The sequence below is a fragment of the Neoarius graeffei genome, chromosome 19, assembly GCF_027579695.1.
Source record: "Neoarius graeffei isolate fNeoGra1 chromosome 19, fNeoGra1.pri, whole genome shotgun sequence".
Taxonomy (NCBI): domain Eukaryota; kingdom Metazoa; phylum Chordata; class Actinopteri; order Siluriformes; family Ariidae; genus Neoarius; species Neoarius graeffei.
This window is the reverse complement of record NC_083587.1, coordinates 29,841,499-29,985,677: the sequence shown is the minus strand read 5'-3', so window position 1 is coordinate 29,985,677 and position 144,179 is coordinate 29,841,499. Positions and strand designations below refer to the sequence as shown.

At 41.3% G+C, this 144,179-nt stretch overlaps 5 protein-coding genes across 8 annotated transcripts; 3 read left to right on the top strand and 2 right to left on the bottom strand.

Moving 5' to 3' along the window:
* Positions 1 to 714: 714 nt before the first annotated feature.
* LOC132867191 (zinc finger homeobox protein 4-like) lies at positions 715 to 16,759 on the top strand. 3 transcript variants are annotated; one of them, XM_060899976.1, is made up of 5 exons: positions 1,001 to 1,076; positions 2,299 to 2,419; positions 14,077 to 14,217; positions 14,426 to 14,486; positions 14,618 to 16,759. In XM_060899976.1, the coding sequence occupies exons 2-5, from the start codon at positions 2,375 to 2,377 to the stop codon at positions 16,381 to 16,383; spliced, it is 2,013 nt and encodes a 670-aa protein (XP_060755959.1). In that variant the 5' UTR covers positions 1,001 to 1,076; positions 2,299 to 2,374; the 3' UTR covers positions 16,384 to 16,759. The 3 variants fall into 3 exon arrangements, with proteins under 3 accessions (XP_060755958.1, XP_060755959.1, XP_060755960.1); XM_060899977.1 differs by having other exon boundaries at positions 1,006 to 1,076; positions 2,335 to 2,419; XM_060899975.1 differs by lacking the exon at positions 2,299 to 2,419 and having other exon boundaries at positions 715 to 1,076.
* Positions 16,760 to 26,886: 10,127 nt separating this feature from the next.
* On the bottom strand, positions 26,887 to 33,508 carry thtpa (thiamine triphosphatase). The gene is made up of 4 exons (XM_060899978.1): positions 33,483 to 33,508; positions 33,310 to 33,383; positions 28,654 to 29,163; positions 26,887 to 27,498 (listed from the first exon to the last, which is right to left on the bottom strand). Exons 2-4 carry the CDS (start codon positions 33,377 to 33,379, stop codon positions 27,398 to 27,400), a joined length of 681 nt encoding a protein of 226 aa, XP_060755961.1. The 5' UTR covers positions 33,380 to 33,383; positions 33,483 to 33,508; the 3' UTR covers positions 26,887 to 27,397.
* A 2,377-nt stretch (positions 33,509 to 35,885) lies between these two features.
* zfhx2 (zinc finger homeobox 2) lies at positions 35,886 to 80,035 on the top strand. Its single transcript, XM_060899974.1, has 5 exons — positions 35,886 to 35,952; positions 63,775 to 63,933; positions 64,220 to 64,280; positions 64,421 to 68,475; positions 76,020 to 80,035. The coding sequence occupies exons 1-5, from the start codon at positions 35,947 to 35,949 to the stop codon at positions 76,380 to 76,382; spliced, it is 4,644 nt and encodes a 1,547-aa protein (XP_060755957.1). The 5' UTR covers positions 35,886 to 35,946; the 3' UTR covers positions 76,383 to 80,035.
* A 1,252-nt stretch (positions 80,036 to 81,287) lies between these two features.
* On the top strand, positions 81,288 to 111,830 carry pabpn1 (poly(A) binding protein, nuclear 1). Of its 2 annotated transcripts, XM_060899972.1 has the most exons (8): positions 81,288 to 81,448; positions 81,584 to 81,776; positions 84,449 to 84,557; positions 87,505 to 87,572; positions 87,862 to 87,968; positions 88,547 to 88,634; positions 91,479 to 91,630; positions 111,271 to 111,830. In XM_060899972.1, the coding sequence occupies exons 2-8, from the start codon at positions 81,642 to 81,644 to the stop codon at positions 111,449 to 111,451; spliced, it is 840 nt and encodes a 279-aa protein (XP_060755955.1). In that variant the 5' UTR covers positions 81,288 to 81,448; positions 81,584 to 81,641; the 3' UTR covers positions 111,452 to 111,830. The 2 variants fall into 2 exon arrangements, with proteins under 2 accessions (XP_060755955.1, XP_060755956.1); XM_060899973.1 differs by lacking the exon at positions 111,271 to 111,830 and adding an exon at positions 110,143 to 110,323 and having other exon boundaries at positions 81,291 to 81,776.
* A 4,444-nt stretch (positions 111,831 to 116,274) lies between these two features.
* ngdn (neuroguidin, EIF4E binding protein) lies at positions 116,275 to 134,848 on the bottom strand. The gene is made up of 11 exons (XM_060899971.1): positions 134,821 to 134,848; positions 130,957 to 131,016; positions 130,549 to 130,620; positions 130,332 to 130,469; positions 129,928 to 130,012; positions 126,963 to 127,015; positions 126,295 to 126,445; positions 123,459 to 123,633; positions 120,399 to 120,546; positions 119,013 to 119,076; positions 116,275 to 118,924 (listed from the first exon to the last, which is right to left on the bottom strand). Exons 1-11 carry the CDS (start codon positions 134,842 to 134,844, stop codon positions 118,905 to 118,907), a joined length of 990 nt encoding a protein of 329 aa, XP_060755954.1. The 5' UTR covers positions 134,845 to 134,848; the 3' UTR covers positions 116,275 to 118,904.
* Between the last annotated feature and the right edge of the window lie 9,331 nt (positions 134,849 to 144,179).

The window sequence follows — 144,179 nt, the reverse complement described above, 5'->3', positions numbered from 1 at the left end:
CCACACTTTGAAAACCCCTGGAGAAGGGCATTTTCTCGGTTACCGTAAAGCTCCATGTACCTGCGCGCCCAAAATTTCAGAGTGAACAGGTGGGCAAGGTTTCTGAAATGCAGGTGGCAGGGTTTTATCACCAGAAACGCAGCTTTAATCCATTTACTTCAGTATTAAAAGCTTTTTATACAGTTATTAAGGTCTTCATACTCGTATCCTTCCAACATCAACACAACGCTCAATACTGAATGTCTGAGCGCGTGCACACAGGCTGAGTTACAAATAGCTTCGTGCTCTCTGTACACGCGCCCTAAATAGTGTGTGAAATAAGAAGACTGTGCGCCCTATGAAGTTCACGTTATATCCATTTGGAATGCCCCTACAGTTTGACTGGATTATTCATAACTGACCTCTGACCTGATTGTACGTCATACCGGAAGAGTTATTTTCTATTGTTTACACAGCCGTACCTAATTGTAGTTAAAGGGGCATTTTAAAGTAAAAGGGGGGAAAAACATTAATTTTAAACTTTACTTAAAAATATGAATACAAACATAACCCATGGCAATTTATTTGAATGTTCAAAGTGCGATTTGTTTTTTTAAGAAACAAACAGGGTTGCTGATCATTTCAATGCGGGGGTTTAGCATTGATCACGTGACAGGAAAGCGTTATTGCGTCAAAAGAACATAAGAGCCAATCATGATCTGATATGCAAATTACACAAGCCATTACAGGAGAGTATAGAAATGCTGTTGATGATAACGTAGAAAGCTGAAGTTGACAAAATGACGGACTGCATGTGTCGGGGGTGTTATTCAGGCTCGGGGGCCTCACTGCATTACATCCCAAAGGACCCGGAGATCCGACAGAAGTGGATCGATTTCATTTACAAAAACCGCACGGCGCCGAAATTAAAAAATGTGGATCGTATAAGGATCTGCAGCGCTCATTTCACAGAGGACTGTTTTACTAATTACCGGCAGAAAATGATGGGCTTCGGTAAAAGGCTCATTCTTAAACCTAATGCTGTCCCGACTGTAGCTGTACAGCTCAAGTTCCCAGCACCGAGCAGGACTCGACAGGTAAACAACCCTTCATTTCATTCACCGCTACCTGAATAACAAACAGCTCACTCACCCAGTGTCCCTGCACTAAAACACTGCTCCAGCCTGATGCTATCATCTAACTTTAGATATTTATTTACACTCAGAAAGAGCAGTGAGAAAGAAATGTCAATATGCACTTACTTCTGACACTCTGTAACATTTAATCTCTGTCTTTTACTGGATTTAATCCCAAATAATGGCTTTTAATATTGATAACGTCGCTTTACTTAACCAGCACTTCAAACCGCAAAGCACTTCCGTAACGTCATTTCAAAATAAAAGTACTGTGAGTCCACCGTAGACTGGACAGAGCCTTTGTGACGTCACTAAGCTTTCCGAAGAGCGGGTTTGAAGCTTAAATAAGGAGCGTCACCATAGACATATAAACACAGACCAGGGGTGTCCAAACTGATCCATAAAGGGCCGTGTGGCTGCAGGTTTTCATTCCAGCCATACAGCAGCACACCTTCAATCAATCTTCACACAGTCAAATACTTGCAGCCACACCCACCCTTGATTAAAGGGTGGGTGTGTCAGTTGATTGAATAAGCCAAATTAGGTGTGCTGCTGCATGGCTGGAATGAAAACCTGCAGCCACACGGCCCTTTATGGATCAGTTTGGACACCCCTGACATAGACGCCGCATTGACCTGGTGGCCCCGTTGCTGGGATACATCAGCGTGTCCGCCATATTGGATGTGGCAAATCTTCCCCGTAAACCAATGCAAGTAAATGGACTGAACTTCATAAAGCCCCTTTCTACAATAATATTTAACTCGATGCCTTTTATTCACCCATTAAGACACACACGTATATATTTGGGAAACAAACAGGCATCAAAACAACATATATAGCTTTTAATGTGATGGTTATAAATAGTGTGCGAAATACCCGTCAATAGAGATCTTACAGTCACGTGACCGGAAAGTACACAGCCGCCATCTTGTCGGTAAAAAACACAGCTGAATACTGCTGCACTTGTGTACAAAATGGATCAATTTCAACCTACGGACTACACGGCTCATTTTTCTAATGAACAGATAATTAGATACATGTCTAAAATAAACGATCTACAGATTAGTGACCCTTATGGCTTACCGGACGTAGTTTTCATGACCGTGTCAGTGGATATGGAACTGCCAGAGGTGGAATACCCAGATGTGTATAATTACCTCATAAACTTTCCCTCGCTGTTCAGTGGTGAAGCACTGCGTGCTTATAAATCTCTGGACAGTTATCTTTACAGAAATTCAGGATTTGTCAGCCCCCCTCAGATGTGGCATCTTGTAAACAAGAAAATAACAATCCTCATTGGACGGGTAAGTCACTTAAGTATTACTAGTACTGATACTAGATATATCAGTAGTATCTAGTATAGCACTGACCAGCTGATTATAGAATAGAATAAGGTAATTCCAGCTGTAATTCCAAATCGTCCGTCTTGTTTACCATGGATCTGGCGTTGGAGAGGTAGAGGCTTGGCAGTGGAGATTTGAGTGGCTGTTTTCTGAGCTTAGTCAACAGGCCGGCTCTGCCTGCAGCCTCGCTTTTGCTTCCGCTCCCGACGCCGCCTCCTTCGCCTGCCAGACCCGATAACAATCCACGGAGACCCCGCTGGTCTCGCTATCTCGTCCGGAATGTTGTGCATGCGATGGAAATCGCTACAAACCGTCATTTTCTGCTGGAAACCAATGTCCAGTAAGCAGTGATGGGAATAACGGCGTTAGAATAAACGGCGTTACTAACGGCGTTACTTTTTTTAGTAACGAGTAATCTAACTAATTACTTTTTACATCGTTATAACGCCGTTCCCGTTACTTACAATAAAATACTATGCGTTACTTTATTAAAGCTGTTCTCATCTGGCACACTGCTCGCTCAGCCTTTCTTTCCTCTGCTTTAGTGTGGGGCGGGGAGACACGAGACAACGGCACAGTAAGCCAATCAGAGTAGATTTGGACAACATATGTAGGTAGGCCACGCCTACTGCACTACTGCGCACGCTTTCAATCGGAAGAGCCAGCGATGGCGAGCGGTCAGACCAGCACTGCGCTTTCACACTGGAAATACAGCCAGTGCTTTTCATTACTTGAAATAAAAGGCAAGAGTGTTTACGTGCAATGCACATTATGTCGAGGAACAAAGCGTTTGTCCTCGTCAGTGGCCAGTAATTAGTAACATAATTTTAATAACTGCAAAAATATATTACATTTGATAGATGTCTTATCTCACATTGTCCCACAAAAATATTAATATAGTGTAGATAATGTTACTAACTGGTTCTGTTAAGTGTCCATTTCAGTCATTAAACACATTTAACATTCACTTTTATTATAATTACACTAATTGAATTTGATTTTTTTGAGGGGGAACAAAATGTAACGGAATAATTACTTTCCCTGGTAATTAGTTACTTTTATGACAAAGTAACTCCGTTACTAACTCAGTTACTTTTTGGGAAAAGTAACTAGTAACTATAACTAATTACTTTTTGAAAGTAACGTGCCCAACACTGCCAGTAAGTCCATACGGTTGTAGTGGATATTGAAGTCCGGTACAGACGAACAACATGCAAAAATACACACAAAAAACATAAAAAACGTGCACAGGTAGGGAGAGCTTGTAGCCGCAGCCGTTGTAGTAGAATTGTATATAGAGGGCTGCCGCGTGACGTCACCGTACCACGTGATTTTGTTAGGGTGCCAGATTGGAAGACCAAGTACATACATACATACATACATACTCACAATACAAAACAAACTACGAGCGAGAGTGAAGTGATATTACAGCTGTTGTGAAGTGACACGATGGCTGATAATTCTGGTTATGTGAGTACATTACCAGCTGCAGAAAGGGCACGGTATGTGGAGAAACTGGCTGTGATTGATGGGTTTGACCCATATGATAAGACTTGGGGCAAGGGAGAATGGAAACATAAGGAGGACCTGACACCAATTCTGCCATCTGTTTGCTACCCAGACATTGTAAACTATTGCAATCTGTATTCATGCTGTTATGGATTTTTTTATTTCATAATTTATTTTTAATTTACTACTTATCTGTTTTTATTTATATATCTTTTTGAATTATTTAGACATGGGGGAAAAACTATATTTAAAATCCAAAGAGGGATGGAGGGAGGAAAATTAAAACAAAAGAAAGAAATGAAATATAGAACATAAATGTGATAAAATTAAGGATTTTTTATTCAGTAAACATTTTAAAAAATGTTCTACAACACTCTAGCCTAGTGACTTACCAGTAACAAAATGGTCTGAACATATTCTGTTCTGTTGTAGACTTGAAGTATTCAGATCCGCTCTGCATAAAGCAGCTAAATCCTCTCTCTGTCTCCTGGCAGAAAGCTCCTTGGTTTGCTCCCCTTGTGTCTCAATCACAGCTGGTATTCTGAAGAAAGACTTCTTTTCACCTTTCCCATCAGCTTTGTTAGAACCCTAACACAGCACAAAAGTTTACCATTGTAGGTTTTTGATGAATCAAGTGCCTCGTGGGTTCACATACCGCGCGCTGCCGTTATTTCCCCCTAATCACGAGTTTGTTGGTCTTCCAATATGGCGCAGGGTTTGTTTACTTCCAATTTCGGGTGACGTCAGTGCAAAGGGTCTATAGTAGGGTTTTCCAGAAGAAAAGGTAGAAGTAGAAGCAGAAGTAGAACCAGAATGAAGTAGAAGGCGGAAATATGGCGTTTGACTGACAAGATGGCGTCTGTTACAATCTGGATCGGCTGTGACGTCACATGCAAGATCTCTATATTCTGAATGACCGCCAAACTGAGTTCGGCCAGGTTCTAACGTCATACCAAAACAAAATACATCACTGATTCCTTCACATTCAGAAAGGTTAAAAACATTCATCATACGTTCAAAAACGTTCATCATAGTGTGGCACTGTATTCTCTAATTCTCACTGCTTATAACTCTACACCTACCCGGTGGAGATGAACTGGGAAACTGAAGGAACAGCTCCCTCTCTGATCCTGACTGTCTGACCTGTTCTGTCAAAATCCTCCGTTCTGAAGTGTTCACTGCAGAGCATGGATGACGGAGTAGCAGAAAACCCTTCCCGTTGCACAGCTGTCTCCCACTGCTTTTTCATCTCTTTATTTTTGGGAAACCTACATAGTATGTGAAAAGTTAGCTAAGCAACTAACAATCAGCATAGTTACGAAGGAAATACTTCGTTGTTTGGAGACAGGTTTCACCGAGCGGCTATTATGCGCGAGACTTCATATTAGCCACAAAGTCAGAAAAATCTGTTCATAAAATTACGTTATAATGACCAAATACAATGAAAAGTATTTTTCCAGTCTCACCTGTGAAAGGTAATCCCATGTGATCTCGTTTGGACGGTAAACCTGTTGGTACAGTTAAACACAGCACATGAATGAGGCATCTTTATTCTCGGCTACTGTCTAGAAGCTATAGCTATCCGAGACGGTTGAAGAATCTCCACTTTGCCACATCCAATATGGCGACGAGGATGACGTATGATTCTACGCAGAAGGCAGCGTCTATGTTTATATGTCTATGAGCGTCACCATCTTGGCAGCATCAGACTCCGCCTAACTCCCGGCCAGTCCATAAATGGAGAAAGGGGCGGGGATAATGAAGCCTGATCATTGAAATAGATGACTTGCAACCACGTGATCAAAATGTGCTACGTCATGAGCGTCCGCCATGATGGTGGATATACAAAGCAAGTCGGATGGCAGCTGCTGAAAGTGTGTCTGTAAACAATGCTGAATTTTTCCCAGTATTACCATGATTTGAACGAACGATTGAACGAGCGAAGATAGATATGTGTGGTTTTTCCATGTTACTTAAAAGTCAGGCTTTTCTGAAGATAAGACGCTTCTACTGACCATCGAGTACGAATACGAGTTATTTCGTCCCAAACCTTTTTCATATGCACTATCAGTTCTCATCTCATTATCTCGAGCTGCTTTATCCTGTTCTACAGGGTTGCAGGCAAGCTGGAGCCTATCCCAGCTGACTACGGGCGAAAGGCGGGGTACACCCTGGACAAGTCGCCAGGTCATCACAGGGCTGACACATAGACACAGACAACCATTCACATTCACACCTACGGTCAATTTAGAGTCACCAGTTAACCTAACCTGCATGTCTTTGGACTGTGGGGGAAACCGGAGCACCCGGAGGAAACCCACGCGGACACGGGGAGAACATGCAAACTCCACACAGAAAGGCCCTCGCCGGCCACGGGGCTCGAACCCGGACCTTCTTGCTGTGAGGCAACAGTGCTAACCACTACACCACCGTGCCGCCTAATGACTGGTTTACAAATAAATAAAATAAACTCACTGTGCATGTAACCATCCAATAAATATATTTGATCAAGGAGTCTCATCTTTTAGTCACTCAAGCTGTCAGATTGTTGGTCTGAGCCTAATTTATTGAAGGGGAGACCCTAATAAACTTCATCGGCAGGGACTAGATCACCCTTCCAAAAAGCCTCTGCCACTAAATATTGAGTTGCCATTTTTGATGCCATCGATATTCAACAGTTAGATTTTCAAAACAATCCACAACATTGCTGCAACGCCCTAGGCCATAAATCGTAATGTCCTAAATCTTTACATTTTTTGTCAAAGTAAGCTAGCTATATATTTTTAAATGCATAATTATATAACTAGTTTTAAAATGTAAACTTTTTAAAGAACACTCCAGGAAAATTTGGTTGTCTTGTGGGTGGCCATGAAGGAACGACACCATCAGGGTGGATGAGAAAATGCAGACAGGTCATGGACTACGGATTACGGAAATATAATAAAAAATGGATATAAAATACGGCGTGGTTACAGATTTTAATATGGATGCATCACGGATACTAGTAATTTATGGATTGGTCCCGGATGTTTCAGTATATTACAGATTGGTTACAGATGTCAAATGGATGACGTGTCACGGATGGTTAATTTTACAGACGTTGCTACGAGTCTACAGAACAATGACACAGACTTCCCAAAGATTGTCCCCACGGTGATGTTATCTGTCGACGGTAGCTACATGATGGAGGTAGAAGCGTCAGATAAAGTTGAGCCAATACTAACTAATCTGCAGACAAGTATTTCGATAAGAGACGTGGAACATCAAATAATATACAGGGAACACAACTCTGAAATGCCATTTTTGCCAAAAGGGGGTGAAGTTTACGTATTTCACCCAAAAACTGAAGTAGAAAGTAGGGATTGGGTAGGAGATGGTCACTGGTAAGTTATAATTAATTTAAAAAAGGATATAAAATAAGGAGTGGTTAAGAATTTTAATATGGATGCTAGTAATTTACGGATTGCTCACAGACGTTTCAGTATATTACGGATTGGTTATGGATTTCATACGGATTTCATCACGGGTCAAACAAATGAAGTCTAAAACAAATGTTTGAACTGTCGAAGTTCATAATTTTAAAATATCTTTCCTGCATTTATATGTTTATTAATTTACTATGGATATTTCATGGAAAATATTACATACCCATGAATAAAAGATCTGTACTTTGTAGTACAACCCCTGGCAAAAAGTATGGAATCACCAGTCTTGGATGAGCACTCATTCACACGTTTTATTCTGTAGAACAAACTCAGATCACAAACATGATACAATAATAAAGTCATTCCAAAGTGCACCTTCTTGGCCTTCAGAAACACTAAAAGAAATGAAGAAAAAGCATTGTGGAAGTCAGTAAATGTTACTTTTATAGACCAAGCACAGGGAAAAAATATGGAATCACTCAATTCTGAGGAAAAAAATATGGAATCATGAAAAACAGACAAACAAAAGAACATTCAAAACACATCACTAGTACTTAGTTGCACCACCTCTGGCTTTTATAACGGCTTGCAGTCTCTTAGGCATGGACTTGATGAGTGACAAACAGTATTCTTCATCAATCTGGTGCCAACTCTCTTTGATTGCAGTTGCCAGATCAGCTTTGCAGGCCGGAGCCTTGTCATGGACCATTTTTTTCAATTTCCACCACAAGTTTTCTATTGGGTTGAGATCTGGAATATTTGCAGGCCATGACATTGACTGGATGTGTCTTTCACCAAGGAATGCTTTCACAGTTTTTGCTCTATGGCACGATGCATTGTCATCTTGGAAAATTATTTCATCATCCCCAAACATCTTTTCAATTGAAGGGATAAGAAAACTGTCCAAAATGTCAATGTAAACCTGTGCATTCATTGAAGAAGTAACCACAGCCATCTCCCCAGTGCCTTTGCCTGACATGCAGCCCCATATCATCAAGGATTGTGGAAATTTGGATGTTTTCTTCAGGCAGTCCTCTTCATAAATCTCACTGGAACGGCACCAAACAAAAGTTCCAGCATCATCACCTTGTCCAATGCAGATTCGTGATTCATCACTGAAGATAACTTTCATCCAGTCATCCACAGTCCATGATTGCTTCTCCTTAGCCCATTGTAGTCTTGTTCTTTTCTGTTTAGGTGTCAATGATGGTTTTCTTTTAGCTTTCCTATATGAAAATCCCATTTCCTTTAGGCGATTTCTCACGGTTCGGTCACATACTTGTACATTGACTCCAGCTTCCTCCCATTTATGCTTCATTTGTTTTGTTGTACTTTTTCAGTTTTCAAGACATTATGGCCTTAAGTTTTTTGTCTTGACGCTTTGATGTCTTCCTTGGTCTACCAGTACGCTTGGCTTTAAAAACCTTCCCATGCTGTTTGTACTTGGTCCATATCTTAGATACAGCTGACTGTGAACAGCCCACATCTTTGGCAACCATGCGTGAAGAGTTACCTTCTTTAAGAAGTTTGACAATCCTCTCTTTTGTTTCAAGAGACATCTCTCTTGTTGGAGCCATGATTCTTGCCAATCCACTTGGTCCAGCAGCCCTCCAAGGTGTGATAACGGCGCTGTTTCTAACTGCAGACTAACGAGCAGATCTAATCTGAGGCAGGTGTCAATTTAGGGAAAGGAAATTGACTGGGTGAGTCCTTATTTTCTACCTGAAAATTGAGTGATTCCATATTTTTTTTTTCCTCAGAATTGAGTGATTCCATATTTTTTCCCTGTGCTTGGTCTATAAAAGTAACATTTGCTGACTATCACAATGTATTTTCTTCTTTTATTTTAGTGTTTCTGAAGGCCAAGAAGGTGCACTTTGGAATGACTTTATTATTGTATCATGTTTGTGATCTGTTTGTTCTACAGAATAAAACGTCTGAATGAGTGCTCATCCAAGACTGGTGATTCCATACTTTTTGCCAGGGGTTGTGTATATATATTTATATATTCTATGAATCCGTATTCGGGGCGGCACGGTGGTGTAATGGTTAGCGCTGTCGCCTCACAGCAAGAAGGTCCTGGGTTCGAGCCCCGTGGCCGGCGAGGGCCTTTCTGTGCGGAGTTTGCATGTTCTCCGCGTGTCCGCGTGGGTTTCCTCCGGGTGCTCCGGTTTCCCCCACAGTCCAAAGACATACAGGTTAGGTTAACTGGTGACTCTAAATTGAGCGTAGGTGTGAATGTGAGTGTGAATGGTTGTCTGTGTCTATGTGTCAGCCCTGTGATGACCTGGCGACTTGTCCAGGGTGTACCCTGCCTTTCGCCCATAGTCAGCTGGGATAGGCTCCAGCTTGCCTGCAACCCTGTAGAAGGATAAAGCGGCTAGAGATGAGATGAATCCGTATTCTTTGACTTGTCCATATTTTATAAACGGTGCAATATCAGGCGTATTGTGTTTGAAGCTTCCACATATGACACATGGTTGAAGAAAAAGTTCAAGAATGGTTTTGAAGAGATCACAAACAGTGAATTTGTGGAGGCTTTGCTGCACCGTGTGTCAACAGAGGTCAGAGATCTAGACAACGGCTCAAAGGATTCTGGATTCTTTAAAATGCACATTTCATGTCGTGTAATGTTTTCTATAGACTGTGCAGTACCAGTGGTGTTTTAACATTATTAGTTGAAGAAGAAACCTTTATTTGTCACATGCACACTTCAAGCACAGTGAAATTCATCCTCTGCATTTAACCCATCTGAAGCAGTGAACACACACACACACACACACACACACACACACACACAGCAGTGGGCAGCCACACGACAGCGCCCGGGGAGCAGTCAGAGGTTAGGTACCTTGCTCAAGGGCACCTCAGCCCAAGGCCGCCCCACGTTAACCTAACTGCATGTCTTTGGACTGTGGGGGAAACCGGAGCACCTGGAGGAAACCCACACAGACACGGGGAGAACATGCAAACCCCAAAGTTGTCACGCTGTATAAGATGACTCCAATAAAATTTTGGCCAAATTTTATAACGGGCTGTGCGATAATATGCGGTCTCCAGGTTTGATTATGAAAGATTACTTTCTTCAAAGTAAGATTTATGTAATAAGGATTTTTCTGTCCATTAACATGTTTCATTTATGCTTTGCCATTGCCACTACTATATTAGTAGCTTTTCTATTAGTTCTATTATCATCCTACAGCATCAAATAAATATTGTAGCAATAGTCACACTGAAATTTCAGTAAAAATTTTGGACACTGCCAGAACTTTGTCATCAACTGTCTTTGGTCGCATTGTCACTAAATTGTCCACCTGCAAGCATCTCACATCCTGCGTTCTGAGACCACAGATCTCAACTCGCAACCAAATAATTATTTTACAGTGAGTAATTTTTGTTTGTGACCAAACACAACATTGATTAATTACATAAATGGATTTGTGTAAACCCAGCTTAAGTTCCTATCAGAACATGGAGCACAATGCAAGGAATGGGATGAAGGCCTAGTTTTAAAAATACTGTGAATTGTGATGTCACTAGTTCCTGTCCATATTTTTGCAACAAAATACTTTCCATGATGATGTTACTTCCTGCAAAAAAAAAGAGAGAGAGAAAAGAAAACGGTTTTGTTTGATGCTTCCATAATTAAATTATCTTTGTGTGTATCATAGCGGAGCCCCATACCTAAGAGAATATAGTAATACATTGACCTGATTCTTGATGGCTTTTGACCATACAGTGTCCATACGAACGTGTACCAGCACAGGGAACCTGATCGTAAGTGCAAGGTAATGGATCTCAAACAGTTGACCACCGGACAATTAAATTTGTATTTTTATTTACATAAGATAGATGGGTTTTTATCCAGCGTTTTAATTTATTAACACATTTTACAGAAAATATTCACAACAGTTTCATATAAAACAAGTCAAAACATTTATTAGTTTATTCGTATTTATTAGTCCACTAGGTTGTTGGACAGTTGACAGTTTCTGTAATGTAAGGGTGATGGATGGATGTAAGTGCAGGAAGAGTTTTATTGAAAGCATGCTAGCAAACATCCAAAACATAGACAAAGGCAGAGTCAGAAAACAGGCAGTGGTGGAGTGAGGCACAGACAGGATATCAGCGGTAATACAATACTCACAGTCCAAAAACACAAACAGGGTCAAAACCAGAAACGTGATACAAAATACAAGGCTTGATAACATTAGACACAGGGTACAGAATGTATACTTCACAAAGTCCATGTGTTACTGAGAGTCCTTATATGTAAAAATAAATGTACTTTATTGTATTTAAAGTAGGGCTGTCGAAGTTAACACGTTATTAGTGCGTTAACGCAATTTAATTTGATCGCGATTTTAAAAAATGACGGCGTTATCGCAGGGTATTTAAACAACAGTGAATTGGGCTCATCTTGGTAAGGAACAATGCAGATTTTCGCGGGTGACTAGCATGCAAAATAAAGCTAGTTATAACATTTAACTTTGGTAAAACGTAGCTCTACAACTTGTCAGATAAACCCGCAACATGGTCAGTTAAATTGTAGTCTGCATATGCGATGTGGTGTGAGTTCCATTTACTTTCACTTTACCGGGTGAAATGTGTTGATATCTGATGGGCTACGATCGGGAATGCGCACATTCCCTTTTCTCCACCTGTATATTGTAGGTAGCCTAGCAATTTCCAAATAGCCTACTGCTTCACTTGAATGAACTTGCAGGAGTCAAACTACTTCCTCTTTGCTCTTCGAAGTGTAGCTTCCAGCCATTACAGTTGAGAAAAAAAATAGTTTATTTCTCCAAATCGTATTTTGCACATAGCCTACAGTATGCCCAACAGATGTCTGATAGGCTACATTGGAAAGAATATGCTGCATGCCTAGAGCTAATATCAAAACCCAAATGCCAAATATTTGTGCATTAGGCCGATATATTGTCTATCATAGAAAAGATGAGCCTTATAATTGACATGGCCCATCAGAGCATATATTCAAATGTTTGCTCTGATGTAGAAATGTATTTGAGTACAATTTAAACAGATGTTTAAAGATTTTTTTGCGATTAATCGCGATTAACTACATAATTTTATGAGATTAATTGCCATTAAAAATTAATCGTTTGACAGCCCTAATTTAAAGTATATTCATATTTTCAGTAGTATATTGAAAATGTACTTACACAAATTGTACTTTTTGTAAATATATAAAAAGTATACTAACATCATGCTTTCACGCTAACACTTAACGCACTTTAAAATAATTATACTACACTTTATAGAAATATATTACACTAAAATATACTTTAAGTGAAAGTTATGTGTAATTTAGCACATAAGTACACTAAATACACTTCAAGTTGCACTTTTCTACAATTTAATTAAAATTAAAATATAGTTAGTACAAAATTAGTTGTTCCAAAATAGCATGCCTCAAGTTAACTAATCATAAACACACTTGAAGTATATTGATGATTTAATGTGGCTTCAAGTACACAAAAGTATGCTAAATTTTAGTACACTTAGCACATTTATTTTTCACCAGGGTATGCACTGTGATTGCGCTCTAATCAGGAACAGGTGCATGGTAATTAGTCCTAATGACACTGCACATGCACCAATACACATGGACATGAAGACGTAACCAGACAACTGTTTGCTATTGGATTGTAACTATATAGTAATGATGTAAAGTGAAAGCGCTGGTTCGCTGCTGTCCACCAGGCACCCAGCAGACAGAGTCACACCATAATAAATGTCGTGGTGGTGTTTCTGGTGCATGGCATGTGGTGTCAAAGAAAGGAATAAATATGTATTCATAACTGATGTGTATCTCATTATTGGTATCACTGTCGCAAGACAATACAGCAATTTCTTGACATGAAATACATGACACTACACAATTCGATGGTTCATATTGCTATAATATTATTATTCTATTCAGATTGATTTTGTGCCCTTGCAAATATTTTTCTCAAACACTCATCAGGAGCTCTGCTTTTAGGCATTGTTGAAATATATATAACATGTTCTTTCACGTTTAGTTTCCTTTACTTTCATCGTCTACTGCTAAGGTAGAAAAAAAAAAACTACCAAAAGTGGCACCTTTCTGTTTTAGCCACCATTTTTCAGCAGTTTGTGCTACAGTAGCTCTTCTGTGGGATTGGACCATATGGGCTAGCCTTCGTGCCCCGTGTGAATCAATGAGCCTTCAACACCCATGACCCTGTTGCTGGTTCACCGGTTGTCTTTCCTTGGACCACTGCATACCGGGAACACCCCACAAGATGTGCCATTTTGGAGATGCTCAGACCCAGTCATCTCGCCATCACAATTTGGCCCTTGTCAAAGTCGCTCAGATCCTTACACTTGCCCATTTTTCTTGCTTCCAACACATCAGTTTCAAGAACTGACTGTTCTCTTGCTGCCTAATATATCCCACCCCTTGACAGGTGCCATTGGATCATTTATAATCAGTGTTCTTCACGTCACCTGTCAGTGTTTTTAACGTTATAGCTGATTGGTGTATGAATTAATGATAGAATCAAACAATGACTTCAGGTCAGATCCATACTGGCGGACACAAAGGGAAATGCATTTCATGTGTAAATGATTTCATGCTCATTCAATAAGTATAATGGGTAATGATTATTGGATGATTTTTATTTTTTTTTTGGATTGTAGGAGAAAGTGGAAGAAACCACATCTGAAACACGCCTGTGCCCCTTGTGTCAAAGAAGTCAAAAGGACAGCGATGCTCTTTCTTTACACCTAACTAAAAAACACAGCGTGCATCCAGCATGTCTCAATAACCTACTCATCACTGTGAGCATTTTAATATTACTGTTGTTTGCAGCTGTTCTTACCCAAAATTACTTTTTTAATCTCGTAGCTCCAGGGCTAAAATAAAAGACGCAAAGACACCAAACGTATCTTTGACTGATCGTTTGATTTACATGGTATACATTTGATGGTTCATCATACTATTCCATTAATTATCCCCCCCCTTCCTGTCCTCCTCCTGTTCTTTAAGGCACCTTACGCAAACCGTGTTTGCAGTAGCAGAATTGGAGATTTCAGTCCACAAAATATCAGTAAGTTTAAACCTCATTTTCCATCACTGACTATTCACACATGGCTATCATTACTACATCACACTTATGTAAATTGTTTATGGCATTTGGTTTTTATCAGGAATTAACATTTAATTTTCTTCCCCTGCAAGACGGCACATCGCAGCAGAAGTCCTCAGAAAACACAAGATCTCCTTTAATGGCAGTTCACCAAGATGGTTCTTCCCAGGAAAATGATGCATGTGATGAATCAGGAGTAGGAAACAGGGCAAGAAGCTTTGGGGACACAGAAGCCTTAGTCAAAGATGATAAATCCAATGATAAAAGCAGTGGTGCTGCTGATGGCAATGCTAACCATCTTTTCAAGTGTCACGCATGTCGGGAATTCTTTACTCATAAGTCGGCATTGAGTGTACATTATAATTCAGCCACTCATATCCAAAAGATAAGAACAGGAGTAGGGAATGACTGTGATTCCTCAACCCCTGTCCTTGCTTACCCTTATGTCTCTACCAAACCGTACCAGTGTGATGTGTGCCACGTCTCTTACTTTTATGCCTTTGGCTTGGAGAGCCATCTAAAGTCTGTATTGCACCAGAGTCGTACCAGGAAGGCTGGAATTACTGCAACTAATTCCAAAATCAATACAGAAACCGGAGTTGTTGTGGCAAACCTGACAGGCACCACAGTGGCTAATGCCACACAGTTAGCTAATACTAAGAACTGTAATTGTGGGACACAAGCAGAGAAGCTTCAAGTTCAGCCTGCTTCCTCATTGCTTCCCACTCCAGTGGTGTCGGCTCAGGCAGTGCCTACAGTTCTCCCTCTCCTAACATTAGCTCCAAACTCCGTTCCACATGCCATTGTCCCGTCTGTCTTTCCTCCACCAGGGACTTCAACGACTCCACTAATACCCCAAACTCAAATGCTAATGCCTCTTATCATGAATGGGCTCCAACCCCAAAGTCCATCCCCAGAAGGCCCTCAACAAATTTTGCAGCAAGCTGTGTCAGTCCTTGGTCTCTGCTCAGCACAGCATGCTCAGGAACTTGGCTCAAGTCAAAGTCACTTGGCAGCTACCAGAGTCTCCAGTGCATCTCTGATACCTTTACAAATGAATACAACTGTTGAAGGGGCAGGAGTGAAAATTGAAATCAAAGAGGAGCCTTGTGATCAAGAGTCATCACAGATGACGCCTAGTACAGCAGATGCTATCACGCAGGTGGGTTTAAAAGAAGAGTATAATGGCACGTGGGATGGAATTGAGGATAGCGGAGTGTGTAGTGATGAGCATCAGAGCAAAGCCAAAGGAGTCAGTGTGGAGGAAAATTCAAAAAAGCAATGTTCTGATGCAAATAAAACCTCAACAAGCCAAAACCTTAAGAGTTCACATCTTACCAACTCCAGTCCTGCAAAATGCAACCCATCACATGCTAATACTGTCTTAATACCTTCAAGTACCAAGGTTTGTTCAAGCTTGTCCCCAGGACCTCCAGTACTAACTGAGTTTCAGTCGCAGGTTCTGTGGGCCTTCTTCGAGTCACGAAATGAGGCCGATTCAGTAATTCCACCAAGAGAAGACTGCGAAGCCCTTGGTAAGGAAGTAGGACTAACTGAGGATGAGGTACAAAAATGGCTAGTGGACACCCATTGCACCAAAAACAGGCATCATGCAGATGTACGGTCTCACTATGAGAGACAAGGAAGCAGTGAAGAGGATGAAGATGGTCTAATGATTGATGAAAGTGGGGGAGTGGTTCTCCGTTCCACTACAGACTTCCTTTCAGATGAAGAGGATGTAGATTATGAACAGACCACAGTGGATAACAAGAGAAAGAGGGGCATGAATGAGGGTGATTCAGAAGAAGAATCAGGAGGGGCAAAATGCCAATTTCTACCTTCATTTAGAACAAGCTGATCTTCCAGTTGACCCTCAAGGTTATTCAACCATTCATGTATTTACTGTTGGAGTCCATGTTTCTGACAGAGACTGAGCCAAAGCAGCAGCCTTTATAATTACTTAGCCTCAGGGTCAAAAGTCATTTCCAACAGACAGCAGGAGGTTGTAATATATATTAAACATTGCTGTGGTATCTTGTACTTCACTACTCATTCGGTTCTGTTCTGTTTTGGAGATGTTTTGATGAACACGCACTACAGTTTTTCACTTTTTAGCACCTTCTAATCTTACCACCACCCCCTTAGCTCTTCATTTTGTTTCATTATGATTTATGTACAGTATATATTAAATCATGTATAAATGTTTAATATTTAAAATAATGCTTTATATGGTATGACGATTAAAAGTTTTGCTATTTATACTACACAAGCTTGGTTTTTGCTGCACCACATGTGGTCTTCAGGCATTCTGCTAAGCGTATGCTTTTGAAATTGCAAGTTATTCCTATTATATTTTTCACATAAATTAATTAAATATCAAATTTGAATGGACTTAAAATATTAAAGCTCGTTAGATGAATATTAAAAGGAAGAACGGACACCAATTTTACTGGAAGCATCTTTAACGGGAATGTACAAATCAATGTGAGCTAGCTAGCCAGCTAGCTGACGGTCTGTAAAGTGAGTGTGGCTTCTTTGGGATCCATTTCTGCTGGTGGAGCAAAATAAACAGAACATTTGGCCATACTGTGTCTGAAAAGCCAGTTAATTTATATTAATTTCTTGGTTACAGAGCTGTTTCATAAAAGAAATATCACACTCGCAATCAATATTCAGAATAACCACACCCTTGCTTGTTTGATATTGCTTAAGTCTAAACCTAAAACTATTTCACAGTTCCATTCTTTGCTGTTATAATAATCTCCACTCTTCTGCAGGGGATTTCCAATAAATTCTGGAGCGGGGCTGTGTGGATTTGTGTCCATTCAGCCACAAGAGCTTTAGTGAGGTCAGGCACTGATGGGTGAGGAGGCCTGAAGTGTGCAGTCAGTGTTTCAATTCATCTCATTGGTGTTCGGTAGGGTTGAGGTCAAGGCTCTGCAGGACACTTGAGTTCTTCCACCCCAACCTTGGCAAACCATGTTATCATGGAGCTTGCTTTGGCATTTGTCATGTTGGAATATGTTTGGGCCTCTTAGTTCCAGTGAAGGCAAATTATAAAGCTACAGCATATGGTACAAAGACATTCTATACAATTGTGTGTGCTTCAAAATTGTGACAACAGTTTGAGGAAGGCCCACATATGGGTGTGATGGTCAGGTGTCCACAAAGGTTTGGACATATAGTGTATTTACTAATTAAAATGTTTGAGAAAAAAGGAAGGTTGTCGATATAACTGTGAGTCGATGAATTGGAGGACTGCCAGGCCATTTTTTGATCGGAACTGATGGAGTCCGTGCGTGGAGTTTGCATTTTCTTTGCTGACTACAAATAAAATCTTCACCAAATAAGGGTAGATTATACAAGTTCTCTGCTGCATCACTTCCATCCTCTGGCTATTCTTGTCAACCCAAGTGATCCAGGTGACTTGGCATTGGGGGAAACCATGGCCTAAAGGTTAGAGAAGCAGCTCTGGGACCAAAAGGTTGCTGGTTTGATTCCCTGGACCAGTAGGAATGGCTGAAGCGCCCTTGAGCAAGACACCTAACCCCCAACTGCTCCCCAGGCTGCTCTGAGTATATTGTATGTCGCTCTGGATAAGAGCATCTGCTAAATGCCTGTAATGTAATACATCTCAAATGGAATGTAATACATTTCCATTTAGTTGTACAACTACAGTTATACATGCAACTTCTGCATTACTTCCTTTCATTCTGGATTTCCCAAGCAACGTCCTTCAGAAAGCCTGGAGACAGTATATCAAAGCCATCACATAAGTTCAAAACCAATCCTGACAGAGCATGCTGCCAGACAGTCAGCACTCATACACAGTGCTGATACTGTACTTTAATGAGGATACCTCAGCATAGAGCACATGGGCTACAATGAAGGAACATTCAATTTGTAAAAAGTTTCAAAGGTAGATTGCGCAAGCATACTTCAACTCAGGTAAACAAGTACAAGTTTTCATTAAATGTCATCCAAAGTGTGCTATGTCAACCTCTTGGAAGACTCTACAAGGATGGCTACTTGCATACAGAGCAGATACAGTGGTGCATGAAAGTTTCATCTACTTTTAGGACTTGTGTGAAAATCTGATGTTGTTTTAGGTCATATTTATGCAGAAATATAGAAAATTCTAAAGGATTCACAAACTTTCAAGCACCACTGTAATACAGTCAGGTAAGGGCATGTACAACTGATGATGTAAGGAAAAAATCTTCAGGATGTAATGGTTGATACCTATGTCTTTTGAGAAACTTGAAAAGCAGGAATAGGAGAAGACCTGATCACTGAGCCCAGAGATGTAGTACACAAGGAGAGCAAGAGAAGACTGAGAACTGAACTTTCATGAACTCTGGTACTCAGGCACTGATATTCTCCATGCTATCTTGTAGAAACGACAAAATCCATCAGTGCATAGCTTCCAAAACAGAAGCTTGTGAACGTGGAGATGAGGATTTGATGATTAGTAGTACTGCTGGAAGGCAGTGAACATTTTAAACCTTTTATTTGGGTTTGCACAACTGATTTCTCCAGTTAAGACAATTTTTAATTATGCTCAAATATGACAATCAACTTATTTCATACCAAACATGCCAAAACCTTTCTTGATGAACTTTTTGGCTGAAACAGCAAACGGCCATTCCCAAATTGTTGCCACAAAGCATGCAAATATTTGAATGGTATTGTATGCTATGGCAGGGCTTTTCAAAGTGTGGGGCGCGCCTCCCCTAGGGGGCGCCAGAGTTCTTCAGGGGGGGCGCAACATGAGGAAAAATAAACCAGAATAAGTTACTATTGCGGACATTTAGCGAACTTCAGCTAGCCTTTGCCAGAGACAAAATGGATCGATTTTTAGTACCTAAAGCTCCAGTGAGTGAGGAGACAGAGTCTGGGCCAAGCAAAAAAAGAAGGAAGTATGACCACGATTATTTAAAGTTTGGATTTTCATGGACTGGATCTGAAGATGCTCCACTGGCACAGTGTGTTGTCTGCCAAGAGGTGCTAGCTAACGATGCTATGAGATGTTTAAAATGTGTAAAACAAGATGTTTAAAAAAAAAAGCACAGATGTTTAAAATGTGTAAAAAAAAAAGATGTTTTAAAAAGCACAGATGTTTAAAATGTGTAAAAAAAAGGTTTTAAAAAGCACAGATGTTTAAAATGTGTAAAAGGAGGTTTTAAAAAAAGCTCATGTTATAAATGTGTAAAAAAAAGATGTTTTCAAAAAGCACAGATGTTTAAAATGTGTAAAAAAAGATGTTTTAAAAAGCACAGATGTTTAAAATGTGTAAAAAGAGGTTTTAAAAAAAGCTCATGTTGTGTAAAAAAAGATGTTTTCAAAAAGCACAGATGTTTAAAATGTGTAAAAAAAAGATGTTTTAAAAAGCACAGATGTTTAAAATGTGTAAAAAGAGGTTTTAAAAAAAGCTCATGTTGTGTAAAAAAAGATGTTTTCAAAAAGCACAGATGTTTAAAATGTGTAAAAAAAAAAGAGGTTTTAAAAAAGCTCATGTTTTAAATGTGTAAAAAAGTATGTTTTCAAAAAGCACAGATGTTTAAAATGTGTAAAAAAAAAAGATGTTTTAAAAAGCACAGATGTTTAAAATGTGTAAAAAAAGGTTTTAAAAAAGCTCATGTTTTAAATGTGTAAAAAAAGATGTTTTCAAAAAGCACAGATGTTTAAAATGTGTAAAAGAAAAAAAGTGTGTACAACAACCTTTTTTTTTTTAATACGAATGGAACATTAAGTATAGCAACAACAAAAATTGTGTGCGTGTGTGGGGACCCTTATTGTTTATTTGCTCTCTGAGGGGGGGCTGACTCTCCCACACTTTGAAAACCCCTGTGCTATGGCATTGTGTTTTCCATTGAGTGGAATTAAAGGTAGGTATGCATTCCTGGCATCTGCTACACCCAGGTTCATCTATCAAGCTGTCAAATGGTGAACTTTGTTGCTTCATAAATACTTTACCTCACTCATGCTTGGCTACTAAAACCTGCTCTGTGAAAATCATGACAATCAGTTCTTGTCCTGATGTTTCTTTCAGAGTCCATGTTCAGAAGCCTACCTACCAGTTCACAACAATACCTCCAGTTGACCAGGGAAGTGCTGGCAGAGCAAAAACATTTGAATTAAGCCAGTTTTAGACTGTGCGATTTCAGAGCTAAGATTATTGCTTGTTACATTATAAGACATGATCCCAAGAAAACCTTGTCTGAATTCTAGAACAGCTTATGCGATATGTTCTTCATGTCAGATTCTATGACCAAGATTTTCTAACAACAGACCAACGATTAAAGAAAATTACTACTTTCTGCTTTACCCAATCAGCATGATCTGCTTTCCTTGGGTCAAAGTCATCAAAGTCAACATGAGGTAATATGAATATTTTTTCTGTCCCTTACAATGTTTCTATATTACCATATTCTTTGCCATTACCACTAAAGTATTTGTAGCTGCCCTGTGAGTTTCGCATCATCCTACGGTGTCCTCGTATTGATGACCTTTAGACGAGCATCGTAGCAGTGGTTATACTTTGAGGTTGTAGACAAGGTTTTCTGACACTGCAAGAACTTCAGATATCTTTGGTCACAATGACACAAAACTGGACAAAGTTTCACAATCAGATTGAGATCTGTTGACTGTGAAGGACAGAACAAGTTACTGTATATCATTTGCATTGTCATTAAATCATTCAGTGACCCCTTGTGCCCTATAGATGGGGGCAGGGTCTCCCTGGAAGACAAAATCCATCAGTGTATAGAGATCTTGCAGTCACGTGACCGGAATGTAAACAGCCGCCATCTTGTCGGTAAAAAACACAGCTGAATACTGCTGCACTCGTGTACAAAATGGATCAATTTCAACCGACGGACTACACGGCTCATTTTTCTAATGAACAGATAATTAGATATATGTCTAAAATAAATGACCTACAGATTAGTGACCCTTATCGCTTACCGGACGGAGTTTTCACGACCGTGTCAGTGGATATGGAACTGCCAGAGGTGGAATACCCAGACGTGTATAATTACCTCATTAACTTTCCCTCGCTGTTCAGTGGTGAAGCACTGCGTGCTTATAAATCTCCGCACAGTTATCTTTACAGAAATTCAGGATTTGTCAGCCCCCCTCAGATGTGGCATCTTGTAAACAAGAAAATAACAATCCTCATTGGACGGGTAAGTCACTTAAGTATTACTAGTACTGATACTAGATATATCAGTAGTATCTAGTATAGCACTGACCAGCCGATTATAGAATAGAATAAGGTAATTCCAGCTGTAATTCCAAATCGTCCGTCTTGTTTACCATGGATCTGGCGTTGGAGAGGTAGAGGCTTGGCAGTGGAGGTTTGAGTGGCTGTTTTCTGAGCTTAGTCAACAGGCCGGCTCTGCCTGCAGCCTCGCTTTTGCTTCCGCTCCCAATGCTGCCTCCTTCGCCTGCCAGACCCGATAACAATCCACGGAGACCCCGTTGGTCTCGCTATCTCATCCGGAATGTTGTGCATGCGATGGAAATCGCTACAAACCGTCATTTTCTGCTGGAAACCAATGTCCAGTAAGTCCATACAGTTGTAGTGGATATTGAAGTCCGGTACAGATGAACAACACGCAAAAATACACATAAAAAACGTGCACAGGTAGGGAGAGCTTGTAGCCGCAGCCGTTGTAGAAGAATTGTATATAGATAGTTTTCACTGACGTCACGGCATTCCGGGGAACGCCCCCCAGCCGCCATCTTGGTGGACAAGCAAAACGGACCATCGCCACTACTGGCTACGTTATCTCGGACGAATTTATGAAGTTATATAGTCAGTTTTCTAAAATAAAGATCAATGTCGGCAAAATCAAGCAAACAGAAGTATATAGATACACATCTCACGGTATGCAGCCAAACTGGCCTTGATTGGGGGAACTGACCCCTACGAAGTGGTCAAAGATGCATTTTCAAGTGACTATGCAGAGCTGCCAAAGCCTGAAACTGCCAAAGCCTGCTCCAAAGCCTGAAACTGACTTCATCAAACTTTAAAGGCTGTCTGATATATACAACTTTATATATTCACAGCGCGCCTTTTGGCGGATGCCGCCTGAATCGCGCAGATCCAATTTTTTTTTTAGGGGGGGCGTTGGAGTGTCTGATTATAATTTCAAAGTAAATTCTGTATTAAAATTACTAAATAAGCAAATCCGTTACAGTCCATGAAACAGGAAGTATAAGGATGAGAAAAAAAACAGTTTAAATCGGGAAGCTGCGCACATTTGCGCAGTCCTGCACACCGCTCGGGCTGCGCAAATGTGCGCAGCTTCCCGATTTAAACTGTTTTTTTCTCAGCCTTATACTTCCTGTTTCATGGACTGTAACGGATTTGCTTATTTAGTAATTTTAATACAGAATTTACTTTGAAATTATAATCAGACACTCCAACGCCCCCCCCCAAAAAAATCGGATCTGCGCGATTCAGGCGGCATCCGCCAAAAGGCGCGCTGTTTGCATCCCAAACACAAATCAAATCATTCAGAATAGACCTAAAATGTTTTTCAAAAATGACCCTTGCGTGAGTGAAGTGACAAGTTTCAAATAGAAACGTGACAAACGAGCGATATTAAGTGTACATTACAATGTAAACGTACACTCAGCGGTTCCAGTTAGGCATTCTCCAGAGATTGTTCACATGATGTTTTGGTTTCCAAAAACAAACTTAAACACAATTGATTGTTTATTTAAACAACTTACCACTTATAAAATGATCGGAGCAGACTTTGCTGTGTTTGGAAGGCTGATAATCCTTGCGGTTGATTCTCGCAAGCCATAGATTTCTCCTGTGTATGCTGAGTTTGTTTGCTCGCCTTCGTGCTCCCGTACAGTGGGAATTCCATAAAAGCTCCGCTTGACTTCATCATCTGACCTATTACGACAGCCGTGAATACAACAGGTGTGCACCATTGCTAGCTTTAAATAGTAGTAATGTAACTATAAATGTAAATAATATATAAATGAATGTAACTCGCGCGCTACAATGTGTGCTCAGTGACTCGTACGGTAAGCTAGCCCTCCAAGATGGCCACCACCAGGGAATCCCCGACTCTGTGACGTCATGTGAAAACTATCTAGTAGGGTTTTCCAGAAGAAAAGGTAGAAGTAGAAGCAGAAGTAGAACCAGAAGTAGAAGGCGGAATATGGCGTTTGACAGACAAGATGGCGTCTGTTACAATCTGGATCGGCTGTGACGTCACATGCAAGATCTCTATAGCTTCCAAAGCAGAAGCTTGTGGAGATGAGGATCTGGTGAGTCACAATACTGTTAGAAGATACTGCATGCTTTGAAAGAGGAGTAAAAGAAGCCATCTTCGTCAACCTGGAACGACCATCACTGAACAGAGGAGGTGACACCACTTATCAGCCACCTACAATGCAGTCCTTGGCACACTTCCCAGAAAACTGAATACACATCCACACCAAGACTCAGCTGACTTCAACAATTCACATGATGGCAGAGAGAGCCGACGACCCTCTAGGCTGCTAACACCATTCATTCCTGACCTCCAGTGACCCAAACAACCTACAGGATAGCTGAGAGGGTCAACGACCCATGTGACCTCAACGACTTTTCTTAGGATTGCTTTTGGTCCACGAGAGGATAAATACTTGGAACTCCCCACTAGTCAGACAGAACTGAAGACGCCTTTCGGATGAGAGGTGAAATGTCTTCAAGGATTTCAAGCAAGTCCAGTTGCCTTCTTGAGCACTGACGGATTATGATGACCTGGGTGACTGAGAACCTTCACAGACACCCATTAGAATAGAAATGTTTCATCACAGGATAAATAAAAGTGATTAGTCAGAAGACTTTCGTATTATTTGCAAGTTTTAAAGTTCCAAAGGCATACTGACTCCTTTATCTTTGCACCTTATTTCATACATGTTTTGTTCATGGTGTTTTTAAAAGTAAGAATTCAGATTTCACAAAAGTACTACTCTTAATTCAAGAGTCCTTTTACACAGCATCAGCACTGCCTGCTAGTAGAGAACTGAAGTTTACAGACTCCTTAATAAATCACAAACAGAAATATAAAACATCAGGACGCACATCAACAATTTAATTTATTAATTATAGTATTTATTTAAATGCTCACTGTTTGGTTTTCTGACAAGCTTTTCAGACATCTTTCCCCATAGACTCCCTCAGCAGAATTGATTTGTGATCAAACTTCAGACATTTACACATTATTACAGGCATATACAGTGGATACAAGTCTACACATCGCAGCTAAAATGTCAGTTTTTTTGTGATTTAAAAAAATGAAGCCAAGATAAATGTCAGAACTTATTCCACCTTTATTGAAAAATTGCAATCTCTACAAAGAAGGTGAAAACAAATCAGAAACTGTTTAGCAAAAAAGAAAATCATATAACAACCTGGTTGCATTAATGCGCACACCCCTAAACTAATACTTTGTTGAAGCACCTTTTGATTTTCTTACAGCACTCAGCCTTTTTGGGTACGAGTCTATCAGTTTGGCACATCTGGACTTTGAAATTTTTGCCCACTCCTCCTTGCAAATATTGACCACATCTGTCAAATTGCAAGGACATACTTTAAACTGTGCACAGCTCTCTTCAGGTCACCCAACAGATTTTCAATTGGATTAAGGTCTGGGCTCTGGCTGGGCCATTCCAGAACATTGATCATCTTTTGGTGAAGCCACTGCTTTGTTGATTTCAATGTATGCTTTGGGTCATTGTTATGTTGAAAGGTGAAATTCCTTTTCATCTTCAGCTTCCTAGCAGATGCTTGAAGGTTTTGTGCCAAAACAGACTGATAGTTGAAGCTATTCAAAATTCTATCCACGTTGACTAAAGCCGCAGTTCCAGCTGAAGAGAAGCAGAACCAAAGCATGACGCTGCCTCCACCATGCTACACTGTGGGTGCGGTGTTCTTTTGATGATGTGCTGTGTTATTTTTGCACCAAACACAACTTTTGGAATTATGGCTACGTAGTTTAACATTGGTCTCATCAAACCATAATACATTTGTCCACATGGTTGTAGGAGAATCAGAAGAATACAACTGATTGTTCCCTACATGTAACAACAATCAGTACTTTCCAGGAAATCCTGCAGCTCCTTTAATGTTGCTGTAGGTCTCTTGGTGGCCTCTTCAATCAGTTTTCTCCTTGTCTTCTCATCAATCTTGGAGGGACATCCTGATCTTGGTAGAGCCAATGTTGAACCATATTTCCTCCACTTGTTGATGCCTATCTTCACTGTGCTCTATGGGAGATTTAATGCTTTGGATATTTTTTGTATCCCTGCCCTGATTGATACCTTTCAATGATGAGATCTCTCCTGTTCATGTTTTGAAAGCTCTTTGCAGACCATGTCAAGTCAAGTTTATTTGTATAGCGTTTTTAACAATAAACATTGTCGCAAAGCAGCTTTACAGAATTTGAACGACTTAAAATATGAGCTAATTTTATCCCTAATCTATCCCCAATGAGCAAGCCTGTGGTGATGGTGGCAAGGAAAAACTCCCTCAGACGACATGAGGAAGAAACCTTGAGAGGAACCAGACTCAAAAGGGACCATGGCTTTTAGAGTATGATGCAACCAAGAGGATATTAGAACTAGAAAAGCACTCGGAGAGCGCAGACCTCCGCCAAGAATCCTTTAAAAAAATCCGGGAACCAGAAGGTGATCCGGATCACCGCCAAATTTTAATGGATTGTTACTTGTGCCGAGTCACACCTCTGGAAAAATTTCAGAGCAATCCGTTCATAACTTTTTCCGTAATGTTGCTAACAGACAAACCAACAAACAAACCAACGCTACCGAAAACATAACCGCCTTGGTGGAGGTAATAATTCTACAGGAACAGCCAAACTTTATCTGAGGTCAATCAGAGCCGTTTGAATTGATGTCAGGTATATGCTAACTACCATTTAAGATAAGACTAAATGTGATTGGTTGATTCTGAACACAGCCACATCCTTGATTATTAAAGGGTGTGTACAATTATGGCGTTATGGTTTTTAATTTCATTTTTTACCCTAAACAGTTTTTGATTTGGGCGGCACGGTGGTGTAGTGGTTAGCGCTGTCGCCTCACAGCAAGAAGGTCCGGGTTCGAGCCCCGTGGCCGGCGAGGGCCTTTCTGTGCGGAGTTTGCATGTTCTCCCCGTGTCCGCGTGGGTTTCCTCCGGGTGCTCCGGTTTCCCCCACAGTCCAAAGACATGCAGGTTAGGTTAACTGGTGACTCTAAATTGACCGTAGGTGTGAATGTGAGTGTGAATGGTTGTCTGTGTCTATGTGTCAGCCCTGTGATGACCTGGCGACTTGTCCAGGGTGTACCCCGCCTTTCGCCCGTAGTCAGCTGGGATAGGCTCCAGCTTGCCTGCGACCCTGTAGAAGGATAAAGCGGCTAGAGATAATGAGATGAGATGAGTTTTTGATTTGATTTTAACTTTTGTATCGATTGCAGTTTTGCAATAAAGGTGGGATACGTTCTGACAGGATTTTTTTTTTCTTAAATTACAAAAAATCTGCCATTTTAGCAGGGGTATGTAGACTTTTTACATCCACTGTGTATATACATATATAAAATGTTCTATTAATAATAATAATAATAATAATAATAATAATAATAATAATAATGTTACAGGCGTTTAGCAGACACTCTTATCCAGAGGGACATACAGCCTGGGAAACAGTTGATGGTTAGATGCATTGCTCAAGGGCACACCAGCCATTCCTGCTGGTCCGGGGAATCGAACAGGCACCCTTTTGGTCCCAGAGTTGCTTCTCTAACCATTAGGTTATAGCTTCCCAATAATAATAATAATAAGAAGAAGAATGTTTACAATTATTTCATAGTATATAAGCTTTATGAAGCTCCACATAGTGACCTGGGCGAAATCTCTGAAGATACACAGCCATTTTCCCCTCAGTTTTCTGCTCACCGTTGAGACCTTCCAAGTCAAAAAGAGGAAGACAGAAAATGTAGTATTATATTATTACTCAAGTATTATTGGTATATTTGAGGAAAATAATGCTAAGAATTTTGTAAAGAAAATGAAAATTCCTAATTCCTATTTTTACTATACAGCTATGATGCTGAGCAGCTTATATTCTCTGATCGGTATACTCCAATAAAACGGTTCTCTGATGTCAAATGTACAGTATAATATTTAACACACACAATATCATCATAATGGTCACTTCAAAAGCTCGTCAGTAAAGATAATGCAATTCTGCCTTGTTTTGGATTTGATTCTTGTATAATTTGGTGATAATACAGATCACAAAATACTGACACAGTTTTTTATCCGCCATTTTGCACAGTACTGCATGTCTAAAAGTTTTAGGCACATATAAAGAAATGCTGTAGACCAAAAATGGCTTTAAAAAAAATAATGAAATGAAATGTTTCAAGATTAAAAAAATACTAAACAACAGTAAGCTATAATAAAGGGAACAAAGTCAATATTTGGTGTGAGACGACCCTTTACTTAAAAAAAAACAGTAGTCTCGGGTACAGTGAGTGCAGTTTGATAAGGAAATGAGCTGTAGGTTTTACTGAGCATCTTACAGAACCAGCCACAGTTCTTCTGGACACTTTGACTGTCACACTCGCGTCTTCATTTTGCACCAAAACCCAGCAGCCTTCATTATGGTTTCTTTTTTTAATCTGAAAAGTGGGCTCTGATATAATATGCTGCTCAGATACAAACTTTTCTTTCCCCTGTAAAATTTAATTTTGTGCTGGAAAACGAACGTTTGGACTCTAAAATGTTTTTGTACTGACTCGATAATGTAGAAGTCATAAAATAGAAATCTATAACAAAGTTTGTATGAAAAAAATTGGGTGCCTATGACTTTTTCACAGTACTGTACATAATGTTTATTTTTCTGCAAACAGCAGTGACAGTTCTGTCTGCCTTCCAAACAGGGCAGTTCCCATAAATGCTGCCTATCTAGGCAGCCTACATCTGCATGAAATGCAGTCAGAGTGACCATAATTTAAAGTGTAATTTGAATGACAGCAATATTCATGGATTGTTGATTATTACGGTACAGTATATTGTATAAACACTTATCAACACATTGGAATACTTTCCAATCACCTATTTTTTGAGCCATCTTCTCAATAGTCTGCACCGCAAACGGCATCTCATCCTCTTCTGAAACAAGAACTTCAATCTCTCCCACACAGTAGCCAAAATCGGCCTGATCCAGATCGACCCGGACTCTTCTGTCATCCCCATCATTCTCCAGTGCATAAGAACACCGGACGGTGGTGAACTCCGCAAAACACTCCAGCTTCAAATCCTGCAGCCATTTTCCAAACTCCACATGAACATCTTTAGCTTGTTGTGTCTGTAAGGAGTCTGACGTGTGTTCTGCATAAATGCCCATGACAGACATAAGGTCTGCTCTGATCTGAAGCACATCTGTGACCTCTTTGTAATTAGTGCACACATCCTTTGCTCTTTTCTCTGCATTTGACTGTGACGAGGGCCGTTTTAGCTCCCAGGATCCTTCACGTTTTCTCAGCCAGAAATCTTTTAACGTTAATGTGAAGTCTGCTGAGTCGAAGTACTGATCTTTAAACTCATACTGACCCAAAAATACAGCTAGGAGGAGAGAAGAGAGAGGGCAAATGTCAGCTCATGTTCCTACACCTGGTCAGTGATGGTCCTATGATGATTGCTTTAGATTGATGGATGGAGTGTGTGTGGCTAATAAAATTGTGCATTGAGAAAGAAATTCCATCTAGCACCTTAAAAAGGGTTCATTGGTTTACCCTAATTAAAAATTTAAAGTAAATTATTTTAGTATGTTAGTTAAGCACATTGTGTTTTCACTAATTCTATGCTAAAATTCAACTGTATTATGCAGCCACTGTAAACAAACCTTGTAAAAATGGTCTAATGAATCTTTTCTTACATTCAATGTTGCAAAAGGATAAATTGTCGTTTTAAAGTGCAGCAGGTACTAAACTGCAGAAGCAGTGTAACAGTTATTCAGTCAAAGAAGTCCATTATTTAGAATATTTAAAGTGGACTTGTTAGAAGATTTAACTTTTCGTAGTTTATCAGAACAATCTAGAAACATCAGTTTCACCTTGAAGGCTTTAGAAGTCTTGTCCAATGTTGCAAACTTAGTGATTTTGCTACTATTTTTAGCATTTTATTTTTCAAAAAAAGTGACAAAGCTCACAGCACATCTGATGGCTATACAAGCTGAGAGCAGGTTTCGTTGAATCACCACCGTTACCCAAAATCTGAGTTACGCTTGCATGACTTAATGTTCCCAATGACCAATCACTGATCACCATTGTTCCTAACAACCAGTCACTGATTACGATTCTTCTCAAAGATCAAGTCACAAATCACCAGTGTTCCTCCCATTGAACAATCAGTGATCATCATCATTCAGTGCGTTTACATGCACACAGAGAAAATCAAATTTCTGCCATAGCTCGACTGAAATCGAAATTCTAAATGCCATGGAAACACCTTAGCTTGGCTGAAATCGAACCGAACTGGATTTCTCGTAATCGAGCTACGCGACCTAGATTATGCGATTGTAGCCGAGCTACTTAGCGCATGTAAACCCTATCGAGCTACGTAGTCGAGCTACTTACTTCAGCACTGCCCCTTCCGGAAGTGACGAGACCACAAACGGGAAACACAACAGCCTCGGTCGGCATGACAGCAGTAGTAGAAACGTGCACTTCTGGAGCAATGAAGAGATAGAGTTCATGCTCATTCAGCTTAAGGAGTTGAATATATATCATCTCATTATCTGTAGCCGCTTTATCCTTCTACAGGGTCGCAGGCAAGCTGGAGCCTATCCCAGCTGACTACGGGCGAAAGGCGGGGTACACCCTGGACAAGTCGCCAGGTCATCACAGGGCTGACACATAGACACAGACAACCATTCACACTCACATTCACACCTACGGTCAATTTAGAGTCACCAGTTAACCTAACCTGCATGTCTTTGGACTGTGGGGGAAACCGGAGCACCCGGAGGAAACCCACGCGGACACGGGGAGAACATGCAACTCCACACAGAAAGGCCCTCGCTGGCCCCGGGGCTCGAACCCAGGACCTTCTTGCTGTGAGGCGACAGCGCTAACCACTACACCACCGTGCCGCCCCATATATATATATATATATATATATATATATATATATATATATATATATATACATACATACATATACACACACACATCTCGATGTTGCTGTCCTCGTCGTCGTTCTTCTTGTGAACACGGAACTGTTAACTTTGTTTTTACTCTTGAATAGCTCTTCTTCATGACGACAACCGGAAGTGTACCAACACGATGGGGCGTGTAGCACCACCTGTGGCTCGGGTGCACAATGTACCTCACACAATAGCTCAATTTCCTTGTGTGCATGTAGGATTGGATTTCTCTGGCACCCCTGCTGGGACCCTTCGCTCGATTACCGACAGTAGCTCGATTTGGATGTGCATGTAAACGCACTGATTGATCATTGAAAACAATCACTGATCGGTATTTTCGTTCCACCCAACTTACAAGTAAGAAAAGCGAGCGAGTCCATCCATAACCATTTCTGACTACTCACTACCAGTATCTCTTTTCCTGTCTGTTCTTTATAGAATTATCATATTTGGCAACTTATTTCTATAGAAAAGAAGGAAGTAACTTAATATTCTCTTCATATTCAGAAAATCTTACTTCTTCACACATTTTGATATACATTACCAGTCAAAACTTTGGATACACCTTCAAATTCAATGTTTTTTCTTTATTTTTACTAATTAAAATATACTTCGTGTCTTAAAATAATGATGGATGTCATTTCTCTTTACTTAGCTGAGCGGTTCTTGACAGATTACTACAGTTGTGGAATAGGGCTATTTATTTATTATTGACTGATCTCAAACGCATTAAGAAGGCAAGAAACTAGTCCACTAATTAACGAGACACACCTGTTAATTGGAAAGCATTCCAGGTGGCTCCCTCATCAAGCTCATCTCATCTCATTATCTGTAGCCGCTTTATCCTGTTCTACAGGGTCGCAGGCAAGCTGGAGCCTATCCCAGCTGACTACGGGCGAAAGGCGGGGTACACCCTGGACAAGTCGCCAGGTCATCACAGGGCTGACACATAGACACAGACAACCATTCACACTCACATTCACACCTACGCTCAATTTTGAGTCACCAGTTAACCTAATCTTTCCCCACTGTCGTTGGACTGTGGGGGAAACCGGAGCACCCGGAGGAAACCCACGCGGACACGGGGAGAACATGCAAACTCCGCACAGAAAGGCCCTCGCCAGCCACGGGGCTCGAACCCGGACCTTCTTGCTGTGAGGCGACAGCGCTAACCACTACACCTGGTTAAGAAGCTGATTAAGATAATGCCAATAGTGTGCAAAGTGTCATCAAGGGAAATGCTGGATACTTTGAAGAATCTGAAATATGAAATGTTTTTGTCACACTTTTTTTATTTACCACAATTCCATACATGTTCCATATGTTATTTCATAGTTCTGATGTCTTCAGTATTGTTCTACAACAGAGAAAATAGTCACAATACAGGAAAAAGGATGAATGAGTAGGGGTGTACAAACATTTGACTGGTACTGTATGCAAACCAAGTGGCAACCGCCGCTCCTGAAAAGTGAAGCCAATGCAAAAGTGCTAAAATCTGCAGCTCCTCGAACGGCCACTTGAGTTTGGCTCCAAAAGCGAGTTCATTCCCATAGATCCCCATGTTCAAATTCCAGCGAAAACAAACATGTTTACAGCCTGGTATAAAAAACGGTTTTGGTCTCTATAGCTAGTTTCCCCCTTCGTGACAACTGTACAGGGGGTGAATTTTTATGTGATTCAACAGTTTAAATTATCTTGAGCCATACATTTATGCATAATTGGGGCGGGGACGATTTAAGTGACAGCCGGATTTGTGTTATATTGTTTGCCACTAGCTGGCATTACCTCAGAAAATAATTAATTAATGGAGCCTTGCCTATTTTCATCTAATAGCGTTTCCATATTACTACACCTGTAAGTTACTTTAATTTGCTTTAGTAGACTGTATTTCCCTTTCAATATTTTTAGCAAGCTAGCTATTAACCAAGCTTATGTTAGTTATCGAAGCTATCAGGGGGGAATATTATCGCTAATGTTGTTTTTATTAACAATTACGGTTACGCGCCCTGTGATTTTTTTTTTTTTAATAAACCAGCCATTGAGGTTATGGTCTGTATCTTATAGAGCAGCTACTTTTAGTTTAGTCAGTAGATTGTTAGCTTTGAGGTGAGTAGGCGTGTTCCAGCGGCCAGGCTTCACTATCCCCGCCCCTTTCTCCATTTATGGACAAATTGGGAGTTAGGCGGAGTCTGGCGCTGCCAAGATGGTGACGCCCCTAGCCTCCTTATTTGAGCTTCAACCCCGCTCTTCGGAAATCCTATGAGTGACGTCACAGGCTCTGTCCATTATTTTTAGTCTATGATGCAAATGAATATGACGATTCACTGTACATGCAAATGAGCATATTACGTCACCCAGCGACTTCTAGTCACTTTCTGAGCATGCGTTAGCTACTCTCTCCTGAACAGGTGCAGGCAAAAGTGACCTTGTCACCAATTTTTAATATAGCGCACAGGGACGATGCTATTTATAAATAATGCTTGATATTCAGTAATATTGATATCGTTACACCCTTACAAACCATGAGGGCATTTAATAAAAATCTAGTTGGGAATGAAACACACCTCCAATGTCCTTCAGTTTCTCATGGATGTGTGAGTCACACACAAACTTCCGCTCCACCTCCACAGGCATTACTCTAAAATAAATCAGAATAAAAAGAAAATGTACAACTTAACAACCATTTGAATTCATCATGATGACACTTGGATTTTGGTTATAATGATAATGCACTCACCCAAAGCTTTACGCAACCCCCATAATGCATTTCGAGTGACTTTACTTCCGGCTTCTCGGCATGAATTTCAATATAAAAGTTCAAACACTTTCTCATCATGTGCAGTGTACAAATGAAACGTCAGCCTTTTAATTTGTGTATTTGTGCTCTAAAGCTGAAAATCTGTGACTGGTAAATCAAACAAATAAACAAACCTGTGTGACCTCCATATTAAAATGCTTTTCCCCCCCGATACTCAAGGTTCATGACTGCTTTTGGCTTTTGTTTCTTTGCTTCTTCATTAGCATGTGGGTGAGGAATGTTCCCTCACTTGTAAAACTTTGAAGCATCATAAAATATTTACATGATCAAACATGTAATTTAAATAAAATTTGGGAAATTGCCATCTTAGTAACCAGTTCCATTTGCACTCCATAATTAATAAAGCATCTGTGTGGATATTTGGCATTTAAATGTATGTATCCAAAACAGATTTAGGATTTAAGACAAAAACATTTAAAATAATGTATGTATGCATAGATAGATAGATAGATAGATAGATAGATAGATAGATAGATAGATAGATAGATGGGCATTGTATTACATAATCATGTATTAGCGCATCAGAATTAATCACAATTTTCTTTTGTGAAATGCAATGTGATGTAATGCAATAGAAGACAACACAGTTCAAAATGTTTGGGTGTGTTTATTTTCAACTTCACTGACTGGTTTTGTTGTTGACAAACAATTTACAATAGCTGACAATGTTTAATATATGTAAGGAATGAAATTCAACAGGGTGTGCGGTTACAGAAAAAAATAATAAATGACTGGGTGATGTCATTCTGATACATAATAAAGCACATAAAACCAAAACGGTTTATTCCTCTGCCAGCAATTACAATCTTACATTTATTATACATTGTGATTTTTAACCATTTATTGTTACATTTAATTGTATGGAAAGTCAGCAAGACAAGAAGCCTTTATCTTTCACATCCATCCATTATCCATAGCCGCTTATCCTGTCCTACAGGGTCGCAGGCAAGCTGGAGCCTATCCCAGCTGACTATGGGTGAAAGGCAGGGTACACCCTGGACAAGTCCCCAGGTCATCACAGGGCCAGCACAGAGACAAACAACCATTCACACCTACAGTCAATTTAGAGTCACCAGTTAGCCTAACCTGCATGCCTTTGGACTGTGGGGGAAACCGGAGCACCTGGAGGAAACCCACGCGGACACCATGCAAACTCCACACAGAAAGGCCCTCGTCGGCTGCTGGGCTCGAACCCAGGACGTTCTTGCTGTGAGTCGACAGCACTAACCACTACACCACCGGCCTTATTTGTCACATGTACACTGAAATTCCTCCTCTGCATTTAACCCATCTGAAGTAGTGCACACACACGAGCAATGAGCACACACATATGCTACAGTGCCCAGTTAACAGTTGGGGTTAGGTTCCTTGCTCAAGGGTACTTCAGCTATGATACAGAGGAAAATGCTGTTTATTCACTCAACTGCCTTCATGGTTTTCCTGCAGACGCCAGGACTCAAACCAGCGACCTTTTGGGCCTAAGGCTGTTTTTCTAACCTTCAGGCCATGGGTGCAGTCTCATTATCTGTAGCCGCTTTATCCTGTTCTACAGGCAAGCTGGAGCCTATCCCAGCTGACTACGGGCGAAAGGCGGGGTACACCCTGGACAAGTCGCCAGGTCATCACAGGGCTGACACATAGACCCAGACAACCATTCACACTCACATTCACACTTACGGTCAATTTAGAGTCACCAGTTAACCTAACCTGCATGTCTTTGGACTGTGGGGGAAACCGGAGCACCCGGAGGAAACCCACGCAGACAACATGCAAATTCCGCACAGAAAGGCCCTCGCCGGCCACGGGGCTCGAACCCGGACCTTCTTGCTGTGAGGCGACAGCGCTAACCACTACACCACCGTGCTGCTGAGAAGTGCTTGTAATAATTTACATTATGGCAGTTATAAAGCCATATTTTCCTCTCTATTTAATCCTCTACTTAACATCATCTTTTGATATTAATTATATTAGGACAGGTGGATTAATATAAACCTGTGATTTGAATAACAGCCGGGACTACTTTCAGAGTCATAGAAAATTAATCAACAGCTTCTGACCAATCAGGTTGCAGAGTGGAGCAGCGCTGCGGTGCGAGTGTTAATGCGAGTTAAAAGTGCACATTGTTTAATGGGTTTATCAGATCAGTTCATCACTGTAACTGTGGGTGAAAACGCGGCTTGGTTAATGTGTGTGGGCTTTGGGGGGAGCTGTTGTGTGTTTACTACAGGGGGAGAGAGAGAGAGAGAAGGAAGGAAGGAGGGAGGGAGAGAGAGAGAGAGAGGGAGGGAGAAGGAAGGAGGAGGAGGAAGGAGGAGGAGGAGGGAGAGAAGAAAAACTTTTCAGTGTTGTAGAGCGACAGGAAGCGCTGCAGTGAGTCGTCACCATGCAGGTAAACGCTTTCACTAATTGCTTTAGTGTTAATTAAACCACGTTATGGCTGAATTAAGTGAAGCTCCGGGATGTTGTTGATCTGATTGCGCTGGAAAAAAAAATCGGTGACTAATTGCTATCGCGTTTGAATTCTTCCAGTTGGATTTAAGGAGCTAAATTGCAAACTTTTCTGCCTTGTAGCTCTTTTTTGTAGCACGCCGTTTATTATTCGGGCGTTAATAATTAGACACGACGATCATAAAAATAGTTATGTTTCTCACTAATTATGTTTTTGGTAGACCATGAAGTTAGGTATCGAAGGGCAGGGTTTCGGATTTTAAGTATTGTAAGAAGAGCAATTAGTGACTATGTTTAAATTTATACACGTCTGTTAGAGGAATCTAAAGGCATTAATTAAATAGCTTTAGTCGGTGTAGGCCTCGGTTTCCGGCGGGCGCTGTGCACTGCGTACCCCACCAACAGGCTACAATCTGCGGATGAGGACACTAATCAAGGCCGGGGCTTTAAATGAGAAGGGGATAAAAGCCTATTTACGGAAATTCAATTAGTGCCTTTTGACTTTGACTCTGCTTTTTCGCTGTAATAGCGATCCATATCCCGGTTCGCTGTACAATTTTTCTGTTTGTGCTTGAAGTTTTGGCTTTAATTTAAGTTAAAAGACGGCTCTTGGAGCTTGATAAGCGATGCATAATTAGTTAGCTAGCCAATTTTGTTTAGTTTTTTTTTCTGGATGGCTAGGTGAGGTGGCAGACGATTTAGGTTATTTTACTTAAATCGTAATGTCCTAATGAAATTATCTTAACCTTGATTAAAGTTGGACTCGATTAGTGTTCAAAACAGACCGGAATGAGTGATCTTAAAACGTTAGGTTTCGTGATTTTCGAGCTAATTGGAATGTTAGCTAGCCAGGATAGCTAACCCTGCCAATTGGTTCTTGCTAATGAGGCTGTGGCTTAATTAACACAATTCTCAGCGGTAAACGGACGCTGTGGGGATTTTAAATAATTTCGGGTGAAACGAATTGTTTTGTATGTCGTATTTTAGTCGGCTCTGTTGGACTTGGTTGAGTTCAGAGTACTTTTATTTAGGCGAGTAGGACACAACTGAGTGTGTGTGTAGCACGAAAGCTAATTGGCGTAGCAGATAGACCACTGCAAATGGACACTATTGGTATTTCCTTAACAGTTGCATCATGCAGCGAAATTTCTCAGTTATATCTCACACAAATGAAGCGAAACTGCGAGTAATTAATGTTGAAGTAGTATATTTTCAGCTGGGTGATTTTTATTTAAATGTTGAGACGACGAGGGTTGTTTTGTTTGTTTATTTATTTATTTTAAAGCGGTATTGCACTGCAGCAAAATCATCACGATGAGTTTTTGATTTGATTTTCAGTTGGCATCAGTGTTGATGGCGTTATATAATCCTCAGTGAAGAGTTTTAATGCTTTAAGTAATTTCCAGGCCCCTCCGGTGTTAATTAACCTGTCAGGGTGGATTGTGTAATATTTAGAAGTTACACTGTTGTCTTTAGCAGTATAAATAGGCTATTCATTTATTTATGAGGGCATTTACTGATTTGCAGACATGTGGAGCAGTTGTTAGGCATGCAGTGTGTTTTAGAATACTGTGGGGTTTTTGTGTGTGTAGTGTTTTCCTCCCAGCTTTATCTTGACCTCTTTACCTCTCTTTTAATGGGATATTAATCACACCAATCTGTAGGTGGCAGATAATTGACCATGATTGCTTCAAAATTCTTGGGGGGGATAATTCAAAACAACTTTTAAAGGGGCTGGCTTACCCTTCCCAGGATCCTCTACACCAAGTGGCCATTTTTGATGCAAACAATATTCCAAAAGCGGTGGCACGGTGGTGTAGTGGTTAGCGCTGTCGCCTCACAGCAAGAAGGTCCGGGTTCGAGCCCCGTGGCCGGCGAGGGCCTTTCTGTGCGGAGTTTGCATGTTCTCCGCATGGGTTTCCTCCGGGTGCTCCAGTTTCCCCCACAGTCCAAAGACATGCAGGTTAGGTTAACTGGTGACTCTAAGGTGGGGTTTACATTAGACCGTATCAGCGGATCATCAGATTAACGTTTTTAAAATGATTAGCGTGCACACAGCAACACCAATACACGGATACGCTCGGCTCCGCAGTCATCCTGCGCTCCAAATCACTCCGCCCTGAACAGCGAGTGCCCTCTGGAGGGTGTGCACTCCGGCCCTGCGCAGCTCACAGAGCGCGCGAGTGAAGTGCACAGCCAGTGATTCGGGACTGAGCCGCTGTGTGTGTGATCTCAGTGCATGTCGGGCATGCGCGTCACTTACCACTTGCAAGTGGAAGGATGGCAAGCCTAAAGACAATCATAACTACACAATGGGCAGTATTTGCATCAGTATTTGCAGTATTTTCATACTTTTATACTCTTTAATGAAAGGTGATACAAGGCGGAAGTCCACGCCGTTTTTCAGCAGTCGTGTCACATGACCAATGCCAGCGAATCAGGAAGGTGGATGTCAGTGACGTTGTCCAATGACGACGCCAGCTCGAGCTCAGCACAACGTATCCGCGTATTCTCAATGTTTACACAGCACCGGACCAGACATGATCTGGATTGAATACGTGGACCCTGGCGGATTCCTGTTTCCCGGCGTTTCCAGGCGTTTTAATGTAAACGGACAGTGCATCCGCGAAGAAAACGAGACAGATACGGTCTAATGTAAACTTGGCCTAAATTGACCGTAGGTGTGAATGGTTGTCTGTGTCAAGGCCTCTGCATGCTCTTGCGACAAGGCTTTCGCAGATAGCTTTTCGCAGGCAGTTGTAATTTATCGTTGAGCGGGGAGTAATAGGTGTGCGCGATGTTATTCACCGCCACAATGCAAGGGGGCGCGAAGTCGCTAGGAGTAGTTGGTGGGTGTGGCTAGTGGAGTGTTTATCCTCTGGTTACTTATAATGACTAGAACTTTTTTTTTTATAATGACTAGAACTGGAGTCGTATAGATGTACGTACTTCCTCAATCAACCGCTCTTCATGCTGCTCCATCTTCGCTCGTGTTTTTAAAAATGCCGGTCGTGAAAACAAGCCAAACCGGGAAAGTAGGGAAGTGGAAGTGCGTGTACAGCGGATGTAGAGTGGACCAATCAGAGCCCTCTTGTCTGCGAGGCTTCTGCGGTGGTCACAATTTTTGGGAGGTGCGTGCAGAGCGTCTGCGAAGGTGGGGGGGCTACGCAGACACTGTCTGCGACGCTATCTGCGAGGACTGGGTTGTCAGCATAAATTGGCCTTCAGCCCTGTGATGACCTGGCGACTTGTCCAGGGTGTACCCCGCCTTTCGCCCGTAGTCAGCTGGGATAGGCTCCAGCTTGCCTGCGACCCTGTAGAACAGGATAAAGCGGCTAGAGATGAGTTGAGATGAGAGACAATATCCCAAACACAATCTGTGTAATTTTAGTGGACATCCTAGCCTGTAGATCATTAAATTGTAATGTGATTTTAATATAGAGTGACAGCTACAATTATCGACACCTTAATGATCTTTTGGCCATTGCAAAAGTAGAAAAGGCTTTCAGTATGTAAACGGTGCATAAATAATGACTCAAACTTCCACTGGAAAAAGAGTTGATTCCTGATTACTTAGTGTATCTGATTACACGACCCCATTCCACAGTTATCGACACGTTCTGCAATTATCTACATCCAGATTATTTATATTAAAAAATCTGTGGTATTAAGTTAACAAAACACTTTTTATTTAAAATTTGTTTTACATACTCTTATTTAATACAAAGTATCTTTTTATGTAAATATCAATGTTGGTGCTTATGTAGATGAAGTAATTTTAATTTTTGTAAACAAATGACAGGTTAAACATTCAGTTCAAAGAAATCTTTGTTCCACTTTCTAAGTATTTTTGTAGATCGGTTTGTTAGTCATTCATTGTATTAACTTTTAATTTTGTAGTTTACCAATAAATGTCAGGCAATTGACATTGTAATGATGTGAAAATCCAGATCATAGGTCGCATCTCATTCCTCAAACCAAAATATAAAATGTCTCCTGATATTGGAATATGTGGTAGATATTTACAACAAACTGCAAAAATTCTGAATGGAATGGAAAAATCTGAATATTTCAAGCATGTAGCTTTTTTTATGTAAATAAGAAATTTAATTCTGGTCCAATTCTGTTTATTGTAGTCGGATTCCAAATACTCTATAAACATTCTATTCTGTTATGAATCAGAAAAAAAAAAATTAATCGCAGCACTCTTTTTTTAAAAGTACTTTGACATTGTTACACACAGATCGATACATAACAGTTGTAAAGGTCACTTAATTCCACAGGGTGTCGATAACTGTGGACACCGGTGAAAATCATTATTATTGACATCTTTCGTGACTTCTCAAAAGTGCGTTTAGATACAAAATGGCAATTATCAAATGAAATCGTGAGAAACAAAGTAGGTTTTGACAAGGAGATCATGAAACTTTGATGAGTACAAACATGTCCATGATCTTTCCACCATGCTTACCTGTGATGGTGTCCGGGTTTTCCTCAACTTGTTGATCGTGCTTAAAAAATAAATAAATAAAATTCCATCTCGGGTAACGAGTTGTCATTAGATGACACGATCAAGGGACGAGGGGGGTCTTCTGGATGACAGACTAACCAACAATAACTGTTGTAACCAAAACTCACCTTTACAATTTTTTTTTAATTTATTTTTTTTAAATTGGTAAATATGAAAAGGTGTCCAATTATGGACTGTCTAATTGTAGCTGCTGCTCTATTGTCAGAATATCGATTTTAAATTCTTTTGACCAATTAATTCTGATTTTGTATGATTTATTCTATTGTAACGAAGTTGCACCAGTCTTGGCCGTCTCACAAAGGAAAGAGATGGGTGCGTTTTGTTCAAAGTGTCTACTTATGATGTATAGATTAATAAAAGATTCCAGATGAGTTTCAAAGGGATGAAGAGTGAATTTGTGGAGGTTTTGCTGAATAGAAAGCTATCGAGTAGCAGTCATGAGCTTTCAAAACAAGGAATTGGATTCTGGGAAGGCCCCTTTAATGATGAAGGGTTCGAGTTGGAGCCCTTTGTGTAGGGTTCTGCATAGAACCCTTAAACAAGCCAGTTGAAACCCCCTTAACAAATCAGTTTTCTAATGCTACGTTCACACTGCAAGGCTTAATGCTCAATTCCGATTTTTTTGTGAAATCCGATTTTTTTGTGAGGTCGTTCACATTAACAAATATATGCGACTTGTATGTGATCCTCAGTATGAACGAAAAGTGACCTAAAAGTGTTCCACATGCGCATTGCAGGATACGACGACGTCACACGCAGTGAGCATGGCCAGTGTTTACGGAAGTAAAACCGTCCGGTTGCGGTATGACTCATCCAATCTAGCTTGAATAGCTGCATCCCCCCAAATGGAAATCAGCTCCCTAACCTCTGCGTCCTTCCATTGAGAAGATTCAGAACCTTCACAGCCCGAAGCGTCCCTCGCATTGATGTCATGCGCCATGTTGTTGTAACTTTTTTTTGAGAGACCCGCCGCCTACTTCAGCGCAGAATAGTGACGTTTGTGGCTTGTTGATGACGTGTAAGTCGGATGAATGTGACCTGGCGGTTCAGACTGAAGTCGCATATGAAAAGATCGGATAGGAATCGGAATTAGGACCACATATCCAAACGGCCTGGGTCGGATTTGAAAAAATCGGATCTGTGTCGTTCATATTGTCAATAAAAGATCGGATACAGGTCACATATGGGCGAAAAGATCGGATTTGAGTCACTTCAGCCTGCAGTGTGAACGTAGCCTAAAAGTGTCTAACATTGATGTTACTTGGTACCAAAAATTGTTACTTCGTACCAGATTGCGATGTTACTTGTTACCTTTCTTAATAATGTGTACCACAGTGCTGTTGAATTCCCCGTTCTGACTGGTCAGAAGGAAAGGTTAGGTTTCTATAAGAACAGCTCTGATGGTAGTGCTGGCTCTAATTCAAATGTATGGTGGACTGGCCACATAATCTAAGACTAATATGATTTAACACAGGAAAAACTTGTATTATTCTATCCACATTCACTGGATATGAGCAATTGCGTGCTCTGATTGGCTACTCTACCATGAGGCTATCAGCTTGTATATCGTGGGTAGAGGAAAAGAAAATGGAGTGTGTTGCTGAACCAACCGATGATGAAATAAGAACTCTACTCGAAAACAAACCCCTCGAAAAAGCAACAAAATATGGAATAAAAGTATTTGATGGTCAGAATGTATTATTTTTCAAGAATTTTTATAGGACTTTTCAAATTGCTATTGTCACTTTGCTGGTTTGTTTAGTCTAAGCAGAAATGATTGTCAGACATCTTGTATCAAGTTTGCAAAAAAAATGTGCTGTTTCTCAAAATCCAGTGAATGTGGCTAGATTAAGTTATTCCACTCAACCTCATTGTACATGGCTTGTAGCCAACTCGATGCAGCGTGCCTCTTCAGCTGCCAGTTTATGTACGACTTGATTTTTGTGGAATAACTATTAATTATATGTTCGTTTATGGAAGGAGTCTTCAATCTTAGAGCTTTGTAACAGTTAGTATTCCCCCGTCCATCATGGGAGTGTGTTTGGAACAGAAGATTTTGAGCATTTTGGTTTCGCCATGGCATGAAAGCCAGCTTTTTGTGTCTTAATGGCTTATTATTTTAAAGAGAAGAGAGGCGCTCATGATGGATCTATTGTTCATAGTTGTTATAGCAGGATGTGATAATGCCAGAATCAGTCTGCATAATGTTTTTCTTTCATGATTGCCTAATCTTATATGGTGACCGTCATAGTGCCATAAATTTTTGCCGGGTCTTGGTCAAGAGACTGGCAGTGTCACAAGATTGACTTTGACCAATCATTGTTCATGCCCTTTTCTCGTGGCGAGGAGAGTCAAGAAATTGTCAATCGTGGTTATCAAGGAACGCCTCATAGTTCTCAAACTGGAAGAGGAAATCCCAAAAATTCTGACATCTATGCCGCTTTTCCATTACCAACGCGGCTGAGTCGAGCTGAGTGGGGCTGTTGGAGTTGCATTTCGACTACAATCGCGCTGAACCGTGCTGGCTGGAAGTGGGTGGACACATTGGGTGGAGTTAGCGAAAGTGGGTGGACGTCACGTGATGTCGTTAGGCGGCGCAGTGACATCAGTGACCTTTTAAGCGGTAGTCTCACGACCCGAATAGTAAACAATAAACATGGAGGACATGGTGTCGTTAGTGTTGCTGGTCTTGGTGCTGTGGCTTGTTGTCACCGACAACGCCAACAGATACTGGCAAGAGCGTATAGATGAGGCGAGGCGCACAAGGCTTCATAATTCTCGTAATTCGTAATTCTCCTTCCGGGTTTACGGTGTTTACAGATCCCAGCGTGCTCGCGGGGCGTGTGGGCATGTGAGGACACTCCCCCTCACCAATCAGTGCACAGGGGAGTGTCTCCTCACGCCCCTAGCCCCACTCGGCTCGGTTTGGCTCACTTCAGCCCCACTCCAAAACCGTGCGAGTTTTGGGGGCTGAGCAGGGCTGAAGCGAGCTGAGTCGTGCTGTTCTTAGATAGTCGAAACGCAAGCCGTGTCGGGCTGAAGTGAGCTGAAAAAGGGTAGTGGAAAAGGGCCACTAGACTTTGTCAGGGTGGCGTTGGGTGTCCCAGATGCCACGATGCTCTTCTTTGATTATGTTGCACTACAAGGCTCTGGAAATTTTTCAGCCGTATCAGAATGGTCCTGAATTGGTGCAGGCTGATCCCAGAATAACAGGAATTACTGTAATTTGTTTGTAGATGTTCCATAAAATTAAATATAACTAAATTAGTGGTGCAGCTAATGACTATTTTGACAGTTCATTATAATGTTTCTTGATTGATATTTGATTATTTTAAAAAATATATTAAATACTGAATTTTTTTCGCTGTCAGGTTTCCATCAAATCATGCGCTCTGATTGGCTCGCGAGCGGTCCGGAATCCTACGATACGGACCTTTGGCGACTCACTCGTTCACAACAACAAACGTAGCAATTTTTTGTCAACATTTATTTTCACATTTCAGTATAATAGCATTCATTTTATAGCATGGATGGTGATAATGACTGTGTTCACAGCGAAAGCGAGTTTTACTACCCTGATGATGAAATAAAGATATTTCAGGAGAAAGCCGAAAACCTGTAACTGTTGCTAATGCCGAGCAAAAACATGGCTGAATCCTGAATGACTCAATTTTGTATAAATAGAGAACTACATAGGCAGCAAAATGTAGGGTTGTTTTTGTTTGCTCCTGCCATGGAAGTGCACTTGTATACCAAGGAGGAAGCCATTTGCATTACAGTCGTCAATGAGGATTCAAAATGCCATCTTGTCTTGGCTTTGTTTTCCCCTTTGGGTGCTCTCATTTTCTGTTAGAATTTGGTAAAGGAAAAAAAAATATTATTGACTAGCTTAAGGTCGGTCCGTTTCATGAAATACTGTGACCTCAGCCCAGAGGCCTCTGTCAGTAATTTCACGATACGGACCTTCCATCTGGTCAATTTTATATTACACTCCAGAACTGTTAACATGAGAATGTTAAGTGCTTATATCAATCAAACAAGACCCCAAATCGGCATAAGTGGACTGATAAGTCATCTTGCTTTACTGGTTCTGCACACGTTTTTCAACTGCATGTCTTCTGTAAGCCCTGATTTTTTTTTTTTCCAATTCTGACCAAATGCAAAATAAGGACACATCTGCTGTCTGTCTCAAGCTTGAAACGTTCTGATGCTAAATTAATTTTGCTTGCTGTGAGTGCTGAGGTGAATACATGAATATGTACGATGTTGGTTGACTTAGTTTTTAATACCTGGAATGAATGTGATTGACTTGAATGTGTGGATGAAAAAAGCAGGATGATGTATTGAAATGTATATGTTTTGCATTTTATAAAAATGTAAAACTGTAGTGCGTCAGAGCTACTAGGTTTAAAAAAAAAAAAATCTAATTAGCTGATTTGAATATCTTTGCTGTTGTCCAACACTCAATGTTGCTTGTGTTTTTAAGTGAGAATGTTAATCTTCTAGACTAATCGTTCATTTATGATCATGTTCGGTCTAGGGATGTTAACCGATGACCGTTTGACCGATGGTTGACCGAATCAACGTCAACCGGTTAATTTTTTTTGGTTGTCGGTTAGAAAAAAAAATCAATCGTTTTGAAGCTGCCGATTTTGGAGCGGAGAACCTGGAATTCTGTGTTGTAAACGCTTGGGGCATGCCATGCGGTGGAAGGACGACAGCTGACAAATCAGAAACACCCATTCAGTCATGTCCCGCCCTCCCGCCCCAGTTGAAGACAGCTGATACTCGGCGAAAGAAAAGTGTAGACACAGGCTTTTTAGCTTACAATTTTTTTTTTTATTATTATTAGAAGGCACATGGAGTTTAGTCCTGCCTTGGTCAGTGCATTCTGAAAGTATGTTTCGGTCTGTAGCCAACAATGCATGTTATTGCAGATCATCTCTCTCCACACAAACTAAAGGCGCAGATGCCGACTTTTGGTGGGAAGGGGAGAGAATGAAACGACAGCGGTGTCTGGAGGGGGAGTGACAAACGCAGCTTTTGTCTGTGAGCCAAGTCGGTGACGGCTTCAGAGCAACTTCAATACCATGCAGTAATGGCGTGTTGATATTGGTAACGGCGTTATAACGATTGTAGCTAATTAATTAGATTACCCGGCGTTATAACAGCCTTTATTTTAACGCCGTTATTCCCATCACTGAATGTTATGTACTACTTCTAGCACTTGACTTTATGTTCAACGCCATCATGGCCAACTGAAACTGTCTCTAAGCTGGAGCCATTTGTCCTCCGCTCCAATACAAACCCCTCGACATCAGTGCCGCGTTTGACTAAATGTTTCGCGCTGTAGAAAAGGTAATGTGAGTGGAGGGCAGCGACTGGGACTGAATGTGCGGATGCTCGCGGTTAGATTTAGAATAGATTCTAAATTCCAATTCTAGAATTTTAAACTCGTAGGTTAACCGGCTAATGAGGCTCGGTGGTCGGTCAAGATTATTATTTTTTTTTTAGTTTTCGCCATCCCTAGGTCGGTCATTTTTAATCGAGTGGTCATATAAGCTACCAACATTTTTGCTGAAGTCTCACAAGATAATGTTTCCTGATGGGGCAGGAAAGAGAAATCTTCCTATAAATGTGCAATATAGCTAGAAAACTAGGACAACTCAATATACAGCAGTTAATAAGTATAGTTCAGGCAGGTACAGTCCTGTTTCTCACATTCCCAAGCAAATTATTCACATTGAAATATAATGCATGAAAATGCAAGTTGTCATGATGCCAACAGCACAGTGTATTGTGAAGCGTTTTGATACTTGAGTAGGTTGTAAGGTTTCCTCTTAAATTTAGTGTTCTAAAAGGAATGGAACACTTCTGGACATGCTGTTGGAGGAAAATCAACTTTGGGGTGGAACCAGTAATTGTACTTCATGTCAAGCTATGTCAGAACACCATGATGCATCCTAGCTAGAGTTGGAACCAATTCACTCCTCAGATGTCAGACTGATGTTACTGATCCAAATTCCAAAATCACATGTGTGGGTTTTTATCTTTTTTTTTTTTTTTTTTTTGTTATCTGCTTGTTAAGTCTGATGCCACGCATGACGTAACAGCCGTTTCTGGGTCCAAACACTCCTGCCAAGCCCCCAAATCAGACAGGACCAGCTCATTCACAGGAACTTATCCAGCAGATGCTCCAATTGAATGTATTTTTAAAAAAAAATTAATCAGTCAAGTTTTCAGGTTAGCTAGCTAGCATTAGCATGTATGAGCGCCAAACTTTTCTTCATTTAAGAATTGTAACTTGCATTATCAACTGCAGTAATTTCCTCTTTCTCATTGAAAGGAAAACTCTCAAGGATTACAAGTGAATGGTTTTTAGCCACTGTGGTAGAGGCTTGGACCCAGAAACCGTATGATCGGAAGGTTGATGTGTCGTTTTAACAAGTGGATAAATGTGTAATAATGCAATCTTAAGCCCGAATCCAGAATGTTGTAGCACAAATTAACTAGTAATGAAACAGTTCTATAAAGAGATCCAGTATGTGGGGTGTTTTTGTTTTCTGGTCTCTTGTGCCGCTTTTCCACTACCAACGCGGCTGAGTCGAGCTGAGTAGGGCTGTTGGGGTTGCGTTTCGACTACAACTGCGCTGAACCGTGCTGGCTGGAAGTGGGTGGACACATTGGGTGGAGTTAGCGAAAGTGGGTGGACGTCACGTGATGTCGTTAGGCGGCGCAAACGGTGACATCAGTGACCTTTTAAGCGGTAGTCTCACGACCCGGATAGTAAACAATAAATATGGAGGACATGGAGTCGTTAGTGTTGCTGGTCTTGGTGCTGTGGCTTGTTGTCACCGACAACGCCAACAGATACTGGTAAGAGCGTATAGATGAGGTGAGGCGCATAAGGCTTCATAATTCTTCCAGGTTTACGGTGTTTACAGATCCCAGTGTGCTCGCGGGGCGTGTGTGGGCATGTGAGGACACTCCTCCTCACCAATCAGTGCACAGGGGAGTGTCTGCTCACGCCCCTAGCCCCACTCGGCTCGGTTTGGCTCGCTTCAGCCCTACTCCCAAACCATGCGAGTTTTGGGTGCTGAGTAGGGCTGAAGCGAGCTGAGTCGTGCTGCAATGAGGTCGTCGAAACGCGAGCCGTGTCGGGCTGAAGTGAGCTGAAAAAGGGTAGTGGAAAAGGGCCATTGGAGTTCTGAGTTGGACAGATAGGTGGCATACTGGAACATTAGCAGTGTTGCCAGATGTCTAATTATTGTATTTGTACAAAGTTGTTTGTATCAAATACTTTTTGTTTGAAATTACACACTTGTGCCTTTGTTCTCTTGGTTAAGACTCATGTATGATCATTTGCCTAAACAAAAAAGGTACTGCTTAAAAGCGGAGCTTCTGATGAGTGTAAACTGTTATTAAATAATTCCGTTTATTTTTAAAAAAAATTTTTAATCACTGGATAAAACCCCATCTATCTCATGTGCAATAAAATACATTTCATTGTCTGGTGGTCAAGTGTTTTGATGTACGTTGCCTTGCGCTTGCACAGGGTTCCCTGTGGTGGTACACATTGTTCGTACAGATATTGTACAGTCACAAAAGCCATCAAAAATCAAGTCGATGTGTTAAGTATAGAGTTTTGCTCTGCTGTGATAAGCCTCTGGTAACATACTTGAACGCGTCCCATCTAGCAAAGCTAACCTGCAACTGAGTGAACTACAGTAGTTCTCTTGCTGCTTTTGAACTTGTGTAGAGAAGTCTACTTGCTCGTAGTTGATGCTTTTGCTGTGCAGTTGATTTGTTCAAGTTTTTTTTAAAACGTTTAAAGGAGTTGCTATAGCAATTTGCACTCCCACCTGTTTGTATGTGGAGTCTACTTAAACTACAGTTCAAATAAACTGCTTTGGAATACGTACTTTTTTTTTTTAAAATAAATGCTGTAGTGTACTAAAGCCTCATCTAACCTTGTGTATATCAACGCTGATGATATTCAAGAAAAATAAAAAGCTCTGCAAACAATCCAAGTTCAGGTATCAGGATCGGATCAGAACTGAAAAATGTATTGGTGCGTCTCTCGTCCTAACCAAAACATTCTCCACAACATTGCTGACTTTTTATCAGGGACCAAACACCATGTGCTGCATTAGAACCGTTATCAGGAGTGGATAAGGACTACAATTATCCCCTCCTTGGAAATTGATATAAGGCCTACTTGTTTGTTTCTTAGTCTGTATTAATGCACTTAACTAGACACGGTCTCCTCCAAAAGTATTGGAGCAGCAAGGCCAATTCTTTCATCTTAGCTATACACTGAAAACATTTTGGGCTGAGATGAAAAAAAAAAAAAGAGATGAAGGATCAGAACCTCCGCTTTCATTTCCTGATGTTCAGATCTAGATGTGTTGAACAACATGGAAGCTTTGGTGGCAAACCAGTGTTCAGGTGAGCAAAAGTACCTGAATAAATGGTCTAAAAATTAATAATATATGGTTGCAAAAACTGCATCCAGCTGGCAACAAACTGACATCAAGCTGTTGCATTCTTCTTTTCCAGGCTTGTACCACAGCTTCTTTCAGTTGTTTGGGGGGGGCTTCCTCTTTAGGAGGTGAAGTGCATTCTAGGGGTGTAACAGTGCACGCATCATAGTTCGGTTCGTACCTCAGTTTTGAAGTCATGGCTCGGTTCAGTAAGAGGAAAAAAATGCACAACATAAAATTCATAATAAACATGTAATTTTTGTAAACACCAGCAGTTTATAATTTAATATTTGAAATGAAATGTACTAAAAATAATATAGAATACTGATGCGTTTTTTTTTTCGCTCTTACTGAACTGAAAATGAACCAAGCCATGACTTGAAAACTGAGGTATGAACTGAGCCATGATTTGTGTGTACTGTTACACCCCTAGAATGCACTTCACCTCCTAAAGAGGAAGACCCCCCAAACAACTGAAAGAAGCTGTGGTATAAGCCTGGAAAAGAATGCAACAGTTTGGTGATTGTCAGTTTCTCTTCTGCTCCTCGGACCTGCTTGATCCATCCTGGTGCCCTGTGTCTGGTTGGAGTCTCATCACATCGCTCCTGTAGAGGACGGCCCCATGAGGACAGTTGAAAGTCACATGTGGAGGATGCTCTGGACTCTTAGGGCCTCTGCATGCTCTTACGACAAGGCTTTCGCAGATAGCTTTTCGCAGACAGTTGTAATTTATCATTGAGCGGGGAGTAATAGGCGTGCGCGATGTTATTCACCGCCACAACGCAAGGGGGCGCGAAGTCGTGAAATCGCTAGGAGTAGTTGGTGGGTGTGGTTAGTGGAGTGTTTATCCTCCGGTTACTTATAATGACTAGAACTGGAGTCGTATAGATGTACGTATTTCCTCACTTCCTCGATCAACTGCTCTTCGTGCTGCTCCATCTTCGCTCGTGTTTTTAAATATGGCGGTCGTGAAAACAAACCAAACCGGGAAAGTAGGGAAGCGGAAGTGCATGTACAGTGGATGTAGAGTGGACCAATCAGAGCCCTCTTGTCTGCGAGGCTTCTGCGGTGGTCACAATTTTTGGGAGGTGCGCGCAGAGCGTCTGCGAAGGTGGGGGGGCTACGCAGACGCCATCTGCGAGGACTGCGTTGTCAGCATAAATTGGCCTTTACAGTAATGCTTTTATGGCTGAAGACTACAGTTGACTTGCTAACTTTAGGACTGCAGTTGTCATGAACAGTTTTGCACTCAAGTTTCCATCAATGAAGAGTTTATAACCTCAACGAAACTGACTTGAGTTTCTAGTTTGTTGTCTGTTGTTGCCCAATTGAGGATGGTTTCCCTTCTGAGTCTGGTTCCTCTCGAGGTTTCTTCATGTCGTCTGAGGGAGTTTTTCCTTGCCACCGTCGCCACAGGCTTGCTCATTGGGGATAGATTAGGAATAAAAATTAGCTCATGTTTTAAGTCGTTCAAATTCTGTAAAGCTGCTTTGCGACAATGTTTATTGTTAAAAACGCTATACAAATAAACTTGACTTGATGCAAACCATTGATAACTTCCAATAAATTAAAATGAAAAACTTTTCCAAATTGACTGAAGCGTAGCATCACAGTTCCAGTGTCGGCCTGCTCAGATTCATTCCTCTTTCATGGTGTCCCATCCCCAGAAAATTAACTTGTCCACATTGTCCTCTGAAAGGGCAGATCTGCTGGCAATTACAATATCTCCAGCTGTGGAAAATACCCTCTCGCTTAAGACCGAGGTTATATTCACATTTGCGTGGTGCAGTTTCAAATGAGTGATCAAGTTTGACGTATGGCTAGAAGCATACCCGATTACCACTGAACAACGTTGGCACACTGCTTTCATCTTATCCACTTGTCTTTGTCTGTCATCGTATTTTTTATATATATATTTCATTCATTCACCGGGAAACTGAAGTGTTCCCAAACAGGAGACTTTAATGATGAGGGTGGGTCTTCAGGGTCTGGCTTCTCACTCATGTTACCCATGATGTTCGCTTGTTTGGCTGTGCATGTCGTGTGCTCAAAGTGCGAGGTGGACATTTAACAAATGTACAGCCTGCCACTTAATATGTTCATGTGGGAACTCTGATTTGAAGTATGTTCCACATGCAAAAAAGTCTACTGTTGGATTGCATTCGGTACACGTCTGTGCCATACTGAAAAGTCCTGTACTGAAATGGTCTGGTATGAATTGCCCCTTTTCCACCAAAGCAGTTCCAGGGCTGGTTCGGGGCCAGTGCTTAGTTTGGAACCGGGTTTTCTGTTTCCACTGACAAAGAACTGGCTCTGGGGCCAGAAAAACCGGTTCCAGGCTAGCACCAACTCTCTGCTGGGCCAGAGGAAAGAACCGCTTATGTCAGCGGGGGGGCGGAGTTGTTAAAGGAACAGTCCACCGTACTTCCATAATGAAATATGCTCTTATCTGAATTGAGACGAGCTGCAACGTACCTGTCCGAGCTTTGCGCGACCTCCCAGTCAGTCAGACGCGCTGTCACTCCTGTTAGCAATGTAGCTAGGCTCAGCATGGCCAATGGTATTTTTTGGGGCTGTAGTTAGATGCGACCAAACTCTTCCGCGTTTTTCCTGTTTACATAGGTTTATATGACCAGTGACATGAAACAAGTTCAGTTACACAAATTGAAACGTAGCGATTTTCTATACTATGGAAAGTCCACACTATAATGACAGGCGTACTAACACCTTCTGCGCGCTTCGGAAGCGCATTGATACGGAGCTCAGATATCAAATGCGCTGCCGAAGCGCGCAGAAGGTGTTAGTACGCCTGTCATTATAGTGTGGACTTTCCATAGTATAGAAAATCGCTACGTTTCAATTTGTGTAACTGAACTTGTTTCATGTCACTGGTCATATAAACCTATGTAAACAGGAAAAACGCGGAAGAGTTTGGTTGCATCTAACTACAGCCCCAAAAAAATACCATTGGCCATACTGAGCCTAGCTACATTGCTAACAGGAGTGACAGCGCGTCTGACTGACTGGGAGGTCACGCAAAGCTCGGAGAGGTACGTTGCAGCTCGTCTCAATTCCGATAAGAGCATATTTCATTATGGAAGTACGGTGGACTGTTCCTTTAAGACCAACAACAATAACAAGACCACGAAAGATCGCCATTTTTAAGCGACGAGAAGCAGCAGCTGTCCAAACGCGAAGTCATCCATTATTATTGTTGTTGCCGCTGCTGCTTCTTCAGTGTTTTTGCTTTGATATTCGCGCCAAGGTTTATGTAAACGTAACGCCATAACTGACGTATACAGCGATGTAATGACGTGGCTCCGCTTAGCACCGCAAGCTATAGAAAAGCAAACTGGTTCTCAGTTGGCTCGCAAGTTGAACGAGTTGTGCACCAGCACTGGCCCCGAACCAGCCCTGGAACTGATTTGGTGGAAAAGGGGTAAATGTGTACTGTTATACCCCTAAGGCATTCTCAGTTGGATTAAGATGTGGTAATTTGACTTGGCCACTCTAAAACCTTGCTTTTTTTTTTTTCTCCTCCCTTGATCAAGTCCATTGTTGTGTTGGCAGCATGTTTTGGGTCATTGTCTTGTGTGATGAAGTTCCTCCCAATTAGATTGGATGTATTTGTTTGTAAATTGGCAGATGGAACAATTGTGTAGACTTCTGACTTCATTCTGTTGCTGCTACCTTCATGAGTTAACTTATCAATAAAGCCCAGACAAGAAGAAGCTATGCAAGCCCAAGCTATGACACTACCTTTGCTTAACTAAAGAGCTTGTATATTTTGGCTCATTCTTTCTCCACGCTTTGGCCTTTCCATCACTTTGGTAGTGGTTAATCTTGGTTCCAGAACTTCTGTGTTTCTTTGCAAGTTCCAGTTTGGCTTTCTGATTCTTACTGTTGAGTGGTTTTCATCTTGTGGGATGGCCTTTTATATTTCTGCTTGCAAAGTCTTCTTCAAATGATGGATTGTGTTGTGTCCACCCCTGATCTGTGGAGGTGGTTGGGGTCACTGGCTGTTGTTTTGGGATATTTCTTCAGTGTTCGCCATGTTTGTCAACTACTGGTTTCTTTCTTTCTTCAGGAGATTCCAGATTGTTATATTGTCTATGTGCAATGCTTGTGTAGTGGCTGTGGTCAATTTATCCCTCTTTTCTCCCAAAAACATCTGTCTGGTCTTTATGTTGGCTTTTTTTTTTTAAATAAATGCAGTCTCCACAGGTGGAGCCCAGGGTTCAGACAAAGAGTAGACATTTCGAGCTGTTGGTTGTTTAACAGGGCACACCTGGCCAACAAGAAACACCTGTTGGTCACATGGTCCAGTGTTTTTGATCACTTACAAATGCATGGCTTCAAACAAAAGCTGCCATGCTCTAAGCTGATTAACATATCTGGATGTAAATATCAGAAAATGAAAGTGGATATTCTGATCTATTATCTCATTCATCTTTTGATCTCCAGCCCAAAAGTCTTCAGTGTACAACAAGAATAAAGTAATCAGTCTTGCTGTTCCAATACTTTTGGAGGAGAGTGTGACTAGCTTGCGATATGATATTGTTAGCTGCCACTTTTTATTTATTTTTTAAACTTGCACAGTTGTGTCTCTGGGAAGCAAAAAAAAAAAACATGACTGGGGAACACGCTGGAGCTTTTACTTGCCTGAGGGGCTGACCAATTAATCAGTCCACCACTGGATTCCCTTGTTGTTGAGTTTCCAAATTATATTGTGTGGGTGGCTTATTTATTTAATTTTTGGGCAAACTTGATGTTTAATGGCCCTTTTCCACTACCCTTTTTCAGCTCACTTCAGCCCGACACGGCTCGCGTTTCGACTATCTAAGAACAGCACGGCTCGGCTCGCTTCAGCCCTGCTCAGCCCCCAAAACTCGCACGGTTTTGGAGTGGGGCTGAAGCGAGCCAAACCGAGCCGAGTGGGGCTAGGGGCGTGAGCAGACACTCCCCTGTGCACTGATTGGTGAGGAGGAGTGTCCTCACATGCCCCCACACGCCCCGCGAGCACGCTGGGATCTGTAAACACCGTAAACCCGGAAGAAGGAGAATTACGAATTACGAGAATTATGAAGCCTTATGGCCTCGCCTCATCTATACGCTCTTGCCAGTATCTGTTGGCGTTGTCGGTGACAACAAGCCACAGAACCAAGACCAGCAACACTAACGACTCCATGTCCTCCATGTTTATTGTTTACTCTCCGGGTTGAGACTACCGCTTAAAAGGTCACTGATGTCACTGTTTGCGCCGCCTAACGACATCACCTGACGTCCACCCACTTTCGCTAACTCCACCCAATGTGTCCACCCACTTCCAGCCAGCACGGTTCAGCGCGATTGTAGTCGAAATGCAACGCCAACAGCCCCGCTCAGCTCGACTCAGCCCAACTCAGCACGGCACGGCTCAGCCCAACTCAGACGCGTTGGTAGTGGAAAAGCGGCATTAGTGTCCCCTCCATGGCTCTCTGGTGCTGTCCATAAAGATTTCAGATTGCGTTAGTGTTCCAGTGGCAGGACGTTTCAGTCAGATTTCATTCACACTAGCAGTTATTGCCCATGAACCTGATTTCTTCTGAATTGTGCTCTTTGAGGTCCTGTACAATCGAAACTCTCAAGCGAGCCAGGGAAGGGATTCTCTGCTGAGGCTGTGCGCAGTGTGTTCGTGTAAGCATGGAGCTTATGGGAAATGAATAGTGTGTTGGATTAGCACTAATCCCATGTTTTGGAAAATCAAAAATGTTGTGTTGGGGGGGGGGCTCCTCTGGGGTGTCACCAATCCATGTGCGGAGTGTGTGCGTCCAGCCGTGTCGATTTGCATAAGTGGACAGACAGCCTTGCTTTAGTAGTATAGATTGTGATCATGTGCTTTGGAAGCATGGCTCTTTAATTTGCAAATATTAGGTCTGGCACAAGTTATTTGTATTCTCACATATTCGTTTGGAGTCATTTGTGTCTTCATGTTTGGAAGCTTTGTCTTTGACTTCTACTTCCTAGATAAGTACACATGACAAACTCAAGGCCTGAGTGAATTTGCAAAATATTATACTGAAATGTCCTGCAGTAACTACTATGCAACTAACCAGAGCCTTAATGTTGTGGCCCAGCACGTTTAGCACGCACCACTGTACAGCGTGTTCATGCTTGCATATTTTAGTGCTGAAATGTGGGTTGCAATCAACACCACTACATTTAATGCAAGGAAGACTTGTGCCTGTTAATGTCTGGTGTTGGCAGTGGTGTAGCTCCATTCTGATGGGGAGGTCATGACTTTTTTTTTTTTTTGTACAATTGAACTGAAGTGTGCAACGTGATCGTGCATTTTGAAGACTTGCATCCTTTTTTAATGAATTTTTAATCTTGCTTCTGTCATTGCTGCACAGCTACTAAAATGGACTTTAGGCTTTTTGCTTTCTGGAACGTAAATAGGCTATTTGTATGATTTATTTTAACCAAGGCTAGGTTAAAATATAAGTTTAGTGCAAGTGCTGACTAATTAAAATGCAATAAACTAATACTTAACAGTGTTCAAAAACCGCATGTCCGATCGTCCGAGACGACTACAGTATGTGCAAGGACAAGTAAAACTTTAATGGTGATCGGACGACAAAAGTGAGTGCTGGCAACCTAAGCAACACAGGCAACTGCTCCATGATGCAGGTCTGAACTGTCAGTCCGGCAGGATCATGTTTCTAGGCCTTTCATGATAAATTTTGTTGGACGATATGTTGTCTCAGAAATTATTGCAATAAACAATATTACTACTACATGGTGGTGTAGTGGTTGGCACAGTCCCCTCACAGCAAGAAGGTTCCGGGTTCAAACCCAGTGGCCGGCGAGGGCCTTTCTGTGTGGAGTTTGCATGTTCTCCCCGTGTCTGCGCGGGTTTCCCCCACAGTCCAAAGACATGCAGTTAGGTTAACGTGGGGCGACCTTGGGGTGAAGTGCTCTTGAGCAAGGTACCTAACCTCTGACTGCTCCCCGGGTGCTCTGGTGTGGCTGCCCACTGTTCTGGGTGTGGGTGTGTGTGTGTTCACTGCTTCAGATGGGTTGAATGCAGAGGATGAATTTCACTGCGCTTGAAGTGTGCATGTGACACAGGTTTCTTCTTCTGTGTGATCTTTAGTTTAGAATGCTAGTTTAAGCTGATGTGTGATTGATCTAACGGTAAAACAGGACGAGGGTTCTAGAACTTTTTTGACACATTTGAAAGGTTACAATTTTACTTGGCAACAGAATGTATCTGAATTTTGATTGGTTGTTATATTATTGCCTTTTTGTTGTCTTCTTGATCCCAGAGCAGAGGGGGGGAGGGAGTGACAGGGTTCTACAGAGAAGTTTTTAGCCTACTGCTTTTTTTTTTTTTTTAAAGATATTTTGGTTTTTTTTTCACCTTTATTTGGATAGGACAGTGTAGAGACAGGAAATGAGCAGGAGAGAGACGGGGAGGGATCGGGAAATGACCTCGGGGAGGGATCGGGAAATGACCTCAGGTCGGAATCGAACCCGGGTCCCCGGATTTATGGTATGGCGCCTTATCCACCTGAGCCACAACCACACGGCACCGGCGTTTTGGGTGCCCCAAAACGAGAACGGGTTCCAGAGTGGAAAAATCTGGCAACGGCGCCGTTGTGAAGTCGTCTGGATGAGAAGAACGGATTTGTTTACGATAACGTCACAACCACATGACTAGAACAAGCACCACTCTTGCTGTTTTGTATGAACCACTGCATTGCATTCACTTTTGTATACAGCTTTTCTTTTAAATAAACAAGTAACTGAACCATTTCTTGAATTTCTTTTTTTTTTTTATTGGATGAGACTGCTTTTCAAAATGTTCACACACAATATAAAAAGTTATATAAATTATATAAAAATGCTTTTCAAAATATTCACACAATAAGAAAATTAAGTTATATAAAACTATGCACGCTAATAAAACTAATTTGTACACACAGAAGGCACGATTTCCTCAAGTAGTCGCAGCCATCTTGTTGTTGTGTGCTTGTTCCTGTGAGTGCTTCACGCCGGGTAGAAGAAGGGGTTTATGTGCATGCGTCCTACTTCTATTGTTCTGGTGTCGCTGATGGGACCGTCTTACAGCGCACGTAGAGGTGTGGCATGTGTATTGCATCGTTTTCAGCAAGCGTTGCGTTGCCATATGTACCTGATGTTTTACTGATCCGTTGCCCATGTGGACGCGATATATATATATTTTTTTTAATAAAATCTCGTTGCCGTGTGGCTGTAGTCTTAGAAAACAGTCATATTCGTATGTTGTCGTTTTTACACACTGAATGCAAACTGTTGTTAACTGATTCATTTTACAAGCTAACGTTACATTCCTCAAGGACAGTTTGCTAGCTTGTTAGCTAGCAGCCAGTCACTGCACTGCAACTGCACTTGCTAATTGACATGAGAGCCAAACATGCTTGCTGTTTTCCTGACCACGCCCCCAGAGCGGATATTCATGAGCGAATTTTGCGTGACTTCGCCCAGTGGAAACCTACAGTAACTATTTGTGCACCACGCACAGAGTGTGATCCCCCCCCAAAATCAGAAATATTGGTAGGGACACGTCCATACCCAATTCTACGCCTATGGTCTGTACAACAGAGCAACGTGGTGTCTTTTTCCCATTCAGTGGATACCCTGGCTGGATAACTGTTGCATGCTGGGAGGCCTCGCCTCTGACGGAGAGCTGCGTGAGACGACAGAAAACGGCGCAGTGTTTTTATTCAGTCAGTGGGTCAAGCTAATACTCTGGCGACTTCCCTATGTAAATGTACAGCACGCAAATGCCAAGATCGCGGTAAAAAAAAAAATTACCGAGTTCATTTTCATTTACTGTACGATAAGTCGGTATATTGAATATCGCGACAGGCCTACATATTTCTTCTATTATTATTATTATTATTATTATTATTATGCAAAGTGAATCACGCATCGTGACATCTGACTCCTCTTCAAAACAGAGTTCACTTGTGTCTATCGAAAATCTTGTTTTCCTGGACTGGTTGCCATATAAAATTAATCCTACCAAGCGCCAGAGACGTTGACTGTATGCTCACGGTGTGCTAAGAGAGCAGGGAACCAGTCTAAAGTAGCTCGTCTTGTTTCACAGGAAATGTGTAAAGTTTTATATATTGTGTTGAATATAAAAGTACAAAAATATTTTGAGGAAATCATTCAAATTTCCTTGTTTTTGGTTATAATTCGTCAAAGTACGCATGTGTTCGAGTGTACTGGAAAAGCTCGGCTCAGAGGGGTCCACGTAATGATGTAATTATACTAGTTGGCTAAGGATGACGAAGGTCAAGAACATCATGCGCCAGCAGCGCGGTTGAAGTGGGCAGGTGTCAAACTTGGAGCTTTTAGATCATGATTGGAGTTAATAATAAATATCACTGAATGTCCCTTACCTCTAACCTGTGTGTGTGTGTGTATTTTGTAATGAGATCATTTTCTAAATATTTACCAACATACCGCCATTGTGGCACGGGAGCCTGTGATTGGTGGAGAGCTGACAAAGGGTGTCTCCTATTGGTTGTAAATCGTCACAGAAAAATTGTAAACGCATACGGGACCTGCTGATTGGCTGTTCACATACTGAAGCCAAGCGGAGATGTCTGGCGTCTTACCGTTGTCCGAAGAAAACTACAGCTAAAAAAACTCTACTACTGGATTACTTGAACAATCTGTCAGAAAGAAGCGCAAGATAGATATACACTGAAATTAGAGTTTATTAGCTGTTCTGATCCGTACGAAATGACTGGAGTGACAGTGCAGCTTTGTGGCCTAGCGTTAATTACATGTACCCCTTTTCCACCAAATCAGTTCCAGTGCTGGTTCGGAGCCGGTGCTGGTTCACAACTCGTTCAACTTGCGAGCCAGCTGAGAACCAGCTTGCTTTTCCATCGCTCGCGGTGCTAAGAGAAGACACGTCAGTTACGTCGTTGTATACGTCAGTTACGTCAGTTATGTCACTACGTTTGCATAAACCTTGGCGCGAATATCGAAGCAAAAACAATGCGGAAGAAGCAGCAGTGGCAACAACAACAATAATAATGGATGACTTTGCGTTTGTACAGCTGCTGCTTCTCGTCGCTTAAAAATGGCAATCTTTCACGATCTTATTGTTGTTGGTCTTAACAACTCCGCCCCCCCGCTGACGTAAGCGGTTCTTTCCTCTGGCCCAGCAGAGAGTTGGTGCTAGCCTGGAACCGGTTTTTCTGGCCCCAGAGCCAGTTCTTTGTCAGTGGAAACAGAAAACCCGGTTCCAAACTAAGCACTGGCCCCGAACCAGCCCTGGAACTGCTTTGGTGGAAAAGGGGCAATGTTGGAATATGCCTCCTTTTTTCCGAAAAGTCCTGACACGGAAGAACAGTTAAAAAAACAAACAAACAAACAAACAAAAAAAAACTACAAAGGCAAGAAAACTTTCTTTGTGAAAAGACTTTTGCCCGACATCAGCTTTTGGGAATAGAATGTTGCAAAAACCAAAGCATTTACTCTCAAAGGACTCCTAGCTGAACTGTGGGCTAGATGGTACTCTGGCCCTGCCATGTCTCATCAACCCCACGGACATGTCGTTACAGAGCTATTTACACTCCATCAGTTATACAGTGATGCTTATTGTTAAAACAATATCTGAGGCCATCCTTAAAAAAAATCCGTTTCCTGTCCACCGGGTGAGCAAAAAAATTTTCGGGAGGGAGGGATTATTATTATTATTATATTTTTTTAATGGATGGATAAGAAATTGCAATGCTGTTTGCTTTTTCTTTCAGTACTTTTTTATTACAAAAGCAGACACATTTAATAAAATGACAGTTTAATCAACTGAAACTTGTACAAAAACTAAGTTAGCATTTTAAATGCTGACTGCAACATTTGCAAAACTTTTACAAAAGTACTTAAAATGTCCGACACACGGACTTTTTGTAATTCTAAATCGACCGTTAGGTCTAGTTCGGATGAAGTTACACTATTAAAATGATCACTGAATGATTGTTTTTCTGAATCTTTACTATTTTGTTGTTCGCTAGAATACCATTTTGCGATTTCACACTTAAGCAAATGTTTGAAAACTCCGGATCTCATTCCTTCATGGTGGCTGCCATTTATTTGTGCCGCATGGCGCATGCGCAGAGCTGATTCAGTTCAGTGTGCGCGCGCACTCGGCAGAGGCAGTAGTGTATCGGAGGGAACAGAAGCAGAGATGACGCTTATTTTGTCTCCGGTAAACCAGTCTTCTCTCGTTCAGTTACGTGCTGGCATCAAAAGACACCGTTGGTTGTAAATGAAACCAAACTGAGTGGTTGGAGTGTATTTTCATACACAAATGGAGAAATGTTGGCTGAGTGTTTAATTGTGTAGCCCCACTGCAGACCGTTGTCGTTGTTAATTCATAGCATGCTCAGCTGCGTGAATGTGTCATGCACCGAAAATAAGAGATTTACAAGCCAGGAACGCCTCATGATGCAATACGCAAGAAAAGAAAGAAGATTTACTGCCATTTTACTTTGTATTTGAGTAAAGTGAATAAATAAATGGTCTGTGGAAAATACATTTAACCCTGGGAACTGCGTGCACAGGAGTTTTTGTGTTTACCCCCCCGGCTACTTATTTGTCATGGCTGGCTAGTATGAGCCTTAAGGTCAATTTATGCTGACAACCCAGTCCTCGCAGATAGCGTCGCAGATAGCGTCTGCGTAGCCCCCCCCACCTTCGCAGACACTCTGCGCGCATCTCCCAAAAATTGTGACCACCGCAGAAGCCTCGCAGACAGCGTCGCAGACAAGAGGGCTCCGATTGGTCCACTCTACATCCGCTGTACATGCACTTCCGCTTCCCTACTTTCCCGGTTTGTTTTGTTTTCACGACCGCCATTTTTAAAAACACGAGCGAAGATGGAGCAGCACGAAGAGCGGTTGATCGAAGAAGTGAGGAAGTACGTACATCTATACGACTCCAGTTCTAGTCACTATAAGTAACCGGAGGATAAACACTCCACTAACCACACCCACCAACTACTCCTAGCGATTTCGCGACTTCACGCCCCCTTGCGTTGTGGCGGTGAATAACATCGCGCACGCCTATTACTCCCCGCTCAACGATAAATTACAACTGTCTGCGAAAAGCTATCTGCGAAAGCCTTGTCGCAAGAGCATGCAGAGGCCTTTAGTGGAAAGCCCTGGGAATGCGTAAATGTCAAGTTCGATTTTAGATTTATGAACCCGAAAAAAAGTCAAAACTGACGTTAAAAAAAAAAATTCAACCGCACAAACGGCACTCACCCGGCCAGTGGACTGGAAACAGAACATTTTTTAATAGTGGCCTGAAGTGTTATTTGTAAAATAATAAAATATCTTGCTCTCGACTTTCAAACAATGTTGTAAGATTTTATTTTAATTTTATCTAATAGTGGATGGTAGGGGTGGGCGATATGTATCGTCTGCGATGTCATCGTGAATGTTGTTTTGACGATGTGTAATTTTGCATTATCGAGTTTTTTTAATTAAGCCGCCAAAAATCAATACAGAGCGGAGCAGACCCGGCACCAGACACGGACTGACGGACGGGCCTTGAATTGCTTTGGGGGGGGGCACACATTTTATACGCCAAGCCAGGGCAACACAACTGTTTCTAGCAACCCAGGAGAGCAGCACAGACGTGACGAGTTAAATATTCTAAGAAACCTATAAAGCAACCAAAACAACTTTCCAAAATGTATCAAACATTGCTCAGCATATTAAGTGGTGGGTTTTTTTTTTTTTGCTCCGCTGGCCTCACAACGCACAAAGCTGATTTCGGGTATCTACCGGAAGATGTCGTAATATGATCCCGTCCAGCAATAAAATGTGATTGGCTGAGACAGCTGCTCATTTACCCAGATACCATCTGAAGAAAAAATGCGATTGGTCGGTTGGTTCATTCCATGACATTAACCCATTGGTTCCCAAGAAATATTAGTCCACGTTTATAGCAATGATCCAGAAATTATTACTAGTGTTTCTGTACTCACGGATAATAATGAATGAACCGATCAGCCGATTTCGAATAGTTTCAATACATTTTAAATTGAGCACATTTTTCTTTATTATTGTTATACTGAAAAACTTTGACTTGTAGTTTACGTTTTTTTTTTTTTTGAGGGGGAAAAAAAAAAAACAAAGAAGAAGCTGTGATGGGCTCCTATCAGGCCAAGTGCTGTCACTCGCCGGCCACTTTCAGGCATCTTTTTCGGATTAGTGAGACCAGACCCTCTGAAAATGAATGGGAAGATATCAATACTGGACTCTGTGAAAACTAACGGTCGCGAAGAGCATATGATTGAAATCGCCATAAAAAGTTGAGTATACTTGAGTGTTAGGTTGGTTCTCATGACTCAGAAAAAGCTTTAAAATCCACTTTTCTCTTGGATTATTTTGACACTGCGCAGGCGCAGTACTTCTATAACGACAGGAGAGGGACAGCGGAGCATGAAGCTGCAAGATGATTGGAAAGCTGTTGGTTCAGTTCGACATATGATTGGTTGTTGGCAGCGGAACAGGCAGGATATTTGCAGACCCGTACTGCCGTCAGAGACGGTTGATTAGAATGTTTGCTGCCGTTACGAACTGTCAATTGAATTATTCATTTTTATTCATTTAAAGTTGTTTAAGAAAATAAATATGGCTTTTCCTTAAATACTTGTCACTGCAATGATTCTTTTAGTCATTGTAATTATTTGTAATCTTTAAGCAACTTTTTTTTTTTTTTAAATATCGTCAAAATATCGTTAAAATCCTAAAAAATATCGAGATGATTTTTTGCCCATATCGCCCACCCCTAGTGGATGGTACAGTAATTACAAATGCTAACAGAATCGGCACATTCCAGTTACTATAGGCATATAGTAACTATAATCACCCTTGTAATAATTTCAATAAACGGTTACTGTTCAGTTCCCTCTTCATTTTATTCTCGATTCAAAAGGCACAACTGAGTCACACAGGTTGATGTGTGTAACGGACAGTAACGGTTTTATCCGGAGTAGTTTTTTCCTTCCTTAGTCAATTTATTTCCATTTCACATGTGTGCAGCTGTTGTAAAGTTCAGTGTGTTTTTGTGTAGAACACTCGAATTGTAGCTTCATTTCTACACTCTGGTTCCACGGTGACATTTGCACAGGACTGTGTTCCTCTGATCACAGAAAGCTCCAGCATTATACTCGTTCAAAACTCTCCTCAGATTAATATACCCTACATTATTAATTCCTCTGGTACTAGAACTTCTTTCTTTCTGAATATATTGATATATATTGATGTTATGGTTTTATGGATTTATCATAATTATGCTGCTTCACCTATTAAAAATTGACCATATTTTGTCCTCTCCAAAATGAAATAAAGCTCTGGGCAAGTGGAATTATTTTTTGGGTGAGTATGTTTTGGGTGCTGCTTGCCGATTGGGCAAGTAAGAATTTGCACATCAGTGCCCCTGTAAATTGCAATTTATGTTGTCTTTTTATTAAAGATTGTGTGATGGCATTGAGAATAATGTGACACAAAATGCACTTTGTTGCACCTTTAGTTGGGCTTTTAAAGAGGACAAAAAAAGTTTTCAGGAGAATGTAGAAGTTAATTATATAACTAAATGAAGGAAATTTTTGTACTCTACAGAGGCCAGTCTGGTTTTAGGTGCCATTAGTACCATGCCATATGTATAATAGTTAATGGTGTCCCTTTTATTTCAGGAGGAGCTGGGAGAGACCATGGGTGGGGACAGCGATTGGGGGTCAGTATGGCTGTGTCCTTTGTGTCAACAAGGTCAATTAGACCGTGATGGTCTTGCTTTGCACCTAGCCGAAAAACACAGCGTGCTTCCTGCTTGCCTTGATAAGCTATTGGACATTGTGAGTAATTATTTTTGTTAATGTCAATGTGATCTCATGGAAAGTTGTAAGGGTGATTTTTTTTTTTTGGTTGCCTTTTATTCTAGTGAACTCATAAAAGCTATGACCTTTAACCTTTCCCTAACTAAATATTCATTATATTCATAATTTACATACCAGGTTAAGGTTGTGTGAATTATGTGAGAGGGTATAAATATTAAACGGTACCATTTATTCCAACCCATAAGAATCCAAGACAATTTACTGTAGCTTTTTAAACTGTGCCTTTAACTTTTACTGTGTTAAGGCTACTCCCAAGCACTGTTCCAATGATGAAGATGGAGAATCAGGCACACAAAATGATATCAGTAAGTTTAGGCTTGTCTTCCATTACAGGCATTTACTACTAGTTAGATATTATTAGCATTCATACCAAAAGAAATTGACTTTTTTTTTTTTTTTTTATAAAACAAAGATCAATGTTCCGTTTTATTTATCTTTTTTCAAGATGGCACATCACAGCAGCAGTTTTCAGAAAACTTGTCTTTAATGGAGTCCCAGAATGAAGCTACATCTAGTGTAACTGACCAAGATGGTTCATCCCTGGAAAAAGAGGGGTGTGATGAATTGGGAGGTGTGGGAAATGAGAACAACTGGAGTAACATGGAATCAAATCAGGATAATGTTACCGAGCCTGAAAGATCAGAAGCCTCTGTCGATGGTGATGATGATAAATCCAATGATAAAAGCAATGCTGCTGCTGCTAACAGTGATGCAAACCACCCTTTCAAGTGTCATGCGTGTTTGGAATTCTTTCCCACTAGATCGGCATTAAGCGTACATTATAATTCAGCCACCCATATCCAAAGGATGAGAACAGGAGCAGGGAATGACAGTGATTCCTCAACCCCTATTCTTGCTCGCCCTTATGTTTCGAACAAACCTTACCAGTGTGCAGTGTGTCGTGTCTCTTATAATCATGCCATCACCCTGGAAAGTCATTTAAAGTCTGTATTGCATCAGAGTCGTAGCAGGAATGCTGGAAATGCTGCAACTAATTCCACAACAAATGCAGGAAATGGAAATGTAGCAGCAACTGTGGCCACCACTACTGTGGCTAATACCACACAGTTAGCTTATGTTACGGCCAGTAATTGTGTCACACAAGCAAGCCTGACTGCATCCCAAGCGATGACCAAAGATGAAGAACAGATTAAGCCTCAGCCTGCACCCTCATTGCTTTCCTCCCCAGTGGCCTCAGCTCAGGCAGTGTCAGCTTTTCTTACACTTTTAACCTCTAGTCCAAACTCTGTTCCACACTCCATCCTCCCTTCACTCTTTGCTGCTGGAACAGGTGCTGCACCAGGCACAGCAACTCCACAGCTAATAACCCAGCCTCAGATGCTTATGCCCCTTATCTTGAATGGACTCCAACCACAGAGTCCAACCTCAGAATCCACCAAACAACTTTTGCAGCAAACGGTGCCAGTCCTTGGTCTCAGTGCAGCACAGCAGGCTCTCTTGGCCCAAGGACTTAGTGGTTTGCAAAGTCAGTGGGCTGCTTTTCGACTCTCCAGTTCAGCACAGACACCTTCAGAAGAGAATGACAATGCTGATAAGGGAGCAGGCATAAAAGTAAAAAATGAGGAACCACAGCAGGAGTCTTGTGATCAACAAGTGCCACAGACATCTGAGGAAGCCTGGACCACAGATGATTGTTCTGTGAAAAGTGGTGTTAAGTTAGGGATGAAACAAGACTGCGACAGTTTAAAACATGAAGATAAAGGTGTTGAGGATAGTGTGGTATGCACAGATAAGAAACAAGAGAAGGATGATGAGGATATGGAAGGCAGAGCTGAAGAGGGGTGTCTGGAAGAAAATGCAAAAAGAAATTCTGATGCAAATAAAGACTTGGCAGATCAGGATCTTCAGTGTAGTTGCCCATCATCTGAATCCTGCCAGTCTCTTACACGCAATGATCAAAATACTGTTAACAATTCAGAGGTAAAATCTAGTCCTGCAAAATGCAACCCCTCAAACACTAACCTTGCCTTAATGTCCTCACCGCATAAGAGTGCCAAGGCTCATGCAATCTTGCCCTCAGGACCCCCAATACTAACTGAGTTTCAGTCTCAGGTTCTGTGGGCCTTTATAGAGTCACGAAGTGAGGCTGATTCAGTAATTCCGCCAAGAGAGGACTGCGAAGCCCTTGGCAGGGAGGTAGGACTAACTGAGGATGAGGTACGAAGATGGCTGGTCGATGCTCGCTGTGCCAAAGAGAGACATAGTGCAGAAATGGAGCATGATGAAATGGAAGAAAGCATTGAAGATGATGAAGGTGCTCTAATGATAGATGAAAGCGAATATGGACAGAGTCCATCAGCTTCCAGCAGTCATGCAATGGATCTCTCTAACAATTCTGAAATGCGCAAAGAAAAGGGATATAGTCAAAACCAAGGGGACTTGTGCTTAACCTCTGACTCAGAAAATGAAGAATTCTACACTTCTGTTATTGTGACAGATGAGGAGAGCCAAAGTAGTTCATTGAAAGAGGAGCCAGGTAGCCCAGTTAAACAACCTTCACAGCTAGAAATATCAGGAGAAAGGTCCAGCGGTGGAGGAAAGGTTCTCCGCTCTACTACAGTCTTTCTTTCAGATGCAGAGGATGAAGACGAAGATCAGGGTGCAAAAAATAAAAAGAGAAAGCGGGAGATAGATAAGGAGGAATCGGAATGCAAAAAGGAGAGGCATGATGCTGATCTTGATGTTCAGTTAGAAGCACAAGCTGATCCTCCTACTCCTCTTTCAGTTACAGTTGATCATCAAGGTCTTCCATCTGGAATCTTGCATCCTTTGCCTCTTTCTCTTTCTTTGGCCCCGTTTTCTACTCAGTTATTCAGTCCCTATGTCCTCTCCGTTCCATCATCTGTTGTTGGAGTTGGTGTTTCTGAAGCAGACCGAGCCAAAGTAGCAACCTTCACAAGTTCCCCAACTATTACTCGCACTCAGACTCCATTTTCTGACCCACTTCACGGAGCAGCCATTGGTTCTCTTGCGCAGTCCACCCAATTCATATCCAATGGCAGTGAATGTGAGTCTGCCTTAGATCTCAGTATTGGGAAACATCAAAGTTCAACAACTTCTGCCTCTGTATCGGCAAACAGCAAGGTATCTATACAAAAGACTGCTTTGCTTGATGGGCTGGGCTTAAGGCCTACAACTGTTGGTGTCCCTTCAGATGGGAGCCTTATTGTTGTTCAGGTAAAGCCTGATACTGCCATTACAATCCCAAACTCTAACACTACAATTGGTAACCACAATAGCTTGGCTAAAACAAGCACAGTGTTCATGAGGGCTGCAGAGAAAGTAAATGCTTCTTTAAAAGAGAGTGAACAAGAAAAGGCCAGAGACCAAAAAAGAACTAATGCAAGAAGGTTTAGGGACATGAGAAGGTCCAGGACCATCATTCAGGCTGACCAGTTGGATGTGCTCTATGGATGTTATTTCAAAGACCCAAACCCAGGAAAGCATGAATTTGAACAAATATCAGAGTGGGTGCACCTGCCAAAGAAGGTTGTACAGATTTGGTTTCAAAACATGAGGGCTAGGGAGCGTAAAGGGGAAGTTCGCTTCATCAGTGATGGCACATTGGCAGCTGTAGGTAAACCACTTATAAAATTTACTTGGCCACTAACTAAGCCCATTTTTTCAAGTACCCCCAAATCCAGTTCAAACCCAACAACTCCTGGGTGGGTCCCAACAAAGCCACAACCTGGCAATGATGCTCAAAAGACAGAAAAGCTTACGGAGGTTAAAGAACCACAGAAAATCCCTATCCAAGGTCTGAGCAGGCTAAAGGAAGTGACCTCAGCTTCCACTGCCAGCAGTACAGCAGCAGTCAAGATAAAAGGTGAAGCAGTGAATGCATTTACAATGGTTAAAATTGCCCCTAAAGCTGTGGCCCCATTAGTTACAGTTCCAATAATGACCAGTAGCTCTGCCATTCCCCAAAACCCTCAAAAGACCAAGCTAGAGGGACGGAGTGAAACGGACAGGACTGAGGAGAAGGATGGACAAGACCAAGAAAAACACATCCCTGGGACAACCAACCGCATGGTTCAAAAACTATCCACTACACCAATTAACAAATCTCTGACTGTGGCAACTCAGAAACACAATGGCATTAATTATTGGTCTCAGAAAGGTCAAATTAAGATCAACACTTTGTCCAGGGAACAGCTGGGCTTGAGCACCCCACGCCCTATCATCACTTCAACTTCAGGCATAACGCCGTCCATGACAGTTACTTCACCACCATCCAGTCAAAACCAAAAAGAAGCTAATTACATTCAGCAGCACTCCACCCCAAGAAGACCACGAACACACTTGAACTGTCTGCAGCTGTCCATTCTCCAGTCTTGCTATGAGACCTGTGCCCATCCTAATGCATTAGAGTGTGAAGCAGTGGGGACAGAGCTTGGTCTTCCACTTAAAGTGGTGCAGATCTGGTTCCAGAACACACGTGCCAAGGAGAAGCGTTGGAGGCTACAACAAGAGAAGCTGGTAAGATCATCTTTACGCTTTTAAATAAGCACATTTACTAATGATTACAGATAAGGCTTGTCGACTCAAGCTCAACACTATAGACCCGTGTGTGCACCAGAGTCAGCTTTCAGGATGTTCTCCATCCAGTGTAGCCGTTTTTGTTTAATTTTCTACATTTTGACTATATCCGTCCACTTGATTCTTCATACACTTCATGAAGGTGATTATTGTCCACATTCATATTTACAGGGAGAGGAAATAAATATTCGCCCCCCCCCCCCCCCCCCCCCCCCAAAAAAAAAAAAGGAAAGAAAATTAGTATCCACCTTATTAGAAACATCTGTACACATTCATGTAGTTATCTAGTCAGCCAATCATGTGGCAGCAGCACAGTGTGGGTTGGGCACTTAGGTTAATGTTCACATCAAACATCAGATTAAAGAAAGTGTGATTTCTGGGACTTTGGTTGTGGCATTGATTTTGGTACCAGACAGGCTGGTTTGGTTATTTCAGAAACTTCTGATCTCCTGGGATTTTCACACACGTCTCTACAGTTTTCACAGAATGGTATGGAAAAACAACAAAATGTTGAGGGAGTGACAGTTCTGTGGGTGGAAATGCCTTGTTAAGAAGTCAGAGGAATAATTGGTTTGAGTTGCCAGGAAGGATATGGTAACTCAAATAATCACTCTTTACAACTGTGGTGAGCAGAAAAGCATCTCAGAACACACAAAACATCAAACTTTGAGGTGGATGGGCTACAACAGCAGAAGACCACACTCAGTGAGTTCCATTCATGTCAGCCAAGAACCAGAATATGAGGCTCATGGGCACAGGGCTCAAGGATGTGTACAAGGCCAAGCTTTGGCTAAGCTGGGGGGGAAAAATACGTTTAAAAAATATACACCGATCAGCCATAACAGCGAATTTTTGATTGATTATCTCATTACAATGGCACCTGTCAAGGGGTGGGATATATTAGGCAGCAAGAGAACAGTCAGTTCTTGAAGTTGATGTGTTGGAAGCAGGAAAAATGGGCAAGCGTAAGGATCTGAGCGACTTTGACAAGGGCCAAATTGTGATGGCGAGATGACTGGGTCTGAGCATCTCCAAAATGGCACATCTTGTGGGGTGTTCTCAGTATGCAGTGGTTAGTACCGAACAAAAGTGGTCCAAGGAAGGACAACCAGTGAACTGGCAACAGAGTCACGGGTGTCGAAGTCTCATTGATTTCGCATGGGGCACGAAGGCTAGCCCATATGGTCCAATCCCATAGAAATGCTACTGTAGCACAAACTGCTGAAAAAGTAAATGCCGACACCTTTGTTTTCGCCAGCGTTAATTTTTTCAGCAGTTTCAGCTACAGTAGCTCTTCTGTGGGATTGTACCATATGAGCTAGCCTTTGTTTGGACCATATGAGCTAGCCTTCATAAGAGCTACAATATTCAAGCATTATTTTTTTGGTAATTGGGCAATTTTATTTCATAAGGAAAATACTGACTCCCTCTTTGGCCTGTGTCTCCTGGGAGGTTTTCTCTGCAGATCTCTTAAGCCCCGCAATGTGACATTTTTGTTTGCTGCAATGTTAGTGCAGGCTGCCTAGGGGCAGCCATGGCCTAAAGGTTAGGGAAGCAGTCTTGAGTGCTTCTTGTGCACTGGTTTGATTCCCTGAACTGGCAGAAAAATTCATGGCTGAAGTGCTCTTGAGCAAGGCAGCTAACCCACGACTGCTCCCCAGGCCTTGGGTATGTGTGCGCTCATTGTATGTCGCTCTGGATAAGAGCGTCTGTTAAATGTCTGTAATTTTAATGCTTGATCTGCAGTGGCGTGGGTGGGGTTTTTTATCCATCCATCCATAAGTCAGTCGCTAGTTAGCACTATGCTCAACTTGGTGCTAGTTAGCACTCAAAGTTGCCACACTGAATCGCGAGTCTACTTGCTTCACTCGGATACTTTTAACAAGTCGGCAGTCTCGATTTAACGCAATTTCATCTGAATTGCGGAATGTCACAAATAGCTCTGTTATTGCGTCGTTTGTATCTGCTACTTTTATTTACCTGTAACCATGGCTGCTAGGTTGAACAAATTCCCCTTCCACTACATAAAATTGCCTGCATTTCGTGGGTCCTGAATTTCCAACTGTGGTATACAAGATCAACTCATAATTATGAGTTTGTTTGAATGTTTGTGGTTTCCACTTCTTCGGTTTCAGAAATGTTTCCTCAGGGTTGGAATGCTTTATATAGTTTATTGCTGCCATTGCTTTAGAATTGTATGAAATGTGATGTCGTAATTACACAACTCTGCAGAGGGTTTTTAAATTGAAATAACGGATGTGGTGAGGGGGAGAGAGAAAGGTGGATAGAAGTAGCGAAGGTTAAGTTATAGGTTTTCCCATTTAAATGAACATTACAATGTATTCTCTCTTGATGTTAATGGCCAACTAAATTGATTAATATTAAAGGAGACATTTACCCCTTTTCCATAAATTGACTGTTCCATGAGGTCTTAATGAAACGTCTGTGGCATGTTTTGGTCAAAATACCACAAGCGCCACAGCACCAGGTTTAGAATGGCCAGTTTGAGCACCTGCTTCTTTAAATGATAATGAATAGCTGCTCACCCAAAACTACCTCTTCCGTGGGGTGTGCCAACGTGAATATGGCTTTGTGTTACCATGGAAACTAGAAGCCTGCAAGCACAGTTCAACAGGCGAGATGTGCCTCCGGATCCAAATTAAATTAGTGATTGCATTGCTGCAGCTATACAGCTCGGTTTGCTCCGAGGTCAGGTCTTCTCATTCTCGCAGCAATCCACACACACTGCAAAGCGTGCCTGTTTGCCAAATTACAGGTGGACATAAAGCACACTTTCTCCTAGCACAGCATGCTAACGTCACTAAACCCATACATCGTTCTCTCATTTTACTCTCATGTTATTTGAGTGTTTTTCAGCATTCATCTTAGGCATTCAACTAACAAACTAATGACATTAACGATATTATGGATCCTGCAGCAAGTAATGCCAAAAACTTTCTAGAAAATTAGCATATCTATTATCTCAGCTGTTAGTCTTGGTTTGAGCTAAACGACCAAAGAAACTCGTAGCATAATTATTTTATATACTTGCATTTTCCTCCTCTGTAGTTTTGTCACGGACAGCTGGTATTGAGTCCTCTTTTAGGAACAGTTTTGTTGCCAGTCCTGCCTTGTACTGGCCCAGGTTGGTAAAGCAGTGAAACAAAAAGTGGTTCGCATGTGATCAGGTTTTGCAGGTTGTTCATGGGACATCAAAAATAAACTTGATCCACTCAGCTCTTTTGCTGTCTGAGGCTGGGGGTTGACGTACTGTGTGTGATATATATATATATATATATATATATATATATATATATATATATATATATATATAATGAGAGAGAGTGAGTATGTGTGTGTGCCCTGCCCTGTGCAGTTGGCAACTGAGCAGTTCCTGTATGTAACTCCCTTTGACCTAATGCTATCAGGTCAGTTTGCAAGGAAAAAAGTGCCTTTGCAAAGGCCGTTCTCCCAAACCGTGGTGAAGATGGTGTAGTGGTTAGCACTGTTGCCTCAGTTCAAGAAGGTTTTGGGTTCGAGCCTAGCGGCGCACGGGGGCCTTTCTATTTTGCATGTTCTCCCCGTGTCTTCGTGGGTTTTCTCTGGGTGCTCTGGTTTCCCCCACAGTTCAAAGACATGTGGTTAGGTAAACATGGGGCAGCCATGTCCTGAGGTTGGGCCGAAGTGCCCTTGAGCAAGGGCACCTAAGCCCCAGCTGCTCCCCAGGCACTGTAGCATAGCTGCCCACTGCTCTGTGTGTGCGCGCGCTCAATGCTCACTTGTATGTGTATGTTCACTGCTTCAGATGGATTAAATGCAGAGGTTAAATTTCACTGTGGGCTTAAGTCTGTGCTTGGGTGTATGTGTGACAAATAAAAGTTTTTTTGGCTTGGCTGCTTCTTCAGGATACTCCGATAGGGGGCGATTTTATATAATTCTAATGGCACAGGAAGGGGAGCCAGAAACAAACTTGACTGAACGGTTTACTGAATCACGTATTTTCTGATGTAGGCAGAAAAAGAAACTGTCTGGGTTGTCTTATTTAAGAGTTTCTGGGTTGATGGGCACTCCAGTTTCCTAAGTGTATGTGCAGAAAAAGTTTGTCCGCTATTATAAAATGGTTATTCCACGAAATTGAGTCATACGTGAGCTGATGGCTGACGAGGCGTGTAGTGCCGAGTTGGCTATAAGCCATGTACGATGAGATTGAGTGGATTAACGGTTTTATTATATCCACATTCACTGGATTTTGAGAAATGGACTTTTTTTTTTTTTTTTTTGCAAATTTGATAAAAACTTTTGTACAAATTGTCCGACAATCATTTCTGATTAGGCAGATTTCTTAGCCTATTGATGGCTGCACGAATTGACTTTAGGGTTTTTGGGGGGTTTTTTTGGTAGAAAATGCTGTCTTGCTGTTGTGCCAAGGTATAGAATAGCTTTAAATATTTAATTCCTCCTTGGACATTTGAGTTATGTAATTTTCAAACTTCTTTTGAACTAGTCTAAAAAACAAAATCAACAAGTTTTAATGCTTAAAGATGAAGAATGTAAACAAACCGGCAAAATGACTAACGATTTTTGAAGAATGCTATTATTCTTGAAAAATAAAAGATGTGTTCTTGGGGATTTTGAGTAGAGTTCTTATTTCATCCACGGTTGGTTCAGCAAAAGGCACCGCCATTTTCTTTTTCTCTACTCACGGTATATGAGCTGATAGCCTAGCAGTAGAGTAGCCAATCAGAACGCTTCTTTATCTGAACATGACGAGCTAAATTATTTCAATGAGTTTCATTTTTGTATCGTCTGACAAAAAAGTATAGTTCCAAAAGACGTCGGTTTTGCCTGAAGGCTTCTAGAAACCCATCTCTCTGCCTTTTTTTTTTTTTAAAAGCAGTGGACTTTTGTGTGTACAAAAGGGATGACTTTGGTGTACATTATTGCTTATTGTTGCTCCTGCTGCTTTCAGGTCATCCTCCAACTCTTTTTGAGTGACTGCTGGCTTACTGCACTTATTAGTCTGAGAGGTTGTTGTGAAATGTGTGGTACACCTGTCCAGGGATGATTAGTTGTAATTATATGAACGGTCTTCTTGCATCTTATTAAATCAGTTGCACTGACTGAGCGGGATCCTCGGGGTCTTTGCTTGGGCTTTGTAGACTTTTTTTTTTTTTTTTTTTCTATTTGTGGATTTAATAATGTTCCTGAGAACATTAGGAAGTACCTTCACCATGATTGCTTAATGTGTTAGAAATTTTCCAAACAAACAGCAACGTCATTATACTGTAAACGATGTGATTTGTAAAAATGTTTTTACCACATTTATAACTAGAACCTGTTTTTTTTGGGGGGGGGGTTCATTGCTCTTATAAAGTTACAGGTTACACAATGGTGTAAATTTGAGGCGGTTATATGCACTGGAAGTATATTAAACAAAAACACATGTCTCTGAATGCTCATTTCTTCTCCCTGTAGATCTTATTACAGAACTGGTCTGAATTTGTATAGTTTTTAACTTGTGTTAGGGAAGTGCACAAGTATTCAAATAGCTAGTTAACGGTTTGCAGCACTAGACTGGCAGTATTCTGAAGCCGAGTCTCGCACTGCCATGGTGGGCACAATACAACAACTTTAAAGTTTAAAACACCAATCGGATAACTTGTTTCAGATATAGTTTATTTTGCACCAGACATAACACAGTGGGAATTGTCTTCACAGCTCAGTGGCATAATTCATTTTTCACCAGACATGTTTGTGTTCTCACTGGTTCAGCAAATCATGCAAATATGTCCTCGCTGTCCACTTAATTAAGGATTCCTGCACATTTATTCAGTCAGTAAATTGTCTGGCAGCAATGCAATTCTTAAAATCATGTAGATGCAGGTCAAGTGCTTCAGTTCATATCAAACATAAGAACAGGGGGAAATGTGATCTTGGTAACCTTGACCTTGGTTTGAGTATTTTCCTGCTGAATTGTTGATCTCTTGAGATTTTCCCACGCAACAATCTTTCAAGTTTATACACACACACACACACACACACACACACACACACACAAAAAAAAAAAAAAAAAAATCCTTGTTTGTGAGCAGCGGTTCTGCAGGTGAAAACGCCTTGTTGAGAGAGGTCTGAGGAGAATGGCCAAACTGGCTTAAACTGCCTGGTTCTAGAGGGTAATTGAAATAGCCACTCTACAACTGTGGTGAGCAGAAAAGCATTTCAGAATGCACAACACATTAAACCTTGAGGTTGACCACATTAGTCTCTGCTCCCATCAGCCAAGAACAGTACTCTGGAGCTACGGTGAGAATCGGCTCACCAAAACTGGACTGGTAAAGATTGAAAAAAGACTAGGTAGTGGGTTTTTTTTTTTTTTTTTTTCAGATCTTCATTTGTGAAGTTTAAGTGAACTTGTCCCACTGTAGTCATATTTCTGTCCTTGGCTGAAAGACGTGGACCCCAATGTGGTCAACTGTTCTAGCCCATAGAACGGATGCTTTCTGGATTTCCCCACAAACCTTTCTTTGTCCTGTCTACATTCACAGGGTATGAGCAATCGTGCGCTCGGATTGGCTGCTCTACTACTAGGCTATCAGCTCATATACCATGAGTAGAGAAAAACAAAATGGCGGAGTGCATCAAGTCATATCACTTTTTATCAATTATTTTAAATCAAACAGGAAGAGCTAAAAGACAAGGCCCCCACCCAAAATTTCTCCTGTTCCACACTCCAGCCCAGTCGGTGGCGGTAATGCACCTTTAAGTTGGTATGCCAACTGCCAAAAAAAAAAAAACTATAAAGAAGAAAATGGTGGACCCTGTTACTGAAATAACCGAGGACAAAATAAAAGCTCTACTCGAAAACAGAACCCCCCAAAATAAAAAAAATTAAAAACATTTCAACAAAATATGGAATGAATGTGTATTTTATGGTAAGAATGGTTTTGGGTGTCCCCGTCCCCCCCCTTCAAGAATTATAGCATTTTTCACAAATTGCTATGGTCACGTTGCTGGTTTTACTTTCTAAGCGGAAGTTATTTTGTCGGACATTTTGTACGAAGTTTTTATTTATTGAATTTACAAAAAATAAAAATGCTCTTTTTCTCAAAATCCAGTGAAATGTGGATAGAATAAGTTATTCCACTCAGTTATTCATGGAATAACTGTTAAATGTATGATTGAGAGCTGTGAGTGAGTAAGAATCTGAGGTGGTCAGCAAATTCTGAAATACTTTAACTAGCCCATCTGGCACCAAGCAATGATATCACATTTTCAAGTATTAAGTAAAGCTTTTGCTTGTATCTGCATGATTTTATACAGTGTGCTGATGTTGGTTATAAAATGAACACTGACAGATTTAATATGGACTTTTGCTTTTCCCTTGTGATCAGTTTCTTAATTCAGTGAAATTTTCAGTTCTTCAACCTGTGACTGAATTTTACCTTGAATTTGGAATGACCCCCCCTTTATTTCCTCTCATACAGTCTCCTAATTCCAGCGACCCTTCCAAGAAGTTGGATGTCAGCTCGGGCACTTATCTACAGTACAATGCGCTCCGAGCAAACCGTCCGATTCTGCCCAAACCAGTACAGCTGACAGTTCTGGAAAGTTCTCCGTCTCCTGCCGCAGGTCAGCCAGCAGCACGTGAAACACTAAGAGGGAAATGCGAAGTGTGTAACGTAGAATTCGAGTCCAGAGCCGCTGCCCGAGATCACGTTTTCTCTCCTCGGCATCTTGCAACACTGAGAACCACTAACTTTGGTCAGTCTGTGACGCAAATTAACAACGGATCAGCTGGCATTATGAGCCAGGCTTCTTCGAGATCACCAGCTAGCAGCACTAGCTAAGAAATGAATTTAAGCTGCTTCATTAAGTGGACCCACTCTGCTCTTATGCTTCTAATCGGCAAAGAAAAAGGTGCTCGTTTTTAAAGCTAATGCTCTTTTAGTTCTGCACCATTAAAGTGGGCCTAAAGGACTCTCCACTTTTGGATGTCAGCGAGATTTGATCCGAAACAGAACTTTATTTCAGTGACTCGTTGCCACATCATTTCACTAATAATAATCAAATGAATTGGTTATACTGGACATGCAATTGCTTATGTTGTAACGGTCTCGTTTTATGTCTTTCACTGCTTTTGTCTTCATTTTAAACATCTGTTTCTTTTGTGCTTGTTGTTTATCCTTTCTTGGCAAATCAAAAACACTCTGGCTGTTTGGGAAAATCTAGCAATGGACCGCCTGAAACTCATCAAAAGTCATTCAGTGATAATGTACACGGTACTGCTTTTGCTTGAGCTTGAATGGTGTTCTGCATTTGAGTTTTAATTCAGAGTTCTTATATTTTGATCAAATTCTATTCAACTTTTTTTTTTTTTTTTTAGCGATGTCATTGGGAGGTTTTTTTTTTTTTTGTTTAAGTGAATGAAATAAAATCATGGGGGTATCAAAAACGTACAAGTAGATGGGAAGTAAATAAGACGGTAGGCAAGTACCGATACGAAAATGTCATGCCAATTGCTTTTTATCACATTTTACAATATCACAGTATAAAATCCGAAACCTGCTTTTGGACATTTTTAGGCTATTATGGAATTCTAGTAAGCAGAATTATGGGATACGGTGGTGCTTGAAAGTTTGTGAACTCTTTAGAATTTTCTATATTTCTGCATAAATGACCTAAAACAATGTCGGATTTTCACACAAGTCCTAAAAGTAGATAAAGAGAACCAGTTAAACAAATAAGACAAAAATATTGTACTTGGTCATTTATTTATTGAGGAAAATAATCCAATATTACACATGTGAGTGGCAAAAGTATGTGAACCTTTTGCTTTCAGTATCTGGTGTGACCCCCTTGTGCAGCAATAACTGCAACTAAACGTTTCTGGTAACTGTTGATCAGTCCTGCACACCGGCTTGGAGGAATTTTAGCCCATTCCTCCGTACAGAACAGCTTCAACTCTGGGATGTTGGTGGGTTTCCTCACATGAACTGCTCGCTTCAGGTCCTTCCACAACATTTCGATTGGATTAAGGTCAGGACTTTGACTTGGCCATTCCAAAACATTAACTTTATTCTTTAACCATTCTTTGGTAGAACGACTTGTGTACTTAGGGTCGTTGTCTTGCTGCATGACCCACCTTCTCTTGAGATTCAGTTCATGGACAGATGTCCTGACGTTTTCCTTTAGAATTCGCTGATATATTTCAGAATTCATTGTTCCATCAATGATGGCAAGCCGTCCTGGCCCAGATGCAGCAAAACAGGCCCAAACCATGATACTACCACCACCATGTTTCACAGATGGGATAAGGTTCTTATGCTGGAATGCAGTGTCTTCCTTTCTCCAAACATAACGCTTCTAATTTAAACCAAAAAGTTCTATTTTGGTCTCATCCGTCCACAAAACATTTTTCCAATAGCCTTCTGGCTTGTCCACGTGCTCTTTAGCAACCTGCAGACGAGCAGCAATGTTCTTTTTGGAGAGCAGTGGCTTTCTCCTTGCAACCCTGCCATGCACACCATTGTTGTTCAGTGTTCTCCTGATGGTGGACTCATGAACATTAACATTAGCCAATGCGAGAGAGGCCTTCAGTTGCTTAGAAGTTACCCTGGGGTCCTTGGTGACCTCACAGACTATTACACGCCTTGCTCTTGGAGTGATGATTGTTCGTCGACCACTCCTGGGGAGGGTAATGATGGTCTTGAATTTCCTCCATTTGTACACAATCTGTCTGACTGGATTGGTGAGTCCAAACTCTTTAGAGATGATTTTGTAACCTTTTCCAGCCTGATGAGCAACACTTTTTTTTTTTTTTCCTCTCTGAGGTCCTCAGAAATCTCCTTTGTTCATGCTATGATACACTTCCACAAACATGTTGTGAAGCTCAGATTTTGATAGATCCCTGTTCTTTAAATAAAACAGGGTGCCCACTCGCACCTGATTTCAATCAATGGGATGACAAACACCTGACTTTAATTTCACCTTCAAATTAACTACTAATCCTAGAGGTTCGCATACTTTTGCCACTCACAGATATGTAATATTGGATCATTTTTCTCATTTGTTTAACCGGGTTCTCTTTTATCTACTCTTATGACTTGTGTAAAAATCTGAAGTTTTGGGTCATATTTATGCAGAAATATAGAAAATTCTCAAGGGTTCACAAACTTTCATGCACCACTGTACATGCAATGCCGATTAAGGGCCCATAGAAGACAGCTGTCGTCGTTTTCGGTATGGCACGTTTTTTCTTGGTGCTGGCCGAGTAGGTTGCCTCCTTTCAAATGAAAGGCAGTGGTGAGGTGATTGTATTAATTGTCCACAATAATTTTGCGATATATTGTAAAATCAATTATCGGCACATACAAATAAAGTATATTGGTTTTTAGAAACCGAGGGAGTTGGCGAGTGCTCCGTATCCGGATGCTCTAGGAGGCTGTTAATGAAATGACAGTTCCTCCATTTGCCATCATGACAATCATACCACTTTTTTTCAAACTATGGGCTGAATCTTAAAAAAAAAAAAATTGTCAAATGGTTGTCATGCAGCACTTTCTTCCTTTAAAGGTCTGAAATATTTTAAGGTTTCCATACTGCTTGGAATAAATGTTTGTATTATAGCGATTTACTGTACGTCAGATTTTACTGAAGTGTTACCAGCTTTTGCTGTATTTTATTAACACATGGACAAGAAAGGATCAGACCTAGCCGCTGTGCAAAAAGCCAAAGTTAATTCTATATGCTAGCGCGATTTTAAATGATTTTGATATAAATTTGTGAAACAGCAAAATATGAATTGTATTTCTCCACTTTATTATTTTCTCCCCTGTTCAGTTTGTCATAACCCTAATGTGTTACAAATAATAACTGCTTGCACCAGGTTTTTATGGGAGAGAAGTCATTTTATACCCTTTTCCTTATTGTGTTTTATGTGGGTGCGAATGGAGTACTTGTGCTGGGTAGGAACTTTTTTTCTAATGCGTCTCCAGCTGACCACGAGGTACTTTCTGTGGTTTTTGACAAGTATATCGATTTGTTGATGCGACTCGGTGCGACAAAATATGCGAGTTTGAAGGAAACGAAATACTAAAGAGAACTGTCATTATTTTTTTTTAAGTTGTATATTGTTATTCTTATTATTAATGTTACTATTAATAGTTTAACAAGATGCAAAACTAAAAGGTAACTTTTTAAAATGAACTCTATTATGAAAATTGTATTCCAAAGTTAATCATTTCTTGCTTTCTGTCAAAAAAACACAAAAAAAAAAACAAACAAAAAAACCCAACCAAAAAGCGTTTTGAGTGTTTTGTTATGGATTTCCCACATCTTGACACTTTTGAGCAAGTCCAGGGAAGGACTTTGGTATATTAAGCTGAAAGTGTGTGCATTTCAGCCAAAATGAAGTGGAGCACTTGGATGTGTGGTAATTCAGAGACGTGTGGCTTTTTTTTTTTTTTAAATGCACCTCCGTTAATTTTTAAAATTTTTTAAACACTCTGTGTTGAGCTGTTGCTCGTGTTGACTGAGCATGAACTGAACGCAGTAGGAAGCAATGGGATCACAGTGTTGTACTGTTCCAAGTTGAGAGGTGGTGCACAGACCTGATTTTTGACTGACACTTTTTTTTTGTTTGTTTCCATTAACACAACACATCACTTGTTATAACAACTACTTGCTATTGTTTCATTATCACAGTTTGATTATTAATTCATTACGGTTTTAATAGCATCTTTATCTTCATTGAGATGGTCTTGGTATACTGAAAACTGATGGTGAAAGTGTTTATGAAATATTAGAATATTGTTTAAGCTTGTTTTTTTTCCCCTATACTTGTACCTTCATTTTTGTGTTGGATCTCCTTTTGTTTTCTTATACAGAAAAATAAACTGAACTTCACTTAGTGGTGTTTTTATTTGTTGACACAATTAACCATCAAAAAACTGTTTCTTTTTAATACCAAGCTATCATAGGTGTTTTTTTTTTTTTTTATGCCATGGCTTGACTGTCATACTGAGCAAGCATGGTTTGTCATTTGCATGCCTGTTTTTAGAGCGGTCTTTCTTTTTCTCCTTCAAATCGAAACCACATTTATCATTCCAAGTCTCTAAAGTACCTGCTCTAGTGTGGGGTTTGGTGGTGTTTTTTTTTTTTTATTATATTAAATTAAATGTTGACCAACGTGCAAGCTTTACTGCAACTAACTACACACTTCTCTGGATTTTGCAATGAGTAGTTAACATTTTAAAAATAAAATTGCCCTATTAACAAAATCTGTGCCATTAGATGTCTATATTTGGGCAAGAAAGTTTCTGTTTAACAAACGACACGGGTTGATGTTTTCAATCAATGAAAGACTGATGTTTCATCCGGCTCTTCTGTGTGCATGAATTGTAGCTGGCACTTGACTACCTGGAGCTGCGAGCTAATATTATCAACCCAAACTTCTGTCTTCATATATATATATATATATATATATAATATGATTTTTTTTTTTTTTTTAAATCAGAATAATATTAACTTTAAAAGTGGGCTGCCTGTGATTGATTACAGATATTCACTTCCGCCATCATTGTGCTGTGACTGACGTTATTTCGTCCAATCACAAATAAGATTGTAAAGCCAAGTTAGCCACAGAAGAGAAACGTTCAGACGCACAGCCAATAAGAACGCCTGATATATAATGGAGGCGGAGCTAAACTATTGTAATTGTCCTATAAACTGTTGAGTTTGCGCCTGCAGTGATCTAACGCCCCGCCCATGGCTTCCATTTCTGTTCTGGATCACACGGCGCAAAGCGAATAATACACATTTGGGTTTTTTCCTGAATAATATTGTTGTGCCTGATAATTATAGCGAACACGAGTCCTTCCTGGTCACGTCACGAAAGATAGTTTAGCGAGTCGCAGTGAGTTGGCTTTCGTGAGTAGAAAAGGATTTGAGTGTTTTGTAAAGGAGACGGGCCTGTTTATTCCTCTTTTTAACTTTAGCGGCGTATTTTCCGCTGTTTTCCTCTCACTTTCTGCCCCTCGCGCTCTCCCAGCGGCGTGAGAAGAAGCACGAGGCGAGGCGCGCGCGTGGAGCGGCGGGAATCGGGCCTGATGGCGGAGTTCGGTAACGGACTGGCGGAGGAATCTCTGCTTGACTCAGACCCCGGGCATCCAGAGCTGGAGGATCCGGGTGTTGGTGATGAAGAACCGGGTTTAGATGAGGGAGAGGCCGCTATTGAAGACCCGGTGAGTTAAGGACGTTATTACAGTGTTATTAGCGTTACCTCAACGGCAACGAGTCTCGGATTTCGGAATTACATCCAGATCACATGTCTGGCTAGCTGGTTCGCCTTGTTTACGGGTTTTAAGTTTGTAAAATTTCTCATTAGATATAAGGGGAGCGATTTTTTTTTCTTTTCTTTTTTTCAAATCCGTTGGCGCGGTCCGCCATTGTGGCTCGCGCGGTGTTCCCTCTGTTAGCTTTAGCGCATGGCGTCGGCGGCCATGTTGGCGCAACATCTTTCTTTTTTTTTCTTTTTTTTTGTGGTTGGTGGGGGGAGAAAAGCCTTCGTCGCAAAAAAATGCGAGAGGGGGTTAACGTTGGAGGGTAGGACAGGCCGCCATTAACGCCGCTGCTGTCTGCAGAGAGGCGAAAAGCTCACGGTAAAACACGCCTCTTTTTATTATTAGCGAGAATAAAAATGACTTTCTTTGCTAGCTGGAATGCTAACACAGCAGCAGCTTTGTTGCTTTGGCTCTGTCGCGGTTTGTTTGCTAGCGCGGTGGGCTAACGTTATACAGCCGGAATGCCGATGAAACTGTTTTCGCGCTGATTTAAGTCGAATATAAGGACAATAAAACAACTGGCTGTGGATGTGTGCTCCATTCTTATGAAAGGCGATGAGCTGCTCGATGGATTTGGTTGTAAGATGAGATTTTCGGCAACGTTAATGCTAGTCTTGGGCTGTGCTAATTTATTGCGCGTTTTGTCAAAGGCTGGTCCTTTTTCCCCCTTTCTCTCTCTCTCTCCACGGTTTTTTTTTAACCGCGTCGTTATCAATTAATCTGATCGGTGGGCATTGTGCTAAATGACCATTTGAAATGCATATAAGCACATTATGCTATTGGTGGCTTTTTCTTTCATTTATGTCTTAAGCGTTTGGGTTTTTTGGGTTTTTTTTTGTGTAATAGGCTCGATCGATTCACATACACACTGATATGCTGATATGTTCACGCTTCCATACACACACACACACACACACACACACATATGGATGTGGTTCAGAGCAGATCATGATTTTTTTTTTAATCCTTTATTTTGATCAAACATGGATGGGTTTGTGATGCAAAATGGTGTGCAATTGTGTTAGGACGGGCCATGGTGCGATCTGCCCTGCAATGCAGCACTGCCACAAGAGCATCACACTTACAAGCGTGTGTGTGTGTAAGAATGGCATCACGCCTTTCCCGGTCTATTAGTGTGTCACACACATGTAAGCTATGCCGCAAACCGCCTACTACCAATACAAATCAGTGTGTAAAAATGGCTGTTTAAACACCTCAAGGCGAAAACGGTTCCTGTATATTATTTTAGTGTTGTAAGTGGATTAGTGTGCACGTATTATACGTGAAGTGATTTGGGACGCGACACTATTGATCCATGGTGCGCAGGTTATTTTAGCATGATGTGCAGTTTAAGGCATAATCCAGATGATTACTCATCAGTACGACTGCTTTTCAGTAATGTATGGTGCATCTAGTTTTTGTGTTCCTGTGTGCTTTAATAATTGGTCACGTAAAGGAGTGTGTGAGAGAGAGAGAGCTCTGAATGCATCAATTTTTGAAATGTCTAACCCCTTCCCCAGTCTGCAGCTAATTGATTCAGGTACATTGGATATTATTATTATTATTATTATAGCATTGTCTCTGCACAGTTCGATCCTGAGCACGGATTTACTGTCTGTGCATCGTTTGTGTACATGTCCCCATGTCCATGTGGGTTTTCTTCCATCACCCAGAACATACCAGTAGGTGGAATGGTTACTCTAAATTTGTCTCTGGCCATAAATGTGTATGAATGCCTGTGCATTGTGTCCTGTCCTCGGTGCATGCTCCAAAATTAACTTTTTGGTCTATCTGCCAATGGCTCGTATGCTGAAAAAAATAAAATTACCGGTCCAAATATTTTTCAACTGGCCATAGAACGGGACTTGTGTTATGATGAAATCTTGTAGTGAAGTAGGCCTATTTCAGAAAGCCACCTTCACCAACTTAGATCTTTTTCTTGCATTTGGCAGGTGCTAATTTTGGACCCTGTCTAGTTGTATTTTGTCTGGATAGACTCCAGACCCACGACAGCCCTGACTAGGATAAAGCTGGTACTAAAGATGGTGTAGTAGTAATAGTATGCTGAGTTGTCTCGCATTGCTTCAAAACATTAAAAAAAATGAGTTGCAAATACATTTTTAATAAATGGTTATAATATATCGCAGATGTGCATGGTTTTTAGGCTTTGAATATTGAGACACTATCTCCCATCCACACTTCTTTGTATCCCTCCCCAAGGTATTAGTTAACATGCTTCACTATAGATATGTCACAATCTTGACCTAATCATTAACCACAATGATTGTGATGCTTTTGGAGTGACTGTTCTGTCAGTCTTGTTGATGTATGAGACATGCAGCACTGACTTACAATTGTACAAAATGTACTAGACAGCTCTTTTATAAAATTGTCCCATTAATATTGGAAGCACAGTTGTACGGTAGATGGTTAGTGATTTTTTTTTTTTTTTTGTCGCCTAAATTTAATTTTTCTAACAACTTGTCATGGAACCTGCGCAAAATGCCAGTTAATGAACATTTATATGAAATGTTTATACTAAATGTTCGTCATAATATTTAAAATGCCCACAGGAGCTGGAGGCCATTAAAGCCCGGGTGAGAGAGATGGAGGAGGAAGCAGAGAAACTGAAGGAGCTTCAGAACGAAGTGGAGAAACAGATGAACCTTAGTCCTCCTCCTGGTGAGTGTGTGTTAGTGTGAAAAGGAGAACACTGCACATGGGCAATGCTGACAAATAGAACCAAGCTCAAGCAGGAACACAGAAACAACTGGGTCACTCTAAATTTTCTTTTTCTGCCCGCAACCTAGATTCTTTTCAGGAACAGCATGAAAACACAGCCTTAATTTTGGCATGTGCTGGTATTAAATCAACCCATCACGTGATGATTTCATAGTATCTTGTCTAGGATTATGATCTTACCATGATGGGCTGTTTAATTACTATATCCTTGTAAGTCACTCATTGAAGTTTCGGAAAATTTTAAATGTTGCAGAGAGAGAGTACTGTGCTTCATGTTGCTCTAACTGGTCAACAGATTTGCAGGATTGTATCCGCTGAGGAGAAAATGTGTCCAGAGACAAAAGGAAGGAGACATCCCCCTTTAAGAATTCTGAATAGAAATCTGTGAGAAATATCCAGAACACCCAAGATGGTGGTTGTATGCAAACATCATGCCCTCTCCCCAAAAAGCCAATCACCTGCTGAAACGGGAAACATTAAGCTAGTCGTGTTGCACATAGAAGCATAGCAACCTTGTACGTGCCTAGTAGAAGTATAACCTGTGGTCTTTTTAAACCTTATTTTGGGGCAAAGTCACTAAAAATGTAAGTGGGGTCCCCTCCTTAAATCAGATTTGACTGGTGAGTCTATGCGTAGTTTTTATGTCCCGATGGCCACTGAAAGTGCAGTTATGGCTCTCCTCCCTTTCATTTTGATAGGCGCGTTCATTTAGCTCAGTCTTGTTAGCCCAAAATAACTGCCTAGGTGTGTGTTACCAAGATGGCTGCCGAGTGGCAAGACTTGCCTATAAGGAGTTTGACGTGGTGCAGTCGTCACTGAGTGCACAGTGGTATTGTTTATTTTTAGAAATAAAAATGAGTGAAATTAGTTTTAAAAATTGCTTACGTAATTTAAAGTCCTGACACCTTAAAACCTCCAGAAAGAACAGTGTTTCCTACTGGTCTGAAATATACTTGTGGTAGCCAGTGGAAAGGGCTATCAAAATTGGTTTACTGTGTGATTTCAGATCGCATTGGAATCTGTGCTGCTCAGTGACCCGCACATTATCTATCAGCAACAGCAATGGTTTCAGGAAAAAAAAACACTTTTTTTTTTTTTTTTAAACTTACAAAGAAGGAAAATAAATGCTATTTGATATCATGATAGACAAAAATGGTTAATTAATTTGTTACTGACACAAAGACCAGCTGTTCATGGCTCATTAATGTCCTTTTAATAATCATTTCAATAGCCGGGGGGGGGGAGTGGAGTGCAATTCCAAAGCTGAACTCATTGACTGGACTCAGTCCCTCCCTGTTGTCATGGTAACGTTGACAATAACACAACATGCATGTAAATTAAAATTGTCTACAGTGTGAAAGCATTCCATTCATGTAGTTGGCAAATCATTCCAGCACAACGGAGTTCCTTTTAGTGATGCAGTACATTACGTTCATTTATTATTTATCTATCACTCACAATGTTCTTGTTCTTCATACTTATTTGTGAAAACGGGTTGTCAAATATGCTTTGGTAGCTGTTAATATACCTGGGTGACCCACCCAAATCAAGTGTTTGTGGAGAAACGGTTGAGACTTTTTGAAGAGTCAGAAACGTTGTCACGCTGCACTAGCCTACCACTGGATATATGTAATGTCTGACTGAATTCACAATCAGGAAGACCATGCAACTATTTGATCGATCAACGGCCTGTGCTCTTTTTAACTCCACTTATATGTCCCAGATAGAGACGCATAGTACCTGGGTGGAAAGGGTAACCAAATGCAGCACAGTTACTGAAGTGTAGGATTATGGGTAATTTGCTGAGCCATGCTGCACCATCGAGTGGGGTTTAAAAAAAAAAAAAAAGCTACAAGATTCCTAATTTCAGCCAAATTTGAATTAAACAGCAAAGAATTTTGGTTAAAAAAAATTATCAACGTGATAAAATACCTGCAATATGGTAATGGTGAGGAAACCCTTTTCTTAATATTGGCAAATATATTTTAAAAATATTTATTGCAATACAAGCTTAAAGGTAGACTGCCTTTCAGGTTTTAAGTGTAGATCATAAAAAGAATTTTCCCTGACACCCAATTATTTTGTTTAGTGGACTGAAAGCTACTGAATTCAAATCACAGACTTCCAATTTTATTAGTTTTTTTTAAAAAAAAAGAATTAATTAATTTAGGGCCATGTGGCCCTAAATTCTCTATTTTTTCCTGCTTCACCATGACACAATTCAGGATACTACATCATGCATCATGTGGTGGGCTTTCCCTGTTTGTCCAAGGCATTGTGGGATACAAATTTGAAACGGGAGAGAAAAATGGAGGACGCGAATGAAATGTGAAAGACCGACTACAGTAACGGAAAGCGGGAAGAAAAGACGTTCTGTTGCGAAGGAAAGGAAACACAGGACCAAAGTAATAATAAATATCGGCCGTCAGCGAGCACCTCTGTGTGATCAGCTGTTTGTTTAGCAACAGAATGATGTAGGTTGGTTGGTGCACGGTCAAAGGTAAACCTGTAGATGGCAGTAATGCAACACTGGATGCCAGCTGCTGTAAAACCCAAAAGAAGGTAAACCTGCGCATGCGCACGCCAGACTTTCGCTGTCTGCTTGACTGCGCGAAGCAAGCAATTTCATGCATATTATTTGCTCAGGAATCCCTTCAAATTAAATAACTTTCCAGTCGCAGAATGGCCTGGGGTTTTTTGTTTTTTAATAGATATTACAGAAATAAACGCATCACAATGACCAAATTTCAGAAGGAACTAAATTTCACCGATTTCATGAAATTGAAAGGCTGTCTAGCTTTAATAAATACTGGCATGTTTATGAATTTTTGAAAATGATGCCCCATCATGTGGTTTAATATGAAACTCCTTTTGTTTCTTCTCGCAGCTGGTCCTGTCATCATGTCCATTGAAGAGAAGATCGAAGCAGATGGAAGATCAATTTATGTTGGAAATGTATGAGTTACTTTTCTTATTTTTGAGTGGTTGTAAATAGTTTGTACTACTGGTAAACATATTTCTACGAGTAGTCACACTGGGGGTGTGTTGTGGGGTTGGTTATTTGTTAATAAAGGCTGATGCCCTTTAGATTTGCCTACTACCTTTCTACAATTGGCGAATGTTTGAATATGACAATATTCGGTATGAATGAATAAAGTACGACACCCTGACCTTTTGGATAATGTAAGAAGTTATCATGAACTTAGAATGTCATTGTGTCAAAATGTTTGTGTTTTGTCTATAGGTGGATTATGGAGCAACAGCAGAGGAGCTTGAAGCTCATTTCCATGGCTGTGGCTCTGTTAATAGAGTCACTATCCTGTGTGACAAGTTCACAGGGCACCCGAAAGGGTAATTAGCAAAATGCTACGTTCTCCCCCTCTTCATTATCACTGTCTTTCGTTGCAGTTCATTTTGAGATGCTCGAGCAACGTTTTTTCTTTTACAACAATATGGTTTATTTTTCTCCTGCTGGTTAAAGCTGGTGTGTGTAGGATTTTCTGTTGGTTTTTGTAAAAAGAAAAAAATTATTGCTGCCATATGGCATTTATCTGTTCTCAGATTTCATGGAGACAAATCAGATTTGTCCTTGTGGAATTTGTATTGTTACCCAGTAGAAGTGGGTGGCTTGACAGTTTTGTAGTAGTATGCTCTTTGGCATGCAGCCTTGAATTCACAGTGAAGGTGTTTTTCACTTGTCATTCAACATAACCCCACATTATGAAATCCTTCTGCGAGTTTTCTAAAAAATGAATTTAATTTGAATCACTGTTTTCTCAAGTTGCTTTTAAAGGTTTTGGAAATAATTCTCCCATGAAACATTTATCAGTTGTCCTTAATTAGTTGATGTCTTACTTCTTTCTCTGACCCAGATGTGTGTTTCCTGAATATTAGTGTTTATAATTCCTCCCCCCCGCTTTGTATTTCAGGTTTGCATATATTGAGTTTGCAGACAAGGAATCTGTTAGAACAGCAATGGCACTGGATGAGTCCTTATTCCGAGGAAGGCAGATAAAGGTGAATATTTAATCAGATTTCAGTTTAATGGAAAAAAGATGCATTATTGATGAGAAATACTGATTGGTACGGAATCTCGGGTGCAAACGTTCACAGCTTGTGGCCCGTGTGACGACACGCACAAGCACTACAGGGTTCCCAAGGGTCTGGGAATTTCTGGAATATCATGGAAGTCTATTTCAGAGGTGGAATATTGGGGAATTAGAGTGGTGCTTGAAAGTTTGTGAACACTTTAGAATTTTCTATATTTCTGCATAAATATGACCTAAAACATCAGATTTTCACACAAGTCCTAAAAGTAGATAAAGAGAACTCAGTTAAACAAATGAGACAAAAATATTATACTTGGTCATTTATTTATTGAGGAAAATGATCCAATATTACATATCTGTGAGTGGCAAAAGTATGTGAATCTCTAGGATTAGCAGTTAATTTGAAGGTAAAATTAGGGTCAGGTGTTTTCAATCAATGGGATGACAATCAGGTGTGAGTGGGCACCCTGTTTTATTTAAAGAACAGGGATCTATCAAAGTCTGATCTTCACAACACATGTTTGTGGAAGTGTATTATGGCACAAACAAAGGAGATTTCTGAGGACCTCAGAAAAAGTGTTGTTGATGCTCATCAGGTTGGAAAAGGTTATAAAACCATCTCTAAAGAGTTTGGACTCCACCAATCCACAGTCAGACAGATTGTGTACAAATGGAAGAAATTCAAGACCACTGTTACCCTCCCCAGGAGTGGTTGACCAGCAAAGATCACTCCAAGAGCAAGGCGTGTAATAGTTGGCGAGGTCACCAAGGACCCCAGGGTAACTTCTAAGCAACTGAAGGCCTCTCTCACATTTGGCTAATGTTAATGTTCATGAGTCCACCATCAGGAGAACACTGAGCAACAATGGTGTGCATGGCAGGGCTGCAAGGAGAAAGCCACTGCTCTCCAAAAAGAACATTGCTGCTTGTCTGCAGTTTGCTAAAGATCACGTGGACAAGCCAGAAGGCTATTGGAAAAATGTTTTGTGGACTGATAAGACCAAAATAGACCTTTTTGGTTTAAATGAGAAGCATTATGTTTGGAGAAAGGAAAACACCGCATTCCAGCATAAGAACCTTATCCCATCTGTGAAACATGGTGGTGGTAGTATCATGGTTTGGGCCTGTTTTGCTGCATCTGGGCCAGGACGGCTTGCCATCATTGATGGAACAATGAATTCTGAATTATACCAGCGAATTCTAAAGGAAAATGTCAGGACATCTGTCCATGAACTGAATCTCAAGAGAAAGTGGGTCATGCAGCAAGACAACGACCCTAAGCACACAAGTTGTTCTACCAAAGAATGGTTAAAGAAGAATAAAGTTAATGTTTTGGAATGTAGCAGAAACGTTTAGTTGCAGTTATTGCTGCACGGGGGTCACACCAGATACTGAGAGCAAAGGTTCACATACTTTTGCCACCCACAGATATGTAATATTGGATCATTTTCCTCAATAAATAAATGACCAAGTATAATATTTTTGTCTCATTTGTTTAACTGGGTTCTTTTTATCTACTTTTAGGACTTGTGAAAATATGATGATGATTTAGGTCACATTTATGCAGAAATATAGAAAATTCTGAAGGGTTCATAAACTTTCAAGCACCTATGTATGTAGCATGTTTAAAGTTTAGTTGCCGTTCATCATGATGTAGTATTTTCTGTGCAGTATTTTTCTTTATTGGTTTATTTCACTGTCTTGAAGCTGTGAGTGACTTTTGCAGTACAAAAGTTGTGGACTAGTAAATAAAGCTTGCAAATTGATGGGTTTAAAATGCCGTGGATGGTTTTCGTCTGCTCAGCACAAAGGAGGCCTGTTTTTTTCCATCCATTATAGGTCATGGAGCTTCAGCTTTTTAGTTGGGGAATTTGACATTTGACTTCGAGTGGGAAACCTGGACTAAAGAGAGCTGTGCCTTAGGCTACGTTTACATTACGTCGAATCAGCGGATCATCAGATTAACGTTCTTAAAACGATTCGCGTTGACACTAAAACCGTTAGCCGTGCACACAGCAACACCAATACGCGGATACGCTCGGCTCCGCAGGCATCCTGCGCTCCAAATCACTCCGCCCTGAACAGCGAGTGCCCTCTGGAGGGTGCGCACTCCGGCCCTGCGCAGCTCACAGAGCGCGCGAGTGAAGTGAACAAGCCACGATTCGGGACTGAGCCACTGTGTGTGAGATCCCAGCGCAGATCACTTATTACTTGCAAGTGGAAGGATGGCAAGCCTAAAGACAATCATAACTACACAATGGGCAGTATTTGCATCAGTATTTGCAGTATTTTCATACTTTTATACTCTTTAATGAAAGGTGATACAAGGCGGAAGTCCGCGCCGTTTTTCAGCAGTCGCGTCACATGACCAACGCCAGCGAATCAGGAAGGTGGATGTCACAGTGACGTTGTCCAATGAGACGCCAGCTAGAGCTCAGCACAGCGTATTCGCGTATTCTCAATGTTTACACTGCACCGGAGCTGATACGATCTAGATTGAATACGTGGACGCTGGCGGATTCCCGTTTCCCCGCTTTTTCAGGGGGGTTAATGTAAACGGACAGTGCGTCCGCGAAGAAAACGAGACAGATACGGTCTAGTGTAAACGTAGCCTTAGTACACTTACAGCTATAACTCAATATTTGATGTTGATACTTAGAGAAAATACTGGAAGTATTGATCAAGCCTTTCCACAAATGAGGATTGTAAAGAATAAACTGATGCATTTATTTTTCATGTTCTCTTGCTCACGGTTGAATTCCATCCCACTGTATTTTGTCTCTATTCTTAGCAACTTGTTAATGACTTTCAGGTCGGGGCAAAGAGAACGAATCGACCCGGTATCAGCACCACAGACCGTGGGTTTCCTCGGGCCCGGTTCCGCTCGCGTGGAGGAAGTTTCTCATCTCGGGCTCGGTATTACAGTGGATACACACCACCCAGAGGAAGAGGACGGGCCTTCAGGTGAATAGAAGACGCACCTCAGTGTTGCACACATTTATATGCGCACAAAGTGAATATTTGATTATTAAGAGTGATGCAGCCTTCACATTGATTCAGAATGAGGAATTTTAAATGGCAGCTATCCTTTTGCTGCCTTTCAAATGGAAATTTTTGCACAAAATTGCTGCCTACCAGTGCAGCTTTAACACCAAATGGAATGCAAGCGGTAGAGGCAATATTTTGCCCTTAATAGCAATGTGTGTTAATCATGGTATACTGTAAAAAAGAAAAGTCACATTACAGACTTAACAGACAGAATGGCCAACAGATGCTCTGTCCAAATCGTGGAGCAGGTCTTAAAACATGTTTTTGAGTCGCACACTTGAAAGAATTTTAGATCAGAATTTTACATCTCTTAAAATCTTAATGAAAATTGGGATAGTATTTTTAAAGTATCTGCAGGATGAGAGAAACTGACAACCTGTAAAGTCAGCGTTAAGATCACCTTTTACTTAGCAAGCAAGAAATGGTAATGAAACATTGAAACACCTGTTTTCTCATTTGTCTTATACTAATTGTTAATATTTTCCTGTTGCTGGATTTCTCTAATTCTGGGAAGAGGTTATAATGGGACTAAAATAATACAAAGCCCAGTGCTTTTTCTGCAAGCAGAAAAAGCATTGCAGAAATGGCATTATACAAACAGCATGCTTACAGTGGTGCTTGAAAGTTTGTGAACCCTTTAGAATTTTCTATATTTCTGCGTAAATATGACCTAAAACAGCATCAGATTTTCACACGGGTCCTAGAAGTAGATAAAGAGAACCCAGTTAAACAAATGAGACAAAAATATTACACTTGGTCATTTATTTATTGAGGAAAATGATCCAATATTACATATCTGTGAGTAGCAAAAGTATGTGAACCTTTGCTTTCAGTATCAGGTGTGACCCCCTTGTGCAGCAATAACTGCAACTAAATGTTTCCAGTAACTGTTGCTCAGTCCTGCACACCGGCTTGGAGGGATTTTAGCCCATTCCTCCGTACAGAACAGCTTCAACTCTGGGATGTTGGTGAGTTTCCTCCCATGAACTGCTCGCTTCAGGTCCTTCCACAACGTTTCCATTGGATTAAGGTCAGGACTTTGACTTGGCCATTCCAAAACATTAACTTTATTCTTCTTTAACCATTCTTTGGTAGAACGACTTGTGTGCTTAGGGTCGTTGTCTTGCTGCATGACCCACCTTCTCTTGAGATTCAGTTCAAGGACAGATGTCCTGACATTTTCCTTTAGAATTCGCTGGTATAATTCAGAATTCATTGTTCCATCAGTGATGGCAAGCCATCCTGGCCCAGATGCAGCAAAACAGGCCCAAACCATGATACTACCACCACCATGTTTCACAGATGGGATAAGGTTCTTATGCTGGAATGCAGTGTTTTCCTTTCTCCAAACATAACGCTTCTCATTTAAACCAAAAAGTTCTATTTTGGTCTCATCCATCCACAAAACATTTTTCCAATAGCCTTCTGGCTTGTCCACGTGATCTTTAGCAAACTGCAGACAAGCAGCATTGTTCTTTTTGGAGAGCAGTGGCTTTCTCCTTGCAACCCTGCCATGCACATGATTGTTGCTCAGTATTTTCCTGATGGTGAACTCATTAACATTAGCCAATGTGAGAGAGGCCTTCAGTTGCTTAGAAGTTACCCTGGGGTCCTTGGTGACCTCATCGACTATTACACGCCTTGCTGTCGGAGTGATCCTTGTTGGTCGACCACTCCTGGGGAGGGTAACAATGGTCTTGTATTTCCTCCATTTGTACACGATCTGTCTGACTGTGGATTGGTGGAGTCCAGACTCTTTAGAGATGGTTTTGTAACCTTTTCCAGCCTGATGAGCATCAACAACGCTTTTTCTGAGGTCCTCAGAAATCTCCTTTGTTCGTGCCATGATGCACTTCCATAAACATGTTGTGAAGATCAGACTTTGATAGATCCCTGTAAAACAGGGTGCCCACTCACACCTCATTGTCATCCCATTGCTTGAAAACGCCTGACTCTAATTTCACCTTCAAATTAACTGCTAATCCGAGAGGTTCACATACTTTTGCCACTCACAGATATGTAATATTGGATCATTTTCCTCAATAAATAAATGACCAAGTATAATATTTGTCTCATTTGTTTAACTGGGTTCTCTTTATCTACTTTTAGGACTTGTGTGAAAATCTGATGTTTAAGGTCATATTTATGCAGAAATATAAATTCTAAAGGGTTCACAAACTGTCAAGCATCACTGGATGAGTTTGTTTTTGGGTTAAAGAATATGATCTGTATGCTGTATGTCTTAGACAATCCTGTCCATCAAATTTCAGTTAAACATTTCAAAGGAAAACCTTTTCCTCTCAGAGTGGATCTGTCGATGTGAGCACACCAGTTAGCATGAGATTATATTACGCCAACTCAACTCGGGTTATAACAGAAATGCAATCTCCTGCTTCCTGTTTTCCTCATTCCTGACCATCTATAAGGATAATTGAGATCTTGTAATGATGCCACTGTTCAATCAGCCTGGCCTTCATGATTTTTATTTTTGGGTGGGTGGGATTTTCCCATGAACTTCCAAAAATCACTTCGTGATTTTTCGTTCTTTTGTCCGCTATTCATTGGCCCATCCAACCTCTCAATCGGATGACATTTGGGCATTTAATGGGTCATTGCCCTTACCCCCATCCCCTAGAATGAACAGCTGGGCAACTGAAATTTAATCTGATGTTGAAGATTGATCTGAACAAGCCAACTTTTGTTTTTAAAACTGCCTCAAATCGTACATGTGCTCTACAAAAAGAACCAATCTTGTTGAGGCCAAAAAATGCTTCACACTCACCTATGAAGCTAATGTTAATTAAGATTAAACCAAGTTTCAATATTTGACATCTACTTTAAAGAAATAGAAAATGCAAAGTAAATACATGCATGGGTTGGTAGCTTGTAATATTGAGAGCCAGTAAGAAACGTTTCAGGCATGTTTGATCATTTATCAGAAAGTTATGAGCGTTTTTTGTATCGCTATTCTCATGCCACCAGGAGGCTGTTGGAAGGGCGATGTGTGACATTATTTGGGCGCAAGGCTGAGTGTATACTTGAGTACCGAAGGGGCAAAGCAAAAGGTCTACTAAGGGCCTCTGCATGCTCTTGCGACAAGGCTTTCGCAGATAGCTTTTCGCGGACAGTTGTAATTTATCGTTGAGCGGGGAGTAATAGGCGTGCGCGATGTTATTCACCGCCACAACGCAAGGGGGCGCGAAGTCGCGAAATCGCTAGGAGTAGTTGGTTTGTGTGGTTAGTGGAGTGTTTATCCTCTGGTTACTTATAATGACTAGAATTGGAGTCGTATAGATGTACGTACTTCCTCGATCAACCGCTCTTCATGCTGCTCCATCTTCGCTCGTGTTTTTAAAAATGGCGGTCGTGAAAACAAACCAAACCGGGGAAGCGGAAGTGCGTGTACAGCGGATGTAGAGTGGACCAATCGGAGCCCTCTTGTCTGCGAGGCTTCTGCGGTGGTCAGTTTTTGGGAGGTGTGCGCAGAGCGTCTGCGAAGGTGGGGGGGGGCTACGCAGACGCCATCTGCGAGGACTGCGTTGTCAGCATAAATTGGCCTTAAGGTGACAATGTCGCAGCCCCTCCCCCCAAATACCTCTGAAATAGTGTATTAATGAGCTGCAACCCTGACTTGGGGACAAACCTGAACTCTTTACCTGTAAAACGAGGCTGAAACTATGCGTTATACTATTCGCTAGCATGCTCTTGACTCTTCCATGAAAAACTTTCTCATCAAAACGTCCCCAGGCTAGCCTACCATAATTACCGTAGTAGGCAGTCCAACCCCCTGCAGCAATGCAGAAAGAGGGTAAACAAGCACTGCTTTACTATACAGGATTCATGTGAATGTTACAGGGAGATGCACTTGTATGGAAAAAGGCGGAAATATTGCCAGGAACACCCAAGCTGCTGGTATGGTCTGGATTTATTTGGTAAAATTCATACATGTAAAAAGACAGTATAAATAGCATTGAGGATAACCCCAAGTATAAAATGCACTTCTTTCCAATGTGGTCCTCTTGACAGCAGGAAACAATAAAATATAAGGCCATGTTGATTCAATTATATGGATGACATCCTCTGGGAACCCCAAAACTGATGCGAGTGTGCGGGGGGAAAAAAAAAGTTTGGTCAAAAAAAAAATTTTCTTCATTATGAGATCTATAAGTGGTCAGAAAGGTTGAACAAATGACTAGACACACAGAGTATGGTATACCAAACAAGAAATTCTTTATTTTTGTTATTTCACATCATCTGGTGGCACAAAGTGGTGCAAGCAAGGGTAATTCAAGCCCTGCTTCCCTTCTGGCATCATCTTTTCCTTGATATCCTTCAGGTGCCTAAAGAAACACAGCATGAAAGGCAGCAATTAGATATTGTTATCTTTAGTTTCCCAGTAGTTAGTGTAAAACAGACCTGGGCATTTTACGGCCTGCGGGCCGCATCCAGCCCTTTGGTTCATTCTGACCGGCCCGCGCAAGGTTAATTAGAAATTACAAAATAAACATATTTTCTAATTTTACCTCATGCATGGAGTGAATGTGCATTGCTTTTATTTTGAAGTTGTGTTCAACAAAAACGCAATGCGCACGACATGAACATGACATGAAATCCCACAAAACCTAATCCCGCGATAACTACTTCCGTAATTTGTCCAGACCAACCACAAACTTGTACGTCATCCTTCAAACGGTTCAGCCAATCACGTAGTGTGACGTCACCAGCAGGCGCCGGAGCCCAAGCCGATCTGTAGATCTGATACCTTCACTGAATCGATGTTGTTGCGAGCAAGTCACAAGAAGACTTTAGCCCCCAAAATGTACGCAAAAAGAAGGGTAGATGCCTAATGCAGGGCTTTCAACAAAACATGGACTGCTAAGTATTTATTTACTGAAGTCAGAGATAAAGACGTGTGTTTAGTTTGTGGAGAGCAGATCCGAAAAACTGAAAAACAACAAATGAGGTGATTAGACTACAAATGTGGGCATCATTATTATAATATGATGTATCTTGCTTGATATTTGGAGTAGAAAGACAATATTGTGATGTCTTTATTGTGTTTTGGGGTGAATGTGACTGAAGAAAAATGGTACAAACGTTCACATTTTGTTAGCCATTGTTTTGGGAAATTTGATTGAATAAATGACATTTTTTGTAAGGCAACCTTGTTTTTTCCATACTCTTACCAGTCTTAGCAGCTTGTAAAAAAAATTTTATTTACTGCTTTATATAAAGCAATACAATTAATATTATGCAGAGTTTAGTTTAGCCTTTTGGTCCGGCCCTCCACAAAATTTTCTGTTTCTCATGTGGGCCCCATGGAAAAAATAATTGCCCACCCCTGGTGTAAAAGGTTTATGGGCATAAATGTGAATGGCAGGGGATGAATGCTTGATATTGCAGATGAAATGTTGCAAGCAGCATGATGCTTTTCAATTGAATACTTGGTATCTAAAATCTATAAAATAGACCCACCTTAGTTGTCCTCTTTCTCCTCTCTTCTCCTTTTCATCTTCCTTCTTCCCCTTGTTCTTTCCCCTACCCCTGCAGATTTGCACACCTCCAGAAAAATTGCATGATGGGAGGAAATCATTTATTGATTGACTTGTGCAATATATGGATGTCACTGCAGATATGAGTCTATTTGGCTCCAATTTTGGACCAGTTTGTCCAGTTGAAAAGATTTATCATGTATGTACATTACTGCCTGGATATCAACCTTAAATCAACAAAGTAATACACTTCTATGGTTGCACACAAAAATACACACTATTTCAGACAAGAGTACAGTGTATGCAAGCAAGTAAATAAAGACTTAAAACCCACCTGACACACTGGATGGATGGTCTGGAATTGGTCCATCTTCTCTACGGGGATGAGCAGTATCTCTTCCTCCCCACATTGCCAGCAAACCAACGGGAGGATTACCCTCAATGCTGCTGGTGCCTTCAGCCTGGCAGAGAAGTAATAGAGCTCCACTGGCGTGGCACATGACCGAGCCCTGCACAAAACGGGTGTAAAAATTAGAAATAAGATTAACTTTCTGCCTAAAAAAACCAGTTCCTCTGTGCAACTATAAAGCTGATAGCTACAACTGTCTACCCCATGCAAACGGAGCACAGTCCTACTACTACATTCATCTTTCAGAATTTAGTTATAGGCACTACAAGATATGATTGTGATGAGCTGCTACTACCTCAGAATAATAAAAGGAAACATTGTCAAACAATTTTAACTCTGTGTATACTACAACTCACCTGCCCATATAAGATATCTCTCAGTGGATGGTCCTCTGGTACCCAGTATACTCTACAGGTGTACATGGAGTCCTTCAGACCATCCAAGTGGTTCTTCTGTACTGCTGTGAGAGCTCTCTGACTGAATTGTTCGAGGTTTCCCGCAGTCCAAGCAGGTCGCTACACCTCTGGTGTTTTCCGCACACGGGGAGAATGGCATACTGTGGTCCTTGGCACGTGGCTCTTTCAGGCTTGGCCTGTATCCCTCAGATGTTGCAGTGCCATACACCTCTATGAACGGCTGGTGCTCTCCGGTGGCCTCTACTACTGGATCAGGGAAGGCTTTTGGTCTTCTGAATACCTCTGGAGGGAGCTTTGGCTTCTTGCAGATGGTACATTCACTGTCTCCACACTTCTTGATGCTGAAGCTGTAATGCCTTGACACACAGCTGTGGTCCATGAATGCCATAAGGTCTTTCTTCTTTTGCACCTTGACCTTGGTTGTCACCCTTCGTTAGTTTGGTCAACCATCAAAATCTGGTCCCACATCTCTTCCACTTCTTGATCTGTGGTGGGCTGGATAGTAGAGACTGCTTCACCTTTCAAACTTAGGTGCTGAAACAGTTCATTCATCATTCCACGTGTCTTCTCTGTGCTTGAGCTCTGGGTGTTTTTCCGCCATAGCTCTGATATCCTTCATAGAGCTAAGTCTAGCAAAAAGCTTCTCCGTTGCAGGAGACATCATCTCCCTCATGACACCAGTAGCTTGCAATGACAGACTGATAATGCTCATCACCCTTTCCACTGGGTTTCTGAAACTGTTTTGAGGTGCTGTGTGAGCACATACAAGCATGTCTAGGATGATGAACATGTATATCAGGGACACCTGTGTGCTGATGTAAGTGAGCCTGTGGTCTGGACCTCAATCACGGTATTGACACAATATCGGCAAGCCAAGCTTTCCAGCTTGGGTGAGAATGTGATGGAGTTCTGTCTGATGGGTGTCGAAGGTTGAAATGTTGCGTCCTTCAGCGAAATGAAGACCTTTCCGCGGTTGAATGACTCGCTGGCACTTTCTGGAACGTCACAGACAAGTGTCACACTGGGAACAAGTTTCACCTTCGCGAAATCATGGTCTGCCACAACAAACACTGTGTCCTGTGCAACTAGTACAGACTTGCCTCGGTCCACAGCAGCTAAGGGGTATCCTGGTTCCCCCACCTTTATTCCATGTTTGTCATCAAGGCAGACACATGCGGTGAATTCTCGGAACATCACTGCAAACTCTTTCAAGTACTTGAAAACAGCAGCCGCATAATGACAGTCAGGGTGGTCATGGTTTAGTTGTCTGCTTTGTACCATGTACTTGATTCCCAGCCTACCAGAGTAGCGTATGGCTCGGTCAGCAAATGGATTCTTGGGCCAAAACTGCAGACTTACCCATGATGGACAGGGTATCTTTGCTTCCTCAGGAAGCCTCTTGGCCACTTGGGTGATGAAATCCGGGATGGACATTGCAAGTGCCATGTAGCAGACCTGTCCATGTTGCCTGTCGTCCACACTTGCCAGCTGCATTTCTTCCATCACCTTTGCAGCCTCATCCCAGAACTCTTTGTAACTTTCCTGCTCCTCATTCATAGACCTCATATCCACAATGAGGCCTGAGTCCTCTGAATCAAGAAGCATCTTCAGTCTTTTGTCTAATGTCTCTGCTCAAGGGACATTCTTCGACTGTGGCATCATTCGTCAGAAACTGATGCATCTCTCTCAGGAGGACAGGTTTGGCACTGGTGACCAGTGAAAAGCGATCATTGAACTTCTTGTGCATTTCCCATGTATGGTAAACAGGTACGTTCTTCTCTACCTCATGCATTAGTTGACTTGACTGGTTTAAGTCTCTAAATTCTTTGCTCGGTGGAACCTTCCAGATGAAGTGCAATGATCCCAGATTGTTTCCACTCTGTACAGTTCAACACTCATAGGCAGCTGCAGCTCACTGATGTACACGTGCCTCTTTCTGTAGTCTTTGGGAGCAAAGTCATTCAAGAAGCATACCTTGTATTCTGCAAGATGCTGCTCTAACTGGGAGTACCTGCTGATTTATCTTTGGATCATGTCGAACTTTTGCTTCAACCACTCGCAGTTCTGTGCTGTGCCCATCCTCCACGGAACGAACAGGGAAAAGCTGCTTCCTCTGTTCTTGGACTTTCCTATTTGATGTCTCCAAATGCTCGCTGTACTTGGAGATTCCTTCTCCTAGAGTCAAGACCATGTCTTTAACCTTCTGTAGCAAAGGCAGACAGCAAACCTTGAACAGTTCTTGGGCATGCCCCTTAAGGTCTTGGCTTGACAGGCTTGAGTGTATGCCGATGAAGTGAGGGGTTATTGTAGGTCTGTGTGAAGGTCTTGTCATACAGGGATCTCAAGGCTACCAGTAGGTATACAGCACGATCTGACAATGTTTTCAAGTGCGGTAGCAATTACCGGTGTTTCTGATGGCAACAAGGACTTCTTTGCTAGAAACTTCATTCCCTTTTGGTTTTTTCAAACCTGTTTTAAGGACACAAAGAAAGCAAAACTTAAGGTCAAGCTCTTAAATATATTATTTTGTCATTGTCACTGTACATCCAAGCATTTATCTATTGATAGAATCTCTTTGATAAATCTGATCAATTCTACTATTCAAAACCTTCTAACAACTCATGCAAAAATTGTGATATAAATCTCAAAACCCATAGTTGTTGCAATAGATGCTCCAGGAATAAAACGAATCTGAAGCTCTGTTTTTTCAGAAGGTCGACGATATCGTTGTAGAGACGGATCTGCCCCATGGCATTGTTGTTCTCGGCCTCACCACTACCAGCATAGGCTGGAAACACAAACTTCTCTTGGCTTTGCTCTCGGGAGGCCATCATCACCACCTTCATACAGGTACATAGAAAAGGCAAAGAAATCTCAATTTGTATGCTGGAAACTATTCTTCCCTTGTTTAAAAAAAAAAACGGCATGGCTGATAGGATGTTCCTGTCAATAGTGCAAAAAAAGTTAATAGTGCACTCAATAGTGCAAAAAATCTCATTGACGAACATTGTCAATAGTGCAAAAAAAAATTTGAATAAAATTGACAAACATCCTGTCAATAGTTTTGGCCTTAAAACAAACACTGCTGTAGCTGTTACTGCATGTAGAATGCTTCATTTTCAAAATGCCCCCGTCCCATATCCCTACAATTACATTTCATAGAGTTCAATCCAAAACTGGAAAAAAAGAAAATCACCTCAAAAGCAGACTTGGGCCTTGGATCTTCGGCCCCACTGGCCACCGTCTTGTCCACCTCAATTCGGATGAAAAATCCGAACTGCCGGGTGGCCTGGCCAACTTTCAGGTCGCCGTAGACCTCCACACCTCTTCCTGCCTTCTCTTCATTGCAGAAGAACTGCACATTTGCAGTTCTCGAAAGGACGTCTTTGAAGTTCACCGGCTGGAACTCACTGGCCGCCACGAGTTTCTCATACAACTGGGCAAAAGTAACGTCCCCCTGCCCACAATCGATGGCGTACCAATCTACGATGACGCCACCACTCTTCCTTGTTACTTTAATGCTGACATAAATTCGGAGGACGCTCACCCGCAGTTGAATTCGACGCCATGTTTCTTGGAATGCGAGCGGTGTGCATGTGCTCGGAGTAAGTTTACAACAAAATCAGTACGTTTTACGATAGAAAAAGAGGCATTTTACGACATTAGTATCGATTTACGGCATACGTTTGCTCTGGTCAAACTTTTTGGGAAATGGACGAAAAATGATGCGCGCGTGGATGTCATCCATATAATCGAATCAACGTGGCCTAAGGGACAATAATAAATTGACAATTGTATAAACAGTGATGAAAGCCATAAACAAAAAAATGCTCACTGTAATTCATAGTACAGCTAGATTACAGAAATGGCACCATAATGATTAAAAATTACTTATATACACATCATAACTGAGTTTGGAATTTACTCCATAAAAACTGTTTCACCTGTTTCTTAAAATTATCACGTGTTTGACTAGATTGTAGTGATTGAGGTCGGCTATTCCACAAACAAATTCCTGTATGCTTAAAAGAACTCCGAATGGTTTCCATAAAGTGTGACGTCACTTACAGTACACGGCCATATTCGACAAAATGGACCATAGCGCCAGTGACCTTTCTTCACGGAGTTCAAGTACTTCGGACAATGACACGAATAGCGATCATGAAAAACAAGCGTTACCATATCGATTAGTTACACACAAGTGAGCAATATTTATAGTCGTTTTTTATCGTTACCGAGCCTTTTCTGACCACACTAAATCAAAGCAAAAACACCCAGCAAACAAAGTTGCTTAGCTGCATTAGCAATTACTACGTTTATGCCCAAAGAAACTCAACCTATTGCGCTTAATAAAAAAGTTAAGGAAGCCATACGTGTTTTCTTACCCTTTGAATTTCTCCTTTGCGGACTACTGACCGTGTTGTCTGCTTTTTGGCTGAAGATTGTGGGAACCTCATCTGGATTCAGCGCTGGCTTGTACGGTATTCCTAATGCATCAGAGTTTGAGTGAAACAATTTTCTTCAAAATGTTCTGAGCACATGAGCTGTGTAAATCAGTATTTGTTTACCTTCTTTGTGTTGCGGTGGGGGTTGAACTGTCTACTACGGTAATTACGGTATGCTAGCCTGGTGACATCTTTAAGTTTTTCATAAATGAGTCCAGAGCATGCTAATGAGTGCTTATGCTGCCGGGAACGTGTAAAAACTCGCGCACTTGCCTCAACAGGTTTAGGTAAGTCCGATTGTATGTAAATCTGTTTGTAGGTTGTCTAGCAAGGTTACAGTCCACAGAATGAGGCGGTTACGGCAGGACTACTTGTACCTATATAAATATGAAAAGTTACCTTCCCCGTTCAGTCACACATGAGTACATCAGCTGTTCACGATTTCCCTCGCTGTTTATCAGTGACCTCAGTATCTTTCCCCCTCCGCTTTTTTGTTAGAGAATTTTCCCCCATGTAAACTTTTAATGAAATAGTCTACAGTGAGGGAAGCAGCCAGGGGCAGCTTCAAGTCTTACTCGCTATGCGGAGCTCCCGTGTCTTGCAGCCTAAATGATGTCCAAGCACTGCCAGAAACGATCGGGGGGATTTTTCTGATTGGTTAAAATATTTTCAATAGTGGCCTCCATGAAATTGTCCATTTCTGCATGGGAACTGACTTTGAGATGGATAGCTTAGTTGTGTGAGCTCCTTATTTTCAATTATTCACATGAATCGTTAGTTTATATAATTCTTCATAACTATTTTAAAAATGGGTTTTCTTTTAAGTCTAAAGAATTAAGGATCATAGTAAATGCATTTTAGTTTGTTAGCCTAGCAAAGTCATTAAGTCTGTGCATTAACGTGGAGGCTAATAAATGTTTGTTCTTTAAAGATAAACTGATTATAAGTGGCTTAAATTATGATGTGGCCACTTAGTGTTAATTTACCAATGGAAAAATGTATTTAAAAGGTTTCTAGTGCTGAGGAATATAGCTAAATTTTTCATTTCAGTTGTTCTTGATTATTGATAACTTTTAATAGACTAACAGGAGAAAAAAGGGTGAATGTAACCACGTTTAGAGTTTAAACACCTTGCTTTTATCAGGTTTCCTCATCATCTGCACAGTGCTTCCCACATAGGTTTTACTTGGATGGGTTGCCAAAGTATATTTGGTGACCCATTTTAACAAACGTATTGCGAGTGAGTGTTCTGTGAGCGATGGATAAATAATGGTAATAAATATAATGTACTGTTTCGCTAAAAGGAGCCATGTTGTGCTAGAGTGATTGGTTAAATAGCCGACCATATAAATGGAGAGCTTGTCTTAATCAGGGTGCACACTACATGTTAATAACGTAACGCATGGAGCGCTCGAGTCCAGTCAGCGTATTCAGCTTTTTAATAGTAGGGTCAGTCCATGAAATGGGGTTACCAAAATGTGACATAGAGGGAGTCACTTAAAACAATTTACAACTGAAAACAACTTTTATTTCCATGAAGCATTGACCATATAAGAAAATATAACATAGTTGTTAAGATAACTCCCGCTCTACAATGTATGATAAAATCCATAAATATTTACCCGGTTGCTAATGTAACAAGGACACGAACAAGCTTTTAAAAATAAAGGAAAAATATTGATAAAATCAATTTTTTGTTTTTATTCGCTTACTTTAAACATTAACACTAAGAATTCATTAGAAATATTAGTTCAACATCATAAACACTGAAAATATGAAATACCAGTATTTCACAAACTTCATAAAATCTCTAAGATTTGAACAATAACAGTCATTAACAGGAAACAGTTTCATCCTATATGGGGTAAATGAGATTATTGAATTCATTACTTTACTTAGTCACACTTGTATCTGCACTTCTCTAGAGCACGTGTTGTGGTGTGTGAGATCCCGCGAGAAGTTATCTCGCGTCAGTTCAGCTGACCTAGATTGAGTAAATAGGTCTCGCAGGTTGTGAACGAACCAGGAAGTGAGTGGACGCTAAGTTAGGATGTGAGAAAAAACCTCGATAATTTCTTTTGTTGCCGTTTGTTTAAAATTCTTTCTACCTACATCGTTTTATAGTATATTCTTCTTTATATTAAAAACATCAATCATTATTTCAACTCGTTTTATCATTTTTTATAAGCCTGGTTTCTAACGTAACACGGTAGGACACCACAATGTTACGTTCACAACCTATTTTTAGTGGATGAATTCGAAGCTAAATAGTTTATAGAACCTTCTTAACTTTATTATGTGAGTGTAAAACTAAATTGCAAGTACCATGAAACTAATTTTATTGAAATTCTCAGAAAGTAATGAAGGTTTATTTAAGCTCAGTCAGCAAATATTCCATGTCACAAAAAACGTGTCATCCGTGTCCAGTCACGGGAAGAAAATGTTTCACATTTCTTTATTTCAAAAGAAAACTTCATTTTTTTTTATTTATTTTATTTCTTCAAACAATATTTATGGATAATCTGCTAAATATTTCTTTAAATCATGGAAATTAAAGATGAAATGATTATGTAAACCCGGACCAATGAAAAGTAACATTTCATGGACTGACCCAGTACTTTTATTTAATTGATTTTATTTAAAAAGACATTAACAGTCTGTGTACGTTTTCAGCATTGTTTTTGTGTCGGCAACAAAATTGAATGGGCAGGGTTTTTAAATTTGACTTTTTTAAAAATTGTCAGAACTCGCAGATAAATTTAAAAGCATCCTGTGCTTGTCACTGATGGATAACATGTACGATTTACTGAGCAGTGCAAGCAAAGCAGACTACAATGCCAATCTGAAATCACGCGAGGTAGAGCGCACACCCCCCATCCTTTTTTTTAAAATAACTTTTATTTACTTTGTGCAGACAGGTAATACCAGCCCTTTCAGCCAGCTACCATCACAAGTATGTTTAAGACTTGTGGGGGAAATGTGGCTCGTTTTCTTGCTGCACGCTGTTTCTGTTGCCAGCACGTCGATGGCACAACCGAACGATACACCTGTTAATGGTGCGGCTGTTTGCGTGTCACGTGTAGCACATTCTGTTATCAAGGCATGTGATGGGCTGGTTATAAGCCAGGGATGGATCACACCTGGGATTTTGTTAATGTGACTAAGCTGTGTATTCACTATGCGCTTTTCTGGCGGTTTGTATTAATCAGGGGTGAGTGTTTTTGGCGGATTTCCGCTTTTTCTGAGCAAAAATTGATGATATGCCAAATCCGTTGAGATTTTTATTTTTTTTTTCATTGAGGGGGGGTTGGAGTATGTTCCTTCGTGATACTCAAGCGTACGACGACGTTACATGTTTACATTTTCGCCATCTTAAGTCTCGCGGTAGAATACGTGTTATCTACGATGTAATTGGCCAAAACATCGCTGGCGAGAGCATGATAGCCAATCATAACTGTTCTTACAAGAGTGTGGGAGAGAACAAAAGTCAATCATAACAGTTCTTACAAAAGTACCCGCATCTGTTCTATTTTATCGAAACTTGCACATGTTCATCGTCGCTGCGCTTCAAAAATGCGTTTCTCTTTCGTATCGGCTTTTTTACTCAAAATGCCGAATACAATTGACAAGCGAGACGAATCGAAGGTACGTGAAATCGATGCTGGTGTAAAAAACAGAGAGGACTGACGAGCTTTTGTCTTTGGCCAAAAAGCTGAAGAAGTCGTCGAAATGATTAAATGAAAATGAGAAGTGACTGTGAACTATAAATAATTGTATAAAGTGTACATAGACATTTATCCCATAAACTTAGCATTTGTTTGATTTAATACATTGAACATGTATATGATGGTCAGTAAATCTGAATTAATGCTGACAGTTTTGAAAACTTAAATATTTCAAAAGACTTGAAGAAATCACATGCAGCTAATGAGGACATAGGGTGACTGACCTTTTTTTCCCTAAGAAATTTTATTTAATATATGAACATTTTGATAATTAATAAAACTTAAGTTTAATGTGAATTTAGTTTGTCATTTTTGTTGATCATAAATTATAACCATACCCTTGAATGTAGAATGTGATTTTATTTTGAATTCAAACAATACTCCTATTGATTTGAAACATATTTTCATGTAAATATATTAAAAAAAAAAGACGACAACAGATTTATCTACTACAGCTCAGATTGCAGGAAAAGTGGTTTGTAAGGCCTTATTTTTCAAAAAATTCCTGGGGGGGGTATCCCTCCCAGACCCCCGGCTTCGGGCGCCATCTTGTTTTCTGCTTTTTTGGTGACCACCCACTCTCATCCCTGATTAAGACGTTTAACTGAAACCATCCATCGAACGTTTTTTTTCTTATTGCTGTTGAGGCATCTATCGACGATATGCATCTCTGTTATTTTATTGCGCCGATGTAGGTTTTGAGAAAGTGAAAGGGCCTGTAGTAGACTGGTGTGCTTATGCTGCCTTTTTAAATGAGGCAGGCCTGATCTCTGGAGCATATGTAAAGGCCAAAATGCTGTCTACCTCAATAGCCCCTGTCATATTGGGATGCAGGGGAGTAATCCGATTTGTCCACAAGGTATTTCAGAACCACATACTGGCACACATGTAATGGGTAGTTGCCATGTAATTGATGACTTTATACACCTATATTTCACTTCCAGAATAGAGGTTTCATTCCTGCAGCCTGATATTGATTTCAAGTATTTAACTTATTGTATATATTGTAATGTGTGCTCTTGTAAAGCACACAACGGGGGGGAGTGTGTGTGTGAATGATCAGCTGTGTTTGCATCTTTGATTGGATGTTCTTGCATGTTTGTGTGTCTCAAGTGCTTTTGCGGAGACACTGCATGTCACCTGTGTATGTGTTTGTGCTTGTTTCCATCCATCTGTTTTACACACCAGCAAGTTCAGTGTTTCTGCTCATCTGAGAGGTAAAAGTTGGGTATGGTATGGAAGAAAAGATGTGATTTAAGGCTGTTATCTGCTTCACGTAAAGAAAAAAGGTCATGTACGGAATGTGTCCGTTAACCCATCACAGATTGCAAAATTTTGCATACTGTTTGTGTTGTGTTCATGGCAAAATGTAGCGTACTATTAGTCCTCCAACGTGATGCGAAATGAAATGTGGACCTCGGCACCGTGGTTTCAGCCTGTAACTACAAAGCCATCAGGGGTCCAACACCACAGCTGCAAATTAAATGAGCACACTTGTTTGTAGGTTAATAGGTCTACGACTACTACTTTTTGCTGCCAGTAGCTGCCCTCAAAATGGCAGTGTCCATAGTCAAGAAGAGGATACATTATTGGCCCAGGCACCCAAAGCAGATTCTGTATCTGGGCTGTTGGTTTTATTTCACAGATGAGCTTCAGGCAAAACGGACAGGTTCAGTAGACTATTGATGCACCTGCCACTAGCGCTTTTATTTATTTCGCTCACATGGCCATAGGCTGATGAGCTATTGCCAGCACGCGGCGTCTGTCTGTTCACAAAAATCGGTGCTGCTCCATGAGTTTTCAGTGGATTTTGATTCAGATTGTTTGTTTGTTTGGAAGATCTCGTTTGCACAAAATTTACTCCCTCATTTTGTGATTCTCATTAACAAGTTGCTAATTAGGCTGATTAACGAATTCTCAGGAAAATGGTTACTCCTCCCAGAGTTTTAAATAGATTGATTTTGTTTTGAAGATCAAATTGTTCTTGTGCATGAAGAGCAACTTGGCTAATTATAAATGAGCCTGGTTTCTCATGGTACGGCTGTATGAGCTACTGCATCGCTGACGCTCTGGTGTGGGGTGTTTTTTTTTTTTGTAATTTTTTATATATATAATATAGCTTCCTACAGCCAGAGAACGCAAGCTACTTTTATTTACTTTGGCAAGAATGTTTGTTTAATTGGTTGTTTGTTTCACCCAATGACTTTTTTTTTTTAATAAATATTTAAAAAAAAAAAAACCACCTTGGACAGTATGTCCCTAAAATATAAAGCCTCCACATGTCGAGTGCTGCTGCTCTTGCACTGCCCATACCCATGTGCTTTAGTGGCATAAGGTAACTTATTTTCCATGTCACTTTTTTTTCCCCCCCCTCTTCCCTAAACTCTTTCTATAATGTATCTAATTCAAACAGTTACTTTGCTGATATCTGGGTTTTTTTTAATAAAGTTTTCCTCAAATTAGTTTTTAAAATGTTCTATTATATTATAAGGTGTGGATACACTTGGGAATGTAGTGATTGTGACTCACTGGACTTTGGTATTGGGAGAAGGGGTGGGCCTACCAAAGGAGTAGGCGTACCTGACTTGGACTCTTATCCCAACTTCCCAGATTCTGGCTCCAAATTTGACAACATGGCAGAGGAATTTTGGCTTCATTTGTATAGAACAAAAGCGCATGGAGCTACATGGTCCATGTCTGTCAGTCCCGTTCACCCCCCCCCAGTCATTGGTTTAAACATAACATGCACCAATTAGTTCATAGTAATGCTGTGGCATGAGAGACTCCTTTTCAAATCTTGCTGTCTGCTTTATTACGTTTGTGAACCAAGGACGTTGCCTGGCTGTTGGTACAAACTGTAATTAAGTATGCTGTATTGGTAGGCAGACTAGATTTTAATACACTAAAATGATGCATGGTTGCTTCACATGTAAACGAGCATTTTTCATCCAGCGAAAACAATGATACGAAGACGCTAGCTCAAATATCAGGTCACGTCCTGGGTAAGATGAAACCTCAGCCAACAAATATCTGCCATTTTATCTTCATGACCAGAGACATTATCAGGAATGGATATGGACTGGCTACATAAAGTTGCCCCTGTCAAGGATTCAAGTGCTTGCTTGGTTTTCTCTAGCTTATATTAATATATGTAATTGGCTCAAACTTTGGAGTTAAATTTATGGTTGGTTGCTGCTTTTTACTCTAGATAGACTTCCTGGCTAGCTAGCTAATGGGCTAGTTAATTAATTGATTTGTCCAACCCTGTAGTCTCACAGTAGTATTATCGAGTGGTATACTGTAAGCAGCATGCAGTTTGGGATGCCGTCCTTAATGGTGAAGTCTAAAAGTTGATCTGGATAAAGCTATGATACAGGAATTGGAGCCCGAATGAATGATGAGGTAGTGGGTGTGTGTTCTGGTTTCTTCATTGCTGTATGTTTGGCTGCTGCTCTTCTCGTGATGTCATCTCATGTCTCATCACCCCTGTTGAATACTGATGGAAGTACAATGGACACATTTTATTTTTGACCATTTTGTAAAACATCTGGATGGAAACATTGTGTGTGTCCATCATCTCTCCCCTACAGTGACCAAAGGAGCCCTAACAGAGAGAGATAAAGAGGGAGAGAGGATGTCTTCACTCCCCCCCACCCCCCAGATTTAATACTTTTAATGCATTTGTAGTACTAGACGAAGCCGAATGCTTCCTACTATAATATAAAGCACATTTTTAAAAAAAAATAAAATATTCATTAATGCAGACAATATGGTATACATTATACTAACTGGACATTCTGTATACCTGAAAAGTATTTGTATAAGAATGACGACTTACCTGTATCTCAAATATTAAGCCCCTTTTTGTACATAACAAATTTGGTGTCCTCCATCTTCAACCAAAAAAAACTCACCCTCTTTTTCTCTCTCTTTTTTTCCAGGGGCCGAGGGCGATCAACATCGTGGTATTCCCCTTACTAATAACTCCCCACTGTCATTTCCCCTTTTTACTGTCATCCCTCCTTTCCCTGTTTAAGAAAAGAAAATAACCCCTCTCAATAAAAGAAGAAAAAAAGAAGAAAAAAGAAAAAAAACAGAGGGAGAAAATAGAAAAGAAAAGAGCATCTCCCGGACAGACTGACTGACTGACTGGTGTGTGTGTGCGCGCGTGCGTGTTGCAGTCACCCCGGTAAGGTACTGAGATTTTGGGGCGGTTCTTGGTTGGCCTTTGTGAAATGTTTAGAGAAGATGGTGTGATCTCAGGCTGCAGATGTGTCTCCTTTGGTCTGGCTGTGAGTTCCTCACACAACACAAGGAGAAAATTTTGTTTTTTTCCTCCTTTTCTTCTATTGTACCTTGAAGATGTGTGGAAAATTCCCTGAAAGTGATAGTGCTGTATGTTTAAGTAGATAGCTGAGGTTGCCAGATTTTTATTTGATCTGTTAACATTTCATCCATCCTCCTTTTTTAAAAAAATGTTAATTTCTTTCTCTTGTTTTCTCTCGCTCACCTGCATTCTTTCTTTTTGGCACAGCTTCCAGTTCAGTTCAGGGTGTTTGGGTTTTTTTTTTTTTTTCTCCCCTTCTCTCTCCCTGTAGTGCTCAACTTCATGAGATGCCAAGTTCCCCCTCCCCCTTCCATCCCCTGATTTATTCCCCATCTCTTCTTTGCATTTTCATCAGTTTCTTCCCTGTTGTCTTGTGGTCTTTGACTCTGGACATTTAATGCTGATGAAGCGTACATTTTATTTTTGTTTGGGTTTTTTTGTTTTCGGATTCCTTTGTTTCAATCTTTATTCAGCTCCTTCCTTTCAACTTCCCTCTGTCTTTACTACACTATGCCCACTAATGACTCAAAGCCATTGAAAGTTTTTGAGACATTTTCAGCTTTGATCTTTCCCAAAACTACCTTTTTGCTTCTTTCACTTTCTCTCTACATATGCGCTCGACCACTTGCATATATTTCACCTTATCCCACCCCTCTTTCTGTTCCATTCTCGAGCCGTCCTTGTCTGGTTCGTTCTTTCTTCCCTCTCTCTCTGTGTACTAGACCACTTCTTGTCGTTTCAGGTTTCAGGACCAGTGGAGGCTGAGTACTCCTCCTCCCCCTGTGGCTGCAGCGCCCCCTACAGTCTCACCATCGTCTCTTTCTCTCTCTGCTCCCTCTATCCCTCTATCCACACTCATGTGGGGGGGTGGGGGTGGGGCACAGGGTGACCCCCGGCCCATTTACTACAACAACAAACGTTAAACACACACTCACTAACATGCACTACACCACAAACACACACACACCACACCACCACATATTTATATAGCAAGAGAGATGCAGCTGGTTAAAATGGGAGAGAATGAAATGGCGAGGATAAGAACAGGTTAGGTTAACCGGGAGGGATTCATTTCTAGGGCCCTAGACAACTGATTCTGGGAATTTAAGGCTATTTAAGATGGAAAGGAGCAAAGCTTTTATTTCTTGGGAAGGGGGGGGTTGTGTGGAGAGGTTTTTTTCCCCTGGGTTTTTTTTTTCTTTTCTTTTGAAGTGGGGTTGGGGGGGTGGAGTTTGGCTTTTTTATTTTTTAACCCATGAGTCTGTAATTAGGAAAAAAAAAATAAAAGATTGTAAAAACGAATGAATGGGTTTGTCTTTTCTCCCTTTAGGAAATGCACTACATATAAAATGAGTTTTTAAGGATGAGAAAATGTCTAGAAAGGTCACTGCATGCTTAATCTTGCAACAATTTTAATTTAGGATTGTTAGTTTCTACTAGCTTCTTTTTCTCTGATCCCAGATAGCATATTGTGATCATTATTGGATCATGAATTTATTTATAATACCCTGAAATCATGATGTGGCTGTAACTTATTATAGCCATTTTATTTAGCAGGTGGAAACATGCTTTGTTTTACATTCATATGAATTCTTTGCCAGTGAAGGTAATATGTGCAGTGTGATGCTGCATAGCAATTACTACTTGAAATATTTCTTCCAAACTGTCCCTCATTTAGTGATCACCAGTAATACATTACCTTCTGATTCTCTAAATGTTCTGATCCATGTACAAAGCATATACACAAAGTACATGGTGTGTGTGTTCTTTTGTGCATGTATGTCAGTTCAGTTTTTTCTTTAAGGGGGGGTTCAAGACAGCTACAGTGGTGCTTGAAAGTTTTTGTGAACCCTTCATAATTTTCTGTATTTCTGCATAAATATGACCTAAAACATCATTAGATTTTCACACAAGTACTAAAAGTAGATAAAGAGAAGACAGTTAAACAAATGAGAAAATATTATACTTGGTCATTTATTTATTGAGGAAAATGATCCAATATTACATATCTGTGAGTGGCAAAAGTATGTGAACCTTTGCTTTCAGTATCTGGTGTGACCCCCTTGTGCAGCAATAACTGCAACTAAACGTTTGCGGTAACTGTTGATCAGTCCTGCACACCGGCTTGGAGAAATTTTAGCCCGTTCCTCCGTACAGAACAGCTTCAACTCTGGGATGTTGGTGGGTTTCCTCACATGAACTGCTCGCTTCAGGTCCTTCCACAACAGTTTGATTGGCTTAAGGTCAGGACTTTGACTTGGCCATTCCAAAACATTAACTTTATTCTTTAACCATTCTTTGGTAGAACGACTTGTGTGCTTAAGGTCGTCTTGCTGCATGACCCACCTTCTCTTGAAATTGAGTTCATGGACAGATGTCCTGACATTTTCCTTTGGAATTTGCTAGTATAATTCAGAATTCATTGTTCCATCAATGATGGCAAGCCATCCTGGCCCAGATGCAGCAAAACAGGCCCAAACCATGATACTACCACCACCATGTTTCACAGATGGGATAAGGTTCTTATGCTAGAATGCAGTGTTTACCTTTCTCCAAACATAACGCTTCTCATTTAAACCAAAATGTTCTATTTTGGTCTCATCCATCCACAAAACATTTTTCCAATAGCCTTCTGGCTTGTCCACGTGATCTTTAGCAAACTGCAGACAAGCAGCAATGTTCTTTTGGAGAGCAGTAGCTTTCTCCTCGCAACCCTACCATGCACACCATTGTTGTTCAGTGTTCTCCGGATGGTGGACTCATGAACATTAACATTAGCCAGTGTGAGAGAGGCCTTCAGTTGCTTAGAAGTTACCCTGGGGTCCTTGGTGACCTCGCCGACTATTACACGCCTTGTTCTTGGAGTGATCTTTGTTGGTCAACCATTCCTGGGGAGGGTAACAATGGTCTTGAATTTCCTCCATTTGTACACAATCTGTCTGTCTGTGGATTGGTGGAGTCCAAACTCTTTAGAGATGGTTTTGTAACCTTTTCCAGCCTGATGAGCATCAACAACACTTTTTCTGAGGTCCTCAGAAATCTCCTTTGTTCGTGCCATGATACACTTCCACAAACGTGTTGTGAAGATCAGACTTTGATAGATCCCTGTTCTTTAAATAAAACAGGGTGCCCACTCACACCTGATTGTCATCCCATTGGTTGAAAACACCTGACTCTAATTTCACCTTCAAATTAACTGCTAATCCTAGAGGTTCACATACTTTTGCCACTTACAGATATGCAATATTGGATCATTTTCCTCAATAAATAAATGACCAAGTAAAATATTTTTCTCTCATTTGTTTAACTGGGTTCTCTTTATCTACTTTTAGGACTTGTGTGAAAATCTGATGATGTTTAAGTCATATTTATGCAGAAATATAGAAAATTCTAAAGGGTTCACAAACTTTTAAGCACCACTGTATGTTTTGCTGTATTTAATAAGGAAGAATTAAATTTAGGGTCCTTTTTTCCCCTTTTGTAAAACTTGTAATAGTTGATTTTAAATATCCCTGACCCCTCGAGCAGTGCCTACAATTATAAAGGGCAAAACTAAGAAATGTGGGTTGTTTTAATTTTTAAATCCAAAATGTCAGCAAATAAACATCTGGTCTCAATCCAGCTGTAGAAAACATCGAATTGAATTAAAGTGAAACTATGACCAAGTTAATTTCATAACATGATCAAAGAATCACACTCCTCTTTTTCTATTTCCAAAGCACTTTCTTCTTGGGTCTGGGCTTATCAGAGTCCTAGAATAAGAGACACTGATGAGATTTAGGTTTAATCTAAAACTCATGTTTAGTTCGTGTTTCTAAGCTCCACCCAAATGCTAGAACAATCTTTTCTAACAATGCCTGCCGAAGCCTTAGTTTCTGCTTTTAATGACTTGACTGTTCTTTTGCAAGAGCAAATACATTCTGGACAATCTGGTGCTGTACATTGTTGGTCTGCAGCACTTCAGCTGGATTTCATTTTCAGAAGAGATGAAGTATTAAAACTCTTAAAGTGCATATTCTGGACCAAATTATTATTATTTTTTATATGAAAGCATGTCCCTTTGCATACTCATCAAGAAGGGTAATTTTGCACAAGGCCATCTGTCTACAGCAGAAAAAAATAAAATAGCAAAACGTGCCTGGAAAAATCCCAAGGGAGTCTGGAGCCAGATTCGTGACGTTACCTGCGGAAGCGCCAGCAGGCTGCGAGAGCTTTGCACGGTTTCAGTGCACAACCTGTGTAGACCAAGTTTAGCAGCTAGCGATTGTGCATTGAAATATGGAACTGTCACTTGAGCGCAATGTGGGGAAACGATGAGTACTAATACCATCATGATTGGTGTTGCTACACCCTCCTACGGTACATTTGCTAACCAGTTTAATAATTACGTGATAATGTTGAAGAAATTTGCAGAAAACCACCAGGTCGTTTTCTCAGAAACAAACCAGCGCTGATGTAGGATTCAGAGGGAGGCGTCCCGCACATGACGTCACGAAAATCAGTGTTTCCCGGGAAACCCAAATGCCAAGTTTTTTCAGAGGTGGACCAATTCACCTCAAATGGCTTGATTTCAACTGAGTTTTTCTGGTATTGTGAAACGTAAAAAAATTGTGCAAAATGTGACAGATATTTGGCCAAAGTTTAATATAAAATAGAATTACATTGATCTTGCTCCTGAATTTACCCATGATATGCACTTTAACCTTCCAAATAACCTTCACTGGAACCCCATGGAATTCATGTCATGGTTGACACGACAAATAGCCTAATGGAAATAACCTCTAATCTAAATGTCTTGGTTCTGTACATAGTTTGTGTGAAATTGTTTCCACAATTCTAATAATCTCTACCTATAGATTTTTGATCCAGCCATCAGTCTGTAATGCCTGCTTTCTTGGCCACCTATCCACGATTCATCAGTCCGTCTCACTCGTATGCTTTTTCCACCAATAGGGAATTGGTTACATTCTGGTTTGTCCACCAAATCTTGAACTGTTCAGACCAAAAATAAATTGGTTCAGACCCTGAAAAGCTGGTTCCCAGCTGGAACCAAAATATAGTTGATTTTTCCAGCATGAACCATGACTTCAGTAGGCATGTTATTAGTTTGGAGAGGAAGTAGAGTGCAGAAATGGAGAACGTAATGGTAAAGGATACATCTTCGAAACAAATGGAATGAAAAATGTGATAAAATATTGTATGGAATCGTGCCCCAAAAGCTACTGTTTACTTCTGCCATGAATTGTGCATTCATGATGCATCCTTGGGCAGCACGGTGGTGTAGTGGTTAGCGCTGTCGCCTCACAGCAAGAAGGTCCGGGTTCGAGCCCCGTGGCCGGCGAGGGCCTTTCTATGCGGAGTTTGCATGTTCTCCCCGTGTCCGCGTGGGTTTCCTCCGGGTGCTCCGGTTTCCCCCACAGTCCAAAGACATGCAGGTTAGGTTAACTGGTGACTCTAAATTGACCGTAGGTGTGAATGTGAGTGTGAATGGTTGTCTGTGTCTATGTGTCAGCCCTGTGATGACCTGGCGACTTGTCCAGGGTGTACCCCACCTTTCGCCCGTAGTCAGCTGGGATAGGCTCCAGCTTGCCTGCGACCCTGTAGAACAGGATAAAGCGGCTAGAGATAACGAGATGAGATGATGCATCCTTGATTACAATGGTTCCGCTCAAAAACTGGTTCACTAGCTGGTGTCATGGAAAATCTCAAAACTTAAACTCTCCCAAGCAAAAATTATTCAAAGAGGTTGCAGAAATGTTTAGACCTTTTATTAAATCAGTTAACAAAGGGAAAGTACAGTCTGCAGCGTGAACTGGTTCCAAATCTCAAATCATCCATTTTTACAGTATTCCACCAATGCCAGACTTACACTATATAAGGATACATTTCCACCTCTCTTTTCCAATAGCCCCAAAGTGAACTGCACTGTTCTTAGTTCAAGGAGAGACTTCCCTGATTAGTCTTAACATTAAAACAAACCACCTGTGCTAAGTGACATATGTATCCAAACAAGACTTATTTCCAATAATACACATCCAAATAAGGCTTGGTTCTAGTATAAGATTATTTCTAATTTAACACATGCTTCAGGGTTCCATTAACAGTATAAAGCTTTGACCAGTCTATCTGTAATAACTTCATTAACTCTTTACTGAAAATCAACACAACTAGCTTTGAATCAAAATACAATCATAAACCAAATTCTTACGTGATTACTTTAAGAATATAAAATCACCACACTGGCACCAAGGTTCAAAGAATCCTGAACAGAACCAGTTCAAGAACCTGTTCCTTGTTGGTCAAAGAGGCATCACTGGTGCCTCTCCGCCGATGCTATGTGGTGATGTGGAAACACCTTGCTGATGAGAGCAGACAGATGAGAATGTCCTCTTCAGCTGTGAGGACACACCCGTCATGCATCTCTATTTAACATTCTCGTCTCATGAGACCCTGATAGATAAAACAGACTACATACACTCACCATCCACTTTATTAGGAACACCAATACCTTCATGCAGTTATCTAACAGTTAATCATGTGGCAGCAGCATGACGCATATAACCAGACAGATAGAAGCCAAGAACTTCAATTAACATTCTCATCAAACACCAGAATGAAGAAAAAGTGTGATCTGTGTCTGTGGTAATAGAAGGGCAGGTCTGAGTCCTGAGAGTTTCATACACAACAGTCTGTACAGTTTACACAGAGCGCGCGTGCACACACACACTAGGGGTGGAAACTCCTTGCTGATGAGAGCAGACAGATGAGAATGACCAGAGTGGTTTGAGATGACAGGACATCTACAGTAACTCAAATAAGCACTCTTTACAACAGTGGTGAGCAGAACAGCACAGAATTGAAGTCGCGTGCGCACAAAAAAAAAAAAAAATTATATATAAATAAAGCAAGCCATTACTTGCTTCGTTTCAAAAGAAGGTGGTGTCCTTTTGATGTCCCCTTCAGGAATAATCTTGAGAAAATGTCATGTTTATTGTCCCCTGGAACACCTATAGAGATCTTGCAGTCACGTGACCGGAAAGTACACAACCGCCATCTTGTCGGTCAAAAATACCGCTGAATACTGCTGCACTCGTGTACAGAATGGATCAATTTCAACCGACGGACTACACGGCTCATTTTTCTAATGAACAGATAACTAGATATATGTCTAAAATAAATGATCTACAGATTAGTGACCCTTATGGCTTTCCGGACGGAGTTTTCACGACCGGATTTTGAACTGCCAGCGGAATACCCGGACGTGTATAATTACCTCATTAACTTTCCCTCGCTGTTCAGTGGTGAAGCACTGCGTGCTTATAAATCTCTGGACAGTTATCTTTACAGAAATTCAGGATTTGTCAGCGACTCAGATGTGGCATCTTGTAAACAAGAATCCTCATTGGATGGGTAAGTCACTTAAGTATTGAGTATAGCACTGACCAGCCAATTATAGAATAGAATAAGGTAATTCCAGCTGTAATTCCAAATCGTCCGTCTTGTTTACATGGATCTGGCGTTGGAGAAGTAGAGGCTTAGCAGTGGAGATTTGAGTAGCTGTTTTCTGAGCTTAGTCAACAGGCCGGCTCTGCCTGCAGCCTCGCTTTTGCTTCCGCTCCCGGCGCCGCCTCCTTCGCTTTGCTTCCGATAACAATCCACGGAGACCCCGCTGGTCTCACTATCTCGTCCGGAATGTTTTTTTTTTTTTTCTCATCCGGAAATGTTGTGCATGCGATGGAAATCGCTACAAACCGTCATTTTCTGCTGGAAACCAATGTCCACTAAGTCCATACGGTTGTAGTGGATATTGAAGTCCGGTACAGACGAACAACACGCAAAAATACACACAAAAACCATAAAAAACGTGCACAGGTAGGGAGAGCTTGTAGCCGCAGCCGTTGTAGTAGAATTGTATATAGTAGGGTTTTCCAGAAGAAAAGGTAGAAGTAAAAGCAGAAGTAGACCCAGAAGTAGAAGTAGAAGGCGGAATATGGCGTTTGACCGACAAGATGGCGTCCGTCACAATCTGGATCGGCTGTGACGTCACATGCAAGTGCTCCATAGGGTGGGTGGGTATGTATGTATGTATGTATGTATGTATTAACTAGTGTTGCCTCCTGTTGGGTGAAGCATTGCTTGGGTTTGTTCGTTTTGTTTATTCTTTTGATTTTCAAAAACCAGCCTTATTTTGCCTATTCATTGATCTTTGAAATAAGGACGAATTTAATTCAAGGTCTTTTTCCCCCTTTGTAACACCTCTAATAGATCATAACTGTAAAGATCACTGACCAAACTAGAAAATGGGGTTGATTATTTTTATTTCAAAGATGTAGGCTAATGAAAATCATCTTGTCTCAATCCAGATGTAGAGAAGCTCTACTTGCGTTTCTTGAACACTGGAAAAAAAAAATGAAGAAAGTAGGACAAAATTCAGTTCAAAATGACTTAATAGCAATATCTGAATAGGAAAGAAATCACACTTACTCCTCTTTTTGTTGTTCTTCTTCAGTAATTTCTTTTTCTTCTTGGGTCTGGGATTATCCAAATCCTAGAACGAAACAACACACTCGGACTTTATCTAATTTTTAATCCAAAACTATTGTCTAGTTAGCGTTTCTAATCTCCAACCCAAAACACTGGACTGTTCTTTTGCAAGAGCAATTTAATTCTGGAGCTTCATCTGTCCCTCCTGGGGCTTTGTATTATTGATTTGTCGAGCTTCAGCTGGACACTGTTGCCCTAAAGGCTTCTTTGATTTGTCTGTGTGGATTTCCTTTTTAGAAAAGGTACAAACACTAAGGGCGTATTCACACCTACGTTGTTTGGTCCGGACCAAACGAACCAAATTTCCCTTGGTCCGGACCTTTTGGGTTTGTCTGAATACAAACCACCGAACTCTGGTCCGGACCAAACAAGCAGACCGAGACCGAGCTGCAAGGTCGGACTCGGTCCGGACCAAAGGAACCCTGGTGCGGACCTTTTGGAGGTGTGAAAGCAGACCGGACCTAATCCGACAGTTTTGCTTTTTTGTACCTCGGGAGCTTCCGTCGTTTGTCGAGCATTATGGGAAACAGAGTCTTGACACTCCACCGCAAAGTGCAAACACTGTTTCGGTTGTCAAGGGAACCTTACAACAGTCGTTCAGTCACCAGTGGTAGGCGAGTACAAAAAATGAGTAGGGGGCAAACGTGAGCCAAGGAAGAAACGCGTACCCTTGTGGATATATGGGCAGATGTCCACATATCTGAGCTTTTGGAGAGAACACACAAAAATGCCGACGTGTTTGCTGCATTCAGTGAGAAAATGAAGGAGAAGGGGTTCACGCGCTCCCCAGAACAATGTCGGCTAAAAGTGAAGAAACTCCGTCAGACCTACATTAAAATCAGGGACATTCTTTCAAAAAGTGGCAGTACTAGCGACGCAAAAAAGAAATTCATCTATTACGATGACCTGGATACTATTCTGGGGTCAAAATATAATTGAGGCGTGGCTTTGTTGACAGATTTTGGTCCGCTTACTAAAATGTACAGTGTGAGAGCGAACCGCACCAAAATGAAAAAAAAAAAAAAACATTTGGTTCGGACCAAAGCAAGTGAACTATCGAACTATCCTGGTCTGAATACACCCTAAGACCATTAATCATCCAAAGAATTCTCAATGGAACCCCATGGAATGAAGTTTATAACCAGCATTTTACAAAACACAAGACTGTCCAATGAAGCACTTCTCATCTAAACTTCCTGGTTCTCTACAGGATTTGTGTATTTCCTCCAGAATTCTAATAACCTCTCCCTATATCTGTGTCCTCACGCATCCATCAGTCTGCTTTCCTGACCACCTTTCCATGGTTTATCAGTCTGTCTCACTCACCGGTGCCTCTCCGCCAGTCAGTGCTGTGATGTCACCGAAGTGTGTGATGCTCTTCAGCTGTGAGGACATTCCCATCATGCGTCTTTTCTTGGCCTTCTGATCTCGTGAGACACTCAGACGCACCATCATAGACTCCTCATACTTTTTCCTGAGATATGATTAAATACAAAGTATTCAAAGATGATGAATGGTGTCATGGTCATGAAACACGGTCACACCCAGACATCAATATTCTAAGTCATAAGAATTAGTGAAGAGAGTCATGTATTGAACTAAATATTTCAGTACAAGTTTTAGTACAAAAATGAGCATAAATGCGGTCATAATAGTCTGAAATACTGTGATCTGCTCACTTCAACCACATTGAGACATGCTAAGGGATGCACATAGACAGGTTACATCTGTAGTGTAAATGCTAATGCATCTCAGACAACAGTCACCACTTTTGCAGTTCTGATATGGAATTGAGTCAAGGTGCTGGTGTATCTGATAAACACTAAATTGTCATCACACAAATCTAATCATCTCTATGTGATCTTGCAATGCCATGCTGCTCAGTGACGTTTACACCATTTATATTATATCACATTACATTACCAGACCTGCCAACCTTTACCCGTTTTACACTACCGTCCAAAAGTTTGGGGTCACCCAGACAATTTTGTGTTTTCCATGAAAAGTCACACTTTTATTTCCCACCATAAGTTGTAAAATGAATAGAAAATATAGTCAAGACATTTTTCTGGCCATTTTGAGCATTTAATCGACCCCACAAATGTGATGCTCCAGAAACTCAATCTGCTCAAAGGAAGGTCAGTTTTATAGCTTCTCTAAAGAGCTCAACTGTTTTCAGCTGTGCTAACATGATTGTACAAGGGTTTTCCAATCATCCATTAGCCTTCTGAGGCAATGAGCAAACACATTGTACCATTAGAGCACTGGAGTGAGAGTTGCTGGAAATGGGCCTCTATACACCTATGGAGATATTGCACCAAAAACCAGACATTTGCAGCTAGAATAGTCATTTACCACATTAGCAATGTATAGAGTGGATTTCTGATTAGTTTAAAGTGATCTTCATTGAAAAGAACAGTGCTTTTCTTTCACAAATAAGGACATTTCAAAGTGACCCCAAACTTTTGAACGGTAGTGTACATAGGAGCTCCGCAATTTAACATCGGAGTATTCTAGTATAAGCAATCGCTCAAACAATATGCCAAAAGAGCAGTCTTCCTAATCTCCTCACTAATAAAATGGGAGATGAGCCAATCAACATATAAAACTGATATTATATGCTGAGATGTTTTAAGTGTATTAATATGAAATACAATCTACAGAAATCTCAGTTAAAAAAGGCACTTTTCTTGGTCAAAAAACCCCAAAAAGTTCTACCCAAAAAATTAAACAGACCCCCAACAAAGTGACAAATGGAACACTTTACAAATAACATCAATAGTGTTGATAATTATAAAGTGATTCAATACACTGTTTTTGCTCTGCTGCACCAGTCAGCACTCAGAAGGTGTTCAAAGGATTTCAGCAGCAGATGAAACATAAAAAACATTCTCCAGGTAAACAATGAAAGGAAAAGGATTATATTGAAAATGCACCATTACATTTTATTTTTAACAACAACCACCTTTAAAAAAAAAAAAAAGACCAACCAGCTGAGTTTTCTAGTTGCCACCGTCATCAAGCAGTTCCCGACCTCACAGCTAATACACCCTCCTCTACTCCCCTGAAACCTCAATACTGCACACATCTAATATGTGCTGTTGTATCTGAGATATGTGAAAGTCTGAGATTTTGTCTGTGGGTTGGACGATTTGCAGACGTTATACTAATTAAATATCTTTATAGGTTATTAAAAAAAGTGTACACCGGTCATGCAAAGTGTCTCATAAGCGAGCTTCTTTGTTCTCAATGAGCTCTGCTAAAGTTTAAGCCGTTTGATGGTTGAACATATGCATATACTTATTCTTTACATGTATTTATTTGCTTGGCTTTGGACACTAGTAATCTTAGGGATTGCTTTCTGTAGTTATGAAATTTGTCTCAAAGATGCATTCGAAATTTATGAAACAGTCTCAAAGAAATTTAAAACCGTTATATGGTTAGAGCTATGCTACAGCAGGATAGATCATGACATCACAAAATTACAAAAACCCCACATCTTAAAAACTTCATGTCTTAAAGTAATGATGGATGTCGTTTCTCTTTATGTAGTCAAGCAGTTCTTGACATAATATAGATTACTACAGTTGTGGTGTTGAATAGGGCTATTTACTGTATTTTTATTATTTACTATTTGGTCTCAAAACAGTAAATGAAGAAGGCAAGAAACTCGTCCACTAATTAACTTTTGACGAGGCACACCTGTTAATTGGAAAGCATTCCAGGTGACGACCTCATGAAGTTGGTTAAGAGAATGCCAATAGTGTACAAAGCGTCATCAAGGCAAACACTGGCTACTTTGAAGAATCTAAAATATGAAATATTTTGTTTAACACTTTTTTGTTTACCACATAATTCCATATATGTTTCATATGTTATTTTATAGGGTGGCACGGTGGTGTAGTGGTTAGCGCTGTCGCCTCACAGCAAGAAGGTCCGGGTTCGAGCCCTGTGGCCGGCGAGGGCCTTTCTGTGCGGAGTTTGCATGTTCTCCCCGTGTCCGCGTGGGTTTCCTCCGGGTGCTCCGGTTTCCCCCACAGTCCAAAGACATGCAGGTTAGGTTAACTGGTGACTCTAAATTGACCGTGAGTGTGAATGGCTGTCTGTGTCTGTGTGTCAGCCCTGTGATGACCTGGCGACTTGTCCAGGGTGTACCATGCCTTTTGCCTGTAGTCAGCTGGGATAGGCTCCAGCTTGTCTGCGACCCTGTAGAACAGGATAAAGCGGCTAGAGGAGATGAGATGTTTTTTTATAATTTTGGTATCTTCAGTATTGTTCTACAATGCAGAAAATAATCAAAATATTTTAAAAAATATATATATGAATGAGAAGTGGTATCCAAACTTTTGACTGGTGCTGTACATCACTCCATAACTCAGTCCTCACCTGTGCTGTTCCTCTCGGATGTCTCGCTCAGTCTGGAAGTCTTGGCGCTCGCGGATTTCCTCTGGCGCATCGCTGTACTGCTGCCGGAGTTCCCCAATCACTGAACTACGGAACGCCGCTTTCCTGCGTTTTTCCACAAGCTCCTTCTGCCTATCAGCTTCCGTTAAATCACCATCTGCATGAAGAAAAGTGTAAATGAAGGAAAATGAGGCACATGTACAATGCTTTGAAAAAAAAAAATTAATAAACCTTACTGTAATATACTGTCAGCTGTTAATACAACAATCCAGTGTTAAATCAGACGATTTTATATTTAATATAAAAACACTGTAAAACTAATGTACCATTATTACATTAGCAGGCTGGTTATCTCTAGCTACTGTACCACTACTAGAGATCTCATCTCATCTCATTATCTCTAGCTGCTTTATCCTGTTCTACAGGGTCGCAGGCAAGCTGGAGCCTATCCCAGCTGACTACGGGCGAAAGGCGGGGTACACCCTGGACAAGTCGCCAGGTCATCACAGGGCTGACACATAGACACAGACAACCATTCACACTCACATTCACACCTACGGTCAATTTAGAGTCACCAGTTAACCTAACCTGCATGTCTTTGGACTGTGGGGGAAACCGGAGCACCCGGAGGAAACCCACGCGGACACGGGGAGAACATGCAAACTCCGCACAGAAAGGCCCTCGCCGGCCACGGGGCTCGAACCCGGACCTTCTTGCTGTGAGGCGACAGCGCTAACCACTACACCACCGTGCCGCCCACTACTAGAGATGGTATTGTGTAAAATATGGAAGAAGCAGCAGCACAAAACACTCAACCTGGAGTCTGGATTACACAAAACCCTGCCCCTCCAGTAAAAAGAGCCATACCTGCCAACCTTGAAAAAATTTTATGAGTACAATTTTACAATTTCATGAGTACCCCCCCCCTCGCGTCAACCTCACCCCAACCCAGCGCGCATGCGCCCCCACAGACCACAACCAGCAGACCAAAAACACACTTTCAATCCAGTTTTATTGATTGACCTTGGGAACATAGTCCAGTTTTGTAAAACATTCCTATTGATAGACTTTGGGAAACTGTTATTGATGGCTCTTGGGAACGTCCTTCCGTTTTGAAAAGCACAACAAACATTAAATACATGTGCAAATGAAATGAAATTAAACCAGCGCCACTCTTTCAAAATAAATAACACGTTAAATTAATACAGTATGCAAAAAAGGCACTTTCAACACAAAACATGGTATGCACAAATTTCCCATGCAATAGGTTTAGACTTTTGCATTTTTTAACATGTTGGAAGTATATTGCATTATACAGTAAAAATATTGCATTATACAGTACACTGCAGTATTTTGTAGTATTCCTTTTTCATGTGCAAACTACTGCATTTGCATTCGAAATATTGCATTTACTGCAGTAATACTGTATAAAAAAAGCATTTGATACTGCAGTACCACGCAGGGTTTTTCATAAAAGGGATGACCAATTTTCGACTTCACATCATCTGCAAACATTCTAGGCTACCATTGACAGAAGTTACCGACTGCCCTTAAGATATACAACACGCTACGTTTTGTTGAGCACATCAATAAAGTGGTACTTATCATAGTGATTCAATGAGAGTGCGAGAGGAATTGTAATCAGGTTTCGTTGGTTACCGCATCGAATATGTAACCTCGAGTGACGGCTTCGAAGTTAAATGAAGAACTAGCCTGTACTGTTGGTGTTGTAAATGCACAAAATAACAGCTAGGAAGCTCTTGAGTACACGTGAAACACAACCGTTTCTGTTACAAATATAAAAACGACGTCTCTAACCGACGTTTCAATCCCCGACCCGCTCTAGCCACCTGGCTGCACCGCTGCACTCAAGTCAGAGACGCGAAGGAGGAAGGGGAGGGGCTGAAGAGGGCGGAGCCACACGCTCTGGAAGAGGGGCGGGGGGATTGGGCAAAGCGTTCCATTCTGGCTTTGAGCTTTCTCACAGATCAGCGGTATCAACTTCAGCAAGAACTTGACTGAAATGCGAGTTCGGACGATATGCGTACTTTTTAATGTGAAAACGTACAGTCGTACAATGAGGTAAAAATTCGTAGCGGCTACGCAAGATGCGTACAGGTTGGCAGGTATGAAGAGCTAATCACCTTACTGTTTACTAAAAATGCATAGCCTATCATCTCATCTCATCTCATTATCTGTAGCCGCTTTATCCTGTTCTACAGGGTCGCAGGCAAGCTGGAGCCTATCCCAGCTGACTATGGGCGAAAGGCGGGGTACACCCTGGACAAGTCGCCAGGTCATCACAGGGCTGACACATAGACACAGACAACCATTCACACTCACATTCACACCTACGGTCAATTTAGAGTCACCAGTTAACCTAACCTGCATGTCTTTGGACTGTGGGGGAAACCGGAGCACCCGGAGGAAACCCACGCGGACACGGGGAGAACACGCAAACTCCACACAGAAAGGCCCTCGCCGGCCCCGGGGCTCGAACCCGGACCTTCTTGCTGTGAGGCGACAGCGCTAACCACTACACCACCGTGCCGCCCCCGCATAGCCTATCAGATTCTTACAATGATGAATGCACAGAGACAAGGCGCCTGGCTGTGTTGGTTATAAAGACAGACACATTGTGTTGCTGGAACCACAATAACACCTTTTTTCTGCTTATGGTGTAAAGACAGTTCTCAGTGGACACACTTTACTAGACTGATTATGATCCATGTTTTATAGCCCTGTGACAATCTACAGCACTCATGATCAGCTTGTGCCCAAACACATTTCCTCTCATGTTTTATTGAAAATGTTTTACCATAATGCATTGGGGCGATCTTTGGCGGGACGTATTTCCTGGCTTTGGGGGCCGCCTTTGTCTCAGAATCTTTTTTATTTCCATCATCATCATTGTCGTTGTCGTCATCATCATCATCACTGTCGTCACCAGATTCCTCAGACTGATCAAGCTGTGTGTGGGGGGACCACACAAATCAAGCCCCACAACAGATATCAAAACATAACTTTCACTGTTAATTAATAATTATCAGACAATTGTTTTAGTATAAATACACAGATTATTTTTAAAAAATCATTTATTTCAAACTTCAAAAGCAGCATGTAATGTGTGCAGACTTGTGTCACTTATCTATGCCAGTTCACATAAAATACTTTGTTTGGAAAGAGATAAAATAAATCTCAATTCCACCTTACCTTGGAATAGTTTTAGACCAAACGTCATAGCACCTTTAGTGGTTTTTGGAACAGCGTTTTCTTTCATAATTTGTAATTCTTCCTTACTTATGGTTACGAAGCAGTTGGCCGCCATTTTGCGGAGTCACTTGAGGTGATTATCGAGAAATAGTCCGAATTTCTCAAACAAACAATCAGCACACGATTTTCTATAATCGCCTGTGTATTTATACTAATACTGTTTAATGCTAATATCACAGAGTGAGAGTTAAATAATGAGCTGAAGAACTTTACCTTGCTGACAAGATTCTCGGGATTCGGACGGAAATATAAAGGATCATTCTCAGCTGTGACACAAGAGAAACTGTTGGCAAGCAGCGAGTCATTTTCATCATTACAATATACTGTATGCTAACACTAAGGTGGTGTTTACATTAGACCGTATCCGTCTCGTTTTCGTCGCGGATGCACTGTCCGTTCACATTAAAACGCCGGGAAACGACTCCACAGGCGGAACAACTTGAATCCGCCAGGGCCCACGTATTCAACCCAGTACGTATCTGATCCGGTGCTGTGTAAACATTGAGGAACGAGGATACGCTGTGCTGAACTCTAGCTGACGTCGTCATTGGACAATGTCACTGTGACATCCACCTTCCTGATTTGCTGGCGTTGGTCATGCCACGTTGGTCATGTGATGCGACTGCTGAAAAACGGCGCGGACTTTCACTTCCTGCTATTTATCCCGAATCACTGCTTGTGCGCTTCACTCGCGCGCTGTGTGAGCTGCGCAGGGCCGGAGTGCGCACCCTCCAGAGGGCACTCGCTGTTCAGGGCGGAGTGATTTGGAGCGCAGGATGCCTGCGGAGCCGAGCGTATCCGTGTATTGGCGTTGCTGTGTGCACGCGAATCGTTTTAAAAACGTTAATCTGATGATCCGCTGATACGGTCTAATGTAAACACCACCTAAGGTTGTGATCATGTACAAATGGGTGACAAATTAAAGGAATCAGTAAGAGGTGTGTGTGTGTGTGTGTGTGTGTGTGTGGGGGGGGGGTTCTTTGGTTTTAAGGTTTTAGATCACCACAAGCCACCAGAACAGCTGCAATACCCCTCAGCGTAGACTGTACAAGTCTCTGGAAATGTACTGATTGGATGAACACCATTCTTCCAAATTATTTTCCTTTATCTGGTGCTTTGAGAGCGCTGTCTAACGCGTCACTCAAAATGCTCTCACAGGTGTTCAATTGGTATTAGAGCTGATGATTGCAGCCATTGTGTTTAATTTACATCATTTTCATGTTCAAGAAACATGATGGGGCAGAGTCATCCTGGACAAGAGCACTCCCATCAGAATGGAAAGGTTTCATTATGAGATAAAGGTGATCGGTTAGAAGTAGACTGTATTGATTTCCCTCTAAAAAGACAAGCGGACCCAAACCACGTCAGCTAAATGTCTCACAACATAACAGAGTAATGAGGTTTCCTTTAATTTGTCACCATTTTAGAAATGGAAGGCTGTAAGCAGATACAGTGCCTTGAAAAAGTATTCATACCCCTTGAACTTTTTTCACATTTTTCCACCTTACAACCATGAACTTAAAAGTTTTTATTGAGATTTTATGTGATAGACCAACACAGAGTAGCACATAATTGTGAAGTGAAACGAAAATGATAAATGGTCTTCAAAGTTTTAAACAAATAAAAATCTGAAAAATGTGGTGTGCATTAGTATTCAGCCCCCCTGCGTCAATACTTTGTAGAGCCACCTTTTGCTGCAATTACAGCTGCAAGTCTTTTGTGGTATGTCTCTACCAGCTTTGCACATCTAGACACTGAAATTTTTTGCCCATTCTTCTTTGCAAAATAGTTCAAGCTCAGCCAGATTGGATGGAGAGCGTCTGTGAACAGCAATTTTCAAGTCTTGCCACAGATGCTCAATGGGATTTAGGTCTGGACTTTGACTGGGCCATTCTAACACATGAATATTCTTTGATCTAAACCATTCCATTGTAGCTCTGGCTGTATGTTTAGGGTCATTGTCTTGCTGTAAGGTGAATCTCCTTCCCAGTCTCAAGTCTTTTGCAGCCTCCAACAGGTTTTCTTCCAGGATTGCCCTGTATTTAGCTCCATCCATCTTCCCATCAACTCTGACCAGCTTCCCTGTCCCTGCTGAAGAAAAGCATCCCCATAGCATGATGCTGCCACCACCATGTTTCACAGTGGGGATGGTGTGTGCAGGGTGATGAGCAGTGTTAGTTTTCCACCACACATAGCACTTTGCATTTAGGCCAAAAAGTTCAACTTTGGTCTCATCTGACCAAAGCACCTTCTTCCACATGTTTGCTGTGTCCCCTACATGGCTTCTGGCAAACTGCAAACGGGACTTCTTATGCCTGTCTTTCAACACTGGCTTTCTTCTTGCCACTCTTCCAAAAAGGCCAGATTTGTGGAGTGTACGACTTATAGTTGTCCTGTGCACAGATTCTCCCACCTGAGCTGTGGATTTCTGCAGCTCCTCCAGAGTGATCATGGGCCTCTTGGCTGCTTCTCTGACCAGTGCTCTCCTTGCTCGCTCTGTCAGTTTAGGTGGACGGCCATGTCTTGGTAGGTTTGCAGTTGTGCCATACTTTTTCCATTTTTGAATGATGGATTGAACAGTGCTTCTTGAGATGTTCAGAGCTTGGGATATTTTTTTATAACCTAACCCTGCTTTAAACTTCTCCAGAACTTTATCCCTGACCTGTCTGGTGAGTTCTTTGGTCTTCATGATGCTGTTTGTTCTTCAGTGTTCTCTAACAAACCACTGAGGCCTTCACAGAACAAGTGTATTTATGCTGAGAGTAAATTACACACAGTAGGACTCTATTAACTAATTGGATGACTTCTGAAGGCAATTGATTGCACTGGATTGTATTTAGAGGTATCAGAGTACAGGTACTGGCCTTCAAAATTTTTATTTGTTTAGAATTTTGAAGACCATTTATCATTTTCGTTTCACTTCACAATTATGTGCTACTCTGTGTTGGTCTATCACAAAATCTCAATAAAAAACTTTTAAGTTCGTGGTTGTAAGGTGGAAAAATGTGAAAAAGTTCAAGGGGTATGAATACTTTCAAGGCACTGTAGTCATGAACCCAAAAATAAAAACACCCCCACACACTATCATACTGGCTTTGACAATTATCATTCCATGAATTCGGACTCATCCTGTTTCACACCTTAAAGAAACAGAGATGTGAGTCATTAGAAGTCTTACCCAGACTGCCAGTTACAGCAGTGCGCATCAATTTATCAATCTGATATTTTAGCTTCTGATCAAGAGGACGCATCTTCTCCAGAACCTTCAGGGGAGAGAGAGAAAGAGGAAATCTTTTCATAAATTTAATTTCCGTGCGAACAAAAATCTTTATGTTAAATACTTTAGTTTGTATTAAAGTTTTTACAGAAACTAATTTTTTTTTACACAACCAGAAGATATAACAAATACTATTATGATTATTATTCACATTCACTTAAAAAATATATATAAATCTGGCTGAATAAACCTAAATAATGACAGTATTAAACTGATATAAACACAGAGATAATTTAAAAAAAAAACCACCACTCCTCATCACTTTTATATTTCACTGTATTCATGTGGATCGCTGATAATCTGACCGTTCTTATGGTGACCAGCCTATGGATGGCATAGTTGTCTTTCAAACTTTGACCATTTGCTTTAACGCTCATCAAATGTACAACATCTTGAAGGTAAAATAACAGCAGGTGGTATCGCAGGTCCAGAAAGGACAAACCCTGGAAAAAACAAACATTATTACAGAAAACATTAAAAGCACGACAGAACACAAACTGATTTATAGGTTTGGATTCTTACCTTAGACGTGGGATAGGTTTTATTCTGGACTTTCTTTATCAACTCCCGAACATGGCTAGTAACAAATGCAACCTGAAATTTCAAGCATAAGTCTAAGTATTGTCTACACATCCTAACTGGGCATTAAGAGTGCACTGTTTATTTTTATACTCAGTTTATTAATTCATTGGGTTATTTGATTTCTAGAATTAATCTATTGAACAATGTGTGTGTGTGTATAATGCACAGACACACTACAATCACTGCACAGCTCCCTAATCACTCATTTGTTCCTGATGAGGTCTTGGATACATAGAATTAATTCCATAAACTCTCAGGAGTAAACTATAAAATCAATACAATTTAATGACCCAAGACTAAGACTTCAAGCCTTTTTTTATGTTCTCAAGTCCCTAATTCATTCCAAACCTGTTGCGTGAGCGTGTTGAGTAGCTGCACTGCTTTAGGCAGATCCTCCTCAATCACCTCCTGGGAAAGGAAATCAAAACTGATGAATACGACAGCAAAATAAAACCACCATCTCATCTCATCTCATTATCTCTAGCCGCTTTATCCTTCTACAGGGTCGCAGGCAAACTGGAGCCTATCCCAGCTGACTACGGGCGAAAGGCGGGGTACACCCTGGACAAGTCGCCAGGTCATCACAGGGCTGACACATAGACACAGACAACCATTCACACTCACATTCACACCTACGGTCAATTTAGAGTCACCAGTTAACCTAACCTGCATGTCTTTGGACTGTGGGGGAAACCGGAGCACCCGGAGGAAACCCACGCGGACACGGGGAGAACATGCAAACTCCACACAGAAAGGCCCTCGCCGGCCCCGGGGCTCGAACCCAGGACCTTCTTGCTGTGAGGCGACAGCGCTAACCACTACACCACCGTGCCGCCCTAAAACCACCATGATTCCAAAATAAGAATATCGCCCCAAAATAACAGCCTTTGATAAAACTGTATAATTATTAATATGGTGTAATTTTCTGTAAGGAAATGTTTAACATTTATGGAAGACTTTTCCAGAGTTAACCCTTTATAAGAATCAGCAATCTACGTCTTCTCAAGAGAAACTCTGCAGGACAGTCTTTGGTAACATGACAAGCTACATTTGTTTTTATTAAGCTGAAGAGAAAGAGAAAAAAGTTACTTTTATAGCTGCGGTGACATAAGTGATAACAGGAACTTGTCTCACAGACATCCCACAACATTAAATGTAGCTCTAAATGGATGAAAGTACAATGTACCATTCACTGAATTGAGAACTGTAATAGTTGGCAAACTGCTGTGGTGTAAAAGGAGGCGCTGTTACAGGAAAATAATCTATTTCAGAGAATGATAACAGTTAAATCTTCTTGGAGCGAAAACACAAGTTGTTGTTAGTGTACATACACATACATATATACATATATATATAAAAAATGAGATTCACAAAGTCAGTTATTAGTGCATTGTTTCCACATGAAGAAGAAGAAGCCTTTATTTGTCACATGCACACTCAAGCACAGTGAAATTTCTCCTCTGCATTTCAGCCATCTGAAGCAGTGAACACACACACACACACACACACACACACACACACAAGTGAGCAATGAGTACACACACATGGCCAGAGCAGTGGCTACAGTGCCTGGGGAGCAGGTGGGGATTCGGTGCCTTGCTCAAGGGCACGTCAGCCCAACCTTCAGACCATGGCTGCCCCATGTTAACCTAACCGCATGTCTTTGAATGTTTAACCTTCATATTAAACATCAACCAATAAATATGTAATATCAGTGAACCAGAATGTGTGCTGATACTACAACCAGATAAAAAACTTAATGTGTTTAATTAAATTTATTATTGAGCTTGCAATGCAAAGCATTATATTGTTCTTCCTCGGCTGCTTTTTCCTTTCATTCCCTTTTTTCTTCTAACCAACTTTCTGCAAATAATTCCTAGAGAACTGCTTAATGTAGAAACTTCATTCAAACTCTGTTGTGTAGGTTTTGTAAATGACACTTAAGCTGTAAGATATTAAAGAAAAACTAGTAAAAATTTCCTAGGGAAATGAACAGTAAAATCAACTGTCACTGCTGCAGTCTACAGCTCTCTCCCTCTATCCATCTCTTTCCATGTTAATATCTAACTTGCCCATCTATTTTCTCTCTCTCATTCACTCTATCCATCCATCTATCTATTTCTGTATTTCCATACTAAAATCCAACTTGCCCATCTAATTTTCTTTCTCGCTCCCTCTCACTCTCTCTTTAGTATCATCAACTTCCTCATCTCTTACTAATGCTGCTTTTCCACTAGCAACGCGGCTGAGCCGTGCCGTGCTGAGTCGAGCTGAGCGGGGCTATTGGAGTTGCATTTCGACTACATCCGCGCTGAACCGTGCTGGCTGGAAGTGGGTGGACACATTGGGTGGAGTTAGCGAAAGTGGGTGGACGTCACGCGATGTCGTTAGGCGGCGCAAACAGTGACATCAGTGATCTTTTAAGCGGTAGTCTCACGACCCGGATAGTAAACAATAAACATGGAGGACATGGAGTCGTTAGTGTTGCTGGTCTTGGTGCTGTGGCTTGTTGTCACCGACAACGCCAACAGATACTGGCAAGAGCGTATAGATGAGGCGAGGCGCATAAGGCTTCAGAAATTCTCGTAATTCGTAATTATTCTTCTTCCGGGTTTACAGATCCCAGCGTGCTCGTGGGGCGTGTGGGCATGTGAGGACACTCCTCCTCACCAATCAGTGCACAGGGGAGTGTCTCCTCACGCCCCCAGCCTCACTCGGCTCGGTTTGGCTCGCTTCAGCCCTACTCCAAAACCGTGCGAGTTTTGGGTGCTAAGCAGAGCTGAAGCGAGCTGAGTCGTGCTGTTCTTTGGTAGTCGAAACGCGAGCCGTGTCGGGCTGAAGTGAGCTGAAAAAGGGTAGTGGAAAAGGGCCATATCTAAAAACAGCACGACTCAGCTCGCTTCAGCCCTGCTTAGCACCCAAAACTCGCACGGTTTTGGAGTAGGGCTGAAGCGAGCCAAACCGAGCCGAGTGAGGCTGGGGGCGTGAGCAGACACTCCCCTGTGCACTGATTGGTGAGGAGGAGTGTCCTCACATGCCCACACACGCCCCGCGAGCACGCTGGGATCTGTAAACACCGCAAACCCGGAAGAAGAAGAATTACGAATTACGAAAATTTCTGAAGCCTTATGCGCCTCGCCTCATCTATGCGCTCTTGCCAGTATCTGTTGGCGTTGTCGGTGACAACAAGCCACAGCACCAAGACCAGCAACACTAACGACTCCATGTCCTCCATGTTTATTGTTTACTATCCGGGTTGTGAGACTACCGCTTAAAAGATCACTGATGTCACTGTTTGCGCCGCCTAACGACATCACGTGACGTCCACCCACTTTCGCTAACTCCACCCAATGTGTCCACCCACTTCCAGCCAGCACGGTTCAGCGCGGTTGTAGTCGAAATGCAACTCCAACAGCCCCGCTCAGCCACGCTGGTAGTGGAAAAGCGGCATAAATTTGTCTTAACTCTATATAACCACGCTCTCTCACACACACTTAATATTCTATACAATACTTGTTGAATATTATGTCTTTCCATGTTAATATCTAACTTGCCCATCTATTTTCTTTTTATGTCATTCACTCTCTATCCATCCATCTATTTATGTTTCTATGCTAATATCCAACTTGCCCATCTAATTCTCACTCACTCATCTCTCTCTCACTCATCTCTCTCTTTCACTCACTCATATCTCTCTCTCATCTCTCTCTCTCACTCACACTCTCTCTCTCTCTCTCTCTCTCTATATATATATATATATATAAAATATTCATTCATTCATTCTCTCTCTCTCCGTTTTGAATTTTATTTTCCCCTTGAAAGCACTATTTCCTTCAGGAAATGCAAATCTATTATTATTATTGAGCCACAGCATAAAACAGCTCGCCCTCATTTTACTATAACCTTCCCCCTAGCCCATCAGAGAGCTGTTTGTTTTTATATATATTTTTTTTCTGACTGTATTATCATGATTTCGTAAGTTCATCTCGAGGCAGCGTTTTAACTCGATTATCAGCTGAGCTCCTCACGTTTCTTTAGCGACATGCTAGTTTCATTCATCCGATTACTAAATTAACTCATTTGCATACAGCGCCACAAATATATAATAAACTATATATTTATAAAAGGACAGTTGCGTATAACACCACTTAACCACATTCCTCGCGTGTATTTCTAAACTTTTTGATTATTTAAGGAGGAAACACAACTCACATTCTGCACACTGACGGCCGCCATCTTGAACTACGGCAAGAACAGAGGGACACGCGCGCTTCTTTCAAGAACGCAAGAATATTTTTAAAAAACACTTGTTTTACAAAAATATTTAAGTCTGAGATACAAAATAGATACAACTACAATAAATATAACACAAGAACTAGTTATCACACAAGAACATTTTAATAGAAAAAAACAAACTTTCTATATTAAAAATATTGAAATTGTAACAAAAATAGATACAACTAAACAGTCAGATAAATAGATAAAGTTATAACAAGAACACAAGATTATTTTAATAGGAAAAAACAAACTATTAATGCAAAAAATAAAATAGATACAACTAGACAAACAGATAAATAAATAAAATACACAAAAATAGAACAAACAAAATGACGATAGAATAAATTAAATGAACGTCCGTGCAAAGTAGTTTTCCCACAATATTATCATTAATATCACACAACAACATTATAAAGTATATACAAAACAATTTGAATTATTAGGCAAACAGATAAAACTTGAATAAATAAAAGGCAAATGAATGCTTGCTTGCACGCGCGCACACACCATTATGAATGATGTTTTTATATTTCATTTTCACCTGTTGCCAGGTGCGTTTGGCACTGCTGTTGCCTCTGAAATGTTCACAGGACATACACCAACTTAGTCAAAGGGACTGAACAGTCAGCCATCCTAATTCATGTGACTCTGTGCACATATCAGCTTAAGTAGGCTACTCCATGAATTTACCATACCAAATTTTATTCAGGATTTTTCGGACATTAAACAAGCTATATATGACTGGGGCCACGTCGAAGGACCATTTTCTGTGACTTGTGATTGATCATGAAGCTTTCTCTCATCCTATACTTCTGTTCTGGAACATGTAGAAGGGAGAATGTACTTGCGCATTTACCCGATCGGCAATTCGTTGCCAACATGCTTGCCGCTCCTTATTGGCAGCCGCTGTGTTAGATTTTGCTCTTAATGTTGTTTTGAACTCCTCGTAGCTTTGCATTATGACAGCGCATTCTTCCTCCGTGAAGTGCGGCGACCGTGCCATTGTGAACAGTGGGGATTTGCGCTGATAACCTCCCCTTTAACGTGAACGCGCATTAACCCTGATTAGGTTAAACCAGGTTCAACAAATCAACTTCATAACTGGCGTCGTAGTACCGTTTAACCCCAAACAAGATAACCAGGTTTTATCAACCCCGGTTTAGCGGGGGAACCCTGGGTTACTTCTGGGTAGGTTAACCTCCATTCGTAGTACAGGGCCCTGGCGACTCGCCAACAACAAACATAGTAGCTTTTTTTTGTCAGCATTTATCTTTTTTTAAATAAGATTTATTTACAAGATTATCAAAAATCTTATAAATTTTTGGCAGCATTTCTCAGGAGAATAGCATTAATTTTACAGCATGGATAGCGATAACGACAGTCTTCACAGTGAAAGCGAGTTTTACTACCCTGAGGAAAAAGAAATAAAAGAAAACATTTCAGGAGAAAGCTAAAAACCTCTAACTGTTGCTAACAGTTTGATCTGATTAGTTAATGAGGCCCATTTTGGACCATGTTATCCTAATACATAATATTACATTAGGGAAAAACTTTAAACCAGTACAATCTCTTCAAAGTTTCACCAAGTGGCTTTATTTATGCAATATAAACGTCATAATACTGTATAACTTTGGTCGAGCAAAAACATGGCTGAATCCTGAATGACTCCTATTTGTATAAATAGGGGACTACATAGGCGGCAAAATGTAGTTTTTTTTTTCCTGCCATGGAAGTGCACTTGTATACTGAGGAGGAAGGCATTTGCATTACAGCCGTGAATGAGGATTCAAAATGGCGGATCGGCTCGGTTTTCCCTTTCGGGCGCTCTCGTTTTCTGTAAGAATTTGGTAAAGAAAAAAATAAATATGTTATTTACCAGCTTAAGGTCGGTCCGTATGGTGAAATACCATGACCTCAGTCTTGAATACTGACCTCGGCCCAGAGGGCTTCGCTCATGGTATTTTACTATACGGACCTCCCAGCTGATAAATAACATGTATTTTCAGCACACAGGTTTTGCGAGAGGGCACACAGGTTTTGCTACCCAGGCTGCAGTTTTAACCGTGACCGCTAGAGGGCACACAGGTTTTGCTACCCAGGCTGCAGTTTTAGCTGTGACCGCTAGAGGGCACACAGGTTTTGCTACCCAGGCTGCAGTTTTAACCGTGACCGCTAGAGGGCACACAGGTTTTGCTACCCAGGCTGCAGTTTTAACCGTGACCGCTAGAGGGCACACAGGTTTTGCTACCCAGGCTGCAGTTTTAGCTGTGACCGTTAGAGGGCACACAGGTTTTGCTACCCAGGCTGCAGTTTTAACTGTGACCGCTAGAGGGCACACAGGTTTTGCTACCCAGGCTGCAGTTTTAACTGTGACCGCTAGAGGGCACACAGGTTTTGCTACCCAGGCTGCAGTTTTAACCGTGACCGCTAGAGGGCACACAGGTTTTGCTACCCAGGCTGCAGTTTTAACCGTGACCGCTAGAGGGCACACAGGTTTTGCTACCCAGGCTGCAGTTTTAGCCGTGACCGCGAGAGGGCACACAGGTTTTGCTACCCAGGCTGCAGTTTTAACCGTGACCGCTAGAGGGCACACAGGTTTTGCTACCCAGGCTGCAGTTTTAACCGTGACCGCTAGAGGGCACACAGGTTTTGCTACCCAGGCTGCAGTTTTAACTGTGACCGCTAGAGGGCACACAGGTTTTGCTACCCAGGCTGCAGTTTTAGCTGTGACCGTTAGAGGGCACACAGGTTTTGCTACCCAGGCTGCAGTTTTAACCGTGACCGCTAGAGGCCACACAGGTTTTGCTACCCAGGCTGCAGTTTTAACTGTGACCGCTTTAGGGCACACAGGTTTTGCTACCCAGGCTGCAGTCTTAACTGTGACCGTTAGAGGGCACACAGGTTTTGCTACCCAGGCTGCAGTTTTAACCGTGACCGCTAGAGGGCACACAGGTTTTGCTACCCAGGCTGCAGTTTTAACCGTGACTGCTAGAGGGCACACAGGTTTTGCTACCCAGGCTGCAGTTTTAACTGTGACCGCTAGAGGGCACACAGGTTTTGCTACCCAGGCTGCAGTTTTAGCTGTGACCGTTAGAGGGCACACAGGTTTTGCTACCCAGGCTGCAGTTTTAACCGTGACCGCTAGAGGCCACACAGGTTTTGCTACCCAGGCTGCAGTTTTAACTGTGACCGCTTTAGGGCACACAGGTTTTGCTACCCAGGCTGCAGTCTTAACTGTGACCGTTAGAGGGCACACAGGTTTTGCTACCCAGGCTGCAGTTTTAACCGTGACCGCTAGAGGGCACACAGGTTTTGCTACCCAGGCTGCAGTTTTAACCGTGACCGCTAGAGGGCACACAGGTTTTGCTACCCAGGCTGCAGTTTTAACCGTGACCGTTAGAGGGCACACAGGTTTTGCTACCCAGGCTGCAGTTTTAGCCGTGACCGCGAGAGGGCACACAGGTTTTGCTACCCAGGCTGCAGTTTTAACCGTGACCGCTAGAGGGCACACAGGTTTTGCTACCCAGGCTGCAGTTTTAACCGTGACCGCTAGAGGGCACACAGGTTTTGCTACCCAGGCTGCAGTTTTAGCTGTGACCGTTAGAGGGCACACAGGTTTTGCTACCCAGGCTGCAGTTTTAACCGTGACCGCTAGAGGGCACACAGGTTTTGCTACCCAGGCTGCAGTTTTAGCTGTGACCGTTAGAGGGCACACAGGTTTTGCTACCCAGGCTGCAGTTTTAGCTGTGACCGTTAGAGGGCACACAGGTTTTGCTACCCAGGCTGCAGTTTTAACCGTGACCGCTAGAGGGCACACAGGTTTTGCTACCCAGGCTGCAGTTTTAACCGTGACCGCTAGAGGGCACACAGGTTTTGCTACCCAGGCTGCAGTTTTAGCCGTGACCGCGAGAGGGCACACAGGTTTTGCTACCCAGGCTGCAGTTTTAACCGTGACCGCTAGAGGGCACACAGGTTTTGCTACCCAGGCTGCAGTTTTAGCCGTGACCGCGAGAGGGCACACAGGTTTTGCTACCCAGGCTGCAGTTTTAACTGTGACCGCTAGAGGGCACACAGGTTTTGCTACCCAGGCTGCAGTTTTAGCTGTGACCGTTAGAGGGCACACAGGTTTTGCTACCCAGGCTGCAGTTTTAACTGTGACCGCTAGAGGCCACACAGGTTTTGCTACCCAGGCTGCAGTTTTAACTGTGACCGCTAGAGGGCACACAGGTTTTGCCATAGACATACATAGACGCCGCCTTCTGCGTAGAATCATACGTCATCCTCGCCGCCATATTGGATGTGGCAAAGTGGAGATTCTTCAACCATCTCTGGTATAGCGTCTAGACAGTAGCCGAGAATAAAGATGCCTCATTCATGTGCTGCGTTTAACTTTACCAACAGGTTTACCGTCCAAACGAGATCACATGGGATTACCTTTCACAGGTGAGACTGGAAAAATACTTTTCATTGTATTTGGTCATTATAACGTAATTTTATGAACAGATTTTTCTGACTTTGTGGCTAATATGAAGTCTCGCGCATAATAGCTGCTCGGTGAAACCTGTCTCCAAACAATGAAGTATTTCCCTCGTAACTATGCTGATTGTTGTTAGTTGCTTAGCTAATTTTTCACATACTATGTAGGTTTCCCAAAAATAAAGAGATGAAAGAGCAGTGGGAGACAGCTGTGCGACGGGAAGGGTTTTCTGCTACTCCGTCATCCATGCTCTGCAGTGAACACTTCAGAACGGAGGATTTTGACAGAACAGGTCAGACAGTCAGGATCAGAGAGGGGGCTGTTCCTTCAGTTTCCCAGTTCATCTCCACCGGGTACAGTGCCACACTATGATGAATGTTTTTTTTTTTTTAAAGATTTTTTGGGGGGCTTTTTTCACCTTTATTGGATAGGACAGTGTAGAGACAGGAAATGAGCAGGAGAGAGAGACGGGGAGGGATCGGGAAATGACCTCGGGTCCCCGGATTTATGGTATGGCGCCTTATCCACCTGAGCCACGACGCCCCCATGATGAACGTTTTTGAACGTATGATGAATGTTTTTAACCTTTCTGAATGTGAAGGAATCAGTGATGTATTTTGTTTTGGTATGACGTTAGAACCTGGCCGAACTCAGTTTGGCGGTCATTCAGCTCACTTTATTCAACGAGAGTAGGTCTGTGTGGTGACTCAATAAATAAAACAGTAAATTTTTATTTTCATTCACTATTTCCAGTTTTTCCACTATTTCCATCATTTATCATATTCAGTCTTGTAGGTTGGTTATTGTGGCCTCAGGTTTTGGTAGCTTGCTACGGTATGCTGACTGATTAGCTTACCTGAGCTATCTATCACGTATCTGTCGCTAGTTTGCAGTGTACAGGGTATTTCACACACTATTTATAACCATCACATTAAAAGTTATATGTGTTGTTTTGATGCCTGTTTGTTTCCCAAATATATACGTGTGTCTTAATGGGTGAATAAAAGGCATCGAGTTAAATATTATTGTAGAAAGGGGCTTTATGAAGTTCAGTCCATTTACTTGCATTGGTTTACGGGGAAGATTTGCCACATCCAATATGGCGGACACTCTGACGTATCCCAGCAACGGGCCACCCAGCTCAATGCGGCGTCTATGTTTATATGTCTATGGGTTTTGCTACCCAGGCTGCAGTTTTAACCTTGACCGCTAGAGGGCATACAGGTTTTGCTAGCCAGGTTGCAGTTTTTAGCTCTGACCACTAGATGGCACACAGGTTTAGCTACCCAGGCTGCAGTTTTCGCTGTGACCGCTAAATGGCACACAGGTTTTGCTACCCCGGCTGCAGTTTTCGCTGTGACCGCTAGATGTCAGTAAATACCACATAATCACTAGGGGAGGCTCGGACACTGCTCAGGGTAAAGAGGATTTTAGTTGCAGAGCAGAAACATGAAATGAGAAGAAACGTGAGGATTAGAGAAGAAAAGTGACAGAGATTAAGGGGTGAAAGAAAAGGATAAAACCTTAATGTGTGGGATGAAACCATGGTGTTAATGTGATAAACCCTGTGTTACAGTATTAGTGAAGAACAGTGGATGTTGAATGACAGGAAGAGAGAAATTGTGTAAGACAAGAAAATAGGGAAATGGGAGGCAAATAGTGTATGGACGTGTAGGCCTTGTGTAGAAATATAGTTAGTATAGGCATTGTGTAGAAATATAGGTAGTATAGGCATAGTATAAATTGTGTAGAAATATAGTTAGTATAGGCATTTAAACTACTAGTTACATTTTTCTGAAAGTGGACATGCAGGCATCATGGTGCAGCGGTTTGCGCTGTCACCTTACGGCAGTAAGGTTCTAGGTCTGAATATGTTGGTCAACAGGGACCTTTCTGTATGAATTTTGCATGTTCTCTCTCTACCTGCGTGGGTGCATGCTCTGGTTTCCTCACACAAGACAAATCCAAAGACATTTAGTATGGGTTAAGTCAACTGGCTACTCTTTAAAATGGCTAAATTGCCCATTGTCAAAATGGTGAACTGGTTGAATATTAAAATTCTTTTGATTAACCTGCATTTTTTTTGCGGATATGTCCATATAATGTTATGAACATTACACAGTGGTGCAAAGATCTGTAGTTTATCTTCTCGAGTTGAAAATATTTTCACTCATTCGCTTTGCTCACTTGTGAATATGTTTACCACTTTAAGATAAACTCATACCTTTGCACAACTGTGTAATATCCTCTATATCAGTATACTTTAGTACACAACTCTAACTACATATCTAAAAGAGATTTCTCCTTCACCATATAATAGCCTGATCTCATCAAATGTCATTTAAACAATTGTTCTCATGAAATGTGATCTTATAAATCTAGTTTTCATAATAAAGTAGATAGTAGTGAGTTAGTTATATTTATTTTCCTGTCAGACAGGGGTCCTGTTTTGGTCAGTGGCTGGGCGGCCTTGAAAACCTGCTGTCCTTCCTGTTAAACAAATACAAACAAATACACCATCATAAACCTTACGGGAATCATTAATGAATCAGTGTCTGAACCTTAGAACACACACACACGTTTGCCGACATTACAATGTTGTGTTTTCCTTAAAACAATCTGCTCTACAGGTCCCTGTCTTACAGTAATAAGCTTGCATGTTTGAATGTGAAACAAATCTGAAATGTAGTCTCTTATGTACAACCCCAATTCCAAAAAAGTTGGGACAAAGTACAAATTGTAAATAAAAATGGAATGCAATAATTTACAAATCTCAAAAACTGATATTGTATTCACAATAGAACATAGACAACATATCAAGTGTCGAAAATGAGACATTTTGAAATTTCATGCCAAATATTGGCTCATTTGGCGGCACGGTGGTGTAGTGGTTAGCGCTGTCGCTTCACAGCAAGAAGGTCCTGGGTTCGAGCCCTGGGGCCGGCGAGGGCCTTTCTGTGTGGAGTTTGCATGTTCTCCCCGTGTCCGCGTGGGTTTCCTCCGGGTGCTCCAGTTTCCCCCACAGTCCAAAGACATGCAGGTTAGGTTAACTGGTGGCTCTAAATTGACCGTAGGTGTGAATGTGAGTGTGAATGGTTGTCTGTGTCTATGTGTCGGCCCTGTGATGACCTGGCGACTTGTCCAGGGTGTACCCCGCCTTTCGCCCGTAGTCAGCTGGGATAGGCTCCAGCTTGCCTGCGACCCTGTAGAAGGATAAAGCGGCTAGAGATAATGAGATGAGATATTGGCTCATTTGAAATTTCATGACAGCAACACATCTCAAAGAAGTTGGGACAGGGGCAATAAGAGGCTGGAAAAGTTAAAGGTACAAAAAAGGAACAGCTGGAGGACCAAATTGCAACTCATTAGGTCAATTGGCAATAGGTCATTAACATGACTGGGTATAAAAAGAGCATCTTGGACTGGCAGCAGCTCTCAGAAGTAAAAATGGGAAGAGGATCACCAATCCCCCTAATTCTGCGCCGACAAATAGTGGAGCAATATCAGAAAGGAGTTCGACAGTGTAAAATTGCAAAGAGTTTGAACAGATCATCATCTACAGTGCATAATATCATCAAAAGATTCAGAGAATCTGGAAGAATCTCTGTGCGTAAGGGTCAAGGCCGGAAAACCATACTGGGTGCCCGTGATCTTCGGGCCCTTAGACGGCACTGCATCACATACAGGCATGTTTCTGTATTGGAAATCACAAAATGGGCTCAGGAATATTTCCAGAGAACATTATCTGTGAACACAATTCACCGTGCCATCCGCCGTTGCCAGCTAAAACTCTATAGTTCAAAGAAGAAGCTGTATCTAAACATGATCCAGAAGCGCAGACGTCTTCTCTGGGCCAAGGCTCATTTAAAATGGACTGTGGCAAAGTGGAAAACTGTTCTGTGGTCAGACGAATCAAAATTTGAAGTTCTTTATGGAAATCAGGGACGCCGTGTCATTTGTACTAAAGAGGAGAAGGATGACCCAAGTTGTTATCAGCGCTCAGTTCAGAAGCCTGCATCTCTGATGGTATGGGGTTGCATTAGTGAGTGTGGCATGGGCAGCTTACACATCTGGAAAGCCACCATCAATGCTGAAAGGTATATCCAGGTTCTAATCTAGAGCAACATATGCTCCCATCCAGACGACGTCTCTTTCAGGGAAGACCTTGCATTTTCCAACATGACAATGCCAAACCACATACTGCATCAATTACAGCATCATGGCTGCGTAGTCGAAGGGTCCGGGTACTGAACTGGCCAGCCTGCAGTCCAGATCTTTCACCCATAGAAAACATTTGGCGCATCATAAAACGGAATATACGACAAAAATGACCTAAGACAGTTGAGCAACTAGAATCCTACTGTGGCAGCGGGGGCGTGGTCAAGCGCCGGTCTGTGACAGGAGGGTGGAGTCAGGGAAGGTAAGTGGCAGAATCACTACACCTGACGGCAATTAACCTGTGTTTGTGTGTCTTCCCAGTGACCGCGCCCTATTTAAGGAGGGAGAGCGAGAGCAGAGGAGCTCATCCCTGGACGAGACGCTGGTGTGCGTGTCTCGGAGTGTTTGAAATATATATTGTTGTACTGAAAAGTGTGGCAATAAAGCCTCTGTTTACACTTGATCTCTGTCCTGCCGTCCTCTGTGCTCCACCCACACGTATTGAGCCCTACACCTACATTAGACAAGAATGGGTTAACATTCCTATCCCTAAACTTGAGCAACTTGTCTCCTCAGTCCCCAGACGTTTACAGACTGTTGTAAAGAGAAAAGGGGATGTCTCACAGTGGTAAACATGGCCTTGTCCCAACTTTTTTGA

Bases quoted from the DNA above. Each gene is read 5' to 3' on its own strand.
- LOC132867191 (XM_060899975.1), top strand. From the start codon at position 780: ATGACGGACTGCATGTGTCGGGGGTGTTATTCAGGCTCGGGGGCCTCA. The intron at 14,218-14,425 runs GTGAGCATTTTA...CTGTTCTTTAAG, and splicing joins TCAATAACCTACTCATCACT to GCACCTTACGCAAACCGTGT. The intron at 14,487-14,617 runs GTAAGTTTAAAC...TTCCCCTGCAAG, and splicing joins TTTCAGTCCACAAAATATCA to ACGGCACATCGCAGCAGAAG.
- pabpn1 (XM_060899972.1), top strand. From the start codon at position 81,642: ATGGCGGAGTTCGGTAACGGACTGGCGGAGGAATCTCTGCTTGACTCA. The intron at 87,573-87,861 runs GTATGAGTTACT...TTTTGTCTATAG, and splicing joins GATCAATTTATGTTGGAAAT to GTGGATTATGGAGCAACAGC. The intron at 91,631-111,270 runs GTGAATAGAAGA...TTGTCGTTTCAG, and splicing joins GGAAGAGGACGGGCCTTCAG to GTTTCAGGACCAGTGGAGGC.
- zfhx2 (XM_060899974.1), top strand. The intron at 64,281-64,420 runs GTAAGTTTAGGC...TCTTTTTTCAAG, and splicing joins AGGCACACAAAATGATATCA to ATGGCACATCACAGCAGCAG. The intron at 68,476-76,019 runs GTAAGATCATCT...CCTCTCATACAG, and splicing joins GGCTACAACAAGAGAAGCTG to TCTCCTAATTCCAGCGACCC.
- ngdn (XM_060899971.1), bottom strand. From the start codon at position 134,844: ATGGCGGCCGTCAGTGTGCAGAAT. The intron at 130,470-130,548 runs GTAAGAATCCAA...TGTTTTTTCCAG, and splicing joins AAACCTATCCCACGTCTAAG to GGTTTGTCCTTTCTGGACCT. The intron at 130,013-130,331 runs GTCAGATTATCA...TCTCCCCTGAAG, and splicing joins GGCTGGTCACCATAAGAACG to GTTCTGGAGAAGATGCGTCC.
- thtpa (XM_060899978.1), bottom strand. From the start codon at position 33,379: ATGCCTGTGGAGGTGGAGCGGAAGTTTGTGTGTGACTCACACATCCAT. The intron at 29,164-33,309 runs GTGTGTTTCATT...CTCTCCTCCTAG, and splicing joins GAAACTGAAGGACATTGGAG to CTGTATTTTTGGGTCAGTAT. The intron at 27,499-28,653 runs GTGATTGGAAAG...TTGACTTGGAAG, and splicing joins GAAGATGGCTCAAAAAATAG to GTCTCAACGGTGAGCAGAAA.